Here is a 107800-nt window from a genome sequence, read left to right on the forward strand (position 1 = left end):
AAGAGGGGCCCCCACCCTGTTCCACTCCACAGGCCACCCTGCTGAGACTTCTACCCCTGCTCAGAGCACAGCCCTCCTCTTGCTCCTAGGCTCAGCTTCCCCCAGCCTTTTGTCCAGGGCCACAGGTTGAACCTTCCACTCATCAGGGGTCCCCAACATCAGTCAGTTCTCACCAGCAGCTCTGTTTCAGCTCCCATCCAAAATCAGCTCCCTCTTCCACATCTCCTGAGCAATTCTCAGTAGCCTTCTCCATTGCTTTCCAACTCCCCCTGACCACCAGCACCCTTATCCTACTGAACTCCTCACCCTGCAGCCCAGATGCCCTCTTTTAAGGTCAATTGGAGGGGGCGGGGGGGGGGGGCAGCTGACCAGCCACAGGTGCGCTGGCCTCTTCCCCCTTAAAGGGCCAGTGTCACCCTCTGACATCCCATTTGACAGGTGAGGAACTGAGTCCCAGGGTGGTGGAGTGACTTGGTGTGATGATCTGGGGAATCTGTCTGTACAACTTAAGATATTGTGCAGTTGTCCTTATGAAAACTGATGTAACATAAAATGCCTCTGTGTCTAGATGTATCCACCATTGTTGACAAGCCTGAAAGCATGTTTCTCCCAGACTAGATACAATGGAGAGTAGTTAGATGTAATGACTATACTCTGGCAGGTCAGTAGGTATGCTAAGGATGTTAGCTGGAACTGGGAAAAGCCACTTCCTCCAGCTTCTCTGAAGGGGGGCTAGAATTTGGGGGGGGGGAGTGGAAATTAACAGCAGCAGGACAAAAAAACCAGGTGTTGATGGTGGGACTCTAAACTCAAGGGACTCAGACAGATACAGGAAGCTTTGGGCAGGAGAGAAAGAGATGGAACGTAGGGGTTGGATTTAGCTGTGGAACCAGCCAAGGTCAGAGAAAGCGAGTGGCCCTAAAGGGAGAAAGAGGCTCCCTGGCTCAGAACTCAAGCCATGAGCTGCAACAGAAGGGTCATGGACATCTCAGAGGATGCCAACCTAAAAAATGCTCCAGGGTGGTGAGGAAACTGAAGCAGGTAAATGCCCAGAGGACATAGATCAGTATATTTCTTATCTCCTTAAAGCAAAAGTCGCAGTGTTGTGGAACGCTGTGCGGAGACTATCTGTTAGCCCGTGGACCCGCCTGGAGTGCTGAGGAAGGCTGTGTCTCGGCTATGGGGGGAACTGAGGGTCTGCGCTAGGAACAGGAGCTAGGCAGTTCAACCCAGGAGGAACTCTGCACCCAGGGACCCTGCCTGGACTCTGTTCAGACTCCTCAAAACCCAGTAAGATGGGTGCCCTCAGCAGCCTGGTGAGATGCCAAGAGGGGGCACCTGACTACATGTGTGATAGTTGGCCAGGCTCACACAGGGTGTCTCTTGCAGAGCCAGGAACTGAACACACATCTCTGTCCAGTGTCTTAAGCACAAGGCCATCCTTCCCCACACACCGTTCCAACCTCCCCAAGACACCAGAGCGTCCAGACACTCCTTGCTCTCCAGGGCCACAATAATTTCCTTCAACCTCCCCTTGCACCTGGAGAGCTGAGCTGGTAGCTGGGTTGAGAGAGCTCATGAAGATCCTGACCCACAAGCTGGGTCTGCAGTATGGATGGGAGCAGCACAGATCGGGGAAATGTTTGCATCCTGACATGCAGCTGCTATACCTCCTGCCCACAAGCTGCATGGGTGAGCGTTACATGGAAAGACAGGGGGTGGGCAGGGCAGTGTGGGGAGAGCGAATAGCCATTAACTGCCCTAGGAGTGTATGGCTCCAGTGCTGCTGCTTGGCCCTGATAGAGACACAGCTACTGCGCCAGCCACCCGCTGTTGTGGGCAGAGACAGAGGCGCTGTGTACCTGTGAGCAGAGAGATGCGGGCGGGCGGTGTCAGAACTCTGGCCTGTGCATGCCATGTGGAGTGCCCCATCTCAGCTCCACGCTGCCTGGGGGAGGATGTTGGCCCAAGAGGTTCTGGAGTCTTTCCCCTCACACGGGAGAGGAGGAGGTGATTGGACTGTAATTAGAAAGAGGAGGAATGCCATGGTGGGTTCTGGGGTCTGCAGCTCACGTCCCTTGCACCATGCGCAGTCCCAGGGTGAGGATTCTGCTGTGCCCCAGTGTAGAAACCCACAGCATTTGAGATCAGCTCCCCTGGTTTTTAGGTGAGTGCCTGGCTATGGGAGGGACTAAAAACTTCTCAGGCCTGGACAGAATTTGACTCAGTCTCCAGAAACTGCAGGGTTTGGTGTAACTTTCAGATTCCCTCCCCCTCTGCCCTTGGGCCCAGCCTACTAGGGCAGGTTGTTTTTCTGGTTTGTACCAATCTACTTCCCCTCATAAAGAGATCTACAAGTGTCTGCCACCTCCAGGCCTGTCTAGCTGGAAGTGCTTGCGTACCGAGGACCATGCTCCCCAAAGGAAGGGGTGGTCCATCTCCTCATAGCAAGTATAGCAGGTTTATGCCACTGTCATGCCCCTGCCCTGCCATGGCCATGTATTTGCAAGGGTCCCCCAGGAGGCAAATTCAAGGCCTGAAAAAGGTTCTGGTTTGCCAACATGCAAGGTTAGGGACAAGACCAGACATGACCTTAGTAGCTGAACAACACGGGAGATGCCAGAGCATTGCATCAGGGAGAGAGTTTGTGCTGCAACATGTTGATGTAATTAGTGTGATGCCTGGCTGAAGCTGGGCTGAGGGGCAGCTATCAGGATGCTGCTGCTGTTCAGGGCCTTCTCCTTTGAGAGCAGGTTGGAAGCAGGTTTGCAGGACTTACTTTATAGTAAACGTGTTTCACACCTGTACTAGGACAGGCTAGGAATATTCTTCCCAAGAAAAGCATTCATTTCTCTGAACACAGATGCTGGGAATTTTAATCTGATTTAAATTAATTAGTATTTCCAACCCCCCCAAAGCTAAGCAGCCATCTCTGCCACCTTTCTAGGCTCCTGGACTCCAAAAGGGCTAAAACTCACATTCATGAGCCCACCAACTACAGAGAACCAAAACCGGTGAGCAGATAAACCCTTCAGGCAGGCAGTGTTTCACTGGAAACTGCCAGGCCAGTTTTTGGTTATAAAAGAGAAAACCTTGGGATTTCTGATTCATAAAAAAATAATATCTACAAGTAACCTTAGAGCTGAGAAACTGGACTTTAACACTGCAATAATAATGTGCACTGGGGGTGGGGGTGTGTGCAGGGGAGAGGCAGGCTTGCATCCAAAGCACTTAAAAGTGAGTAAGTATTATCAGCCACAATTTACAGCTAGGGAAACTGAGTCAGATAAATGCCAACATTTTCAAACTTGGCTGCCTCAAATGACCTAAACAAGGAGCTGATTGTCAGCAGTGGTGGGCCTCCATCCCACTGCTGGAACCACTGTGTTTAGGCACCAACAGGTTTCAGTTTCTTGGATATAGTCATGCACTGAGCCAGTGGCAAAGCCAAGCTGAGAACCCAGGGCACCTGACTTCTCACCCCAATACAAGCCGCTGGACCACAGCTGCCCCTGTATCAGAGGGGATCAGCAGTGAGGCAGAGGGATTCCCACCAATGTTTACTTCCCTTGTAGCTTCCCTGTTAAGTACTCCCCCTCCTCCATTCTAACCCAACAGAACTTCTAGTGGTCAGGGATGGCCCCATTTGCAGAGGAACAGGAGCACTAGGCCCTGGCCTGCAGAATCAGACTCAGCACTTTCCATCTTCAGATCTCAGCACAGAGTATAATGCTCGCTGCCCCCATGTCCAGGTACCTGTTTCGGTCTCAGGAGGAACATCCCCATGCACCCCCCTGCCTATGAACCATCACTAGACCCATCTTCTAGCCAGAGGCCGTGTGCATCCACCCGACAGGTACTAGGCCCAGACTAGCGTCCTGACCAGGATGCCACACAGCATCCGGGTGGGTGGCAGAAGTGTCAGTGGAAGGGGGCAGCACTGTCATCCCTCACTGGTGCCACTGCTCAGTGGTGACTGGTGCATGTGGAGAGCCATCCACTTGCCGTACCCAGAAGGCAACGGGTCATGTGCCCATGCATCATCCGCCCAGCTGAGTGCCAGGGATTGGCCATCCTCACAGCAGGGGACTTGCAGTGCCTGGGCCAGCAGCCACACACTCCCCAGGCCCACTGCAGCCCTGCTCCCCCTCTGCTGCAGGGGGCAGCTTCTCCTTGCTGTGCACCCCTGGATGTCAGGAGCCCCCCCAGGCACTCAGGGCAGCTTCGGCTCTCGGCCTGGGGCTGTCCCCGCATGGGGTCACCCGCCCGGCTGGCAACGCAGGGCGTGACAGGGCTAGTTCATGCCCAGGCACCACACAGGCCAGGTTGCTTCAGTCAGAGCATTTTATTTGTATGAAAATATAAAGTGTCTCCCGCATATTAAACTCCAGTGACTCCAGAGCAAGGGCCAGTCAGCCTCTGGCCAAGCAAGCAGTGTGCAGTTCACAGGCCCAGGAGACACCCTTTGGGTTTCTGCTTCACCCCACTGCCTTGTCACCCAAGTGCTGAGCTGTCCTGGCCCGGGCGGGGCTCTGGCAGGGGCTGTACAGGGATATTTACACTGGGGGAGGGGGGGGAAGAGGGCGATCAATGTACAAATAAATAGCTGGGCTCCCCTATGTACAGGCAGATGTGCGCAGAGTCCACTGCTCTACCAGGGCCTCCAGATGCCCGAGTTTGCAGCTTGGGGGTGGGGGGGCGAGGCCTCCCGCAGCCCCCTGGCCGAGCTGGCTGGCCCTGCCCTCTGCCAGGCTGGGCACGAGTCCGTGGGGCTGCTGCAGTCCTGGCAGCTGCTGGGCTCAGCGCTGGTCCTTTGCAGGTGCTCCAGCAGGCAGCTGCCGGAGTCTCTGCCCAGGAGGTGGGACTTTGCCAGCAGGCTGGTGAGGCGGGACAGGCAGGCTCGGTATCCTTCGCGGTAACTCTCGGCTGGGTCTGGAGGAGAGAGACAGCGAGTCAGTGCTCAGCCGCGGAGCCAGGGCTGCCTTGGCAGGGGGGCTTGGCCAGCCAGTGGCAGGGAGAGGTCCGGTCCCAGCGGGTACAAGGGGAGCCTGCCCTGGCACGGAGAGGGGCCCAGGGCTGCAGCGGCAGGTTAATAGAGTCCGATCCTTGGCAAGGGATAAAGAAAGGGGAACTCCGGGGAGCAGGAGGAACACGTGGTCTGGCTGGGGGGGCGTTCCCGGGGAGGGAGGGGATTCCCCAGGCCGAGCGATTTGAGGAGCTGGCCCTGTCCCGCGCTGGGCCCGGCTGCGCGCAGGTGTCTGGGCTGGGAGGAGCCCGCACTCACCTGGGGCGGGAGGGCAGGGGACCGGGATCTCCTTGAGGAACTGCACGGTCATCTCCAGAATATCCGCCTTCTCCAGCTTGGAATAGCGCGAGCTCTGCGGGAGAGCGACAGGTCAGGCGGCGCCCGGCCTGGGGAGCGCAGCGCGCAGCGCCGTGCGGGCCCCGAGAGCGCAGGAGGGAGAGCGCAGGGCGCAGCGCGGTGCCGGCCGCGGGGGGGACGCGGTCAGGGCGCGGTGCCGGCCCTGCGGGGGCGGGTCAGGGCGCAGCGCGGTGCCGGCCCTGGAGGAGGGGGTTAAGGCGCAGTTAGTGCCGGCCGGGGGGGACGCGGTCAGGGCGCAGCGCGGTGCCGGCTGCTGGTACTCACGTCTTTGCCGATGAGCGGCAGGATGAGGGTCTTCAGCTGGTTCAGGCTCTCATTGATGCGGGCTCGTCTGCGCTTCTCCATCAGCGGCTTGAGGGTCTGCGGGCACACAAGGGCACGGGTCAGTTCCGGTGCAGCGGGGGCACAAGGCGGGCGCGCGGGTCAGTCCCAGGGGAGGCGGGGGCTACATGGGGGGTGCGGAGGCCGAGGAATGTGGGGGCGGATCCGAGGGGACCCCAGTGCTAGAGCGCGACCCTCGCTCACCTTCCGCAGCTCAGTGGCCTCCCCGGGTTTCCTGTGCGCCCCCAGCCTGGAGCTGTAGCTCCGCGCCGCCTCGGGCGCTGCGCTGCGTGGGGACATAGGTCCAGGGGCAGGATCGCTGGAGCTCGGTCCGGGCAGAGCTGCTGGAGGCGGAATCGTGCTCCCAGCCTGGGCTGGAGCTTTTTATGGAGCCGCCTCCGCTGGGCCCCGCCTCTCGCCTTTGTTACAGGGCTGGGGAGGGACGCCCGGGGCAGGGCTGGCTCCTGAAGGAGGCCCCGCCAATTAACAGTCGCCCCATCTGCTGTGTCCTGGGCTCAGGTCACTGAGCTCTGGGCACTGGCTGCAGGTTAGCGTGCAGCCCGGCCCATCACCTGCCCGGCTCTGGTCTCTCCGCCTCGCGGGGTGCGAGTGGGTGTGCCAGGGAAACCCAGCAGCCCCACACTGCCCCGAGTCCCAGCACTGCCCCCACTCCCACAGCCAGCACCAGCTTTCCGACGACTCTGCAGCGTGCATTACGCGCCGCCTGGGAAAGCGCTCGGGATTCGTGCCCGGCCCGCCCCCCAGCCCCCCGACGGAGGTGTGCACATAAGTACTTGCAGACACAGGCCGGTGTATTCGGGGGGTCCCTCTCCTGACACGTGCTACGCGCACGGCTCTGTGCAGGCGTCTCCGCAGTTTAGGACGCGGGTGGACCTAGTGCGGGCACAAAGCTCCTTTCGGGGAGCCCCGCTGCCTCCCTCAGCTCAGCCCCGCCGGGGGGAACGCCGGACACGCGGGGGCCCTGGCTGGGGCCGGGCTGCGCGGCATGTGGGACGCTTTGCTGCGCGGGGCGTGTTGTCTCCGCGCCCCGCGGACGGGAGCTGCCCGCGCCGCGCTCCGCGCAGTGACCCGCGGGACCAGCGGCCGCTCCCTGGGCCGCCCCTCGGGGCCGGCGGCGTCTCCCTCGGCTCCCCAGGCGCGGGCGGGACAGGGCGGCACAGAGACGGGTGGTTCGCCCCGGCTCCCCCGGCGCAGCCCCCGGCCGCCGCCCGCCCAAGCTGCTGTCCAGGGTGCTGAGCGCAGGGCCCCGCACTCGCCTCCGGAGGGGGCAGCTTCAGGGGCCGTCTCCAGCCGCCCGGCTGCTGGGGCCGGGTGGTTCCGTCCCTGCCCCCGCTGGGAGCCGCAGGGAGTCAGCCCCGGTCACCCCCTGCCTGGGGAGGGGGGCTCTGACCCGCACCCCGGCACGGGCAGCAGCGGGACCTTGTGCGGCACCGCCGGGGTGTTGGCCTCCCGGGGGTGAGCTCGGCCCAGTGGGGCTGGCGGGGGGGCCGTTCAGCGGCGCTTCAAACCACCACCTGCTGCCCCGCGAGGGGAGGGTCCGGGGAGGGCGCTGAGCGAGGGCCTGTATTGCCAAGGGGGGTGGACAGCTCCCCCAAGGACGGTTTGCGGCTGCAAAGCCCCTTAGTTAACTGCTACCAGTCAGCCGGGAGGGAAACGGGTCCCGCACCTGCAACCATGCAGCCAGGTGCCGGTGTCCCTTCACCCCTTCCTGCCAGGGACTAATCTTTACAGGGGAAACTCCTTGTCTGACAGTCTCTTATGGTACCAAAGTGCATTAACCGTCCTTCTGGGGGAAACGTAGGGGCTCTGAGCCGCTGCTGCGGCTGTTTGGCAGGCCTATCCTCTCTCTTTTAAGGACACAACAAGGCGGCGAGGGAGAAGAGACTCGTGAAGACAGAAAAGGCAGCACCTGTCTTGAGGGCTTTCTTTCCTGAGGCCTAGCTGCTGGAAAATGAGAGACCCAACCCAGCACAAGGGCCTATCGGCCATTGGCAGCTCATTTTAAGGCCAGAAGGGACCATTGTGATCATCTAGTTTGAGCTCCTGTCTAATACAGGCCAGAGACCTGCCCCAAAGAAGCACTGGAGCAGATTTTTCAGAAAGACATCCAACCTTGGTTTAAAACTCGTCAGTGATGGAGAATCCACCAGGACCCTTGGTCAACTGTTCCAGTGATTAATGGCCCTCACTGTACAAAGCCTACGCCTTCTTTCCAGTTCTAGTTCTAGATTTCTAGTCAAAATGTCAAGTGATACCAAGTCAAAGGCCTTACAGAAGTCTAGGTATATTACATCAACACTATTACCTTTGTCGACTAAACTTGTGATCTCGTTTAAAAAAATAAGATATCAAGTTAGTTTAATAACTAACATTTTCCATAAACCCATGTTGATTTGCATTAATTATATTACCCTCCTTTAGTTCATTAGTAATCAAGTCCTGTACCAGCTATGCCATTATTTTGGCTGGGATCATTACCGGGCTGACAGGCCTTTAATTACCCAGGTATACTCTTTTAAAAAATTGGCATTACATTAGTTTTCTTCCAGGCATCTGGAAGTTCCCCAATGCTCTGAGATTAATTGAAAAATCAACATTAATGGTCCAGCGAAGCCCTCAGCCAGGTCTTTTAAAACTCTTGGTTACAAGTTATCTGGGCCTGTTGATTTTTAAATGTCTGCCTTTAGTAGTTTCTGTTTAACATCCTTCAGTGATACTAGTGGAATGGAAAGAGTATTATCATCCCCATATGATGAGACTATATCAGCTGTTTTACCCCAAGTACCAAGCAGAAATATTTATTGAACCTCTCTGGCTTTTCTGCATTATTATTGATAATTCTACCACTTCCATCTAGTAATGGACTGATACCATTCTCAGGATTCCTGGTGTTCCTAATAGATTTTAAAACTTCTTATTGTCCTTCCCTTTGCTGGCCATTGATTTCTCCTTGTGTCCCTTGGCTTCCCTTATTTTCTACATTTCTTTACTTGTGATTTATATTCATTACTATCAACTTCCCCATTTCTTCTATTTGTTAACTATTATTTTTCACAGCAGCGTTGAGCTGTTTAAGGCATTACATTTAGCTTGTCTTTCCATTCACATTATCACACCAGTGTTGCAAAAGGTGGCATTGTCTTTCTTGGCTAAGCCAGACTCTTATGGGACAGGAGACAGACCATGTTAAACGGGAAAGAGCAGCCGTGTGGTAGGGAAGGGGATGGGGCACATCAGAGGGGCTCACATCCAAGTGCTGTTCAGGATTTTGCTCAGTCCAGTGGAAGGGTGATGTCATCTGGTTTCCTCTCTCTGGGCAGGACATCTTTGGGAATTAGGACAGTTAAGTCTCAGTGGGGTGATGGCAGGTCCCAGGGCCAGAGGGCAGCGGTGCCTGGTCCCTGGGCTGGGGGTTCCCGGCCGCTCTCGGCTCCCCAGGCCCGGCAGGGGGTGGGGGGCACAGAGACAGCTGCTTGCCCCCCGGGGGGGAGAGTTTGCCCAGGCTCCCGCGGAGCAGCGTCTCCTGTCAGCACCAGCCCCCGGCCCCGCCGCCGCCCGCCGGGGCTGCTGTCCAGGGTGCTGAGCGCAGGGCCCGGCGTGAGCCTCCGGATGGGGCCGCTTCAGCGACCGTCTCCGGCCGCCCTCGCCGGGTCTCTGCGCCGCAGGATGTGACCCACGGGGGCGGCCGGGAGCCACTCGGGTCTCACGCGGCTGCCGGCGGGACCCCAGGTCCGACCCCGCCGGAGCCCCGCGCCAGGGAAGAAGAGGAGCAGCTTGCGAGGGCCGTGCCCAGACGGGACGGTGCGGGGACAGGTGATTAGAGCTAAGCCCCGGCACCCAGGGGTGCCCCGGCTGGGCCCGGTGCTGGCTGCGAGGCTGAGCGGCGGGGTTCGGACACTAGCCCGGAGCCCTGAGCTCCAGCGTGGTACTTGGGACCCCGGGGCGGCCAGGGCTAGCGAAGGGGAGCGGGGGCAGCGCTAGCTAAGGAGGCATCCAGGGCTAGCTAAGGAGGCATCCAGGGCTAGCTAAGGGGGGGTCAGGGCTAGCGAAGGGGGCATCCAGGGCTAGCTAAGGGGGGGTCAGGGCTAGCGAAGGGGGCATCCAGGGCTAGCTAAGGGGGCATCCAGCCCCCCAACAACCTCTGGGCTGGTGCGGCCGGCAGATTTGCTCCTGGGGCTGGGGCTGCCCGTCCGCGGCGGCGGAGGGGAGCCAGGGCCGAGAAGTCACCTCACCGCGCTCCGGCCTGGCCCGGGGAGGGCGAAAGGATCCGCGGGCGAGCGAGGTTATTCCCCGGGCGGCGCCAAGCTGCCAGAGCCTCCTGCGGCCGGGGGCAGCGCGGGCGCGTTGGATCGCGGCAAGGTCAGGCCCAAGGGGCGCTGTGGGCCTGCGGCCGGGGGGGACACAGGTCCCGGGGTCACTGGAGTTAATGCCCCGGCCCCGTGCTCGGAAGGGGCTCTTGGGAATGGAGGCGAGGGTAGGAAACACGCCGCCATCTGCCCGAGGCAGCGGGGGGGCCCGGGACAATAGCGCCGCGCCCAGACGCTTCCCCGAGCAACTGACAAAAAAGCTACAACTCCTGGGGGGGGGGCCGGGGGGGGCCTCCAGTGCAACAGCAGGGGGCTGCCTGGGGCTGCTGAGAGCCTGGGCCAGTCGCTCCGACCCATGCAGCGCAGTGGGCTGTAAACCCCATTGCTGGGGGAGGGGGTTGCGAAGCCCACCCCCGCTGGGGGCTCTGCATGTGGCAGGAGGGAAGGAGCGCAGTGGGGCTCTCCCCCAGCAGACACTCCCGCAGTTGGGGGCGGTAGTGGGCACCCAGTGCCGCCGCCTTTCCTCTCCAGCGGAGGGGGCCTTGAGGCTGCCTCGGGGGGCGATGGGCGCTCCGTGGGGCTGCCGGCCCCTGTCTAGGAAGAAGGCAGGGGGTGCCTGGGGAGGGAGGGGCGGGGACTGCCCCGGTGTGCCCAGGGCCGCGGCTTGCTTGTTCCGGCCCTGGACCCAGTGGGGGTTGGGCGGGATGCAAGCGCGGGCGGCTGCCTGGGGGACTCGTTTTTCCTCGGGCTCTCCTGAATTGTTTGTGCCTCAGAAGCAACCCCGAAGAGCTGCCCAGGACCGGCTGGCCGCGCTCCCAGCTCGGTGCAGCGCCGAGCACTCCAGGCAGGGCAGGGGCAGTCAGAGGCTGCTGAGCTGTAAAGAGCCACCAGCGGGGGCTGCTGGGGAGCCGCTTCCGTCCGTGGTTCGCGGCTCGCCGAGCCTGTGCAAAGCCAGAAGCTCCTCCCTGGGTTTCTTTCCTTTCGCTCCTCAGCCCTTGCAGCCAAGCCCCGGCCGTGACAGAGCCGTGGGCTGGAAGAGAGACGGGGCTGAAATCCGCGCTCAGCCCTTCTCCGCAAAGCCAAACGCCTCGAGCGCCCCGGGGGCCGCGATCAGCTTCACCCCCGTGTCCTTGGAATCGGTCCCAGGGCGACCCCCGCCCCAGACAGCCGCCGGAGCAGCCACAGGAGGGGGGGCACGTGCCAGTGGGGGCCCGTCTGCTGCCCTAACTGCCGCGAGACAGACAGACAGACAGACAGGCCGCGATCGCCTCCCCACGCTGCCGGACAATGGGGGGCGGGGGGAGGATCTGACAGAGAATCAGCCCCGCGGGGCAAGGCTTGCTGGGGTGGGATCCAGGCCGGGACAACGCTGGCTACCAGGGGTACCTAGATAGATAGATAGATAGATAGATAGATAGATAGATAGATAGGAGCAGAATCTATCCATCCCCATACCCCCCACTCCCCCATCTAGCTGTCTGTCCATCCTCCCACTATCTATCTGTCTGTCTATCTATCTATCTGGATTAAGTATAAAGCCCATTACTTCCCACACATCTCTCCTAAGCGGGCCTGGGAAAGGCCGGGGGAGGAACCCAGGGCTGGAGAGGGCCTGCTGCCAGTGCCCCATTTGAACCGGCCCTGGAGAGTTACCAGGGCGGCAGGGCAGGGCTTGGCAGCTGGGATTGCTGAGCTGAAGCCCCAGTTCTGGCCCTGACTTTCTCTGTGGCCTCTCCATCCCTGGAGTGGAGATAGTGCTTCTCTCTGCCGAGGAATGTGTACCCTGTTCCTCCCTGTTGTAGAGAGAGATTTCTGCAAACCTACCCCAGGGACATCTGGCAATATCTGTAATGCCAAGTAAGGTCCACCTACTGTAAGTGCGAGGTCCTATGCTAATGCTGACGTATTCTATGTATTTCCAAGGGTCCCCTCCCTGGCAGTTTGGACAGACGTTGGCTCGGTACCTGGCATTAGGGTGACCAGATGTCCCGATTTTATAGGGACAGTCCCGATATTTGGGGCTTTGTCTTATGTAGGCACCCACCCCCTGTCCCGAATTTTCACACTTGCTGTCTGGTCACCGTACCTGGCATGTCCCAGCACGGTAGAGTTCTCCACTCTTTTCTCTTCTGTGGCTTTTTATCAGAGTGGTCAGACCCTCCCCGGAGCCAGGAGACTCTGCCCATCCCTTAGGCCGGTTCTGCTGTTGGATGCAGAGAAATGTCAATCCAGTGAGAAAAGGGAAGACATAAAGAATAAAATGACACAATCCTTCCTACACCTTTGTAGTTAAACTGTCTGGTGTTGGGCTTGCTGAGATATTTTCCACTCATCTTATCCTGAACAACCCTGTCCAGTTCTGGGAGAACACTTCATCCAGTTCTCTGGCATCCAACAGCTCAACTCTGGGCTCCTCACTGCGGTTTCCTCACTGGCATACAATCAAACTCCACTTGAGTTGTTCAGGCTGAAGCGTAGGGGCTGGGTATAGGGTATGCCACACATCCAGCGTACATACGTTTATCTTTACACTTGCATTTGATACTTGAAGGGTTCATGTTTAGTCCATCCACCTGGAAACAGTCAGGGCACACCCTGACCGTTGTGTAGGAGCAACACATTGCTCCATCCAAGGACGAGGACCAGATATGAACCCTGGGAAGTTAATTAAAGGACAGTAATCGTGGGAAGCTTCCTTGGCCTGGCCTCAAGGCCTGAGAATTAGGATTGTAGTAGATAGAGGCTGGAAAATAAGAATATTAATCAAAGTCATGTATTCCTTTGTTGTGTCTTTTTGCGGTGGAAGTAGGTAATGCGCAGGGGGGAGAAATATAATAAAAGGGAAGGTGGAAAGCTGACAGGCGGCAGCCCTTTTCAGCTAACCAGCTTGCTTGCTTGGATAAACCTGTGTTCTGTCTCATCATTGAACCGCCACAGATACTATTGGTTAACACATCGTAACACATCTTTGGAGGGCCAAAGATTACTTTACCAAATACAATGCTGCAGCCGGGCTTGTCCGCTAGTGTGTGGGTGGAGGGGGAGCACATGTCTGGCCCCTGCAATCTCCACTTCCACTGGCAAGCGTGTGCCTTAGAGCCCCACCCGGTGATTTACACCTTGCCCTAAAGAAGAGAATTCATTCCTGGAAGCTGACTGTGCAGCAATAGTCAGAAAACCAAGTGACACCAATAGAAATCCGTGACATTGTCCAATGTGCTGCCCTATACTGTGCGTAGGAAAATAATCTCATTAACACCCTTCTGTGACCTGGCGCTGGGCAGTTCACACTGGGTGTGTTTATGCCTGAGGTTTACTCCGTTGCTTTTGCCTCTGTATAGATTTCAAGAGATTTTTATTGCATGTTTGGAGGAAAGGGCCTTGCCACCACGAGAATGACACTCACGACACTCAGTATCAGAGCTTGAGAGGCTGCGGATTTACAAAGAAAGGTCAGTGATGCTTGTGGATGGAGAAAATGGAGCTTTGATTTCTACCAGACAGATTTATACAGTGGTCACCAGGTTTAGCACAGAGATGGGCAGCCAGAAGGAAAAGCCCTGAGCACTTGTCACATCCCCTGGCACCCTGGGACACCCTCACTTCTCCTCTGTGGCCTGGGGCTTGGGGGGGTTGTTCTGAGTTTTCAGTGGTTTAGTGGCTAGCACCATCTTGTGGTGGAAGCGTTTAATGGCTACATCTGGGATTCACCATGATGGGATTCAGGGGACTGTTCTGAGCTGCCGTATCATAGACGTGGTTCTGAGCAGACCATGTAAGTGCTGCTGGCCTAGCAGGGAGTGTGGTCAAATACGTCCCTCTAAAACATACAAGCAAAGGTTTTTTAGAGACATGATGGAGGCAAGACCCAGGGGCCTCAGCATGGGAAAAGCCTCCTTTTCCCCATCCCCAGCTGGAAAGGGCAGGCCAGCTCAGCAATGAAAGGGTCCAATTCTGAGGTTTAGAAGGAAACCGAGTGACGCAATAATGATAATCTGTCTGGAGATTTAATGTCAGGGGCTCCTGGAGCGAGATTTAACCAGCGGGGCCCCGCGCTCTGGCCTGCCTCATTTGTTCCACATGACATTTCCGCCGTGCAAGGGGCTGCTCCAGAGTTAGCTCCTCTGCAGCTCTCCACTGCCTCAGAGCTGGTTTGTGCTTGCGAGGAGAACATCCTGCTCCTGAGCGAATGACAAAAGGATCTCCAAGGCCAGCTCAGAACTGAGAGATGCCCAGCAAAGGCCTGCAGGCTTCTCTGGAGGGACTCAGAGGTCACACCTAGCCGCTGGGCTCTGCTGTCTGCAAAGCCAAGCCAGGTGCTGCCAGGCCGGGGCAGGATCAGAATCACCTTCACCAGCTCCACAGCCAGGCCTCCGCAGCTCTGCCGCCCTCTCTCATATCCCATGGGCGGTGCCGTGACCATCTTCTCCATCCTTTGTGGGGCCTTTGCCGTGGCCAGCACCATCACCTCGCTCTGCACAGACTGTTGGCAGGTAATATGCACTTTGGTGTCCTTTCTGTCCCACCTGGTAAGGTAAATGCCACTGGGCTATGGAGACCTCCATGCTGAGGCAGGCTCCTGGGCTGGTGAGTGCACTCACACGGGGCAATGCAGCATCCCTCAGCAAACTCTCCTAGCTGCCCTGGGTCGTCATGCCTAGGAAATCCCCAGAGCAGCATGAAACCCCCCAGCGTCTGCTCTGACAAACATACCCCATACATCAAAGAGGAGCTGTAAATTCTAGTCTAGCCAGGTTCTTATGCAGGGCCCATCACCGTGGTATCTGAGCACTTCCCTCGCTCTCCTGAAGAATGGGGCTTGTCAGGATCTACGCAGACTCTGGTTTGGTGTAATTAGCCGGCGCGCTCCAGACAGCACATTCCAAGCAGAACTAGGGTGGTGAAGTGGAGCGATGAGGCTTCGCTGCCCTGGAGTCGCTCCAGCCCGGGTTATTGAACGAGCACTGCACACTGGGTACTGAGCTCTGCGGAAAATCTGGCCCCAGCTGGTGGTGCTGAGCCTCGAACTCTGGGCCCCACGGGAGCACATTATAATGACCAGTCAAATGCTGCTACTGACCAGAGCTGAAGAATGTTGTTGGCAAACAGGGCCTGGTGCTTTCCAGAGAGCGTGGCATCTACCGCCCATACAGGTGCTAGAGCAGGCCCTGGGGGAGGCCAGGGTCTGAGGATGGTAGAGGAGAGAGTTAGAATAAAAGCAGGGTGTCTTGTATAACGTGACGGGATAGTCAAGGGGATGGGGGGAAATGGGATAACACTTTCTTTCTCTCTCCTGGTGAGAGGAAACCCTGATGTTAAACCAGGCACCAGGCGGCTGTACTGTACGGCAGGATACGAAGCCCCATGACTTGCACCTTCTCCCCTCTCAGATTAACAGCAAAGGCTCAGTTGTTCTGAGCACCCGGTGTCGTGGCCTCTGGAGAGAATGTGTCTGGGACAAGTTTGTGAAGATCTGGACCTGTGATGTTTTCAACTCCTACCTGAATCCACATCCAGGTAACAAAGAGCGAGGCCCTGAGGCTGATGTATCAGAACACAGCAAATGGTATTTGAAAGGGCGCTCAGCCCCCCTGCCCGAGGAGGATTTAGACCACTCGCTAACTACCGGGGCAGGCTGAGCCCTTCCTGTGGGACAGATTATCTCACACCCACTACTGCGTGGTTCTGGCACCTTGCTCTGAGCACCTGGCACTGTTGGAGCCCAGATATTTTGCTAGAGCGGCCTTGGGGCTGACCCACCCGCTGTTCTTGTGTTCCTACCAATAGCACCTACCCTCTGCGCTTTGGGGATGACTTTCAGTCAGATCAGAGTGCTGCAGGAGATGAAGTTCTACAAATAAAACTTCATTCTAGAGTCAGGGAAACTCCGTGCAAAATGGGGCTTTCCAGAGTCTCTTGACATGGGGCCCTTCCCTTCAGCCAGCCCACTGTCCCACTCCAGAAAGCTCCTGGTCATTTTCCTTTGGAGGGCCACGTTCTTCCCCGGGACACAGGGCTGGGGAGAGAGGCAGGAGGGCGCAGCACCCAGCTGACTGTTCCGAGCAGGCGAATCCCCCTTCCTAGGGCTAGGTGGCACTGCGAGATAGAAGCTAAGCACTGAACGAGGAGGGGAGGGAGCATACTCGAGAATGACTGGACTTCGCATGCAGAAGGCGGGAAGCAGAAGGCCGCGGCTGAGGCTGCCAGCCTAGCAGGGTCTTTTTAATGGCTCATGGTTACACCTGAGCAGCTGGTGCAAGCAGATGCGCGCTGGCAGCTCCCAATGGCTCCAGCTGGAGGCGCGTCCGTGCGCAGGCGGAGTGAGGCCTTGACTACTGCTCTGTGTTCCTGGCTCATCTGTACCGCGCCAAACGCCCTTGGTAACACGTGTTAAAGCCTGCCAGCTGCACAAGTCCTTGCTTCCTGTTTAAATCCTTCAGCCCTACAGCCCACACACTGTCTGTCCCCAGCTCTACAGCTCATCCGAAAAATTCACAATGTTGGCACCCCCCTCCCCCCCGCTGAAACAACGTCCAGGAAATTGCCACTGATTTTTCCCATTTTTTGAATGTTTCATTCAGTCCATCAGTCACCACTGATCTGCAAAGGGGTCAGACTGGTGGCCAGCACCGTAGCCCGTTACCACCCCCTGCACCGTCCATCCTCTGCTGGTACAGCCCTACATCCAGGACCGCACCCACTAGCCCCCCGTCTCTGGGCACGTTCTCTAGCCCTCTCCTGCTCATGGTTTGTTTGCTTCTTTTTATAAGCTGCAATCATCCTCACACGGACGCTGCTGATCACTTCCAGCATTGCTAGTGCTGGGGCATTCCTCTGCCTGCTCTTGGGATCTCAATATTTCAGCTGCTGTCAGGGACCTCTGGCTAAACAACACTGTCTCCGCCTGGCTGCCGGACTCTTCTTCCTCGTAGGTAGGTTCTCCCCCGAACTCTAAAATAAGAGCTGTTAAAACAAATGAACTCCCTCTAGGAGATGCAAAAAGAAAAGGAGGACTTGTGGCACCTTAGAGACTAACCAATTTATTTGAGCATAAGCTTTCGTGAGCTACAGCATCCGATGAAGTGAGCTGTAGCTCATGAAAGCTTATCCTCAAATAAATTGGTTAGTCTCTAAGGTGCCACAAGTGCTCCTTTTCTTTTTGCGAATACAGACTAACACGGCTGTTACTCTGAAACCTCTAGGAGATGCCATCCCAAGTTGTGAAGCTGGCTGGGAGCCTGAAAGGGCGTGCGAGGTCAGTCAGCTAGGGAAGACCACACACACTTGAAAACGCCCTCACACGGGTGCATGTGTGCCCATGAACCTGGCCATGTGGCCATTAGGGACGGTCAGGAAATAATTTGGTTTTTTCCCCCATGAAAAAATTCAATTTTTGTCAAAAGTTTTCTATGGAAAATGTTAATGTAAAAAACAAAAACTTTCCCTTTTCAGTTTCCACAAACAAAACAAATAAAAATTTTAAAATCAAAATCAAACTATTTGAAAATGGTGTGTATGGATAGCTGTAGGGGTACCTGTAGGGGTATCTGTTTAGGGATAGCTGTAGGGGATAGCTGTAGGGGTAGCTGTAGGGATACCTGTAGGGGTATCTGTGTACGGATAGCTGTAGGGGTAGCTGTGTAGGGATAGCTGCGTAGAGGTATGTGATGGGATAGCTGTAGGGATATGTGTAGGGGGTAGCTGTAGGGATAGCTGTAGGGATAGCTGTGTAGGGCTCAGACACCAGGCTCTTATTAAACAGACTAAGCCCGGGATGACTCCAGCCCCATCACACAGCAGGATGGAAGATTATAGGGCCCTCCGCCGAGATGCAGGGCTCTTCCCCAAAGAGGATGGCTCTAGACTGTTCTCAGTGGTAGCAGATGACAGGACAAGGAGTAATGGTCTCAAGTTGCAGTGGGGGAGGTTTAGGTTGGATATTAGGAAAAACGTTTTCACTAGGAGGGTGGTGAAACACTGGAATGCGTTACCTAGGGAGGTGGTGGAATCTCCTTCCTTAGAAGTTTTTAAGGTCAGGCTTGACAAAGCCCTGGCTGGGATGATTTAATTGGGGATCGGTCCTGCTTTGAGCAGGGGGTTGGACTAGATGACCTCCTGAGGTTCCTTCCAACCCTGATATTCTGTGATTCTATGATTCCCCTGACTTAGCCTGGCAGCTGGACCAGGTGTGCCCCATTAGCGCCAACCCTGGGCGTAAGAAGGTTTGAGCCTCTCTCTCTCTCTGTGGCAGAGGGAACCAGGGTCAGGAACAGGGGGGTCCTGCAGGGACCAGCCACGCTTGGGAGCAAGAGCGGACTGGACATTTATGTTTGCTGTTATGAAAGTTGAGTTATAAAGAAACCCCAGGCAGCGTGTGTGTGTGTGTTCAGGGGGAAGTTGTGCCGTGCGATGCATGTCCTTGTGTGCGTGCGTGTGTGTGTGTGTAGGGGGAAACTGTGCAGTGTGTGTCTGTGGGTGTGCACACAGGGGTGTGTGTAACCATGTTAGGAGCAGAGTGGGATGCCACTTGCTTACAAACATCATAAGAAAAAGCTGGAACTCCCCACACACATTTCTAAATGATCATTTACGACAAGATCTGAGGGTAGCTGGGGAGTGTCTCTTCTTTTCACCCTCTGCCCTTTCGAAATCTCCCCAGGGGCCCAGCACACAGCAGGACCTACCCAAACTCACATGCCAGCAGACAGGAGGTTTTGCTCTCTGGGGTCTACCCCAAGCCTGGGGGAGTCACAGAGTTCTCTGCTTTGTTTCAGGCATTTCAACCTCTGTTGGGGTCGTAAGATACTGCGTGTATGTCTACTCCCTGCACCAGTACGAGGTACTGTCACCAGCAGCTACTGTTCGTTATTTACTGAGCCCCTCCATGGTCACCTGGCACTTTACATATACGTAAGAGACACAGCCCCTGCCCCAGGGAGCTTACAATTGAGTTCGGAACCAGACAAGGCAGTTCAGACACAGGATCTGAGGGGACACAATGAGCTGGAGTTGCCATAGGAATAATGGTGTATTGGTCACTTTTGAAAGGCTTCACGTAACGCTCGTCCACCCATCGCTTTGATGAATGAGCTGGTTTTTGACTAACAGCTGTTTTGGTTTGGTGCTGTCAGCGAGAGATCTGTCTGGAAGGCTCCTACAGATCCCGTTCGGGTCCCATCCTAATCTGAACAGAGGGCAGACAGAGAAGCGTTACTGACCCCACTCTTTGGGAGAGGCCCAAGGGATCCAGGATCACTCTATGTAACACAGGGCAAGCACCAGGCAATGCCTTTCTATTTCCTTTGGGCCACACCACGCTCTCTTTATGCACCTGCACCCTTAGCCAGCTAACTAGGGCTGTGAGAGTGTAACCGGGTGCAGAATTTGGCCCTCCGTGAGTTCATCAAATTCAGCCAGTTGAATGAATGAGGAGCCTCACAAATATCATGTATGACAACAAAACACCACGCTGGGGAAATGCTCCCTCAGCAAATCTGACCCACCTCAGGACCTGGGCTTTCTACCCTTGCAGACACTTCTCCTGTGGTAGCTTTAACAATAGATGTCATTCGCCACTTTTATGCTGGAGCCAGTGGAGTGACCCCAGGGTGACCATGACACATTTTCTACTGCTCACACTCAGTTGTCTTGGCATTTTGCTTTTGTTTTACAGGTGTCTCTAAAAATCCCAGGGTTCCCAAGCTTTGAATACGGCTACTCCCTGTGGATGGCTGTGGGGGGCAGCCTAGGGGCTATTGTTGCAGCTGGTGTATCCTGCTATGAAGTCCTGTTTACAAAGGATCCCAGGGCAAATGCAGTGAAGGAAGTAGCTGAGAGTGGGTGCACTGCTGGCTTGGACATTGTGCGTACGTATGTGTGAGCGGGAAGAGATTTCCTGAGCCTGAGGACATCAGGCTCGGAGGACGCTGAAAGTCACAGATTGGTGATGTTTGACACAGCTCTGTGCTTGGAAAGGCTGGGAGACCTGCTTTGTGAGCGTTTCTCAGATACTGTTTCCCATGGATTAGGCTAAAGTAAGGGATACATTTGACATGTTTCCCTGCTAGATTTCGTTGGTATCTAAGGTCAGGTGGAACAGGCCGTGCAACTTATCCCCCAGCTCTCCTGGCCTATGCTATTCGCATATCGCTTTGGCCAGCTTTGCATGCGTTAAATAAGACGTCAAACTAAAGTTTGAGTCCAGGCAGGTAAAAACAACGTGCTGCTAATTCAGTGCTCTGGGCTGTCATATGGGCCGAGAGAGACAATGTGACGTGAACACTTTGTCCGTAGTGCCCAATATGTCATCACATTCCCTTTGGTTTAGCCTTTGAACACTCCATTTTCTGCCCTGCTTTTGGAAGTTTTCCCCTCCTTGGCACTGATGAGGCCTCAGCTGGAGTCCTGTGTGCAGTTCTGGGCAGCGCACTTAAAGCAAGATGTGGGCAAACTGGAGCGAGTACCCTGCAGAACCACGAAGTGCAAAGTGTAGAAAACCTGACCCACGAGAAAAGGGTCAAAAAACTGGGCACAGTTAATCTTGAGAAAGGACCTGAGGGGGACTTCCCTGGCGCTACCGCCGACCCACTGTGGGACAACTGGGCCGCGGTGCCCCCACCCTTCCCTGAGGCCCCCACCACCTTCTCCACTCCACCCCCGGCGCCCGAAGGTCTCGGCTGTTCGCTGTGTCCCTCCTCCTCGAGATGGGGGAGTGAGGAGTGACGCGGAGAGCCAGCAGCTAGTGGACAGACGAGGCTCAGCCAGACTCTGGTGGCCGGGGGGGTGGGGAGGTTAGGGTCTAACTCTCAGGATAGTGACGCTCAGGAACAGGCGTCCAAGGGAGGTTGTGGAATCCCCGTCATGGAGGTTTTTAAGACCAGGCTGGACAAACCCCTGTCAGGGGTGGTCTGGGTTTCCTCAGTCCTGCTGCAGTGCAGGGGGCTGGACTTGATGACCTCTCGAGTTTCCTTCCTGCCCCACATCCCTATGATACACTTCATGGAGCCACACTGCTGTCTGGGGGTGGAGCCTGAGACGATTGAGGGCCACAGGGTGCTTGACCTTGTTTAAAGGAAGCCTGATGCAAAGGGTGGCTGTTGGTCCTGGGTAGCGCGGGGAGCACTTTCATGTGGGGACATAATGTGTCATATAAATGGTGACACTGGCAGACCAGGTGCCAGCTCATGCCAAGGCCCCCATGCCTCCAGGGAGCCCTGGCTTCTAAATAGCCGGAGCCAGTCTGGCTCACCTGGGTGTTCGTATTGTTAATAGAGGTATTAGCATGATAAGAATGTGTTTCGACTTTATTGAATGCTTGCGAGTTGCTGCCTGCGTTCATCTCACGTACGACAGCTGTATCCAATACTGTACGGTAATATTCGAGCTGCTGTACTGAGAAAATCTACGTAAGTCACCGGACAGGAGAGAGACATTAACTAGTGTGACGTGCTAATCTGCAACAAACAGTGCTACATCCCTGCCCCGTGGGAAAGGCCCCTGGACTCCGGGTGGACGGTTTGGGAGGATAAAGAGGATAAAAGATATTTGCCTTCCCCCACCATGAAGATCAGTCATGCAAGTGGATTTCTTCTGTCAGCTGATCTTGCAGCTCAGAGCACAAGGGAGGAGGGAGATAGAAACCCCTAACAAGAAGGAACTGTGTCTCTATGTGGCTTGGACTCTGGGGGACGAGGTCTCTAGGCATAGGCAAGAGATCCCCAGCTGCTCAGCCTGGGTTAGCCCTAAAAGTCATATAAAGCTTGCTGATTAGAGAAGTCACTATTATTATTTTTTAATTAAGATTGTAACTCGTTTGTGTGCGTGCCTTTACCTGCACTAACCTTGTCAAATAACTCTCTTTTCCTTTTCCTACTTAATAAATCTTTAGATAGTTTATTATAGTACTGGCTATAAGCATCGTCTCTGGTGGGGTAAATGACTGATCCTTTGGGACTGGGAATAACCTGAATATTGCTGTGATCCTTGGTGTAAGGGACCATCTCTCACAAAGGCAAGCTCACTTTGGTTGTTAGACAGACCGGAGTATCCATGGGGACTGCCTGTGACTACCTGATCAGACTGTTAAAGTGCCTGAGGAATTCACAGTAGATCATTACTTGGTGAAATCTAAGTACACAACTCACATCCATTTTGGGCTTCCGAACAGTCTGCCCTGACATGGGACTTGCTCTTGAGTCCCTGTGGGCAGAGTGACATGAACAAACTAGGGAGAGATCCACTGGCCAGCAGACCAAACTTCTCTTGTGTAGCAAAGAGTCTTGTGTAATTACGCACGTGATCGGGTTTTATCAAACCCCAAACAGCTGCCCAGTTTGGCCGTATCTCCTTCGCAAGCAGGGTTCTGGTCACATTAGTGTTAGAGGAAGGCGCTCCTGCAATCACACGCAAACTAGAATAGGCCACGTGCTCCTCTGGGTGTGCAGTGTCCAGCACATGGGGGCCCTGATCCTGAGTGAGGCCTCTGGATGTTGCCGTAACATAAATAATCACCATTATAATTACCACTAGTATCCACGTGTCTTTATCCTGTTATAAAAGCTCTACGTTTGAGACAGGGAACATGAACAACACTCTGGGGGCAGCAGCCACCAGATGGCACCTGTACAAACAGCCTTCATCTCAGTGTGGCAGCAGTGCACAGTCTTGGATAAAAGGTTGTGTTGTTGTGAGTTTTGTGATGTGATTTTCTGGGGGGAGCTGTGGCAAACAGCAAAAGAGTTTGCTCTCTGCTTTAATCGCTCTAGCCAGAGCAAATTCTTGGGGCAGAGTTGTTTCCTGGGAACCAGGCATTGGTGTTGGGCTGAGGTTCCTGGCGGGGGGCAGAGGGGGGTTGTCTGGTGCCGTTTGTGACTCGCTCTGTTCTAGGACTGTTGTATCTAGACTACACCAAGAAAAGACCCCGACTCCCCATCACTGATTCCTCTTCCAATGGGACACCCCTCTGCAAGGCCCTGACATCTGTAACCCACAACACCGTGTGACTTCAGGGACCAGTCACATGCCACCAACAGGGTACAGCTGAAGGGCTGGGGGGTTATAGGCAGGAATCTACTTGGGCCACTTGCAGAGACCAGGGAGGGTCAGTAAGCAGGGAAAGGGCCACAGAACCACTGGCTACGTGATCCCCCCGCTCTAACTGGGGTAGGGCCAGCGCTGGCTCCAGCCAACAGCCATGCAGGACATGGACTCCCCTGCCAGAGGCACAGAGCTACCCGCCTGTGGGCCCTTCCCCACGCCCTGGGCCCTGCTAGTCACTGGGGCATTTCTCCTCCCCTCAGCTCCTGCCAGCCTGGAGTGCAGGGACTCTAGCCAGGTCCCCCGGCAGCCGGGAGCTAGACAGTTTAACCCCTTCCTGGCCCTGGGAATTAGCAGTGGGGTGTCAGCAGGAGGAGCTGGGCGGGAAGCGCAGGGGAGGGGAAGATCACAGCGGCCCCTGCGATTCCCCAGACAGACACTGAGAAGGAGGAGCCGTCCTGGGGGTGGGATCGCTGCGAGCTCCTGCCGCCGCCTGGCTGCTGTTCCCCGGAGGCAGGGAGGGCTGCGGAGCCGGAGGGGAGCGGGGCAGCTGGAGTCTGACCGGGGGGACGGGAAGTGCCAAGACCAGGGGCCATGCTGCGCTGTGCGACTCGGAGTTCCCGGGAGCCCCAGCCAGCCTGACAGCCGGAGCGGGAGACCCCGCAAGGCGCAGGTCCCCGGGCAGGAGACACCCCGGGCAGCTCCTCGGGGCGCAGCGCAGGAGGGGTCCGGGGGCGCACGGGGCAGGAGGGGTCCCGGGGCAGGAGAGATCCCGGGGGGCGCAGCGCAGGAGGGGTCCGGGGGCGCACGGGGCAGGAGAGGTCCCGGGGCAGGAGAGATCCCGGGGGGCGCAGCGCAGGAGAGGTCCCGGGGGGCACGGGGCACAGATCTCGCAGTGCCCGGCCGGCAGCTCCTTCCCGGGGCTTGCTGGCAGCGGCCACCTCCCGGGAGCTAAGCGCACCCCAGCGGCTCGGCGCTCCGGGCAGCCCTATGGCGCCCCCGGGCTGGTGAGGGGCCCGCGGCTCCGGCTCCCCCGGCCGAGGACATGGCCCTGGAGCGGGCTCTGGTCGCCGCCCGCCAGGGCGACGTGGACACCCTGAAGTCTCTGCAGGCGCAGCGGCTGCTGCAGCCGGAGCTCCGGGACCCGCTGGGCGCCTCGCCCGCCCACCACGCCGCCCGGGCCGGCAAGCTGAAGTGCCTGCGCTACCTGGTGGAGGAGGCGGCGCTGCGGGGCAACGGCCGGGCCCGCAACGGGGCCACCCCGGGCCACGACGCGGCGGCCACCGGCAGCCTGGCCTGTCTCCAGTGGCTGCTGACCCAGGGAGGCTGCTGCGTTCAGGTGGGCACCGCGCGCGGCTTCCCCCCCCCCCCCGGGGCCCAGCCCCACCCCTGCCTCCAGGGCTCCTGGGGCTGCCTGCTGTGGGTGCCCGGGTGTGCCTGGGTGCTGGGGCCTCTCGCCTGGCAGGGCCGGGACCAGCCCCCCCTGCCCTGGGATGGGGCCATGCTGTGCCCTCTAGCTGAGGACGTGCCGGGCAAGCAGCGCTCCAGTGCTGGGCAGTGCCCCTCTAGGCGGGCAGCCGCACTGGGTACAGGGCACTGTCGGGGCTGGGCAATAGCCTGGCGCTCCTGGCCGCACCAGGGAGCTCTCGGGTGGCCGCAGGCAAGGAGAATGTAACCAAGGCTGGATTAAGGGGAGCGGGCGCTCTCCTGCCCTGAGCTTCCGCAGCAGCATGGCAGGCAGGGTGGAGACTGGCCCAGCTGGGGCGGGGGGTGTCTGGACACGGGATTGTTCACCTGTCTTTGGGGAATGGCGTCGCCTGTGTCAGAGAAGCTGGTTTCCACAAAAGCAAGAGGCCTCTGGCAGGATGGTCCCATGCTGGCCTCCCCCCGCATCAAGTAGCTGTTTCCCCGGGGCCTGCTGTTGTGTCTGCCTCGCTGGAACACAGTTAGCTCCCTTGTGCGGGGCCTTGCCTGGAAGCTGACAGCGCTCCACGGGTAGGAGAGCAGTGGGCTGAGTTTGGGGCCAGGGCCTCCCACACACAGTCACTTCCCCTCTCCAGGCCTCCACTTCCTTCCCCCTGCCTCCCAGGGTGTCAGGGAGCTGCTGCAAAGGTGCCGTGTACACTAGGAGAGGCCCTGGACTTGGATGGTGGCTGGAAGCCCTGCTAGACTCTGCCAGGCTGTGCCATGTCTCCAGTCCCACGCATTGCTAAGGTGGGAGGATGGTCCTGCTCCTCAGGCCCCACACGGTGCCCTTCGCTTTGGTGCTGGATTCCAGCCCAGACCTAGACAGAAGGATGGACAATGTCTGGGTGACACCTCATCATCATTGGTATTTCTCAAGGCCCTGGCCCCAGGCAGAGACAGCAGGGCAGGCCGGGCCCAGGAGCTTGCACTCGGACTAGCCACGGCAGCTAAAGGGTGGAGGGGAAGGAGGAGCACAGAGCGGGAAGGGAGCTGGTGCTGAGAGCCCCGCAGTCCCACAGTGTCCCACAGCCTTATCTTCCTCGCCTGCCTGCTGCCTTCCAAGCAGGAGTCCTGGTGCTCACTGGTGGTGCAGCCTGCCCTGTGGGCCCACTGGCTGGTCCTACCAACCAGACGTGACATTTACCAAGCACTGTTCATCATCTCCACAGCGCTTTACAAACAGTCACTCCTCACTCGCCACAAAAACCCTCCCCTCATGAATGCAGCAAATTTCACCTCTCTCTTGTCTTGTCTGTGCGTTGTCCAGGAACAGATTGTGAGAGTTGCTGATTTATCTGTTTGCTGAAATTATCAAATTTCTTCAGCCACTAACTCGTGGGCTGCAGGTCCCTGAGAACGTGATATTAACGACTCACAATGGCAAATATGGGTGAAATCCTGCCTCTGCTGGACTCACTAGGACTTAGCCATTGGCTTCACTAGGTCAATAGGGTCAGGGTTTCACCCGCAGTTTGCAAAGTGCACGTGGCTATGGAGCTCATGTCACTAACCGACCGCGTCAATTCCAAACTGTAATCTTCACCATTCACATCGTGTGGGTTAATTCCTTAAAACAGAACAGAACTAATGCCACTGGCCCGCCAGCATGGTGCAAGCTGTGAACTGCCCATTTTACAATCCACGACACAGCCTGAAACGAGCTGCCTTCAGGGCATCAAGGGTTGATGCTAAGCAGCCATTTTCGGTGGCCAGTTGTGCTAAGAAAAGTCAGGGCCTCATATGTTCACAAGAATCGAGCAGGGTCAGGCTGACAGGTGCTTTGCAGCATGGACACATCCACGGGGTCAATTTCCCTCTCTGCTTAGGTCTGGGAAGCTGCTGCAGATGTGTCAGCTCCGCTTTGCCAGAGCCGAGGAGGAAGGGCTGTGCCTTGCTCCACAGCGGGAGCCAGTGCCATAGTCACGATTGGAGCTCACCAGTCTCTGACTCCCAGGCCTGTGCTCGCTGTGCTGAACTGTGAGCACAGGACTTTTATTGATCGCAGGATGGGACCAAGCTCTGTTGTGATCAGCAGTCCCGCCCGGAGCCACCCACGCTTGGAGCCGGTTAACCTGCACTGCCACTTTCAGGGCACTTCCCATAGTGCAGGTGTGTCAGGAGAACCTGAGCCTTTGTGCCTGTGTGAGGAGAGGGGACAGATGATCAGTGTCGTGCCTGGGCCACACCCCATTGGAAACCCTTTTAAAATGCAGTGGGGAGGAGTTACCCATCAGACCTTCGAGAGGGGGTGTCCCAGGGCTTGCAGCTTGGGCGCTTTGGAAGCCAGACCCATAGAGGGTTGGTTTCTGCCGTGCAGCCATGATATTCAGAGCCAGCTTGGAACTTTCCCTGTGTCCCAGGCTGTGTGGATCAGATGCATCGCGGGGGCAGTCAGCCTGGACTGGGCCCCGGACACGGTGGGGCCTGGCTGGGCCAAGGGATAATGGGTTCTGCCAGCTGGTTAACAGTTGCCTCTGGGCTAAGGAGGCGGGCAGGGGCGGCGGAGGGGGTGGGGGTGGGCGGGGGTGGCAGAGTGGGTGCATCAGCAAGAGAGACAAGGACAGGATGGGTGGCCCAGTGGGTGAGGCAGTGGATGTCACGGGCTGGAGGTGGGTGAGGGACTAGCTAGCACAGCCAGCTAAAACACTCGTTGGAAATTGGTGGCATGGGTTGAAGTGGGGCCTAGGTCCCACTCAGGTGACTTTGGTCCCAAGCTGGTCTCCGGCAGGGACGTGTCCACCACAGACGCAGTCTGCCAGACTAGGCCGTTTCTACTCCGGAGAGGCCCCGGGCTGTGATAGCAGGGAGCTGCAAGAGAGAATGTGAGTGTGGAGTTACATTCTCCTGCACTGTGTGGAGAAGATCACTCAGGACTGGATCCAGCAGGACTTGCCCTGCCCACTCCTCCCCTCCAAACGTACACGATGCGTTACAAGTCCTGCCATCTCCAATAGCCAGTCTGCTGGAGCATCGCAGACACTGTCTCCTCCGGTGCCCGGTGCCCCATTCAGAGGCACCAGGCACCTCATCGAAATTGCACAACACTTGAAATTCCCTGCAGTCTAATGACCTTCAGAAACCTCGCCCTAGACCCAGAGGTGATCAGGAGGAATGTACTCGGCAATTCAGTAGCACAGGGGCTGAATCTAGTATTTACGCAGCTCGTATTGTATTTACATACAGTGGCTCTTGCATATGAATGTTATTGACTTCAGCAGGTGTTTACTGGAGTCCAGACCGCAGGGTTTGGCCCTAGTATATGCAAGGATAAAACCAAATAAAGTTACTATTTCCTCTAGGAGTTCAGTATCCCCAGAGCATCCGGTGTGTGATTGCTGGGGCTGGGTTACTCAGCTTAAGCTCTGTTTGTTACTGTTCTTGTCAGTCAGGCAGTCAAAGTTCAGTGATCAGATTAAAAGCTGGCCACAAGGCTGGACCCAGTATTTCTCTGTGGCCCAGAAATTGCTGAACCCACTGAAACTAACGACAAGCACCCCAGGTTCCTTCTGCACGGCATGGCACGGTTTTGGAGGCAGGCAGGCTGAAATGTAAATGGTTCATGCCTTTGGGTAGCACGCTGCATTCTGTCTGAGTGGTTCTTTCACATCAGGATGCAATCAGTGCAGACACTTGAGGGATAAGCTGCTTGCATGATGTGGGTTGAGAGGTGAAAACATGTGATGTTCCTGTGATTTAAAAAGCCATCTGAGGAGGGGGGGAGAGATGATCGAGCTGGAAGGACAGGCTCAGCACAATTAGGAGCCATCTTGGACGAATTCCACTTGCTGTTCTACATTGTCATGAGCGCTGGTGACCGCAGTGGGGCTGTGCCGTAACCAAGGGACTGCATGCCAAAGCAGCCAACGCAGCATTACTCTCCTGCTGTGGCCATGCAGTACCATGCCAGCTTTCCCTGGGGCAGGACCAATGGAGTGGTGGAATGCTGTTCCCATTAACAGGCAGGTCAGTGCCCAGGAAGAACAATCAGCAAATTATCCATTCACGGGCAGAAGTATCAGTTAAGGGGATGGCTGAACATACACTCCCAAATGTGCTCTCAGTTTAAATGTAACAAATTACTGGGTAGTGGGTCTTGAGTGTCAGTGGGTTGCACATACATTCCCGTGTAACTCAGAGGTGCTGTCATCTCCAAAGATCTATATGTTGCTATTTTTAAATAGCCCCTTCATTTTCACGTGGAGGTACTACAGTACATGGAAACCGACCCAGCTCATGTCTCAGCATGAATGGCTAAGTGCAGTTTTGCCAGCTCCCTACATTCAAGAATCATGAGTCAGGCCCCAAAGCTCATGAGGCCAGCTTTAAAATCATGAGATATTAAAAGAATAATATATGTTGGATTATTGTTCTTTGTCTTCTTGAACATGGGGCCTGTGTGTACCATAAAGGCCAGAAACCACTCATGCATAGTGACTTACCCACAACTGAGGCATTGAAGAAGCTTTTTCATATTCACATGCTCAGATTGCCTGGCCACGTGGGCTGGAAACGGCCTTTTTGTTAATGAAAGCTCAGATCCTCGTATAATCACCTGACTCCAGGAGCTGGGTCTTTAAGTCAAACACCCAATATCATGAGTCTTGCAATAAAATCACTTGAGTTGGCAACACTGCAAGAGATGTGATTAAACACAGCAGAGAGAACTTGTTTAATCCTTCCTGCTCTGGGATTTTGATGAGAGTCAGTTTCCTGAGATCAATACATGAGGGCTGAGGAAAGGGCAGGGGCTGTGGTAACTTGTGCAGGGCAGAGCTGTAGGGCCAGGGCCAGGCAATCTGAGCATGTGAATATGAAAAAGGTTCTTTATTGCCTAAGTTGTGGGTAAGTCACTATGCACGTCTTACAGCAGCAACATCTCTCCTCTTGAGTAGATTAGTCCCATTCCTCACCTTCTTCCGACTTTGGGGTTCTAGATGCCCCAACAGCATTTCTTGTAAGGTCCTAGCTTGTTGTCGGAGTTTTGTAAGTCTCCCCAAAAGCCCTTGGGTTATTGCACTATGTGAAAAGTCACCAGATGAGAAGCTGGAAGAATTAACAGGCTCAGATGCTGGGGCAAAGCCAGTGTAATTGGGCTCAGCAATGTTAGTAGTCATGGAACTTTCAACGCTGACTTTGTCCAACCAAGGCCTTGTTCGCAGAAGTGCACCTCCTTCGCGACCGAGCAGGCCTAGCGTTTGGCACAGGTTCAAGGCTCCCCACCTGTTTGGCTCATTTCTTTTTTGAAGTTTCCCAGGAGATGGCTAAGGTCCCAGACCTAGTGCTGTACTGTGCTCTGATGCCCTGATTCCAGTTCTAATTCACTATGAGTAGCTCTGACGCATGCAGATAGACCCAGTGGGCCGAATATTCCGGCCTGGTGAAGCTGGGAAGGGAGAGCGAAGGTCTCGTATCCTCAGGCCCTTCAGAAGCTGCTTTGTGGTTTGTCCCTGCATGGCTTAGAGCAGCCCATGGTGATGCTCTGGTGCTGGGCTCACTGGACCACAGCCCTCGCACCCAGCCCTGTATGCTGGTGGCTAAGGGCACTGCGCCAGCTCTGTGGGGTTCCTCTGGGTCGGGGAATGTCAGGAGTGCAGTCACAAGGCGTTCTGTCTGGAGCAGCACAAAGGGATGAGAGGTGGGAGTTCAGAGGGTCTCACAATATCCAGTGTTTGCTTCTAGCCTGCACGTTGTATCTCTGTGCCCCCAAGACTGGCACAGTGGCAACCACGTTCCTTTGGATACTGGCTGCTTTGGTTTGTGTTACTTTAATAGCTTTGTGCTGCTCCCTCTCCCCACGCCCATCGGTTCCCATTTCACAGGTGGGGTCTCTCCTGCAGCTGTTCTTGCCTTCTGCATCTGTGAGCCTGGTGCTCCTGAAGGCCTCTCTTTGTCCCCAGAACTGGTGCAGCCTTCCCCACCCCACCCTGCCGTTGTGCCTGCCCTCTGGCCTGGAGCGGCTGTCACACTCCATGCCTCCTCTAGCCCTTGGCCTCTCAGCTGAGTCTCCCAAGAAGGATGCTATTTATTTATTTAATACCAGGTGTGTGTGTGTGTGCGGGGGGGGTAATGTGGACACCAGGAACCCTGCTCACCCCCTGAACGCGTCTCACAGAGGCCACTGACCATTCGTGCGAGACGCTCAGTGCAGGATGGCGCTGCAGTTTCCCACATTTGCAGGCATTGATAAAGCACTGCTGCTAACCAGGGTCGGAGGATCTGCCACGGTTGTGTGCATCTGAGTGGGCAGTCCAGAAAACCTCGCCGCCTACTCATTGAAGCATCGCGAGGAGCGGATCGTAATAGGAACTGTCTTGTTTCGTTTCTGCAGGACGCAGACAATTCCGGTGCCACCATCCTGCATCTCGCAGCCCGCTTTGGTCACCACGAAGTAATAGACTGGCTCCTGCGATTTGGAGGCAGTGACCCGATGATAGCCACGGACACAGGAGCGTTACCTGTTCACTATGCTGCAGCCAAAGGAGATTTCCCTTCATTGCGACTTCTCTTAGGGCACTGTCCAAAGTAAGAGAGAATTTTATTTGTAGGGGATGGATTTGCAGGGAGTTCAGGTGGTTGGTTTTGCATGTGCGTTGGCCTTGTCAGAGTATCTAGAGCAATTATAGCGTTTAGTTGTTCTTCAGCTTGTGCACAATAGAGGTAACCCAAGTCTTGGGTTTATGGAGTCCACTCTACAACCTATCCTGAAGGATGACCCAACACTCTCACAAATCTTGGGAGACAGGCCAGTCCTTGCCTACAGACAGCCCCCCAACCTGAAGCAAATACTCACCAGCAACCACACACCACACAACAGAACCACTAACCCAAGAACCTATCCTTGCAACAAAGCCCGTTGCCAACTGTGCCCACATATCTAATCAGGGGACACCATCACAGGGCCTAATAACATCAGCCACACTATCAGAGGCTCGTTCACTTGCACATCCACCAATGTGATCTATGCCATCATGTGCCAGCAATGCCCCTCTGCCATGTACATTGGTCAAACTGGACAGTCTCTACGTAAAAGAGTAAATGGACACAAATCAGATGTCAAGAATTATAACATTCATAAACCAGTCGGAGAACACTTCAATCTCTCTGGTCACGCGATTACAGACATGAAAGTCGCTATTTTACAATAAAAAAACTTCAAATCCAGACTCCAGCGAGAAACTGCTGAACTGGAATTCATTTGCAAATTGGATACAATTAACTTAGGCTTGAATAGAGACTGGGAGTGGCTTAGTCATTATGCAAGGTAGCCTATTTCCCCTTGTTTTTTCCTATCCCCCCCCCCCCCGCCCCCGACGTTCTTGTTAAACCCTGGATTTGTGCTGGAAATGGCCCACCTTGATTATCATACACAATGTAAGGAGAGTGGTCACTTTGGATAAGCTATTACCAGCAGGAGAGTGAGTTTGTGTGTGTGGGGGGGGGGTGAGAAAACCTGGATTTGTGTTGGAAATGGCCCACCTTGATTATCATACACATTGTAAGGAGAGTGGTCACTTTGGATAAGCTATTACCAGCAGGAGAGTGGGGTGGGAGGAGGTATTTTTTCATGCTTTATGTGTATATAATAAGATCTTCTACACTTTCCACAGTATGCATCCGATGAAGTGAGCTGTAGCTCACGAAAGCTTATGCTCAAATAAATTGGTTAGTCTCTAAGGTGCCACAAGTACTCCTTTTCTTACTGCTAAAGCTGTAATTACAGCACTGCTAACATTTCTGTAACTTTGCCCTCCCATCCTGTAGTGAAAATTAATGTGCCTGATCTTATGGCAAATTTGCACGTTCATATTAAGATTCCCCTTTTTATACATTCGTACAATTTTCATCTGATGCATGGTTACAGCTAGTTTTATTTTTGTAAACCAAACAAAGGGCTTTCTTACCCAAGGAAAGATTCCTTAGGATCTAATTCTCGAATCAAATCTAATTTTCCTTAGATTGTGAATTCCTCGGTGCCAAGACTGTTTGAAAACATGGTGTGCATTGCTGAGAATAAATACTAACAAGAACATAGTAGCAAATTTCAACGTTAACTTCAGATTCCAAGTCGTATGAGTTTTTCGAGTGTAGTGTGAGTAATGAGAACCCTGCAATGCCTGGATTGCTAAATCCATACGTGCGGATTCTCCACCCCGTGGGACCTGGCTGTAGCCACTTACACCGGTGCAAACGGTGTGTAAAACACCACCAGGGAAGAATCCTTCCTACAGGTGCTGGAGAATCTGGCCCATGGTGTGTCGTGCACTGGTCAATTACATTACAATCCTTTTGAGTCTCTTTAGTCCTTTCTTCCACAAGTGGCAGGATACTGTGTAAAGTGCTTGCTGAACTGTATGTGCCCTGTGTCTTCTGCCCTAGGGCCCCATCCTGCCAACACTGGTGCAGGTGAGCGACTCTATTCACAGGACTTGAGAGCTCTCAGCTGAATAAAGTTACTCACCTGCCTAAGCCTTTGCAGCATCTGGCCCTAGTGAGGCTCATCTGGCTTGGACACAAGGCCATTCAACAAACAGTCGGCACAGAGCCTGCTTTGGCTGCTAAAAGAATTGTTCTCATTTGTAAAACCTGGGCTTGCTAACAACATGACAGCTTTATCACAGTGGGAAGTCAAACGTCCGTTCTTTATTATCCCAGCAACAAAGGGCAAGAGGCTGGATTTTCACTTTTGATGGAAATATTGCTCCCTGTTGCAGGTGGGGCTGAGGAGGATTTGTTCCCTGCGCTTTTGGAACTGGGCGATAACACAGTCGCCTTTGTCCAGGCTATAGTTATGTAAATGGATTAGGCTGCCCTGCAGGATTAAAAAGGCTGTTCCAATGTGTGGAAAGACAAGCTTCCGCCTTGTTTAAGGAATGTAGGCTTGTGAGAGAGGGCTGCGGACGTCAAGGCCCCTGTGTGTTTTCAGGTGACACATTGTGTGCTTGGTAAAGTCCGGGAGTACTGGGGTACTTTTCATTGGTTATTACAGAGTAACCTCAGAATTCCAGGGTGCTCTGAAAACAAACCCGTTCCTGGGCCAGTGATAGCCAGCGCTGCTGGTTACGGCCTAGCATGGCCCTTCCATTCTAACTCCTGCTTTCTGGTGCTTAGAACTTGCCCAGATCCAGGCTCGCACTCAAACCCCGTGATGTTGTCAGAAATTTGGGACAAGCTCACTGTTGACATGAGTCAGGTTTCAGAGTAACAGCCGTGTTAGTCTGTATTCGCAAAAAGAAAAGGAGGACTTGTGGCACCTTAGAGACTAACCAATTTATTTGAGCATAAGCTTTCATGAGCTACAGCTCACTTCATCGGATGCATCCGATGAAGTGAGCTGTAGCTCACGAAAGCTTATGCTCAAATAAATTGGTTAGTCTCTAAGGTGCCACAAGTCCTCCTTTTCTTTTTGACATGAGTGTGGCTCTGGTGACTTCCAGGGAGCTATGCCCATGTATGCTGTGTGTGTGTGTGTGAAACCCATCCTTATGTAGAGACCTCAGAAAGTGTAGGGAAGCCGTAAATTCCACATAAATCCTATAGTGGTGTCCAGACCTAGGACTGGCCCTCCACAGAGGGGGGAATTTCACCTGTGCTGATAATCTCTGTTCTCTGGCCATGAGCCTCTCTCCGGGTTTAATGCTCCCACCTGGTGATTAAAACACTTAGACATCTGTCCCCAAAATAGCTGCATTCTCTTTGCAGCTGGGAATGGGGGTCCCAGCTCGTGACTGGGACCCTATACAAGTTCTCCCATAGCCTGCTGGATGTGGAGCCCAAATGCTAGAAGGTCAACAAAGAGCAAATATAAAATGATCAGGGGTGAGAAAAGCAGGTCACCCAAACATCATGGATCTGTGCACTGCAGATTACACAACTTCTAATCTTATTTTCCGTGATGGGCTGGAGGACACGGTTATAAATACCCTGCAGCTCTTTGGGGAACGCGCATGGTAATTAACGGTCACTTACTCGGGGACTTTTCCCAGGAAGATTCTTAACAAATGCAAACACACTTCTGACAAAGCGGAACAGAATCAAATTCTCAGTAATGACAACATCCAAAATGCAGCCACCTCTGGGTCTTTAGCGAGTGTCAGTAAACCCCGCCCCCCCCCGAACAGCTCCCACTCATGTAGCAGCAGAATGTGGGAGAACAAAGTAAGTCCCTTCCAGTGTAACTCCTGGCAAAAACACCAATCCCCCCGCCCCGCCCCACCCCACCAAGTGGGCGCAGGGACCATAAGGCAGCAAGCGATGATTCTGGGTCATAAATAAGGCGCCAACAACTCTGATAACCTAGCACCATGATGAAAAGTATTTATATGGTGGGCAGGGCATAAGACGGGCAGAGGAGGACAGCCACATGAGCCAGATGTGCTTTTGTGTGTCCAAGAGCATTGCACAAGTCTGGGGCCTTTCGTCGGCCGGCAATGTGCACTCCAGATCCGTTGGAGAGGGTTGTCAAAGCTGGTTAAATCTACCCAGTTTTCCCACAGCAACATACAAATGCATTCAAGGCCTTGGCCAAAGCCAGTCTGCAAATCTTGGCTCAGGATGGCTTTCAACTGATGCACAATCACTGTCCAAAGAGAAGCGGTGTGTTAACTCATGGGGTTGGCTGGGAACCGTGTGCTGACGACCCTAGCACTGACTGGAGGTCTGAGAGCACCTACGGGACAGGCTTCCTGCAGGAGGTGGGGTAGGCGTGTCAGCTATCGCTAGCTGCATTGATCACGGTGAGGGCCAGGACAGCTGTGTGGCAGGAGCAGGATACCCTGGGATGCCCAGGGACACAAAACCCAACCCTTCCTTAGCGCTGGTAGCAGACAGAACTGTCCATTGCTTGTGCGATGGCTGCAATGGAAATACAGATAGACAGAGACTGTCTCTGTTTATTGATAGGCATTTCTATGGTACTCAGCACCAGCCTTAACTCTGCCCCTGTATCCCCACCCACCTTCCACCCGTGGGTCTCCGTGTGTGTTGGGGAGGGGTCAGGATGACCTTTGTGCCACGCTGGACAGGGGCTGCCACGTTTGTCAGCAGATGTTTCCCAGCTGATGGGCAGTGCAATGCCCAGACAGGGCAGGCAGAGGGGCCCTGGGCTCAGCATCTCTACCCCTTCAGATGACGCCCCATAGCTGATGAAAGCAGTGTGCTGGAAGGCTGCCAAGCAGGACCGACACCCCAGCCCCATCGTCCCTCCCTAACGGACAGGCCGCCAGACGTCTCTCCGGTGTTCCAAAGCCCATGGAACCCAGAACTGCCCTGCGCCTGCATTTCCCTGGGGATGGAGAGAGCTGCTGAAGGGACCAGTGGAGACTGATGGGATGTGAACTCGAGCCAGGAGAGCTGGCCAGGCCTGTGGAGGTGAAAGAACACCCTTCATGGGGCAGGCAGGCAGTTGCCAGCAGAGCAGGAGGAATATGCCTCCTGCAGGAGTGTTTGCAGGGGAAACCCTCCTCCTCTGCTGGTTCATTAAAACCCCTCCCGGGAGAGTTCGAAGTGGGGAATTTTCAGGGGAAGGGGGTTGTGTTGTGAAATATTTTGAAACCTGATGGATTTTGGGTGGGGTTGTGGGCAAAAGGCTCCTGCCCCCAGCCCTCTGCGAGGCCCCAGTCGAATCAGGAGAGTCAGCCCCTCGGGTAGTGGGTGGGAGGTGGAAAGGGTAGGGAGGAGTGAGCCTGCTGGCACTGGGTAGCAGCATTGCCCTCTGTTTGGGGGCTGGCTGTCTCACCTGTTCAGTGCTCCCCCGCCCTAGAGAAATGGGCCTTAGAATAAAAGGCCTCAATGTGGAAAACACAATTCCTGGGGTGGTTGTGTCACTGCGGGCTGGCTGCTTCGGAAGAATGAGGCCTAGGTGTGTGCTGTAGGCTGGATCCCAGATCTGGCCTGGCCTAGCCAGCCCTCTGTTCCTCGCGTGGCTGGCGGAAGGACGGGAGTTTCTGCCACAGGCAGAAGCATGGAAAATAACAAATCCAACCCCCCACATCCAGGATTGTCTGTTCTGGGTCTACCCCAAAAGCAGTGGGGGAGAAGGGGATATTCGTGGGTAGGAGAGAGAAGCATGGCAGGGCTTTGGCTTCTGAGAGCAGAGGTAGGTGTCTGAGGATAGCCCCAGAGTTATCGGTTATTCAGGCTGAATGTGAGAATTGAGGCTAGAAATGCTCCCCATTTCACAGGGAGGAGATGAATCTGAACATCATTTGGGTGTCACTCCAGCTGGCCCTGTGAGAACGGCTGTAAGGGCAGCAGGAAGCCTGGCTTGCTCCACTTTTCCTGCTTTCACAGGAACGGAGGGAATTCTTCAAGTGCTATGTAAGAAATATTTACCACTGGCGGATTTTGCAGCTGCTCTCTCAAAGGGACGTCCTCACTCAGCCTCGCTTGCCTCTGCAGAAGCTTTTGAGAGCTGTGTGTCCACCTCCGTTAGTGCTCAGGCAGGCAGGATCCTTGTGGGTGCAGCAGCTGGCGTGGGGGGGCTCAGAGTGCTTGAAACCTTGGGTCTGGGGGTGTGAGGTGATCACAGCAATAGCTAGGCCAGGAGAGGATTCTGACTGGCTAGGGGGAGTTTAAATAGCCAGGCTCTATGGAAAGCCAAGATAGCAAATGTAAAAGTAGCCCATGCCCTTTAAATGCCAAACCTCCACCCAACAGGGCTTCCTGCAGCCAGGTCTAATCTGTGCCTCCTATCAGCCAAGCCCCAGAGCGCCCCGTCCCACTGCTCCCAGGCTCTGGCCCTCCTGGAAAGCTCCCTGCTGCCCCCGACCCTGCTAGCTAGCAGAATGCACTGGCTTTTGAAGAGATGCTTTAACCCCATCCCTGCCGGAGCCTGGTTGGGTCTCTTCTCCCCAGCAGATTGCTACAGCAAGCCTGACTATAGAAACTTTGCGCAGCCCCGAGCCTGCCTGCCAATGTGACAGGAGCATGCTGGACTCCCTCGGGTTTAGCTGCATGTGACTCATTGGCTACATGCTGCGTACCCCTGCTGCGGAAGAATAAAAATCAAGAGCTCCAGCTCAGAGCCGTGCTAAGGCCCCTCGAGTGTTTCCATTTGGAAGCGCTGGCAGAGCCACATTGCACAAGCCTCACGAGGGGTTTGACAGCATGGGCTCGCTACGGCCGCTTTTTACATACGCAGGCTGGAAGAACCGAGCTCTAGTGAGAGCAAAGCCTTTGCTGGCTTGAAGCTGACCCGTTAGTTGATGACAGATGACTGGTGAGGAGGCTGCTCTAGAACCCCCCTGTGCATTGTCCTCCCGCACGTGGAGTCAGTGTAAAGTCTCGTACACAGTTATGGAGCCAAGCCACTGAGTCACTAAAGTATTCACTGAGGTTGGGAAGTGAACTAGGTGATGGGCCAGAGGACACACCACTCTGGCCCTGGGGACACACCACTTGGTCTTTGCTCTGCCGACGGATGGTGTCTGCAGAATCTCATCTCTGCACTGGGTGTGATTGTTATGGAGCAAAAGGAACACAAAGACACGTCAGAAGGTTGGTTAGACAGTCACCAGCGCACGTTCCTTGACAAGGCAGAGTCGCTGGAGCGTCTGGGGTAGTTTTGCACGTTTTGCTGTCTATTATATACATCATGACTCTGTTTGTACAAACAAAGGAAAGGGTCAAAATATTTTTCTCTTTTAAATGAAAAACAAAATGTGGTTTTAATGTTTCCACCCCACGAATTGGCTATTACAGCTGGAGAGCTTGAAGTTAAGATCAAGAGGGAATTTACCCTGATTGCTTTCCCATAAGCAGCAGCCTTTCCTTTGTGTATATTTTATATCCTTAATTTAAAATCTTAACCAATTATTGTAGTAACCATGGCAATTGCTCTCAGATGCCATCACTGCTTTGGGACCAATGTGTGTTCAGGCAAAAACTTTAACAGGACCCTCTCCTGGTGCAGCCACCGACTGCAAAGTCTTATGCAAAATCTGTGTGCACCTTTCCTTGGCTGCCCTGGACTAGCGGCCTGCGGATCAGGTTCATCCTGCAATCCACTGATCTGAGAGCAGCGCAGCAGCAGCTGCTGCTAATGCGTTGACCTGAATATTCTCCGAATTCCAGCTATAGTCAGCTCCCCTGGGGGCCGGAAATGGGGTCAGCATGCAAACGTATCGAGTGTCCTGACTATGCCCATGCTATTGTGGGAGCATCAGAACAAGCATGACTTGCACAAATGCACCCCGTGCCCTTTACGTTTACATACTGTCTCCAGCACAGGAATCAGACCCTTCCCAGCAGATTAACCCATACAGGTAAATACAAGTAACCTAAGTGGATTACAGCGTCTCAGGCTGGTGGCAGCTCTGGCTGTGGCAGGGCAGAGCTCGTTGTGCAGCTTCTAGGCGAAACGCCTGAGCCCAGACAGACGAGGGCGCAAGCTAGGAGGCTGCACGCGTGGTACCCTAGTTAGGGACGGGGCAAGGCAACGCAGATGAGCTGGAAAGAGTCAGGGGCTCCACGGGGGCAGGGAGGTTGTTCCAGGCCAAACTCACAAACTACAAATGGGAAGCTCGGCAGTGGAATCATTGACTGTCCATGTAGTAAGACTCCCAGCAAAATCCATGCAGGTGATATGGCAAAACCCCAGTTATCAATGGGAAAAGACTTCACAGCCACCCCCCAACTCACTCAACAGAAGAAGGGTCCCGGAGTTTTGCTAAGTAGGCTCTTAATTAAGCATTTCTTGGTCACAGCCCTTTTACATTTAATTTTATGCTTCTCCTGCAGTTACTTTTGCTGTGAGCACCTGCCGCCTTTAGTTAAGAAATCCCATCAATTATTTACTCCTGTGCTCACAGTACTTCCTGCCAACTGCCCGATGGGAGGCTCCATTACAAGCCTTGAAATTCTACCTCTGGGAGCTGCAACACCAGCTAACGGGCAGGATGCAGCGTTACAGTTCAAATGGGGAGGAACGACAGTGTGTTTGTGTCTGTATTGCAGACAAAAGCTGTGCTGAAAGACCAGTAAAGGCTGCAAAGTCAAGCACTCAGAAGCTAGGAAATGCCAGAATTAAGGCTCCTTTTTGCACCTGAGGAAATCAGTAACTGGTAGTAGTAGAAGGTTTTTATCTTCTCTGTGGACCAGTCACGAGAGGGCAATGAGCCGCACCATTTGCCAGGCAACAGGGGAATGTTGGGCCTCAGGAATCCTGGATTCCATTCCATGTTCTGGACAGGAGTGTTCTCTAGTGGCTACAGACCCTTTTGCCCCCTCATTCCCCCCCCACACACACACACACTCAGACACACCCTGCCCCCTCCAGTTTGTTCCTGTTACCCACCACCTGGCTTTACCCCTGCCCCCACCTTCTGCATTCACATCAGATTACTTCCTCCTTCTCCGCCATGCTGCCTGAACTTTTGTGAACTGATTTTCCGAGCTCAGAACCTGGCCAAATTTGGTGGATTTTTACAGGGACAGGAGCCTTCCTGAACACAGAATAATAGCCCATGCTCACCCCCTGCCCTGCTGCTTTTCAAGGGCCTGCTCTGGAAAGTGAAGCTCCTCAACAAAACAGCTGTAAAAAAATTTTTAACCTTGACCAAACAAACCATATTTTTCCTTTATTTCGTTTTTCATAGAAGTGCAGGACTGGCAGGGACCTCGAGAGGTCATCTAGTCCAGTCCCCTGCACTCAAGGCAGAGCATGGACATGGCTGAACTGGTTTTGCTGAAATTTACCCCAAAGAAAGAGCTTGAGGCAGATGCCTGGTCTGGAAAATTTCAGCCCAAATGGTTATAGCGTGACAAAGTCATAAGCAACTGCAAACAGGCACTTGGAAAGTGCTGGGCAACCTAACTACGCTAACAGAACGCTAGGAACCATCAGGAAGAGGGCAGATAAGACGACAGTAAATATCCTAACCCACGGCACGCCCACACCTTGGATACTGCGCCCAGGGCTGGTCACCCCATCTCAGACAAGATATATTAAAATTGGGAAAAGCACAGAGAAGGGCCCACAGATGACTGAGGGTCTGGAACAGCTTCAGCAGGAGGAGAGATTAATAGGACTGGAACTGTTCAGCTTGGAAAAGAGACGACTGGGGGAGGAGATGACAGAGGGCTGTAAAATCACGACTGCTGTGGCGAAAGTGAATGGGGAAGTGTTAGTTACCCCTTCACATAACACAGGGGTCACCCACTGAGATTAATAGGCAGCAGGTTTAAAATAAACATCAGGGAGTGCTCCTTCACAATGCACAGTCAGCCTCTGGCCAGGGAATGTTGTGGAAGTATACACAAAAGTATAACTTGGTTCAAAAATGAGCTAGAGAAGTCCATGGAGGATAGGTCCTCCAATGGCTATTAGCCGAGATGGTCGGGTATGCAACCCCACGTGCTGGGTGCCCCTGAGGCTACCCTACAGCGTATGTCGGCAGAATGTATGTGGCTCAGGGGGGTGAATAAATCACCCCCGAGTGATGTAAGTTACACCGACACAAGTGCTTGTGTGGACAGAGCTTCTCCCACCAACACAGCTACCTCTGCTTGTTGGAGGTGGATTCATTAAGTCGACAGGAGAGCAGCTGATAGTTCAGAGAAGCACCCAGGCTCTGGGACGTTCTTCTGAATGACTCTTTACGGTGTGCCAATTGCTAGCATGAGTGTGTGGGACTCCCCGCCCCTCTGAGTGTCTGTTGCACCAGACAAGCCACAGGACAATAGCTGGTGGTGGTGGGTCTGGCTTTTCAGATCTCATTCGCCCGGGTTGAGTGAGATGCTCGGGGGGATGGGCATGAGCCAGCAGGCTGCTGGGCCAGCCCAGAAATGCTGGTTTCATGCTCTTTGCTCCCAGAAAGCCAGTCCCGTGGGCTTCTACAGACTGAGCTACCAGGAGAGACTCCATTGCTGGGATGCTGGTGCTACCTTTCCCTCTACCTCCTGGCACAAGGGGAAGCATTCCCAACAAGCACTCCCTGGCCCTCCGAGCAACGGCTCGTTTCCAGAATTTGGCATACGTCTGAGCTCAGGTGCCAGAGTTCCTGGGTACAAGGTGGACCTGCTGGCCTCTCTGGCCTCACCTGCTGGCACGGGTGCCAATGAGCGGTCTGCCCCTGGTATTTCTAAGGGATCCTTCACTACGGGCGCCTGCTGCTAAGTACCAATCTGACACATTGAACCCCGAAATGAACTGTAGCTTCCAGCTGCCTCTGCCCCAGACTGTGACGCTCAGAGCAGGACCAGGCCAATCCCGCCCTCTCTGCTGAATTATTTCTGCCCTGGGGAGACTGTATTCTAGGGCTGCTTATTGCAGCAAACAGTGAGACGTAAAGAAACCTAGGTTTGCTTTTGGAGACATTAGCCAGCTCCCGCCCACATGCTGTCCCCAAGCTGGGGCCAGCCTGAAGAATGCATTAAACTTTAACGATTAAATGAATTTAACTAGTATTATTAGCAACAGTAATTTAAGTTATTAATAGGCTGCTGCACTCCGGCCGCTACCAGGTTAGTTCCGTTAAGTCTCAGGACGTTGGATGGAGCACTCTCGGTTCGGGCCTCCTAAGCCTGCCCCTAATCTGCACACTTTAAACCCGCTCCCTGCCACAGGCTCAAGCTGCAGGCTTTGTCCCGTTAATTCTTAATCAGCTTGGCTAGTGGCGATCCCTGGGAACAAGTGGCTGGTTTCCATCCCGCATTGTTTGCTGTGATCACTATGGTAACCAGCAGAGCGAACCTGTAGTAAGCTAACCCAGATGGATGGAGGGCCAGGGCTGGCTCTCCTTCGCCCATGTGCCCCTGTGGTCTGGGAGTGGGCGGGGAAGGGGACACGGCCCACTACCCTGGCAGAGGATAAGCCCTGATTATTTGTAGGAGAATCCGGTGCAATCCTCTGCCCCTCCCCTCCTTTAACTCTGCTCCCTGCCTCTCCTCAGCTGGGATGCTTCCCCTGCCTCCTGGCTATGTAGCACCTCCCTTGGTCTTTGCTCCCCTTTAGGGGCTGCAGACCCCCCTGCTGAGCGGCTCAGATACAGGAGAATCAGGGGAGCAGCCTGAGGCAGGGAGGGATTATCAGCAGCCTGGGTGATGGTAGGACAAGGGTTCGTGGCCTGAGCGAAGGAAGGGAAAGTTCAGGGACAAGCTCTCTGGAGCACAGGAGAGAGGCTGCCCTCTTGTCCTGGGGAGCAGCAGGAATCCAGCCCTTCCAGGCTTCTTGCAGGCCCTGGCCATGAGCCTGGGCCTGTCCGGGGATCGTGGCCTCAGAGGTTGTCTCAGTGCAGGCCGGAGGCGGTGGGGCAGCCCCCGGCGCTGAGCACATGGCACGTCTCAGCCTGCCACGCTGGGTTGGCGGAGGCAGCCTAGCATGAAAACAGGGAGAGAACGATGCCCACTGCATTCCCTTTGCTCCTGGACACGTGCTTCGCCCCTTGTGGGCGGAAAGAGCTGGAGCTGCCCTTACGAGATCCCTACTAGGGTGAAATTCGCGCCCACGCAGAGGGACAGGACAAACTTGCACCACTTCAGACCTGCTCCAGTGGGAGTGGGGTGATGTCTAGGCCTGGGACCACTCCCCGGAGAGCTGCCTCTTTTGGTGACAGGAAACCCCCACTGCGCTGGCAGCTGCTCCCAAGCACTCCCGTTGAGCTGCGGCCAGGGGGGCGGGGGGGCCTCGAACCGCAGGCTGCAGCTACCCAGCTGATAATGACGCTGCCCGTTACTGTGTCTGTTCCGGCTCTGAGGCTGCTGCTTGTCTCTCTGTCGCCTCCTGGAGCTGGTGCAGAGCAAGCTGCGCTCTGCCTGGGGGTTGGGCAACACCTGCCCAGTTTTGCCCCAGTGTTTCTTGCAGCCCATAGCCACTTTAGAGCGACTCTAGCTATCGAACCCCCAGCACAACGGAGCAGGTCCCCTAAACAAGGATTTACAGCAGTCTGTTAGCCTGGCAGCAGGCACAGGGCTGTACCTTGTGCAGCAGGCTCCTTCTGCTCCGGAGGCCGTGGTGCAATGAGGAGATATGGCTTATCTGAATGGCAGCAGGGCCCCTGCTGGGCTGAAAGAACAGGAGCCCCCAGTGGAGCGTGCTCTGAAATGCCCGAGTGTGATCAGCACTCAGCGCTGTTCATTCACCCATGGGGACAGCGAGTTCCAGGCATTCCTGGGCAGCGCCAGCTCCTCGCAGGGTCATTGGCACATTTCATCCCAGACGTAAAGTTGCCACTTGCAGCAAATGCCGTTTCGGGGTTTCAGAAGGACATTTTACCTTGTTCAAAATGGCAACACTTTGCTTCCGGGGCCCTTCAGTTTCCCCAGCAGTCAGTGCAGGGGGCACCTTTCACCCAGGGCCTGGGAAGCGGAAGAAAGGCCCTTCCCCATTTGCCAAAACTTGGGTCATAATCCAGCCCATCCCCCCATGTTTTGCTGGAGTTGTTTTTTAGCCTGGAGTCTGTGAAGTGGAGCGCAGGGTTTGTACTTCAGAAAACGGCTTGACCCCTTCCGCCTCCCGCTGGGCAGCGCCCGCCGCCAGTCGGAACCGAGCAGTCGAGCCATGTGCGCACAGGTCTGTTTCCAAAGCCAGGCTCATGGCCCAGGTTTCTGCACCTGAGCAGTGTTGCACCGTGTGCCCTTTCCCAGGTGCCCTTTGCAGAGGCCGCATTCACCCGAACCCTTCCCAGCATCTCCACTGAACAGAGCTGCCGGTTCGTTCCTCATGCCCTTCTGGCTCTTGCGCCTGGATTGCTCACATTCTGCCCACGGGAAATGGCAAACCTGAGCACGCTCAGAACCAGCCCAGCAAATGTGATATTAGCGCTCCAGGGCCAGATTCTGCTGTCACTGCCACCTGTGTAAATCAGGAGTAACCAGGCTGAAGTCAAAGGAATTGCACCAGAGGAAAACCAGCAGGCGGTCAGAGTCAGGCCCTGTGCAGGTTCACTTAACGCAGTGACCATGACCCACCCATCTCCCCCGAGAGGTGACCACGCCGGGTGCAGCTCTGGATGACGGTGGGCTTAGCACAGACCGTCAGTGCTGCCAGGGTATTAAACAGACCGGGTGTCCCATGGGCAGACCAGACAAAGGTACGAGAGAGCTACAAAACCCAGCAGCTGGTGCGGAGACAATCCGGAGGTCACTGGCATATGGCAAAGCACTTCACTCACACATTCAATTTGCCGATAGGCCCAAATCATAGGCTGCATTAAGCAAAACTGAACCTGCACAGATTAAGCCATTCTAGATTACTTGGGAACTGGCAATTATGGATTTAAAATGTGCCCATTCACACGATTAGCAGCTAATCTGGTCAAGTGCCATTAGCCGTGAGTTAATTAACAGATTTAAAATGTTAAAAAACAGAAGAGCACTTAAGTGCTACCCACATGTGGGCCCTTTGCCTGCACATCCATATGCTGCTCTGGAAGCACTGGCCAGGAAGCCTGCGACAGGCGTGGTGGTGGGCACGGGGTGGCAGGGCTGTGGTACGCATGCAAGGGCGGCGGTGGGCATGGGGCAGTGGGCACGGGGTGGCAGTGTGTGGGGGTGGCAGGAGCTGTTGGCATGCAGGGGCGGCAGTGGGCGTGGGGCGGTGGGCACGGGGTGGCAGTGTGTGGGGGTGGCAGGGCTGTGGTACACATGCAGGGGCGGCGGTGGGCGTGGGGCAGTGGGCACGGGGTGGCAGTGTGTGTGTGTGGGGTGGCAGGGCTGTGGTACCCCTGCAGGGGCGGTGGTGGGCGTGGGGCGGTGGGCATGGGGTGGCAGTGTGTGGGGGGTGGCAGGGCTGTGGTACGCATGCAGGGGCGGCGGTGGGTGTGGGGCAGTGGGCACGGAGTGGCAGTGTGTGGGGGTGGCAGGAGCTGTTGGCATGCAGGGGCGGCGGTGGGCATGGGGCAGTGGGCACGAGGTGGCAGTGTGTGGGGATGGCAGGAGCTTTTGGCATGCAGGGGCGGTGGTGGGCGTGGGGCGGTGGGCACGGGATGGCAGTGTGTGGGGGGTGGCAGGAGCTGTTGGCATGCAGGGGCGGCGGTGGGCGTGGGGCGGTGGGCACGGGGTGGCAGTGTGTGGGGGGTGGCAGGGCTGTGGTACACATGCAGGGGCGGCGGTGGGCGTGGGGCAGTGGGCACGGGGTGGCAGTGTGTGGGGGGTGGCAGGGCTGTGGTACGCATGCAGAGGCGGCGGTGGGTGTGGGGCAGTGGGCACGGGGTGGCAGTGTGTGGGGGTGGCAGGAGCTGTTGGCATGCAGGGGCGGCGGTGGGCGTGGGGCAGTGGGCACGGGGTGGCAGTGTGTGGGGGTGGCAGGAGCTGTTGGCATGCAGAGGTGGGGGTGGGCGTGGGGCAGTGGGCACAGGGTGGCAGTGTGTGCGGGGTGGCAGGGCTGTGGTACGCATGCAGGGGCGGCGGTGGGTGTGGGGCAGTGGGCACGGGGTGGCAGTGTGTGGGGGTGGCAGGAGCTGTTGGCATGCAGGGGCGGGGTGGGCGTGGGGCAGTGGGCACAGGGTGGCAGTGTGTGCGGGTGGCAGGGCTGTGATACGCATGCAGGGGCGGCAGTGGGCGTGGGGCAGTGGGCACTGGGTGGCGTAGCTGTGGGAAGCAGTGCTCAGCTCTCCGCCATGGCAGAGTCTGTCTGCACTGCAGAGCTTGGGGCCCCCGAGCCAAGGACTGCAGCCACCCTATGAAACTGGAGCTGCCGTGTCCACGCGGGCACTGCGCTCGCGCCGGGTGGCACATCCCAGGGCTCTTGGCACTGCCACCAGCTGAGCCCGGCACTGAACTGAGGGAGACGCTGTCTCTCCTTGCTGGACGCACGGAGCCGTGGGCCCCGGAGCACTGGCCGTGCGAGAGGCACCAGCCCGGTGGTGGCCGTGGACGAGCTGGGCCTGTACCCTGACCAGCCCCGTGGCACTCGAGAGAAGGGGTTTGGGTGTGGGCAGGACCCGAGGCAGGGGCGACGCTCACATTGTGACCCAGGTTCACTGTGCAGTGCAGACAAGCCCTGAGGGCGGGGAGCCCCGCTGAGAGCCAGCGGCAGCTCCCCGCAGAGCGTGAGCCCCAGGGCCCCGGAACAAGGTGTGTAGTGGGGGGCTGAGAGACATTGAACCAAACTGTAAACCCTGTATGTGATGGAACCCCTGCCAGCCACCCTTCATGCCCGCACCCCTCAGCTTGGGGGTGTGGGGATGGGGCCCAGAGAAGCATCGAGTTCCTCTGAGCCCCCCTCTTCCCCGCTGTGCTTTGTGTTTGCTGCGGAGAGAGGGGGGCAGTGCTGTCATCCTTCACGTGCTGCCGGGGGCGGGGGAGCAGTGACCCCCGTGGGCCAGGTCCAGCCAGAGCCATGCAGTGACACTAGGCTGGCTGGGCGCAGAGCCTGTCCCAAGAGCTGATCTCACCCCAAACCCCAGGCGAAGCTGCCACGGACACCAGGGGCTGGGAGAGAAGGGAGCAAGCGAGGCAGAGAGGGGACGTGGCTGTGAACCAGTCTCCCAAGGGAGCCATGGGCACACCAGGCTGCGGGGGGACCTGCAAGGTGGGGTGACCTCCCGAGGTGCTTACACTCAGGGTGTGAGAGCCCCAGCCCCAGGGGTGCTGGTATGTTTTGCGCCCAGGGACTGGCCAGGCACCCACTTGGGGCAGCTCCTGCCCGAGGCAGCTTTGACACCCCTCTCTCAGGACACTGCGGGAGAGCCTGGAGGCCTGCACCAGGGTGGGCCCCATTGCGCTGGGGGCTGTGCTGCCATAGACAGCAGGGGTCAGCTCCTGCCTCAGAGCCCTAACCCGACACTGGCTATCCAGTGCCCTGGGCCGGCCTGTTCGCTTCCTGCAGTGGGATAACGGCGGGACAGAAGCCTTGAGACCAACCGAGAGAGAAAGTGCAGAGCCGGCGGGTGGCCAGGGGACCTGGCCAGGCTGCGTGGAGAGCACATGCAGCCTCAGCCCTTCTCAGAGTTACAGGGATCAATTATTAAGGTGCCTGGGATCTTTTGGATAACAGAGCAGAGTATTTATTGCTCTTCCTTCTTAAAATATTCAACAGGTTTTTATTGAGGGCTTAATAACCCAGCTCCCTGTGGCAAGCCCCAGAGCCAGCGTATTCTGGGGGCTCTGTAGAGACACTGGCTCCAAGTGCTGGTTTCTAATTGGCAGCCCCCCAGGTGTGTTCCTAGCGTGCGTGGCACTTGGGCTGGTTGGAGCTAGCACCAGTCGCTGCATGAAATCCAGCACCAGCCGGCTAGGAAATGAGTCTGGGTGGTGGGTGCAGATCCCATTGAGCAGGTCTCCACACCCGCGAAAACACCATCCCTGCTGGGCAGGGGGGCTGCGGTTGGCAGAGTGCCCTGGATACATGCACAAGCAGGAGGCACCCCTGTGCAGGGGCCCTGGCTGATCAGGAGGGCGGCTATGGGTGAAGCTCGTGATGCTGCTGCCCGCTGCCTGCCGCGGGTTTATCCTGAGCAGGCCGTGGTCCTCTCTGGAGCTGCTCTCAGCCTGGCATCCGTCCTGACCTGTTCCCTCACACCCCATGCAGAGCGCATGGCAGTGACCCAGCGACCGGCTGCTTCTCTCTCTTCATCCCCCACTACATTCAGTGCCACCTCCGGGGCCCAGTTCCCTTCCCACCTGCCACGGCCTACAGGAGACCATGCCCCGACATCACATTCTCGTCTCGTCCCTGGTGTAACACCCAAGGCCCTAAAATAGACCCCCACCAACAAGCAGCGGCTCAGTGGTGACAACTAGGGCTGAAGCGGAAATCACCAAATTCCTATTCCCTGGCTCCCCCAAGCCGTCGCCTCCTGCCCCTCCCTTCCCTCCCCCATATATTGGCCAGTTTTTCTCCGCTTTGTGTTGTGTCTCTACCAGCCGCACTGTGGCTTGACAGCCTGCTCAGTAGCAGTGCCAGGCCCCCTCCCTGGCAGGATGGGCTTCGCCTGATCGCTTGTGTGGAGCTTTTACAATCCCAGCAGCCCCCGGGCAGGGGGTGCAGCCACAGCCCATTTGCCCACCCCCCTGTTGAGACAGGGAAGCAGGCTGGAGTTCTCTGTCCTACAGCGACTTGCTCTGAGTTCCCGGACTTGAGACAAGGCCTGGGCAGGGAAGCACCTGGCACCGCGGGCTGAGTCATGCTCGGTGCAACTCCACTGAATCCCAGGGATTTACATCGGCGATAGATTTGGCCCAAAGCTCTTTGCTTCTAATGATTGTGCAGAATAAATGTGCCCTTTTGGGGCCAGTCAGGCTATTTGCAAAGGCCACTTGCCTTGCAGCCATGGCTTGTGGCTGCAGCTGGGCGATGGATTCGCACCGCTCTAGTGCTGTCCTGTGGTGCAGGCTGTGAGCGCGTGAGTCTCTGCAGCCTTGGGGCTGGTAACTGCAACCGTCTGCACTGCAGGGAGGAAGGAAGCCATAGGAGAGCTCTGAAAAGAAATCCTCAGGAGCAATGGGCTGCAGCTGTGAGTTCAGGTGCAGGGGAGCTGCCGACTGTACGCTTAGCGCAGGTCGATGTGGTGCCGGACCTGGGCATGAGCGAGCGGAGAGAGAAAAGGGGCGGGGGACGGAGGGGAGTGGGCGCCTGGCACATGAGGACAGGCTGTAGCCCAGCTGAGTGTAGTTACCGCCTAGATACTGTCCCTAGGATTGTTGGCCACCAGTGGTTAGCAGCAGGCTACTAATAGCAGACCCTTGGTAGCCCACTGGTCTCGATTTATCCTGCCATCACAGGGCTTTCACTGGGGGAATTTCTTCCTGGTAAAGTGCTGAGTGCTGGGCACCCGCCTTCAGCAGAGCGGCATCCCGTGATCCCTGGGACCCAGGCTGGGTCCATGCAGGCCTGGCCTGTCGGCGTTCCCAGCCCCGACGCAGCGGATAGCAAGCGCGGCTTTCTCGGAGTTGGGCACTGCCCTAGGGAGTTTCACTGGCCCTCTGTGAGTGCTGGGGTGGTTTGAACAGGTCCCCGTCGCTTTCAGGCCGCTGAGCCCAGAGACCGCTCCCTGGGAGAACGGTGTTCAGAATAACCTCTGGGTGGAGCGCGTGGGGCTGAGCCGAACACCCGTCCATGTGCAGGTTAACTGCTGAGAGAATTGCTGCAGTGTGTGTCGGGAGGGGTCTCCCCCCATTCCTAGCTCAAGGAGGGCACTGCCGCGTGGCAGCTCTGTTCCCGGGCTGTGCTGCCGGCTCGCCACGTAGCCTCGGCCCAGCCGTCCCCTCTGCGTGCCTGTTGGTCCCGCTCTCAGAGGAGGAGGAGAACTGTTCCCGCCACCCGGCTCCGGGCAGGTGGCGCTGGGGAGACATTCTAGTGCTGGCAGGGAAAAGTGCCAAGGGTGGCACTGCCCTGCGCTGGGCCTGGGGGCCAGGTGTGCTCAGGGCATGGCCTGGGGAGGGGGCTGGAGTGAAGGAATTCTTTGTGCTTCATTGCACCCCACTCCAGCGTTCCTGGTTAGTCCCTGTGTCTGCTGGTGGACTCGGGGGCACCGGGCTGTAGGCGAGGGCCTGACTGGGCAGCACCTCCCACGCCCTGGCATTGCTGTGTCCCCACCTGGCATTAGCCCCCAGCAATAACACGTCATGGGATTGGTCAGCTCAGTGCCAGGCTGAACCCGTGGAGTGTGCTGGGGGATGGGCGAAGCCTGAATTTGGACCCGTTTGGATGAGCCCCCTGAGCTGCAACTGGTGTCCTGCATTCACGGCCGGCTATCCCGAGGGGTGCCAGCCATTGTGTGGTGCAGCTGCTCCTGGATCCCAGCTGAGCTCACGTCTCAAGAGCCCTTGCTGTGGGAGGCTCCCCTCGCTGTGCCAGCTGGCGTAGGGCCTTCCCAGTTGAAGGGGCATTGCTCGCCGCTGCCTAGTGCTCGTGCCCAACGCTGGCATCTCCTTCGCTCCCCTTTCCCAGGGCGAAACTCACAGTTCTAGGCCAGCTGTCAGGGCCTGTCGTACAGCGGGCTGCCCAGCCGTCCGTGGTCTGCGTGATACTGCGCAGTGCAGGGCCCTGCAAAAGCAGCGTGTCCCAAAGTGGAGTCATACTCCATGCAGCCAATTGCTTCCCCTGGGGAGGGAGAATGGAGACCCGCCATCCTCTCAGCCCCTCCCCCCACAGTCCGTACTGCAGGCAGCAGGAGCGGTGCTGGTGGAAGGAGTGTGGGATCTGGCCCTCATGCCCATGGCCACTGCCACGCTGCCGCTTTGCCCCACTGCACGGCAGGGCTGCACGGGGCTTCACTGCGACAGGATGGGGCTGGGGGGATCTGTGGGCTCCGAACACCGCCCGCCCATCGGCACTGTCAGGGCCGGGGCACCAATGAGACTGCGTACGGAGGTGCCAGAAGCCTAAAAAATAGCTTGTGACCATATTAGCACATCCCCGGGGAGCGTGTCTGCGGCAGGCCCTGCGGAGCCCTGCTCCGAGCTGATCAGCCAGGGACAGTGGCAGCCCTCAAACCGGCCCGGTACCGAGCTGTCACGGAGTCCCTGGGCGATGCTCTGGAACTGCTCCCCATGAAGCCAGTCAGGACTCTGGGGCAGTCGCCTTTCCGTGAGCAGCCTGTCTGCAGGACACACAGCTCACACAGCTTCCACCTTCCTGGGTCTGACCTCGGAGCATTCAGCATCCTCTGCCCCTCCGTGTGCTTCCCACAGCGAGTCCGCCCAGGCGGGGCTCCTGGGGAAGCCAGAGGGTCCTGCACCCCAAATTCGCAGACATACGTGACTCTCAGCCAGCCAGTAAAACAGAGGTTTATTAGACGACAGGAACATGGTCTAAAACAGAGCTTGCAGGTGCAGAGAACAAGACCCCTCAGCTGGGTCCATTCTGGGGGGCAGTGAGCCAGACAACCAGGTCTGCCCTTCACTCCATGTCCCAGCCAGCCCCAAACTGAAACTCCCTCCAGCCCCTCCTCCTCTGGGCTTTGTTCCTTTCCCGGGCCAGGAGGTCACCTGATTCCTTTGTTCTCCAACCCTTTAGCTCTCACCTTGCAGGGGGGAAGGGCCCAGGCCATCAGTGGCCAGGAAACAGGGTGTCGGCCATTCTCTGTGTCCAGACTCCTGCACACACATGCCCTCTAGGGCTCTGCAATGATCATACACCCTTATCGCACCACCTAGATACTTAAGAACTGCCTAGGGGAAACTGAGGCACCCCCACACTATTCAGAGGAAACATTAAGAACAGTCCCACTTCGTCACACGAGCCTGGACACTCAGGGCGGGCTGGCGGGCTTTGCCCCCCTCAGCTCACTCTCTGCTGCACTTCTGGGTCCCAGCTGAAAGGGAACCAGAGCTGTGAGCCGAGGGGGAGCCCACGCTGCCATGGGGGCCTCGCCTTGCACCCAGCCGGAGGAATCCCAGAGCTGAGGCGATTCTGCCGGCTCCTCTCGTTGCTAACACTCGGGTTGGGCGTATTGTTCAAGCCACCAGCCCAAGTAATTACTGTCATGGAGTCCCCAGGCGATGCTCTGGAACTGCTCCCTACGAAGCCAGGCAGGACTCTGGGGAAGCCTCCTCTCCGTGAGCAGCCTGTCTTCAGGACACACAGCTCACACAGCTTCCACCTTCCTGGCTCTGACCTCGGAGCATTCAGCCTCCTCTGCCCCTCCGTGCGCTTCCCACAGCGAGTCCGCCCAGGCGGGGTCCTGGGGAAGCCAGAGGGTCCTGCCCCCCAACTCTGCATTCAGACGGGACTCTCCACCAGCCAGTAAAACAGAAGGTTTATTAGACGACAGGAACATGGTCTAAACAGAGCTTGTAGGTGCAGAGAACAGGACCCCTCAGCTGGGTCCATTTTGCGGGGCAGTGAGCCAGACAACCACGTCTGCCCTTCACTCCATGTCCCCAGCCAGCCCCAAACTGAAACTCTCTCCAGCCCCTCATCCTCTGGGCTTTGTCCCTTTCCTGGGCCAGGAGGGCACCTGATTCCTTTGTTCTCCAACCCTTTAGCTCTCACTTTGCAGAGGGGAAGGGTCCAGGCCATCAGTTGCCAGGAAACAGGGTGTCGGCCATTCTCTGTGTCCAGACCCCTGCACACACCTGCCCTCCAGGGCTCTGCAAGGATCATACTCCCTTACCCCACCACCTAGATACTTAAGAACTGCCTAGGGGAAACTGAGGCACCCCCACAATATTCAGAGCAAACATTAAGAACAGTCCCGCTTCGTCACAATTACATTGCTGGGTGGGTTCTTCATCATCCCAATTATTTCATTACAGCTTCTTCCTCTGCTGTGATGGGCAGGGCCGGCCGCAGTGTCTGTGTTTATTGGACACCTAATCTGCTTATTTGAAAATACTGCGAAATTGCAGTGTCCAAAAACAGCCGAAGGAACGAGATTAGCCTAAGCACACTTATTAACGGAATGACCTCCTGTGGCGGCTGCTGCATCTGCACAGGGAACAAGGGAAACGCCGAGCGAGAGCAGAGCAGAGGGGTGTTAGCCTCGGGGGCTAACGCAGGCGTAATGCACCCCCCCATGGTCACACATGGCGCTCCCTTCTGGAGGACGGCTGGGTGGGGGCAGTGCAGGGGAGGCTGCTCCCCCTGCCTGTGGCATGTGCTCTGCTGTCTGCAACAGGGCCCTCTCAGCCTCTCTGTCCTCCTGGCTCCTGCCTGCCCTGAGCATCTCCAGCGAGCTGCTGCATCCTTCCCTGTGCCCGGCCTGTCTGGGCATCACGTCATGCCAGTCCCCACAGGATCCAAGCGCTCAGCCCCTCACTGGGGATTTATCCTTTCCCCTCCCCGATTCGTGTTCCCCGGGCTCTGGGCCTTATCCTGGCCACTTCTCCTGCTGGGGTGCCTGTGTCTCTGTAGGCATCTCCAGCCCACATGCCCTCTCTGCCAGCACGGCCGAGTGGTGTGGGGCGTGTGCATGTCCAGGCAGCCTGGGGCACACGCCTGGGAGGTGTTTGGGAATCCGAAACTGTCTGGGAGGATGTGGCATTATTTAACCGGTGTGGAAGCCCTGCACCAACCCCTTCCCTGGCTTTCCCGGCAGAGCAGCGAGCATCCCAACGAACATGTAACAGCCCCTTCCCTGGGTCAGCAGGGACTGAACCTAGGGCCGGCACCACCAGAAAGCTCAGCTCTCTTCCACCAGAACTACAGGAGTAAGTCTGGTAGCTGCTGCAGGCTTTTATCCTCCATGCAGACCAGCCCCTAGAGAGGGTAATTAAGTGATGTTGTGTGTGACACAAAGCACCCCTATAGTCACACCCTACACACTATTGTAATGATCTTTGTACGGAATATGCTTTGTGAGGTATCATTTGAAAACGAATAACTCTGATCATTAATATTTGTGTGTGAGGTATGTACGTGGTGGGTGTAAGGAGTGGTGGCTATATGCTGGAATTATCACTACAGTGCGTTTAAATCAGGCGTATCAGGAGGAGTTGTCAATAAGGTGCACTAGACAACGGCCTGGTCTACACTACAGAGCTAGGGCGACACAAGGCAGCTTGTTGACCTAACTCTGTAAGTGTCTAGACTAAGATTTCGCTCCCGTCGACGTAACCACCCCTTTACACTGATGGAATAACTCCACCTCCACAAGTGGTCAGAGTCAACGTCATTGTAGTTAGGGGGATGCAGTGTCAGTGCAAACCCTGCCTCGCTTACGTCAACCGTGACTGTCGGTCCAAGCGCTCCGGTGGGGATGCACACTGTCGACGCACGGAGTGTAATGTGGACACTCAAAAGCAATTTCATTACTGCGGTGGCTCCATGCAGATGTACCTTAGGTCGACACAATTTTGTAGTGTAGTTTTACTTTTCCGAAGAACCCATTTCAAAGATTTACTGGTCTATAAAGATGAGGGGGAAGGGGGCTGGAACGCTAGTGATAAGCTATTGAATCAGTGATTGCATCCCATATTACTGTACCACAACAGTGGATAGAGAGAGGTCTTTTCTGAACATTCGTGACACGCTGGTGACCGATATCTTTGGGACTTGTCCATAGTGTTGCTCTATGAGGAAAGAGGGTTACTGAATGATATTATGCTTTAAAGTCTGTGGCCAAACAGGGAGAAAGAGGTTCCCTCCCACAGGAGGGAAAGTCACAGCTCTCTACCTGTCTCCTGTGTAAATTAAGCAGGGTGGAATGAAAACGGTGGAAGCTCCATTGACACAGAAATCATACGGGGACAGGAAGCCCACAGAAAGGGAAGAACAGCATGAGGTCATCCTGCCCCTTGAAACAAGTCCATTGAACTTTGGAAGACATAAGCCAGGAGAGAAGCCACCCTGGCATCCATCACTAGACAGATACCCTTGCAAGCTGAGAAAGATGGGTCCTTGGACCAAGGGGGCTTAAAGTCTCTGGGAACTGAATGAGAAACCTGCTTAGGCAAAGATTGAACCTTGCTGGATGTGCTTTTGTGTCTTTAGAGGAATGAAGGTCCCCTTAGTTTCTCTGATCTGTCCAAGAGAGGGCTGGCCATTGCAAAGCACACGGTTTTGGGAACATTCGGGATGGGGAGTGTGTTGGAGTCACCTTGTTGGTTGCAACCAAGGCTGGAGGGAGCCAGAAGGGGATGGTGGGACTGTAGCCAGGCTGCTGGGGTCAGAGCTGCTGGCCCAGGGCTGTCTGCTACACAGACACTCAGGGCATGGCAGGGCCTTCCCTAGGGGGATGCGGGTCCCAGGACAAATCAGCCCCCACTGGTTTGGGGGCCCCACTCTGCATCGGCATCAGGGCCCCAGGCGTGGGGCAGCAGCAGATCCCCGGGTGTGCGGGGCCGGCAGCCTGGAGCCCGGGGGTGCTGCAGCCACACACCCGCCCCCTGCTCCCCTAGTTCCCACACTTATGTCTTCCAGGACCGACTGCACTGGCCCACGGGGCCCCCAAAGTGCGGGGCCTGGAGCGGTCTCCCTGATTCGCCCTACCCAAGGGACGGGTGTGACTCAGGGTGTGACCTGCACGCTGGTAGGCTGGTTGGGAGTGTCCCAGGCTGGGAGGTACAGCGGCAAAGCATTGTGAGGCACCCAGGGTAACAGGGCAAGTGGTGACACAGCCTCTCGCTGGTCCGGACGGCACCTGGAAACCCGTCACAATGTGTCAGACCCACGGGGCGGCCACCCCGTAGCAGGGCGCAGGGGCAGCTGAGCCGTGTGTTGTACCCGGGGGGGGTCATGCCATAACAGGGCAGGAGGCATCTCCCCATCCCTGCTGACAGCCGCGTGAGACCCAGGAACCCAGAGCAGTGTTTTCCACCGGCTGGGTGACTTCGTTTGGGGCGGGGCAAAGGAGACTTAAAGCAACCAGCTCCCCAGCCTGCCTTGTTCTCATTTGCAGCAGTGTCAGTGCCCAGACCAAGAACGGTGCCACTCCCCTCTACCTGGCCTGCCAGGAAGGCCACCTGGAAATCGTACAGTACTTGGTGAAGGACTGCGGGGCAGAGCCCCACGTGCGCACCAGCGACGGCATGACCCCGCTCCATGCGGCGGCTCAGATGGGCCACAACAGCGTCATCGTCTGGCTGGTGAGTTCTCCCTGTGCCAGGGCCCCTGCGGCCAGTGGCGCGGGGGCGCTGCCCCCTTCATGGCCGTCGGCAGGCGATCGCGCCGAGGGCAGTCTGGGCACGGGGTGGGAGGGCTTTGGGGGCGGGGCTGAGAGCAGGAGCTTTGCCATGGCGACGCCGGTGTAATTGCACATGGTGCTGGGGGGCGCTCGGCCCCGGGCTGGGTCACGGCCCCATTTCCAGGCCCATGGAATTTGCACCCAGTGCCACAGAGCGCGCAGGGAGCTGAGGCTCCGACAGATTAAAGGTCCGTGCCCGCGGCTGTGCGGGAACTCGGAGCCGGGCACCGCCCAGACCCTGTCGAAGGGCTTGTCTGAGCGGCAGGTCGCTCTGGGGTCGCTTGAACTGGCCTGGACTCTGCTAGAGTGCCAGGGTCAGCACAAGAACAGCTGATGGGGGGGCTGGTTACCCCCACTCCGAATCAACTTGCGCTGAGCCCAGGCTGCTGCTCCTGCACCGGGATACCTGCACGCAGCCTCTCGCGCTGGTTAAGTCACCCCTTGACGTTCTGGTGCAGACGGGCCCCAGTCGCCCTGCCAGCGCTCCTCCCTGAGCTGCCGTTGGCCCAGAGACGCCAGGCACTGCTGCCGTCAGAAGGCCATGCTGCTGGGGTCCTGGCTGCTGCAGTGTCACTCCATGGACAGGGCTTGGCCCACGCTGCCTCTCTCCATTCTACAGATGAGCTTCACCAGCATCAGCCTGTCGGAGCAGGATGACGACGGGGCGACGGCCATGCATTTTGCTGCCAGCCGCGGCCACGCCAAAGTGCTGAGCTGGCTGCTTCTGCACGGGGGAGAGATCACCACCGACCAGTGGGGGGGGACGCCACTGCACGACGCAGCTGAGAACGGAGAGCTGGAGGTCAGTGTGGTGCGGGTGGGGCACAGAGCGAAGCTGCTGCAGGCTTTGCCCTGGGGGGGGCTGAGCTGTGGGAGGAAATGGAGCTGCCTCGGGGCGGATCTGATTGTGACCAGAGTTGGTTCTGCACTGGGAAAGCTCCAGTCAGTGAAAATATATCAGAGGGTGAGGGCAGTGATGGCGTCCTGCCACGGCACCTGTCCACACTGAGACAACACCGCCCTGCCACGGCACCGCCCTGCCATGACACCTGTCCACACTGAGACAACACCGCCCTGCCACGGCACCACCCTGCCACGGCACCTGTCCACACTGAGACAACACCGCCCTGCCACGGCACCGCCCTGCCATGACACCTGTCCACACTGAGACAACACCACCCTGCCACGGCACCGTCCTGCCACGGCACCTGTCCACACTGAGACAACACAGCCCTGCCACGGCACCGCCCTGCCATGACACCTGTCCACACTGAGACAACACCGCCCTGCCACGGCACCACCCTGCCACGGCACCTGTCCACACTGAGACAACACCGCCCTGCCACGGCACCGCCCTGCCATGACACCTGTCCACACTGAGACAACACCACCCTGCCACGGCACCGTCCTGCCACGGCACCTGTCCACACTGAGACAACACAGCCCTGCCACGGCACCGTCCTGCCACGGCACCTGTCCAAACTGAGACAACACCGCCCTGCCACGGCACCGTCCTGCCACGGCACCTGTCCACACTGAGACAACACAGCCCTGCCACGGCACCACCCTGCCACGGCACCTGTCCACACTGAGACAACACCGCCCTGCCACGGCACCGCCCTGCCATGACACCTGTCCACACTGAGACAACACCGCCCTGCCACGGCACCGTCCTGCCATGGCACCTGTCCACACTGAGACAACACCGCCCTGCCACGGCACCTGTCCACACTGAGACAACACCGCCCTGCCACGGCACCGCCCTGCCACGGCACCTGTCCACACTGAGACAACACCGCCCTGCCACGGCACTGCCCTGCCATGACACCTGTCCACACTGAGACAACACCGCCCTGCCACGGCACCGCCCTGCCATGACACCTGTCCACACTGAGACAACACCACCCTGCCACGGCACCGTCCTGCCACGGCACCTGTCCACACTGAGACAACACAGCCCTGCCACGGCACCGTCCTGCCACGGCACCTGTCCACACTGAGACAACACTGCCCTGCCACGGCACCGTCCTGCCACGGCACCTGTCCACACTGAGACAACACAGCCCTGCCATGGCACCACCCTGCCACGGCACCTGTCCACACTGAGACAACACCGCCCTGCCACGGCACCATCCTGCCACGACACCTGTCCACACTGAGACAACACCACCCTGCCACGGCACCGTCCTGCCATGGCACCTGTCCACACTGAGACAACACCGCCCTGCCACGGCACCACCCTGCCACGGCACCTGTCCACACTGAGACAACACCGCCCTGCCACGGCACCGTCCTGCCACGGCACCTGTCCACACTGAGACAACACAGCCCTGCCACGGCACCGTCCTGCCACGGCACCAGTCCACACTGAGACAACACCGCCCTGCCACGGCACCACCCTGCCACGGCACCTGTCCACACTGAGACAACACCGCCCTGCCACGGCACCAGTCCACACTGAGACAACACCACCCTGCCACGGCACCGCCCTGCCAGGACACCTGTCCATACTGAGACAACACCGCCCTGCCACGGCACCGTCCTGCCACGGCACCAGTCCACATGGAGACAACACCGCCCTGCCACGGCACCGTCCTGCCATGACACCTGTCCACACTGAGACAACACCGCCCTGCCACGGCACCAGTCCACACTGAGACAACACCGCCCTGCCATGGCACCAGTCCACACTGAGACAACACCGCCCTGCCATGGCACCAGTCCACACTGGCACAACATTGCCCTGCCACAGCACCAATCTGCCATGGTATGACCCTGCCACAGTATCGCCCTTCCACGGTACCACCCAGCTAGCGCAGCCCAACACAGTATCAGCCTGCCATGGCACACCAGCACAATACCACCCTGTGTAAGACCCTGGCATGGCACTGTCCTGACGCACCATACCTAGTGGGGTCTGGCCTCACCCCCTCCCTGCCACCCCAGTCCAAGTGTGGCTCAGGTTCATCTTGGGTCAGGTGTGTAGCAGCCCTTCCTCAGAACTTTCCCCCAGCTGGATCGTGCCTGAGTGGGCTCTGCCCCTGCCAAACCCTCCATCACGCCCTCCTTGTATCTCCTTCCAGTGCTGTCAGATCCTCGTGGTGAATGGTGTCAACTTGGGGCTCCGTGACCAGGATGGCTACACGGCCGCTGACCTCGCTGATTACAACGGGCATAGCCACTGCGCCAAGTACCTCCGCACCGTCGAGAACATGGTGCGGCCCCGCGCACTGCCAGCTCCCACCACACGGCCCCTTTGCTCTGGCTCCCCCGTTCAGAGAGGCGCCCCCCGGGGCGGGCATGAGGAAGAGTGTGGAGCAGAGAGGCAGGAAGAGGCTGGTGTAGGGGCTGGGGCACGCGAGTACCAGGATAGGCATGGCTCTGGTTGCATTTTTATCTCACGTTTGCTAAGTTCAGACACAGGGGAGCGGACTTCAGAAACCGCTCAGGGCTGGACATTCAGTAGCAGCTGGGCCAAGTGCCTTCTCCTAGCACCAATAGGCTCGGCAGCCAGACCTCAATCAGTGTCCCAAACTCACCGTAGAGCCCAGAGCCAGAGAGCGGGGGATGGCCAGAGCCCCCCAGCCAGTGCCAGCCACGGGAAGGGCACTGCCCCTCCCTCCAGAAGCAGGGCCCTTCCCGTGCACAGACACGCCCACTCCCAGGTCCCGGGGCACCCAGCCCACTGGAACCAGGGCCCCTGGCCTCCCTCCTTGCAGAGCCCACTGCCGCGTTGTTCATTGCTGGATTTTCCACCAGCCCATTGTGCTCAGCAGCAGCTGATTTGCTGGTGACTTGCTGGCTGCTGCCGGGCCCCTTTGTTGCAGGTTGTTGCTGCAGGGTGGGAGCACCACACCCAGCTCCCGAGGGACGCTGTGCCCTGCCACGCTGCAGGAGCTGAGCAGTCTTGGTGTGTTTCCCTGCCCCAGCTCAGCTCTGCAGAGACTCCAAGGACGCCACTCCTGGAAACCAGTATTACTTAGGCTTGCTATTTACAAGGGCCAATGAGCGCCTGGCAGCTGGAGGTTACCCTGAGCAGCGGGCATAACGATTGCCCAGGGGCTCCCTGAGGACCTGTGGCACATGTACTGGCCCCGTGGCGGGAGCCAGGCTGCTGCTGGTTATGAGCTTGTGCCCGGCTGCTCCGTGAGCGTGTGCCACAGCGGGTGAGTGGGCCGCCGAGGAGGAGTGTCCCCAAGCCACTGGGCAACCATTAGCCCAGGCAACGTAAGCTGGGTCTCTGGGGTGCTGGGGGGGGCAGGAGGATGGGGGCTCCTTGCTAGCTCTGCCCAGTCAGTGCAAGTGTTTCTGCAGCCGTGCCAGGGTGCCAGGCGCAGCACAGGGTGCCAGGCCGGCCCTCAGGGGACGGGGCTCCTGTGCCCCCTCTCAGGGGATGGAAACTGCACCTTCTGTCAGGGCCTTTTGCAGCGAGACTGAGGAGAAGCTGGGCACCTCTCACCTCCCCGCACGTTAACCCTTTGCTCACCAAAGTCCTGTCCGTTGGCACATCCTCTCAGTGACAAGGCGGAGCTCTCCAGACCCACAGGTGCTGTTTGTTCATAGGGCCAGGACCGTGCTCACTGCCTCCAGCTTCCCAGAGCAGGAAGGGTCTGTGGGTGCGGGGCCCTTGCTGGCAGGGGCAGCTGCCGCATTGCCAGAGCCCTGGCTGGTGCGGGATTCAGGGAGCAGGAGATTCCCCTGAGAGTGTGGTGTCCTCCCACATCACCACGTGGCCTGAGGCGAGGGGCTGGGGTCGTGTGTGGCATCCTGCTGGCTCTCAGCGGGGACTGGAATCTTTGGGGGGAGGGTCTGGCTGATCTGCGAGCTGCACCCCTGAAAAATCCACACCCTGGAGCGACATAGTTAAGCCATCAAGTCCCCGTGCAGACAGCACTAGGGCGACAAGAATTCATCTGTCAGCTGTCTCGTGGAGGTGGATTAGCTGAGCCGATGGGAACCTCTCCTGTGGGTGGAGGTGGGGACCATGCTGGACCCCTACAGTGGCTCAGCTCTGCCTTTCAAGTGTAGACAAGCCCTGAGACGCTCACACCGCTTCTGCTGTGTCACTCCTTCAGCGGGGCAGCGGTTACGGTCTCACGGCGACACGGACACCTCCTGCTGCACCACATGCTGGGCACCTCGCCAGCCCAGTGAAAGGCAGTTGGTATAAAACGTGGGGAGCAAAGCGCCCCCCGGGGGTTTCTCTCCACAGCTCTGGCACTTGTGTCTGACCCGCTCACTGCAGGGAGGCCAAGGAGGAGCTTCCATCCCTGCAAACACTTTGTATGCCCCTTCCCTGTTAGCAAAGAGAGATCCATCCAGTTCTGGTCAGTGAAGGGCCAGGAAGTTCATGCTTTGGGGTCTAGTCAGTCCCTGGGGTGCAGGTCCCAAAGAGGGGGGAGCTGGGCACAGTGCGCAGGTTGCCGGGCTACTCGCTGGAGGAAATTTTTCCTCTGTTTTGGAGAACAGAGGCCCTGGGCCTGTGGATGCTCATGTGCCTCCCCCCGGAGCAGGAGTGAGCAGCACCGGGGGTCTGGGACAGGCAGTTCATTGGATCCCCTCCAGGATGGCACATCACGGGCTCTTGGGGCTTGCCCTGATGGCTCCAGGCAAGTCCCATTTAGGCAGGTCCCCCAGAGTTCGGCAGCTCGGGTTGGTGGCTCTGGGGTTCAGCCCATCTCTAGTTACGAAGTGTGGCTTGGGGCCAGCAGGCAGCAGATTTGCTGTCAGCTAATAAAACTTCTGGGCGTTAAGAAAGCAAGGGCCTTTCCGGGTGCGTCTCTCTGAGTGGCCCCAGGCAGGATTCTGCTGATTCCAACCGGTGCCGCTCAGTTGCCGGTTCTCCCTGGAGCTGGGTGCTGAGGTCCCACCATTGGCACAAAGTGATGCTAGGGAATTCCTGGCCGCAGTGTTTGCCTGTGACTAACCCCTGCGTGTGCTTGGCCTGCAGAGCATGGAGCACAGAGTCCTGTCCCGAGACCCCTCGGCCGAGCTGGAGTTCAAACAGCCCGATTCCGGCATGTCTTCCCCCAACACAACCATGTCTGCGCAGCAGGCTCACTTCGACCTCGGCTCGCCAACCAGCACCCTCTCCAACTACGATTCCTGTAACTCAAGCCAATCCAGCAGTGGGGACAAGAGGAGCAGCCAGCCCGCGGGTGAAGGCTCAAGTAAGTCCGGCCCCGCAACAGGCTCCTTCTGCTCTCGCAAAGCTACTGCTCAGAAGCATCTGGAGCACAGAGTCTGGCTGCAAAGAGAAAGCAGCGGGCAGGGCTGGGGGCCAGAGCTGGGCACTGCAAAGCCCCCCAGGCCCTGCTCACATCCAGGCCTCTGCCTCTTTAACGACAATGGCACAGCCCTCTGGGCGTGGGTCAGAAGAGGTGAGGCTGGATGTCTCAGAGGGTCTGTACTGTCTACGCTGCAGTTAGACACCCACGGCTGGCCCGGGCCAGCGGCAGATGTTAGCTGTAGTGCAGACATCCCCCAAGGGACGGGTAATGTGGGTATTGGTGCTAGCTCTTCCCTCGGGAGCCTGCCCCCGGGTCGACAGGCCCCGAGGCTGAACTGCTTATAGGGCCAGCGATGGTGAATAAGGAACGGCGGGCGTTGCTGTTCTAGAGAAATGTCTAATGCTGCGTGAGACTTGGCTGGCCATGTGGCTGGTGGTTCTGGGCTGTAGCTGATCAGGAGACAAGGATTTGCACAAGGTTTCCAGTAGCTGTAGTGACCTGCCTGGCATCGTCTCTCGTCTGCGATGCCCCAAGAAGTGCGAACGCGCTGGCCCCTCGTTCATGTCACTCTCTCGATAGGGGATGCCACAGGGCAGCCCCGAGCTCCTCAGATACATCACAACAACCAGAGCAGGTGTGGGAGCGCTCGGGCTGAGGCGCACGGCGTGAATGGGCCAAGCTCTCCGGGAGGTGGCAGCGGGGGCCTGTCCGCGCCGATGTGCAGTGCGGGGGAGGAGTTGGCGAGAGCTGGGGCTGGCTGGACGTTGCAGTGCCCCGGCGGTCGGACTCCGATGCTGCCTCCTGCCAGCCGAACCCCCCGCTCATTTTTGCCAAGAAATATGGTGCTGAATCTGAGTCAGTGTAACTCAGATGGCAACTAGAGCTGCTCCTGATACTGGTATGTGGAGAGACAGGGACCTGTCCTGCCGTTCTGAGCAGCTGGAGGCATTTGCCAGAAGGAGGGACGAGGTGTCAGGGGTGGAGGACGCTTGCTATCTCTGCGCCATTGCCAGGGCCGTGTCCGGTTCACTGCCTCTGTGCAGCCAGGTCTGCCGTGCGGGAGCGCTCAGCGTTCTGCTGCGGCTGAAATACTCAGGGTGGGCACTGACTTCTTCACTGCCGTCTGGTGGAATCGCCACGCCTGCATTGTGCCAGGCCCGTCAGCTCCACTCCCCCGGCCCAGGGCCAGGAATGTTAAACCACCTGAACGCAACCAGTGCTGGGGTGTTTCCAGCCACAGACTCCGGGCTCCATAAATGAAGCTGCTCTTGGGCTAAGTTCTGGGGTCAAAAGTCATTTGTGGCCAGCGCTTGGCACGCACGGAGTTTCCCAGTGGAATTTCTGCTGCTGTTATTGATTAATGCTTCAGTGCCCTGGGGGTGATCTGCACTTTGCAGATGTGGTCCCTGCCCGGAGGCGCACACAGTGCGTGGGCCAGGTCCCGCACACGCACTCCCCGCTGCAGTGCTGACTAGGGAGAGTGGCCCCGGAGAAGCACAACACCAAACAATACGGGCAGGATCAGCTCCAGGTCAGATGAGACAGGACATGACAACAGTCAGGGGAGGGGTGGGATCAGCAAGGAGACTTAGGCTTCGCTTCTGCCAAGGGACCCCCAAAAGGACCCCATTAATGAGGGAGCCCGCCGCAGGACCAGGCAGTAGATGGTCACAAGGCCAGGTGCCGCTGAATTCAGTCGAGTACATCGACACGGCCCTGGAAGATATTAGCTCTCTCAGTGGCTTGCCCCACTGATGCTGTTTAAAGTCGCGCTGCTCTTCACTCAGATTGGCCAGGGCAGACAGACCCGCCATTCCCACAGCTGCCCCCCACCAGTCACTCTCTGACAGTCACAGTCCAACCAGTCGTGGGTCTCCGGTGCTAGCCCAGTGGCCCCTGCTGAGGGCCCTTGGCACTGGAGGGGAGCGTTTATTGTATTAAAAACCTGTTTTCAGGGCCTTTATTAAAAGCATCCCCTGGTTCCTATTGCTTGTCAAACCCGGGTTTGAGCCGCATTGTTCGTGTGATGGACAGAGGGTGCCAAGGGCTCTGAGTAGATGAACCATAGCCCCTCCCTGTCTAACAGCCACAGTGGTGGCCTCTCTCTTCTCCCTTTGCAATTTGCAGGCACATCTGCCCTCTGACTTGGGCTGGACTTAGGAAACGCTCCCCAGACGTCTCTGCCTCCGGGGGAGCCACAGGCAGGGCTCAGGCCGTTTCTCCTTTCAAACCTTCCCAAAACGTCTGTCTCCTGCCTGCCCACTGGGTTCTGAGCCCAGAGGTTCTCTGCAGCACAGGGACTCCCCAGCTTGGCTTGAGTAGAGCTTGTTCCCCTGTTGGATTATTGAGACACCCCGCAGTGAGCGTGGGCCTGGGCCCCAGCCCTCTCTGGGTGGCGTTCAGCAGCCTGCCAACAGGGCCAGGGTAGCTGGTTCCGGTGCTGGAAATGGTGCCCAGTGGGCTGGTGTCGGGTGTTAGGAAACAAGACGAACAGGACAGGGCTGGCTCGGGACAGCGCGTACTGGCCGAGGCCGGAAGCTGATCCCCTCTGTGCTGCCCCTCATGCGTGCAACATGACCCAGCAGCATAGGCCAGGCCAGGCCAGGCCGGGGGCAGGCTCAGACCACCTCTTCGCTGTACCGCGCGGTGCTGGGATGGGAGCACAGCTCTCTGCTCGCTGCAGGGACCCGGGATCTTTGCTCACGGGCAGGGAGCCGTTCAGGACACTCTGTGATCCAAGGCCTCAGAGTCCCTGCCTGTGAGCCGGGGGCTGCTGCCCGGAGTGCCGGGGCAGGAGCTGTAGCCATGGCTGCCAGGCAGGAGGAGCGGCTTGCGGGACAGAGCCCCGGTGTCCGGCTGCCGACGCTGACGTGGTTCGTCTCTCCTACAGGGGGACGCGAGACGACAATCACGGACATGCAGACGTACATGGACATGCTCAACCCCGAGATTCGGCCGAGGGATGGCAAAAGGGAGGGCGAGGCGCCCCCGCCACCTCCCCCGAGCTTCCCCCCTCCTCCTCTACCCCCCAACTCCAAGCTTCCACCGCCTCCTCCCGGCTACCCGGCGCCAGAGCCCCCCGAGGCCCAGCACACGGCGGAGATGTACGTGCAAGCGAAAAACAACCTGCGCCACGTGGAGAGCGAGGTGCTGAAAAAAGAGGTAATTCCCGTGATGCTGCAGGGTCCTGAGACACCACTGGGACAGGGAGCCACTTCAAAGGCACCTTTCCCCGCTGGGGGGCCAGACATTTCCCCCCTGCCGCGGGTGCCATGGCCTCCTTGGGGTTGGTGTACAGTAGTGCTGGGTGCGCCCGGGAGGGCGGCGGGGCTCAGCTGTGCGAGTGGTGACGGTCCTAGTTCCACGCCAGGGCTGCGGGCAGAGCTCCAATGCTCAGTGGGCAAGCAAGGCCGCTGTGCGGCCCCCCAGGTCAGTAAGCAGGCCCAGGAAGCGCGCCGTGCTGCGGCGGGAGAAGGGGGTGGTTGATTCAGGTCCTAGGACACGTGGAGAAGATGCCCCTGTCCACTCCCCCCAGAGCCAAGTGTCCATCTGCCATCCCTAGCCCGGCTGCTTGGTCCGTCCCAAGGCTCAGACTCCCGGTGGGAGGCTCCTGGGCAGTCTGCTGGCAGGGGTGGGAAGGATGCTAGCCACCCTCCCACGCAGTGCCTAGTAAAGCCCAGAGGTGTTGACGGCTGTGGCCAGTAGCCCCAAGGAGGGGAGGGGTTGACAGTCTGACCAGGGCTGCTGGTGGTGACAAACGGCTCCCCTGTGCCAGGGCGCCCCAGAGCCGCGATCAATCCGTCGATGGCACGTTCACTGGCTCTGGGGGCTAGAGTCCCAGCCCTGGTGTCCCTGCGTGGGAAATGCCCGCTCAGCATGTGAGCAGCTGTTGCTGTTGCTGGGTGGCACCCAGAGGCCCCAGACAGGAGCGGGGCCCCCTTGTACAGATTCGGAGCAAGAGACAGGGGGCTCCAAAGAGGCTGCAGCCCCCCTGGAGCGTGCCGCACGGAGCAGGCAAGGAGCCGGCGGGACGAGGGGTGAGGCGCAGGAGCTGACTGTGCTCTGCTCGAAGCTCTCGTAACGTGTGCGGATGGGGGGTGGGGGGGCTAGGGTTAGTGCCGCTGTCCCTGCCAAGCCTTTTCTCTAGGCTGGGGCCAGCACAGGGCGGGGCAGCAGGACGCAGGGTGAGGAACTGGGCACCGCAGCAGAGCGAGAGGCCAGCTTCTGCCCCGTGGCTCAGTCCTGGCTGCAGCGTGGCCTGTCTGCTCCGCAGGGCAACTTACAGCTGGTAAAATTCTGCCTCTGATGCTGGAGCCTGGCCCTGGGCATTTGTCTGTTGTCTGCCCTCTGCAGTGCACAGCCGGCGTCGGCCTCAGGGGGCTGCCACACCCTCCGTCAGAGCCCCTGGGAAACAGCCTTCGCCCACAGCCACGGCTTGCCCCCTTCCCGTTCCACGTGCGGGGACGCTCTTCTACCAGAGTCACCTCTGCACGATGGATAAAGGGACGAGCTTCTGTCCCCTGCTGCGGGTGCTCCCAGGCCTTGCTGCTGTCGGGTCTGGGCCCTGGCTGGGGGCGTCCCAGACCCGTACTGCAGTCTGGGGGGTTTCTGCTCCTCAGAAGAATGTTTATTAGCCAGGGATAAAAGTGGCCTCTAAGTCCTGACCCGGTATTCCAGGGAGCAGGATGAGCCCCTCACTTCCCGGGACATGGCTGGCGCTTTCCCAGCCTGCCCTCAGTGCCTGGGTATCGGCAGGGCTCCCAGCTGTGGGCGATTGCAGAGGTGAGCGTGAGGAGTGCCTGTCTGATGGGAGGCCGGGAGCCTGGGAACCACAACAGTAGCTCTTTGTGCAGTTCCTTGGCATCTGCACCTCTCCCACAGGCTGCGTTTGGAAACGTGATGGCCGAGTTTCTAATTTGCTTAATTGCGCAAGGGCTCGTCCAGGCTGGAAGGAGGCGATTACAGCTCAGAAGGCAGCAAAAAGCTTAACCTTGCCCTTTGTCCAGAGCCATGCCCCGGCTGCGCCTGGCCCCCAGGGACAGCACCCCCCTTTGAAGAGTGCCGCACGGCCAGCCCTGGAGGCTGACAACCTCTGCATCCCCACCAAATGGCTCTGGCAGCAGCTGGTCCTGGTCTGTGTCCCTGAGCCTCGGCCCCAAGGACCATTGTCAGGGTGCAGCAAGTGCAGTCTCCCTGCCTCCTGCCCCCATGCTCTTCGCTGGGATGAGGGGCATTACGACCGTTCCCCTGTTGGAGCTGGGCACAGACCACGGCTCACCAGGCTGCACTGACACCATCACTCAGAGGAGAGGGGCCACCAGTCACCACCCCACCCCAGCCGTCTCCACGCACTGCTGCCCCGGGCCATGGCTGTCGGCACAGGCATGAACACAAAGGGTGTGAATGTGGTGCCCTTTGGGACTTCACGGCCATGTGCCTGGTGCTGTCTGCCAGCACAGAACCCGGACGGCAGGGCCTCCCAGTCAGGCCTGCTCCAGGGGCAGCAGGGGCCTCAGCACAGACACCCCTTGACACAGACATCCCTGGGCTCTGGGACCCACCAAGACACATGAGACTGACTGGAATGAAGCTGCCTCTCTGGCCAGGCTGAGAGGGCTCTAGTTCTGGGTGACCAGGGCTGCGGTGGTGCACAGCCCCATGGCATGCACTGGGATGCCGGGCAAGGGCCCATCTGGCGGTGCTCTGGGCATGAGGGAGTAGCTGGCAGCACTGTCTGGTCTCTGACGTGAGTGAGCGTTCGTGCAAGAATCAAGTCCTGAACTAAGGAAAGAATCCTGCTGCAGAGCTGAGAAGCTACAACCAATGCTCAGGGCCTCGCTGGCTGCAATAGCGTAGCACAGATACCGTTGCTAGAAAATAAATACACAGGTGTCCAGTTTCTCTGCAACGCGACCCCCTGGCAGCTTAGTGCAGAAGCGACAGTTCAACGCTCAGAAGGCTCCTGGGCTCCTGAGAGCCAGCAGCAGCTTCCTGTTCCAGTTAGCTCAAGTCCTGGCCCGAGGACAGGTGGGGAGCGTTTCCTCTGGAGAGCCCTGGCAGGAGCAGGCTCTGGGTTGCTGGACATTAGACTGAAAGCCAGCACCTACCAGCCCCAGGAATGGCAGGCGTAATGGCACTCCGACAGCCTCACAGGCTCCTCTTGAGTGTGGGGACTGTGGGGCTGGCAGTGAGAGGCACGCGTTTAAGTGGCAGTGCGTTAGCAGGGGACTTCTGGTGCCTGTTTCTGTTGGCTGGGCCTTGTGGGGTGGATGGGCAGCCTGGGTGGGTGGGAAACACCCCAGAAGGCACAAGGCAAAGCTGGACCACAGTCTGGAAAGCTGTGATCCCCCACCTCCTGGGTGATTGAGGACCCCCCTATCCCTGCTCACCCTCACTGTACGGGGGACACCCTTGTTTCCCGCAGACTCAGTGCTATGGTTTTCCAGTGCCCTAGCACTGAGCAGCAGGTGCTGTGACAGTTCCTAGCCACACCGCCTCCTGGACGTGCCGCTAACCTCAGGCCATCGCGCCTGGGGGCACAGCTGTTTGGAGGCTGCCCAGGGCAGCGGATGTTCCAGCAAGCAGAGCAGAGCTGACATGCCAATGTGTTCTGAAATGAGCCCAATGGCCATGGGCGAGCCCAAGACCCTGCTTCCCTCTGAAACGAACCCCGGACTGGAGCTCCAGCTGCTATCGATGGGTCTTACCCTGATTGCAGACACTGGGCCCAAAGACTCCCTGGTGCTAGCCCCAGTCCTGCAGACTGAGTCAGGGTAGGGCAGAATTTGGACAATTGGCCCTAGATGGGTGTCTGGTGCAAGGGGAGTAGCAAATGGCCAGAAGTGGCCCCCTGCACCACACTGTCCCTTTCACACACACAAATCCCCCCAGAGCCAGACAGCTCCTGTAACAGCTGAGCTGGAGCGCCCCCACTTGAGTCTCTAGCCCTTTACCCAGCTTTCCCATGGACCGGTGCCCCCTGAGGAGAGCCCACCCCAGGCGGATGTGCCACTCCCGGGGGGAACATCCAACCAGGGAAATTGCCCTCCTGCATGGAGTATCAGTTGGTTGGAAATGTATCCCCTCCGAGGAAGCTTTAATGATGCCTCCCCTGCATGCTCCCTCCATGTCCAATGTCTGACTTAACCCAGATAATGATCCCTGCAGCTGGAGGCTCATTAACTATTGAACACACAGCCCAGAGAAAAGAGAGCCCAGCAGCTGAGCCAGCCGGCAGAGAACGAAAAAGCCAATTGACAATGAAATAGACAAATAAGAAGAATAGGGCAAAAATGCCCAGGGCTGTAAGGTGAGACACAAACGCTGCAGAGCAGGAACCGCATGCCACTTCTGGGCAGGGGCACGTCTTCCCAGTGCGGGGAGAGCTGCCCAGGCTGTCTCCCTCCCAGCCGACGCTGCCCTCTCCCCTCTGCCGCACGCCGCCATCTGCAAGACTTAGTGCACACAGTGGCTTGGGCAGTTTTATTTTTTAACCTAGTAAAGAATCACTTTGAGTCCCTGGTGCCACTGGGCCTTATTGTACATTTGCAAGTGCCACGGAGGGCTCGTGTGAGCCGTTATGGATGAGGGAGATTCCGGAGCCACAGCAGTCGGGAGAGGTGCTAACCTCTGTGTGCTTCACCTTCTTCCATTGTTCATTCATGGGGTGCATGGGGGACGGGATCCCTGCCCAGGACATGGCCACTCGCGTCCCGGCCCCGTTACACCGCCTCCTGCAGCAGACGACACGTCTGAAATCCTTGGGGCTAAATGGCTATTGCAGCGTGCACATCAGCCAGCTGGCGCGCCACGGTCTCCGCTATCGGAGCCGGCGTCCGGCATGGCCTGGGGCTGAGAGCCCTTTCTTGCAGGTGCTGGTAGCAGAGGCAGTTCAGCCCTTCCGTTGAGACTCGTGTGATCCACAGCTCCCCGCTCCCAGGGGTGTCCGTGATGGGGACCAGCCTGAGGGGTTCTGCCTTTCCTCGCGCCCCTGCCTGGCAGCTGCGATCAAACAGGATGGGAACCTCGTGCTGCCCCTGCAATGTGCTGCAATCACAGCAGTCTGTCCTGGGCATGCTGGTGTCTTGCACGCTCGATGGGCTGAGGACCGCCGCAGGGCTGGCCCACGCTCCGCGCCGGCTGGCAGAGCAGGCATCGGGGCCAGTGACGGTGCTACGCTCCCTGAGGTGCTGGGCTTGTAAAATGTATCCTGCTGCGGGGCATAAGGGGCAGATCCCTCTGTACTTGGGGGCCGAGGCGGGGGGGTGAAACCCCAGTCAGGGTATAAGGGGCAGAGCTTGGAGGCTGGGGGTGAAGCCGCGCAGGGAGACCCAGCTGCCCACTCCGGGAGAGAGGTGGCATGAGGAGATGGCACTCTCGCCCTCGCCACCTTTCCACTTCCAGGCCCGCTCCAGTAACTGGCCACCCAGGTTACAAGCCACCAGCTCCCCTTCCGGACGGGAGACCAGGTCTGATGTAGCTGAATGCCCCTGCCGCTCCCAGCACCCAGAGAGTGCACGTTCTGGCCCGACTCCCACGCTGGTCCAGGGCCTTTCTCCTCTAGCACCAGCTCCAGTCTGGCCCCATGAGCCCGATGCCCATGTGCATTCCCCTATGGCAGTCACGGGGGCATGTCTGGGCAGGGAGGCATGTCCTGGTTACAGCTCCCATGCTCAGAATTTCCTTTATGGTGATGGACTTCTTGCTGGGTTTGCTCTTTGCCGTGGGGCTGGGGTGGGGACAACGTGCTAGCAGGATACTGGTGTGTTGGGGGGGCAGACGTACACCCAAGTGCAGTTTGCCTCTGTTGCTCTGAGCCACGTTACGCTGTGATCAACACCAGCTTTTGTCATTTGTTAAGCCTTGTGGTGCCGCAGATACTCCTCTGGGAACCCCAGCTGTATCCTTCTAGGCTGCATCTGGCTTATCTCCTGCCACAGGGGACAGTGACCCCAGCCCAGCAGCCAGAGTTCACAAACACCCAGTGGCTCCCATTGTTCTTGGTGGGAGAGGGGTTCTCCTTTGTTCTGAATGGGAAAGGGGTTCTCTCAATGGGAGAGGGGTTCTCCATTGTTCTCCACTGGATGCTCACCATTTTGGAAAGTGAGGTCATTGATTGATAGATTCTTAGATTCCAAGGCCAGGAGGGGCCATTGTGATCCTCTAGTTTACTCCCATGCATACACTCCTGCCCCCAGACACCAGATCCTTTGCCCTAGCCCACCTGTGTACCAGCACCCTCCTTCCATCACCATCAACTACTGGACCCACAATAACCTGTAAAGCTATATTTAAATAGATGTTTTGTGGCCAACTGAAGCTAGTTAAAGTGGGTGATTACAAAGTGGCAGAGTCTGCAGGGACTAGCGTGCAGGGTGCAGGATATTTTTCTCCACTTCCCATGCTGTGTTACTGTCAGCTCCCCAGAGCTGTTCTCATTGTGACTCTTGGGCAGCACAACCATAAGAGGCGGGTGTTAGTCTAGCTCCTCTGAGATTAGCAAAGTCAATACTCAGCTCGCCTGTGCACGGCGAATGCCTGTACTGCTGCCCAGTGGCTTAGCACCATTGTATTTCCTAGCGCACCCTCCGTTCATGGGGTCACAAGGGCTCCCAGAGAAGCAAGGGTCGGAGGGGAGCCTCACACAGCGGAAGTGTCTGGCTCAGTGGGCGAGGGAGTCCCCGCTGCTTGCCTAGCAGCGTGGAGAGCAGCAGCTAGGGTGCGTCAGGGCGGCTACGCCAAGCGAGGTTTGACGGGCATGGAGCGGGTGGAGAGTAGTGTCATGCAGGCCTGTTTGCTGCCTTGGGGGAACAGACTGGGCTTCTTGAAGGATTCTGAGTTATTGGTATTACCGTAGTGTGTCAGAGTCCCAGCCACGGGCCATTGCCCAGGCACTGAACAGAAAGCTGGGCCCTGCCCCTGCCCCAGAGAGCTGACAGCTGGCTAGAGCGGAGAGCCAGCATTCCCTACCCGGCCTGCCCCCTGCTCCCAGCCGCCCAACGGGACCCGGGCCTTTAGCACGCAGACCGCAGGGGCTGCTCCACTAGGTCGTTCGCAGACTCTTTTGGGCAGGGCCTGTTTTTTCTGTGTGCGCGTGTTAGCACCCGACAGTGCAGGGCCCCGATTCCCAGTCCAGGCCGCAGGCACTGCCGCAGTGCAGATGATAAATACTACATTGGAGCCAGGGCCTGTTCTGTGTGAGTAACCCGCGAGCCCCGCCAGTGTGGCGCCCCACACATGCTCCCGGGGGCTGGGCCAAGCGCCCAGTGCGGAGAGGGGAGCGTGGCAGGCAGGGGCTGGGCCCAATGTAATGCTAGCCATGCCTGTCACAGTCCTGCTGAGAGATGCCTGCCAGAGATGTGTCTGCACTTCGGGCCAGTGGGAGGGTGTCAGGGTAATGCGAGCTGGGTAGCGAGACTGTCAAACTGGAAAGAGCAGCATGGGGAGCCGGCAATTACCCACCCTGCAGAACGGGGGTTCAGAGCTGCAGGGAAACAGGGTGCTGGCCCCCTCTGGAATAACAGAGCCCGGGGGCATCTCCCGCAAGGAGCACCAAGGTGCAGACATAACGGACAGACCCTGCCCATGCTGGGACCAGCAGGAATGTGGGCAGGGCCTGCCCTTACCCAGGGGGCTGAGTGGGCGAGGGGGGAGCAGCTGGCAGAGTCCGAGCCAGGGTCTCTGGTGCTGATGGGCAGAGACAACAGGTGAGCAGCCCCCCCACCCCCCAATTCCTCCTGCCTCTGCAGTCAGTGGGAACCCAGCTCTGGCATCGCCAGGGCTGCAGGAGCCGTCCTGCAACGGGCCAGCAAAAGCCCCTGCAGCGTTAGCCAAAGGGGGCCAAGTGCCCTGCAAAGCCATAGGGCTCAGCCACCTGGCGTGGGGACCATCACGCTGCACTTAGCGAGGGACACAGGCCTGGGCGGGATCTCCCGGGTGACAGAGTCCAGCCCCTGTTGTCACAGGCAGCCCCGTCATCTAACCCCCTTCACAAACATGGCCAGCTCATTAGGGCCCCCGCTCCTGCCATTGGGAGGCTGATCCCACCCCTCACCCCTCTGATGGTTACAAACATTCTCATTTCCAGCTACATTTATTCCTGGCCCGTTCAGTCCCTTTGTCAAACCCCTCCGAAAGCAGAAGCCTCCTTAAGCCCCCCACCCTGCCCATAGCGAACATCTCTTCAACAAAGCCCCCACAGACAGGAGGGGCTTGACCAAACCGTGCACCGCTTCAGAGCTGGCCACGTTCACGCCAGCTGGCCTGTGCTGGGGGCTCTGTGTGCCTGGAGGAAATTCACTAACAGTGATGCAGCCATGCCGTGCCACGCCAGCCCCCATCGGCACATTGATTTAGTTGGGGATTGGTCCTGCTTTGAGCTGGGGTTGGACTAGATGACCTCCTGAGGTCCCTCCCAACCCTGATATTCTGTGAAAGCAGGGCAGACATGGCACAGCTGAGGTTGGCGTTTGACCCACACAACGCCTGCACTCATGTCATGATCCCAGTGCCCCTTTCCAGGATGCGGACTGGGCCTGCCTTAGGTTGGGATGTCCTCAGGTCCGGGGCCGCCCCTTGCATGTGTGCGGAGGGCACAGAGATTGTGGGTGTTTCACAGACAAGCCCAGTGGCATCTCCTGGGGCTCGGGGCGCGCATTGACCACCCCAATGGTCCCGGGGGGCAAGCCTGGGGTGGGCCAGAACCACATTAAGGATTCAGAGGGCAGGGATGCTGTGTGCAGAGCAGGGTTTTCGAGATGCCCATTTTAAGGTTAATCTTTAGTTAAAGTTTTGTGAAGAGAAATGGGAGCTGCTGCCCCATGATTGGCTAGTGACTCTCAAGTGATGTCACTGCCAGGTGAGCCGATAGGTGTGGGCAATTCATTCGAGAGCTGCTGTAACCGGAGAGGCTGGCTCAGGTATCAGCAGGTGTGCTGAGGCCAGGTATCGGGTGGCACTTTTGTTTCAGGCTGGCAGGTTCAGTGGGTCTTAGCCTCACTAGGCGCAGGTAAGAAGGGCTTTTACTTTACCCTACAGACATTGCCTGGGGGTGGAGGGTCTTTGCTGGGCTCTTTCCCTTTGCTTTGCACTCCCACGGACGCCCTGGTCCTTCACCCTGCAGCGCTGGGTCAGGGAGCGTTTGGTGCCCTGCTACAGACTGGGGCTGGGCTCTGCAGGATGGGCCCTGACCACAGCCAGGGCACTTCTGCAGGCGGTGGGTTGCATGGGACAGTGCTGGAGTGTGCTTATGTTGTTGCAATGACAGTGGCTAGTTGTGGAGGGAGCAGAGTGGGACTGGAGGAGGAGGACTTGGGGGGGGGTCTCCCGTTAGCACCACAACCGTGTTGCTCATGAGGGGGGATGCCGGTGTCTCAGTAAGGGGCTCCTGGAACACTTTCCCCCCTTGTCTGTCACCCACCCCCTATGTCCCTGAGGAGGCAGGACTGAGGAGCCATCCCAGTCATCCCTGCAGGTGTGGGGCTGATCCTACGGGGCTATCGACAATGACATGAATTCATGCCTGGCTGGCCTCTGTGTGCAGTGCCCAGCGAGACGGGAGGTAGGAGCCTCAGGAGCAAAGGGCTGTCCAGTGATGCAGCTGGCCCCTGTCTGTCTGTCTGTCCTCGTGGCCCCTTTCCTCTGGGGAGGACACGTGGGCTTTGTGGCTGGCACCAGAGTGTTTAGCATGTTTGATTCTCTCCTTCCGTTTCCATCACCTGCACTGTTGAGCCGATGCGTCCTCCATGGTTTTCTCCATGCCTCCCTGATATCGGTGTGCAGAGTAACACGGGGGCATCTGTCAGGGAGGAAAGGAGCACCGAGCTCACCTGCTGTCCGGCCAGCTGGGCCCTGGTCCCCCACACATCTCTTATCTCTTTGGGAAGCAAAGCTCTGTGCGGCTCGCATGAGGGTCGGTAGGGCTGCAGCAAGGGCCTTGGCTAGCAAGGCTCCTGCAGCACATCCAGTGCTTGGGCAATCAGATCTCTGCTCATTTCTGAGCACTCTAGCTCACCAATGCCCAGCCGGGCCATGGTACTGGAACATGCTGCCGCCCCGTTAGCATTTCTTTACTCGTGGTTTGCATCCTCCCCGGTCATTTATATTTTGGGAACAAAAAGCGAGAGATCTCCTCAGTGCAGCCACCAGCCTGCTTGTTTGCAACACCCAGAGCGCAGGAGGCTGGCAAGAGTTGCCATCTTTAGCAGTTGCCCTCTTCGCTTTGCATCAGCTGCTGGCCAGAGCTGAGGCCTGCAGCAGCAGTGGATAGCGAGGCAGTCAAGGAAGCGTCTTTTCTTCACTCACAGAGCAGGACTTCAGAGCCAGTTGCACCACTAGCCACCAAAATCTCTGGGTCCGTTTGGAGAACATAGCCCCTTGGCATTTGAGTGTCCACGCTGTGCATTCGCCAAGGTGTCATTGGAACTGTATTTCCTTGCTAAGGGCCACATTCTGACCTCAAAAAGAACAGGAGGACTTGTGGCACCTTAGAGACTAACCAATTTATTTGAGCATAAGCTTTCGTGGGCTACAGCTCACTTCGTGCTCAAATAAATTGGTTAGTCTCTAAGGTGCCATAAGTCCTCCTCTTCTTTTTGCGGATACAGACTAACACGGCTGCTACTCTGAACCCTGTCATTCTGACCTCAGTTGCATTATTCTGGATTGTGATTGGTTTAACTGAGAGCAGAATTTGGCTTTGAATCCAAAGGAGACTGCGTGAGCAGCACGTAGGCAATTACCAATGCAGATTGGTCTGTTTAACGTTCCAGACATACAAATCATGGCCATGCAAATTCGTATGCAAGGGGGAAAGAGAGATGAATGCAAATAGCCTGGCCTCTGGAACAAAAAAGCTTGTGAGCTGGAGTCAGGGACTCTGAGATTCTGTAGCGAAGATGCAACCAGCAGTTCTCAGCTGTGCTGTGTGTGCGAGCCCCATTCCCAAGAGCCATGCTCCCAAGGCAGCAGTCTCTTCGGGCTGCCCCTGTCTGGTTGCTAGAAGGCTCACACTTGGGCAAGGGGAGACTCTTCGTGCCCCAGTGGTTTAGCACAAGGCCCCTACTGTGTTCCCGGCTCACTGGCTCCACAAGGGCAGAGATCTAGGTCTGGTATGTATCTGTCCCCCTTCTGAGTGCCTCGTCATCACTAATGTATTTACCCCACCACATCGGTGTGCAGCAGGGCAGGGCTAGCGAGCCCATTCCACAGAGGGGGAACAAGACACAGCCAGACTCACCCATGGAGTCTATGGCAGAGTGGTAACTTGAACCCTTGTCTCCTGAGTCCCAGCCTGGTGCCCTAACCATTGGGAAGTTCTTCCCAAGAGCCCATCAAACCCGGCCTGGGGCAGCTCTCTTGTAGCAATGCAGGCCAGCTCCCCAGGGGCTCAAGGCCAGCCTCCAATTGCAGGTGTTTACAGCATCGTCCTGTGTCCCCGCAGCGTGATCACGGCATGCTCCCTACCCCGGCTTGAGGCTGTCCCGCAGAGAGCTGTCCCCGGCTCAGCACTCTGCCCCCTCGCCCAGCGGAACTGCCTGATCACTGTCCCCTGTAGCCATGCGCGTGAGGAAGCACGCTCTGGAGAGTAGTGAACCCTGGCTCAGAGGCTCCAAGAGCCTCTGGAAAACAGCTAGTGCCGTTTCCAAGGATCTTTGTGCTATTACCTGCCTCATAAAAAAAATCCAGGCCACTCAGCTGTTCTGCGCACAAAGCCCTTGAGATCTGCACCAAGGCGATTTAAAGCTGCTGCTCCCAGCCCCGTTATGTAAGAACATGGCCACTGAAAGCAAAGTTTGGGGCTGTGGGAAGCGCCCGGCTCCGCTGGTTTTGCAAAGGGATAAGCTGCCCCAGCTAATCCGCAGGGGCTGGGATTGAGTGCTGTGGCTCCTAAACTCTCCTCAAAAGGGGTTACGCAAACAAAGATTCAACCAGGTTCTTAGTGCTGCATGCAGGGCAGGTCTCAGGGCCCTCCGTGGCTTTATGGAATTGCATTCCCCTGCTCTCACCTCAGCAGCTAGATGCTAGAGAGATGAGCACACCAGGAAAACCTAAAACAGTCAATGAGATTTTTCAGTTCACTAGAAAATTACCCATGATGTCTCCTGCTCTGGGACCTAAACCTGCCACCGTCACAGAACGGATGGGGTATCTAATGCGGATAAATGTGGCATTTGGCTCAGCGTTCTGAATCCCAGCTCCACACATGGAGTATCGGCCGGGCAGCTTTCAGCTACTTTGTTATTTATCACACGTGAAGCACAGAGGAGCTCTGGGAGATATTAATGCAAATCACATTGCTGGCTGTGTGCTGGAAATGGAAATGATTAAACAACTGAAGAGCAGCTCAGAACCGGGTTATTTCTCCAAGTGTTCGTCTCCCAGTGAGTGGCACTGGAGTGGTCAATGGACAATGGCCAGAATGCCTTTTTGTTCGGTGTCTGTAAAGCGCCCAGCACATTGGGTCCAGAGCAATCACTGGGGCTCCTAGACCCTCCAATGATCCAAAGAAATAGAATAGCCCTGGTGGCATTCACCAGCACGCGGGGTGCAGTGCTACAAGGTGTGCCATGGAGCAAATGATGCCTCTGTGGAGGAGGGTCTGGCCTCAGTTTCCCTGCATGACCCGGGGCAAGTCATGTTGTGTCTCTGGACCCCAGTTCCCACCCGTGCCGGGTGAGGCTGCTCCTTCCTCCCCACCCTTGTCTATTTCAAGGCAGGGACAGTCTCCCACTCCATGTATTAACAGCACCCAGCAAATGGGGCCCTGCTCTCATCAGGGGCCGCCCCATCCCTCCCGTGCAAACGCTGCTACCCCTTGTTGCTTGCAGTTATCGACACACGACAGCAGCCTGGAAGGCCTCCGGCGGGTCGACTCCAGCAGGAAATCTCGCAACTTCAGCAAGCAGCCCAGCACTGGGGATTACTACAAACACCTCGACAACAGTGTGGGGGAGCAGCCTGGCAGCTGGAAGATGGCGCACAGCGAGGAGGTGAGCCGCTAGGGCCGTTGCTCCCACCATCCGCCCTTCAGCTGCTTTTCTCTGGGGCCCCCAACCCTCAGGGCATCGAGCCTGAACTCCTGAGCGAGCTCCCGGCGTCTGAGCGGGTCTGACTGGGCAGGGCAGGCTGCAGGGTAGATCCTGTTTGTACAGACATGGACCTGCCTGGCTCAGGGGCTGGGAAGCACAGACTCCCCCTCTTGGGGACCCGTCCAAACCCCAGGTGACTCTCCAGGGCTTGTATGAAATTAATTGGGGGGGGGGCTCAGCCCAGTTCCCACTGCACAGATAACCGCATCGCAAAGCCAACCACCGCAGCTGGCATGAACTGGCCATCTCGCCAGCAGCCTCAGCCGGGGCCCAGAGCTGCCTGGGGCCCAGCCCCTGCTGCGTTGCCCCAGAGCAGCGTGTGGGGAAGCTGCCTGCTGGCCCCGCTCTGGGGGGTGGGCTTTGGCCTCCATTGCCAGCTCTCCCCAGCAAGGGGACTCATCACAGCCCCAGCTGGGAGGCCCTCAGGCCCTGCCAGAGGCAGCAGCTGGCAGGGTGACAGCGGGAGGGAGTGTTTAGCATCGCCTGACAGTCGCACTTGCTGGACCTTTCTTGGCTGTTTTCAATGGATTTATTTGTTGGTTTGTTTAAGGCGTCTCTTCTTTCCAACGACGACAACGTGCACAATGGGAGTGCAGCTGAGAACAAGCCCTCTGGGGAGATGACGCCCCCGCCCCCTCCTCCTCCTCCTCCTCCTCCTCTTCCTGAGAACATCTGTCCTCCACCCCCGCCCCCTCCACTGCCAACGGAGACTCAGGTGCCCTCTTTCAGCCAGCGCCGCTCGTCTTCTTCCACTGGAAGTAAGTTGCAGAGCTCTCTGCCACACATTCGGGGCCTCCTCTGGTTGGTTTGACACCCTGGGCTCTGATCTGTGGGCTGGTAATGCAGCTTCCTGCCAAACGAGGGAGGAACCCAGGGTTGTCAAATAAAATTGCTGGTTTGTTTTCAGAATTCCCCCCGCCCCAAGGGCTTCAAGACAGATGTAAAATGAGTGGGAACAGGTAAGCTCATCAGAGCACACCCTGCAAAAGGCTTTAGCTCTGGCAGTCTGGATGCGGCGCCGTATGTGGGCTGTTCTTTCTGACACACGCGAGTCCCTGTCTCTAGGAGCTGTCCCTCCATGTGCAGAGATAACACACTGAGCGAGGGGGGAGGCAAAGGCGAACATACATAAGATTATGCAGGTGCTCTGCTGTACGTGGTCCCTGCTATTTCTCTGCGGGGCACATGGGGACACCTGGCCAGCTTGCAGCCTCGTCCAAGCAGGTTTATGATTGTGACACAAGGATGTTTGGGATTTTTCGTGCATGGAGGGGGACAGGTGGGAGCTGGGATCAGTAAAGAGAGAGACACCGAGTCAGCTGACATACCTCCCAACCAGCCTTACTGTAGCTTCCATTTACCCTCAGGGCTTGAGACTAGCAACAAGCCATGCTTAGCTCTGTCGCATACAGACAGGGGAGGAGGTGAGTCCCTGCTGCCAGGAGCTTCCATTCTAAGTAGGCACAGGACACGCAGCTTGGCTGTTGCAGTTCAAGTCCTGGTTCCTTTGCCACTGTGAATTGGTGCCTAACCTTTGTCACCCGAACTAGCCGGAGGGAGAGCGGAGGGTACCGCTGCAAAGTGTCGGAGAAAAAGGGACGTGTCATTAGCACTCAGGATGTTACACTTTGATCTTTCTAAGTGGTTTGTCTGAGTGACGCCAATTTCAGGCAAACCCAGCCCTGCAGCCCCCTTGGAGCTGGGCCCCATGGCAGCCAAGTAGGAGCTTCCTCTGTGCAACACACCTCATAAACTGTCTCCAGTTATTTGTTCCTGACCCTGCTTCCCTCCTGGAGCAGCTGCCAGGGTTTGGGTTTTCTCTCGGCACTGGGGGCCCTGCTGGGGAGCTCTCCCTGTGCCCCGAGGCTGGCACGGCTGGAGATGGGGCTGGCACATGCATACCGCAGCAGGGAGCCAGAGGCAGTGGGGTGTTCAGACTGAGCAGGCGGTATTGCTGACCTACTCTGCCAGGCCAGTTGGCTCCTGTCCCCACTGGGCACTGTAGCTCTGGCTGCCACAACCAGCACTGCAGGTGATGCGGGGTCTGTGTCCGAGTGGCCCGCGGGGGGTTGGGATGTGGGAGCTCTTGGTAAAGACAGCACTGACCCCTGGGGAGCGACACTCTCAGATCCTCACATGCCTCAGCGGATCGCCGGCAGCCAGTGACCGGAGAGCCATTAGGTCTGTCCGCCCAGCCCATGGCGGTGGGTCCCCAGCCCAGCTCCCAGAGTGGGGCTCACGCTGGCCCGCTGACAATAGCGGTGTAGACAGCGCTTTGAAGGTGCAGCTCAGACCCCAAAGCCTAGCGAGGGGGATGGGCATCCGAGCCCAAGCTACAGTCCAAACCGCATCTCGAAGCGAGCACTAGCCGGAGCCCAGACCGGCCTGATGAGGAGCTGCCGTGGCTGCCGGGCAGGGCAGAGCGGCACCCTGTAGCCCAAGGCTTTATTCTGCAGCTGTCACTGGAGAAGCTGCACTTGGATCCTTCCCTTTGTACCCTCCTCTGGGAGCCTGGCTGCGTCTGGAATGGGACCGCGCTCCTGCCGCAGGGAGCCCTCGGGGACTGTTCCCAGAGCCCGGCGGAGCGAGCAGAGGGGCCCTGGGAAGCCGCTCTGCTGGGGGTCCCCAAACTCAGCTAGGGTTAGAAGAGGCAGCCTGGGGCTGCCTGCTCCCTAGCAGGGGATGCACCCGCCAGCCTAGAGGAGAGCAGGCCCCCAGAGAAAAAGGCAAGTAGCAGGTCCCTAGGCCCTGAATTACACGGCCCAGCTGGCAAAGCCTGCAGCCCAAACCCACCATGAGCCCCTGTGCCTGGCAGTGGCAAGGCTGTTTGCGGGCAGGCCCTGTCACCAGCATGAGGGGCTGTGGGGCCAGCCCCTTCTGCAGGGTGCGTTAGCATGGAACAGTCAAACAGCTTGCCCCTCTGAGGGCCCCCCCACTCCACTGCATAGCATAGCATCCCCCTCCCTTTCCTGCCTATATCAATCGATCCAGCCTTCCTCCCTCCCTTTTACTATCAAGCTTCCCAGCCTAGACCTCCTCCTTTTATAGAGCTGGGGAGGTGGCCCTAAGGGCCCACAGCTGGCCCAGCCCTGTGCCCAATATCCCGGCACTCAGAGGCAGCAGCTGGGCTCCTTCCTCCAGGCGGGGGCGGGGCGGGTTAACCCTTCCCTAGCCAGCCACCAATCAAAGCCCAGGGTAGCCGAACAGACAAGCCAGGCTATTCAAGAGCCCCAGGAGTGGCTCAGCCGTGCTGCTGTAAAGCACCAGACCCAAGGCCCCCTCCTTGTCTTCGCTCGCAAACAGTGTGTTTGCATACGGTGAACGTCCTCATGTAGACAAGAGGAGGTGTCCTTTAAATCTGTGTGAGCTGGTCGCAGTGACCCCCCGGATCCTGCCGCATCCCCCGTCCAGCTGCCCCAGGGCAGGCAAGGCCCCCTTGGGGCAGCTGCTGTTCTCTGCAAGGCTCCCCTGACCCCCCACCCCCTGCCCGGCCCCTGCATTGTCCCTGTGCCCAGCACTCATGCTGCTCTTCTCAGAGGGCAGGGCTGGGCTCGCCAGCATTGGTGGGGGTTGGGCTTGGTGCCCACAAATGGGGGGGAGCTTTAGGCACAGACAGGACACAGGGGCCTGCACCCTCTGCATTCGGGGCCTGCCTGCTGGGCAGTGGGGCCTGCAAGAGTTTTGCTTTGTGCCATCGGGTCACAGAGCTGGGGGGCAGCTAGGTCACAGCCAGGGTGGGGAAGGAGACGCTACCAGGGCCTGCTGGTGTCAGGTGTACAGTGAACATTATTGATCGTGTGAGTGACTGTGGAGGGGGCAGGCAGAGGGGGGCCCCTACAGGCCAGGCAGAGGGGGCTCCATACAGGCCAGGCAGAGAGGGGCCCCCAGAGGGGCAGGCAGAGGAGGCTCCCCTTGAGGGCTGGCAGAAGGGGGCCCCGAGGGTGTCAGAGTGAGGCCCCTCCAGAGGGGCAGGAAGAGGGGGGCCCACCAGAGGGGCAGGTTCTTTCAGAGGGAACCCCAGAGGGGCAGGCAGTCCCTGCCCCAAAGAGCCACCAGACGCAATAGACCAGACAGACACAGGGTGGAACACACCAGCAGGGACCTACATGATGGCAGCAAACGGCACGTCAGTGTCAGGATTTATTGGTTTGTTTCTTTTGGGGAGGTGGGGGGGTTACGTAGGAGGGGATCAGCTACATGGAAAGAACAGGGAAGGGAGGGGCAGGGTTGAGGGGGACGGGGTAGGGGAGGGGAGAGTAAGGGTGCAGGTGTGGAGTGATGCTGAGGTGAAGAGACCAGGGGGAGCGGGCTTGGAGCAAACGGCCAATCAGCACAGAGCAGAGAAAGTCCAGTCAAACTGTAGGAAGGTCTCGGAATACCCAGTGGACCCTGCTCTGGCTGGTTCTGGTCCTACCCGCTGGGGCTCTGGCTGGCAGCTCGCTACAGTTCTCCCCCAGGGCTACATGGTGGGGAGAAGGGCGGCAGCTCCTAGGTGCTAGTCCCCCCAGAGTGGGGTGGGGTGGTGGGAAAATCTCCCTTGCACAGTTCTGGGTCATACAGAGTCCTGGGAGGAGGTGCGCCCCCCAATATAGTTAGCCTGTGGAACTCACTGCCACAAGATATCATGGAGACCTACCACGGGCAGGACTAGCCAGGAGCTAGCCAGAGCCATGATAACGAGACCACCCAGACCCACAACAGGCAGATTAACAAAGTCCCATGATAGGAAGAAACACCCCCCATGGCAGGTTATCCAAGCGTTGTCCGTTAGGGGGTTTCTTGCCCCATCCTCTGGCAGCTGGTGCCGGCCCCTGGGGGAGACAGGAGACTGGGGCCTGTGGGCTCCTGGTCTGATCTTACATGGCAGGTCCCTTGTTACTCAGATCCGGCGGCCTGCAGACCCACTGGGCGCACCCTGCCACCATCCATCACCCTACAATCCCCACCCCCTTGGCACTGCTGCTGCAGAGCAGAGTGCCCTGGGGGTGCTGTCTGGTGACCCCATGTGGCACTTTGCTGCCTTGGGGGCTCATGTGCTCGTCCAGTGGGCTGCAGAAGTTGAGTGTCACCCACCCCAAGGGGGATTAGCTTAGCACTGCTCCTTGGCACCTGCTTGCTGGCCTCGGGAGAGCTTTGCCTAGTGACCGTCTCTGGCATGAGAGCGGGTGGAGGAGCGTTAATTGCAATGCTCCTGTAGGGCATTAGGGATGTTTTTCCCTCTGCTCGCTCGCTGGCCTCAAGGTCAGACCCACAGAGCCTGTCCCACGTCCGTCACATGATGAAGCTCAGCCCGTCTGGCTGTGTCTTTAAGAGGCAGTGACCAATTGGAGCTGGCAGCCCAAGAGCAGCAAGCCACTGGTGTCCCAGATACCTGAGACTGCAGCTGTCCAGATTGTCTTAAGCCAGTTACTCTGGAGGTGTGACATGCACGGTGCTATATAACCCCGCCGCAGAGCTGCTGCACTTCCAACAGCCTGGGGATTTCTGCTGCCCGCCACCCTAGTGACGGGACAGAGTCATGACTGTCACATGGGCGACACTTACGGAGATCTCCTCGTCCTCGAAAAGGCTGGCTCCCCTCACGCCTCTCCTGAAGAAACTGCTCAGGATTAATGGTAACTTTTGGCAGACCCTGCACCACACCCAGGAAACAGTAGCTAAAATAACAGCATGTGCAGGCGATTGCCTGTAACATTGAATCTCCTCCAGCAATAACGGCACGTTATTAAACCAAACAGAGCTTTAAAGAAAGGTATCCTTACAGGTCAGATATGCTTTGATTGAACAGTACAGAAGAATAAAGGGGACTTCTAAGAATAGAGACACACATGCAAAATCCAGCCAGAGACAACTGACAATGGCAGAGCAAACTGCCACTTAACTTAAACCTCCGAAATGCGTCTGCTCGCCAGTACCCCCCACCTGTGCTCCGGTGCGGTGAGCCCTGTCAGCAAGGACTCTGAATTGCGCTTTCCTCTCGAACCCACTCTGCAGATTTCCAGGCTCTCTTCCATTCGTGGGAACCTGCTATGACTGGCTCAGACCCCCAGGCTGGCAGACAGGGGAAATATTTCTTAACTTTTATTTTAAAATAACTTGAAAACGTTAGCGTAAGCGTCAGCTTATGAATTTACGAGCCTTGCGTTGGTTCGCTGTGGCAGCTAGCAATGTTCCCCCTTGGCCTCACTCTCACTTGTGTTTCTAGTTTCCTTTTTTAACCTTAACTCCATGGGCTTGTCTGTCCTCTTCACTGGGGTCTGCGTGGTATCGCTCCTTTCTGCTCGTACCCACTTATTCTCCCTGCTGGCTGCTTTTCTTCTCTGTCTTGTGGGAGCCAAATGCCTCCTCTTCTAACTGCAATTCTCTGCTTTTCTCTCTGCCTCCTAGAAGGAAAAGCTTTGGGGCACAGGAAGAGACCGAGTAAGTCCTGCAGCTGTTTTACCATCCCTGTGGGAAGTCAGCAGAGTGCCCAGTGCATGGGGGGGGACGAGGGAAGGGAAGTGCCCTGGCTCCTTTCTATTAGTCCCTTAATGGTCAGTGTCCAGTTTATTCTCCCCTCCTCCACAGGGAAGGCTGATGCTATTTGCATTAGGATGGTGGCTATTTAATGACTTGAGACCCATTGGTGATTGCTGGGGCACACACAAATCTGATCAGCTGGGTGGGGCACGAATGGCGCTGCAGAGCCCTGCTGGTGTCCTCGGTGCAAGGAGATGCTGTGTGCTGCACCCCAGTGTCAGCATGGCCCAGGGCACCTGTCCGCTTGATCTGCTCTTGGCAACAAACAGCTGCTCCTCTGAGACCCTCAGGCACCCGTCCCACTGCCAGAAAGGACCGGGATTTAGGCACTCGGATTCTGAATGCCTCCCATTACTTCTGTAAGGCCAAGGACACATTCCAGCTTCCCTCTCGAGCTGCCCAGCCAGGACCCAGCAGGGAATATCTCTTCTCCCCACTTTCCTGGGTTACTGTACCAGCATACAGGAGAGGGGAACATGCACAGAGGATCCAAACTGCAATCCCCACTCCCCCTTTAAGCAGCCACTTTGCTGTAGCCCCAAGGTTTCCAGTACAATTCAGTGCATCAGCACCCCCAGTGAGGGCTGACCCTGAAGACAGGTCTCAGGGAACGTGTGGGGCACCCCTGCAAACTACATGTGGCTGTCAGGGGAATCGTTGTTTTAGTAAATTGGTTACTGTGTTTTAGCCACTTAAATACTGATAGGAAAGTAACACACCGGCCCTGTGCTAGGTACCTCTTCAAGCTGCCCTGTCGGGAGTCGTTTCCGCCCATGCATTGTTAGTGCAGTTGGAGGGCTTGTTCATGTGGGAAAGCTGCTGCTTGCTGCCTTGTCGCCCTGTCTGGATGGCTAGCTGGTGGTTATTGTTGCTGGGGGGTAACTCTCCCTGTCTGGACGTGGACTAGCCAGGCCAGCGATGCAGCCGTTTGCTCTCGGCAGCTGCTGCTTGGGGACTTGGGTGCAGTTTTTACTTTCCAGGTGGAGGGCACAGGAGCTGGAACGAAGCTCGTGGCAGTTACTCGCTGTTGCTACCATGAGAAACTGCCCCCTCCTGTTGGGTTAGAACAGCTGTCTGTCAGCAGCTCACGCCTCTGAGCTTTGCCCCCTGTCACTGGGCTCAGTCTCTGAGCCTTTGGAGTCCTTGTGTTTAACTATTAACAAATAGCCTTGTCTCGACAAAGGGCAGCGACGTAGCAATCTCCACTATAAGTGCTTCATTTTCTGGCGCAACCAGCTATTCAGCATCAGCCCGCTGTCATTTCCACGGCCCACTCACTGCACTTAGAGGGTGGTAAATCCATTTGCCTCGGCGTCGCGCTTGGCCTAGTGCTCCCTGCTAGAACACGCAGTGCTCTGTTGCCCTGGGCTCCCTAGTGCAGGGACTTCCTGCCCACCTGGTCCAGCTGCCTCTGCACGAGCTTTAGGACTCCAAGGGGCTCTTTGGCTCCCTGTTCCATGGAGTGGTGAGACTCCACGGGGGAGCAGGGGCTGTGGCTACAGGGGGTTATCGTGCCTCTGCAGGTCCATGCTAGTACTTGCAGACAGACCCCGTCAAGAGAAAGGCCATAGGGTTTAATAGGTCTGCTGGCAGCCAGATTCTATAGAAAGTGACTAGGTTTCTCTTGAAATTGCTCTGAAACCCCATAGCATTTAATAAGGCATGAGATCATTTCTCCAGGCTTGTTTTTAGCCACCCTATAGAATTCCATAGCAGAGTCTATGTAATAATAATGGGGGATTAGAAACCCTGTGGAACAGTGACCACTTTTGGTGCCATTCTAGAGGCTTTTCCTGTAACAGACGGGTAGTTGTACCTAACTGGTGACCCAGCCCTTCCCTCTAACTCTGCACGTGCAATTCTCTCCCAACTCTACTGCCCGACAAATATCAGCCACGCTTCAAGCCCCTGTGTGTAAAGCGAGGCTCCCACATTCAGAGGGAGGCATCAAGTTTGGCCACCAATGATGCATTGGTTTGAGAAGGACCATTATGTGGGACTTGATCCTCCTCCCAGTATCGTGAAAGCTCCCAGAGGCTTCAGTGGAGCAGGATTGGGCACATACCCAGCCCCATGTGCACCGTGCATGTTAGCAGATCCGGTCCCAGTGCCGAGGAGCTTACAGGCCGGATGGAGGGGAGCTCTGATGAGATGCACTGAGCTGATACCTCCAGATTAATCTGCTCTTTAAAAGGAAAATGCTGGAGCCAATTTTCCAGGCTCTGTCTCATGAACAACTGTCACGGAGTCCCCGGGCAATGCTCTGGAACTGCTCCCTACGAAGCCAATCAGGACTCTGGGGAAGTCTCCTCTCCATGAGCAGCCTGTCTGCAGGACACACAGCTCACACAGCTTCCACCTTCCTGGGTCTGACCTCAGAGCATTCAGCATCCTCTGCCCCTCCGTGCGCTTCCCACAGCGAGTCCGCCCAGGTGGGGTCCTGGGGAAGCCAGAGGGTCCTGCCCCCAAACTCCGCAGTCAGACGTGACTCTCAGCCAGCCAGTAAAACAGAAGGTTTATTAGACGACAGGAACATGGTCTAACACAGAGCTTGTAGGTGCAGAGAACAGGAACCCTCAGCTGGGTCCATTTTGGGGGGCAGTGAGCCAGACAACCACGTCTGCCCTTCACTCCATGTCCCCAGCCAGCCCCAAACTGAAACCCCCTCCAGCCCCTCCTCCTCTGGGCTTTGTCCCTTTCCTGGGCCAGGATGTCACCTGATTCCTTTGTTCTCCAACCCTTTAGCTCTCACCTTGCAGGGAGGAAGGGCCCAGGCCATCAGTTGCCAGGAAACAGGGTGTCGGCCATTCTCTGTGTCCAGACCCCTGCATACACCTGCCCTCTAGGGCTCTGCAATTATCATACACCCTTATCCCACCACCTAGATACTTAAGAACTGCCTAGGGGAAACTGAGGCACCCCCACAATATTCAGAGGAAACATTAAGAACAGTCCCGCTTCGTCACAACAACTACAAGCTGGGTCCAACTGAGGACCTGCTTACTGACCTGTGGGGTAGTTGTCACATGCCTGCTTCTCCCACGTTGCTGCAGGGGCCTTGGTTTGTGCCCAAAGAGCCAGCAAAGTGGGTGCAGAACAATGAGTAGCATCCTCTCTGCTGTGAAACTGGCCCTTCCAGTGCTGCTGACAGGAGCCACAGCTAGATCGGGGTGGGGATTCACCTCAGAGGCCAAAGGACAGAGTGTTTCTCATTCTGGCCGTGAATGTCTTCCCCAGCCCCTTTGGATACAGCCCCACTCCAGGAACCAGGGTGGGCCGTGGCCCTGGCTGGGCGCTACACTTCATGGGCCATTGAGGACAGTGTCCATTTTACTGTTAGCATGCCAGGTACCTGCTGCCAGGGAAAGGGCCCCCGGGGCAGCTCCTCTGCCAGGGTAACTGGCACTGCACCACAAACCCATGCTGGCATGAGGAGCTGGCTGCCGCACCTTGGGAAACAGACTGCGCCTACCTGAGGCTGTTAGTCCCACAAGCCCCCTGGTACCACCATGTTCTCTGTGCTGGGGGACCAGGTGACTAACCCCCTGCCATGCAGCAGGAGACAGGCAGAGTCAGGGGCCCTAGCACCGCACTACAGAGACACACGCTCATGCCATGTTAGGCTTGATTGGCACTGGGAGCTGGCGTTAAAGTGGCCAGCCTTGCTACTATGAGCAGCTGTGCAGTGTGCGAGAGAAGGCCCTGTGCCTGGCACCGGCCTTTCCACTCCCACCTCAGCCCCCTCCAGCTCCCCTGGTGTGGCAGGTTCCCTCAAGGAGCCTTAGCAGGCGGGGCACAGGAGTCCAGATGAAAATAATTGTGTTTAATCACCAGCCGGGGGCTGGTCTCCCTCTTCCGTATTGGAGCTGTTTATTTCCTAGCCCACACCTTCACCCTGGGCTCGGCGGTGCAAGGCGTGTGTTAGGAGCCTTGCCCCGTTCACATCACTGGGAGTGGGCTCACACACACACTGAGCAGCTTGGCTCTGGGAGTTTAGTTGGCCCAGGAAAGGCGGGGACCCCAAAAAGCTGGAGCAGCAGCAAGCAGGAAATATCTGCCTAGTGCCAGAGGCTGCTCTGTTGTGACAGCAGCCTGGAGCTCCAGGGCACCACATGGAGAGGGGCAGTCCTCGCTGTCCTCCGGGCGAGGAAGCGGCTGGCCTGGAGGGAAGAGCCCTCGCTTGGCTCCTACAAACCCAAAGCAGCTCCCAGGGGCAGGCCTACAGTTGCTAGGAGAGCTCGTGTGCATGTTTATTGGCCGTGGGTGACCGGGCGCTGGCTGGTTAATCTGTCCTGCTTTGCGGTGGGGGGGGTTGATGGCTGCGTCCCAGGAGCTGCCGTCTGATCCCTTCGGGAGGGTGTAGCCCTAGCTGGCCGAGGTGGGCACTGCTGGCTCTAACTCTGCGCTGACTGAAGTGCTGTGCTGCCAGGCTGAGCAAGGTTAGGGTGCTGACACATCCAGGGAAAGCAAACAACACGTTGAAAGCAGCTGGACATTCGTCAGGCAGGAGCCGGCTGGTGCAGCAGTGCTCTGGGGCAGGAGGGTTTCTGGGCTCTCCGATGCCTGGGGGCTGTGGGGTCAGCAAGACCCTGGTTTATTAAACTCCCTTTGACTGGCTAACAAGCTCTGTGTGTGCTGCGCAGAGACCGGCTCATTGCCGCCTGTGTGGGATCTGGGGTTCGGACGCTGGCGGGAGCTGGTCCCTCCCCAGGTGACGCAGGGGTGTGGTGGGGTCGGCTGACCTAAACTCCATTCTCCGCCATTAACCCGGGGCTGCACTGCCACACTCCCTTTCCAAAGTAACAGTCAGCAGTGCGGGAAACTCGGCGGTTGGCAGCACTGGCTAGGGCAGCAGTACCTGGCCCCCCCAACCCAGCACCCACCCCAGCAAGTGGCAAGGAGGAGGCCGCAGGGCCCATTCTGTGTGCACCCCAGCAGGGGCCCCAGTTGTGCTAATTGACTCGGCCTGGTTGTGTGGGTCTCCCCACCACACCCCACAGTTTAACACTCCTCTAGGGCCACACAGCTTGGGGGCGCCCCAGGGCAGAGCAGACCTGCCAGGGGTGTTTCCAGTGGGCCAGCAGGACCCCTTTGTAATCTGTCTGCACATCCCAGCTCTGGGGAAACGGAGCCGAGCTCTGACCTGGGCACTCGCTGTCCCATGTCCAGCCTGAATGGGCCAGGCAGGCACCTTGGCCCCTCACTGAGAGTTTGTACGAGTCTCCTTCCCCTGAGCTAGCCAGGCCCAGAAGTGGGAGGGGAGTAAATGGCAGGGAACATAGTTTGTTTTAAACAAACACAAGTATTTGCATCATTGAAACACATCAAAGGTCCACTTCCACTGCCCGGGCTGAGAGAAAGCAGGACGGCAACACACACAGGTAGGGTCGGGTTTTCCAAAGTACTCGGCTTTAGTCCAACTCTGCTCCCCTTGAAATCAGTGGTAAAACTGCCACTGGCGGCCAGGGAAAACCCCTCTCTGAATGCGCCATCAGCCTCAGTAATTTGGATGCTGGTAGCAGCATGGGGCCACGATCCAGGTCGCGTTGCAGTCCAGGCGCTCTGCCAGGGCCTTTGACGGCAGCAGGGTCAGACTGGCGGGTGAGGAAATCAGCGTGACCGTCCCTTTTACTGAAATTGCGAAGTAACGACTGGCCCCAGGGCTGGGCGCTCAGTGTAGCCAGTGCTGTCGGTACATGAATGGGACTGCGGTGCCTGGTGCAGCTCTCATGGCCCACATGCTGAGCTGCATCGGGAAGAGCAGCAGCAACTGGGCTGGTTCGGGCCCTGGCTCCTTAGGAAACCCCTGAAAGCTCTAAGATGAATCCCCTGCAGACTGCACAGTGGGGCCTTTGTGCGTGTTCATACGGCCAGCATTAGCTGGACACGTGAATACCACCATGTCTTTTGCCATCAACAGCTTATTACTGTTTACAGTTTGGCAGCCGTTCAGTGCTTGGTCTTATTACCACTGAATCCAGGAGGATTTGGGGGGCGCAGCAGACGCTTAACGACGTTTCATTTTCCCAAGTGGGCCATTAAAGCCAAACAGCCTTTTGTCCACTTGTGCAGCCTCAGCCAAGAAGGAAACGCGCTTCAGCCCATTCATTCGCTCCGGCAGGAGGACAGCTGGGAAAGCACTCTGCCTCCTTGCCACATACCGGATCATTAGGAGACTCCACTCACGTGGCACAGGACCTATGGTGGGTAAAAGGGCTGGCGAGTTTTGTCGACTGGAGCATTGGGGCTGCATAATACGCACGGCCGTAGACAAAGCAAAACAGGGCAAGTCTTTGCAAAGAGCAGCAAGAATTCTTAGCTCGCACAGAATATTAGTGTTTCCAACTGCTGTAGAGCTGTTAGCTAATTAAGCTGTATCTAATGGTTTGCCTGCAAGAGCAGTGGGACCAGGTACTGCTGATAGGTTAGATGATCAGAACGTCCTATAGAAAAGGGCTACTTGGCTGCAGGGCAAACTCATCTCCCGTGTATGCTGAAGGTTTGCTTTGTGGGGGCTGAATGCACCCAGCAAGGGGAGAATAGTTCTGTAGATACCGCCAGCAACCAACCGGACAGGCATCTTCAGGCACCAGGTGGCCCTGCTCTCCTCTGGGCTAGCCTGGCCCTGGCAGGGCTGCGCTCAGACTGGATTTCACTGTTCAGTGAAGCTCAAGAGCACTAGAAAGTTGGGCTTACCTGGCTGACCTTGTTCTGACCCCGCAGCTGCCGGCTTTATCCCTTCTTAACCTTACCTGACTGTTGCTTCACACATGGAAGGCAAGTATGGGGTTGGTAGCGAGGGATTGGGCGCGGGGCACGGGCTCAGTGGCACGGCAGTGCTGCTGGCAAAAGAGAAGCCCGTCGCTGAGCCAGCCTGCCAGCAGAGCTCAGTGCTCGTGGGGCCATTAGGAACCGGGCTGCCCCTGGCTGCCAGGCTGGGTCCATTTCCTGACTTCCCGTGTGAGTGTGCTCGGTTTTATTCTTAGCCAGTACGTCTTTAACTTTGGCTGCAGAGTTACTGCTGAGGCTTCATTTCAGAAGTGACCAGTCAAGACAGGGAAATCCTGCTGCCGCAAAGGCAACAGGGCTGTCGAACGATTTCCAGGGTGTGCAGCTCTCTGGCGAAGCCCTGCTTCGCGGGCTGGAGGGAGGGGGCTGCACGGTGGAGATGCTGGTGTTTCCCCGGGCTCTGTAGGATCAGCTCGTGAGGCACAGAAAGAGCTCTGGGTCCTAAGGGCAGCACACAGCCAGCTCCTTCCTTTGATTTCCTCGTTCTCCACTCAGCCCATTGGCGACTCGGTGGAGTTTGCACTCTGGAGGAGGTGGTGCCGTCTGGTTTCCTGTTTTGTGTTTTCTGGTATCTGAAAGGCTTGTAGACTTCCCAGTGCTGAGTCCAAGTACTGCCCCACAGCAGAGACGGCTCCCTGTGGCTCCGAAACAACCCCGAGCAGTGAGGGCCCTTCCCTCCCAGTAATTGTCTGGGGCCACACTTGTTCTGGATCTAGGAAGCCAGGATTTCGCTAGGGCAAGAGGAGATTTCTCCCCTGTGGATATTCCTCTGCGGGAGGGGGGAATGCTCCGGGAGCCCCGAGAGCTGCATGATTTGTCTTGTTGTGGTGTTTGGGGGCCCAGTCATGAACCCGGACCCCACTGTGCTGCGCTTTAACTACATGTGAGCATCTTTTTAAACTTCATTTTCCTTGTCTGCTGAGTAATTAGGATGTAGCACTTGGTGTAGAATCAGCTGCATTTCCGAGGGGCAGCGCGTTGGCAATAGGGGCAGCCAAGGAAAGGAATTCAGGAGAGAGCCCCCGTTCCGGCCTGGGGAGAGGGGAGGACACCCCAACCTTAGCGAGTGGCCGGCCACCCCAAAGGGAGGTGTTTGGAGGTCATGCCTGGGCGCTGGCCCCGCTGGGGCTCGGGGTCGTTTCAGAGCGACAGGGAGCCATCTCCGTTGTGGGGCAGTAACATTGTGAGGAGGTAGTTGGGGGAACCATCCCCGCACTTGGCCAGAAGAGCCCTAGGCCCCAGAGCAGGATGATGCTGGGGCAGCAGGGCACTGCCTGGCTTCACCATGCCCACACCCCATTGCAAGTAAAACCCCTTCCCGAGGACCCAGCAGGGGTGCGATTCCTGAGCCCTCTGCCCCGCACAGCCCACTTGAGCTGAGGGTGAGCTGGCCCAAAGCACCCGAGGCGCTAGGCTTAGCCAGAGGCAGGTGTAGGGGAAGCAGCTGCAGGAGATGGCTGAGATTAGACTGTGATTCATCCCCAGGTTCAGAGTCCAGGGTGGGCAGGTTCCCCAGGTGATTTCAGATGGCTCAGAGGGTGTCTTCCCTCCCATCTGACTGTGGCTGGGGGCTGTACCCGGACTCAGCTGTTGCAAGGCTGGGCCCTGCCGTCCATCAGCAGGCAGAATGCAGCAGCTCTGGGACCTGTGCCAGCTGCCTCGCACTTTCAGGGTTGGTTTTGACCTCTAATGCCCCAGGTGCTTGGGAGCTGCTTGCGTGGGCAATGCCTCTTCCCCGTCCCGCTGCAGGGGAGCTCAGCCGCAGCAGCGGGCCTGGAGCAAAGCTGCCCACAGGGCCCCTGACTCTGCGATTACTCTCCCCCTGTTCAAAGTGGCCCGAAGCTGCTGAGCTCCAAGGTGCAGTTTGGGGCCACATCCGCTGGCTCGGGGCTCTGGGGGGCCAGGCCTAGCAAAGCCCTGGCGTGAGTTTCCTGTGAGTCTCCTCACCACATCCCCTCTTCCTCCTGCCAGGTTCCAAGTCGTTCAATATGATGTCCCCAACCGGTGACAACTCCGAGCTGCTGGCAGAGATCAAGGCTGGGAAGAGCCTCAAGCCGACTCCGCAGAGCAAAGGCCTCACCACTGTCTTCTCAGGCAGCGGCCAGGCAGGGGCCAATGTAGGTGACTGACTGGCTGGCCCCGCTCCCCTCGGGTCCCGCTCAGCTCCATGCGGGGGGGGGAGCTGGGTTAGGAACTGGATTAACTTTTTAATTAAGGGCGGAAAATTTGATTGGCTGCAATTGTCACAACCAGCTGGAATCCTCAGCAAAATTTAGCATGAGCCGCTTTGTGCTGTAAGCAGGGAGCCGCTGGGGAGGGGGGGCTGGGGGCCGGGGGCCCAGGAGGGAGGGCACTTTCCACAGGAGACAGCCGCTGCTCCCAGCCCTGGGGAGTCATGGGCAGAGATCGGCCCTGAATGGGCTGGGTACTCCAGCGCTAAAACCCAGGCAATGGCAGGCCTTCCTCCCGCAGTCCCTGAGCCCCCTCCCCACAGAGCGCCCTGGCCAGGAGTCAATGTAACCTTCCCCCGGGGAGCCGAGCACCCAGCAAAGAAGGCGGGCTCACCCCAGCCAAGAGCAGCTGTTCAAACGGGGACACCAGCCCTCCTAGGGAGTGCTGGGGTGGGGAGTCCCCAGAGCATCCCCGGAGCTGGCTTGGCCCCCAGATGCAGGGCTGCCTGAGGCCGGGGGCCGCTGTGAGGCTTCCGCGTGGACGGGTTCAACAGGTCTGACAGGAAAGAGGCTCCTGTCCCTGGGCTGTTTGAGCCCTCCTGTAGAATTCAGTTCTGTGTCTCACGCTGCACCCCAAGGCCCCAGGATCTGCTGTGCCAGGCGCTGTACAAGCACCGAGTGAGAGGCAGGTGCTGCCCCATACAACAGATGCTGGGCGAGGGGAGGAGAATGGCAAAGCTCAGCCCCTCTCCGGAATGGCTCAGACACCTGGAGGAAGGGGCTTGGTCCCCACGGCTCCCCAGCACAGAATGTCCCTGTCACGGAGTCCCCGGGCGATGCTCTGGAGCTGCTCCCTACGAAGCCAGGCAGGACTCTGGGGAAGTTTCCTCTCTGGGAGCAGCCTGTCTACAGGACACACAGCTCACCCGGCTTCCACCTTCCTGGGTCTGACCTCAGAGCATTCAGCATCCTCTGCCCCTCCGGGCACTTCCCACAGCCAGTCCGCTCAGGCGGGGTCCTGGGGAAGCCAGAGGGTCCTGCCCCCCAACTCCGCAGTCAGACGTGACTCTCGGCCAGCCAGTAAAACAGAAGGTTTATTAGACGACAGGAACATGGTCTAACACAGAGCTTGTAGGTGCAGAGAACAGGAACCCTCAGCTGGGTCCATTTTGGGGGGCAGTGAGCCAGACAACCACGTCTGCCCTTCACTCCATGTCCCAGCCAGCCCCAAACTGAAACTCCCTCCAGCCCCTCCTCCTCTGGGCTTTGTCCCTTTCCTGGGCCAGGAGGTCACCTGATCTCTTTGTCTCCAACCCTTTAGCTCTCACCTTGCAGGGGGGAAGGGCCCAGGCCATCAGTTGCCAGGAAACAGGGTGTCGGCCATTCTCTGTGTCCAGACCCCTGCACACACCTGCCCTCTAGGGCTCTGCAATGATCATACACCCTTACCCCACCACCTAGATACTCAAGAACTGCCTAGGGGAAACTGAGGCACCCCCACACTATTCAGAGGAAACATTAAGAACAGTCCCACTTCATCACAGTCCCACACACAGGACTTACTTTGTAATGACAGAGGGGACGGGACTCAAGCAATTTTTTAACTTTCATAACTGACGCAGCAAATCTAGAGGTGCTGGGGCTCTGAAGTGCCGGGCCCAGAGGTGCCGGGGCTCAGCCCCAGCAAGCCCTAGCACAAATTAAGCACTGCCAGCATGGGGCAGAGGGAGTCCACAGATGACCAGGGTCTTGGGCTCCCTCCCGCGGGGAGGGGGGTAGCTTTTCTCGGAGCGAGCGCCTTCTCACGTAGCATCTCCCTTGTGTCACACCACTCCCTGAACTAAAGCCCTCTCCTCTTTCTGCCATCCAGCTAGAGACTGCAGCTTCCTCCCTGTCCCCCGCAAGGACACTCACCCCACCGACCACACCCGACACAGCCTCCGTCCCCTGGGCCACCAGCTCCCCTGAGCCGGTCATCAACGGCAACTCGCCGCTCATGGCCTCGGGGCAGCCCAGCCAGCTGGACATCGAGGCCCTGATCCCCACCCACGACGAGCAGGGGCGGCCCATCCCTGAGTGGAAGAGGCAGGTGATGGTGCGGAAGCTGCAGATGAAGATTCAGGAAGAGGAGGAGCAAAAGCGCAAGGTAGGAGGGAGGGGGGCCCTCCAAGTGCTGGAGTGCAGTGTGCTGTGACCATCCCCTGCCGTGTGCTGTGACGGGGCCGAGGCTGCGAGAGGGGCCTGAGGCAGCCGTTCTAACCGCCCTTGGGTTGGATCTGGCAGCTCAGGGTGACTCAGAAAGCGGGATGGGGAACACAGGAACCAGCGAGCGTTGGCCTGCTGGGCTGCACAGGGCAGGATTTGGGCCTCTGGGACAGGTAGAGGAAAAACCCCTCATCCCTTCCAGCCGGCAAAGTGCATTATGGGAGAGGCAATCATCAAGGCTTGGTGCCGGCTAGCAGCCCTGGTGCAGGTTAGGCTGGTTCCAGGCAGCAGCTCCTGGTGTTGATAAAGCTAAACAAGCAGGAGTCATTACATGTGAACCAGCTAGTAGAGAAGGGCATCCAACAGCGCCTGCGACTTTATCTCAATGGCTACAGGAAAAGCAGACAGCCCAGCGTCTAACCCATAAACCACCTGTTAACCCCCAGTTTCCCTTGGGCCTATAGGCTGGAGTTCAGGGTTTTTCCCTTGCAGAAACACATCTTGCATTCTACTCAGCATTGCCCAGACAGAAGCTGCAGGCTGGCATGCCAGCACATCCACTCACTTAGGGCGTTCATCAGAGAGTGCTGGGGTCAGGGAAGTGTGTCTGACTCGACAGCCTGGCTCCCCCACACCTAGGCCCAGAGGAGCCACCCCCAGAAATGAGTGGAGAGGCTCCCACCTGCTCTGGCTCAGGTGCCAACGAAGGGATGGGTCGTGCCATCCTTGCTCACACCGGGGGGAACCGCTCAGTGAGTACATCCGTGAGGCTCAGTACGACAGCGGGAGGCCAAGGTGCACTTGTGCAGCACGGTCTGTCTGTACCTATGCACACCCTGCTGCGCTAGGGCCCAAGCAGCCACACTAGATGTGCACTCACTACGGACACACCCAGACAGGCTTCGATCCTTCCAGGCAGCCACGGTAGCCCTACAGCGGGAAGAAAGCTTTGTGAGGTAAAACCTCCCCAGAGGCAAGCCGAAGCCACAAGCCATCCCAGAGCTCAGTCTTTGCTAAGCTGCTTCTTGACTGCGGTTCCCCAAGGGCTGCAGAGACAGGATCCATGGAAGGCAAGGCTGGCTGGCATGTCCTGGAGAACCAGAGCAGGGCCACGTAGGAGCCACCCGCAGTTCAAGGCATGTTAGCATGAGAGACAGCCCCAAGCGGAAGGAACATGCAGTCTGGCTGACACCTTTGTCCAAGAGCAGAGGCAAGCGAGCGGCTGCTTTCAGCCCTGCAGAGACGCTCGCTCTCACGTCAGCCTGGGCTCGTTGTAGAAACCAAATGCGGAGCAAAGTGGGTAAACAGACTGGGCAGGGAGGCCAGGGGAAGTATCAAGGTCAACCCGTATTTAAGACCTTTGCAGATGTGGTGGGTGTTCCACAGCATCGACTCGGGATTTTCTCGTTAGCATGGGAGGCGCAATAGCTCAGGTACAATGGTGATGCGATGGGGACAGCGCCAGACCCTAAGAGACCTGGCCACAGCGCGGGTCCCTCTGGAGGAGTCCAACTAGTAGCATGAGCAGCAGCAATCTGGCTCCTGGCGAGAGGAAAGAACCCTTCCCCCAACTGCATGAACATCCGCCTTCGCTGGACAGAGCCCTGGGGGGCTGGGCCCCTCCCTGCCCTGCAGCGACATTCCCACCGGAGTGTGGTGAGGGTTTGCACCCCACAGCATCTGTATCGACTCCCACCACGGGGCTCCCCCCACCCTGGCACAGCGTGCGTTGCCTTGCTCCGTCTGGATTCTCTGAAGAGGGAGGCTGGGCGGAGATTTCTGAAGCCGACCAGACAATTGATCAGTGTCCCACGCACAGCCCCCATCCAGGTTAATGGGGGTTAGTGCAGCTAGTGGGCTTTGAAAAATCTCAGCCCTGACTGATGCAGCAGGAAGCTTTTTATTAATGGAACGGGCTCCGGGATAGATAACCGGGACCACAGCTCAGCCCCCGCACTGCTGTAGGAGCTGCCAGAGCATGCTGGGTAAGGGACTAGTGACCTGGCAACAGCCATGCCAGCTGGACTCGGGAATAGAGGGAGCTCACAGCCGGGGCAGTAGCCAGAACAGTCTGCTAGCCTTTCCTGGCAGGACTCGGCCTGGTTGTGCCCGTGGTCCTAATGGGGAGCCATCCTTCCTCAGATTCCTGCTCAAATGGATCTCAGCAGTTCTGATGTCAGCTCCATTTGGCTGGAGCCACCTACCCCTGGCAGGGCTCTTACAGCTGTGTAAATGGTCAGTTGTGAAGGATTCATTCTAAAGAAATCCGTAAGCCCCCATTAATACCTACCATAAAACCCTGCCACTGCGCAATCCCTCCAGCCAGGCCATCTCAGCGCTGTTAGAAAGTGACCCTAAGAGTCAGCGATTTGGGGGTGCAAGGCATTATTGGAGCTCTCAGCTTGAAAAGTCTCTTTTTCTCCAGTTGGTTTCTGGGCTTGGATTTTCGTTTAGACACAGTTTGTTAAGGCCGAAGCCCAGTCCCCAGTGTTTTCCTTCTGGACGTGCAATACGTGCCTTGTTCACACGGAGGACTTGGCTTCCCTTCAGAAACGTTTGACCCGTTAAGATTTGTGTGTGTGCTGTGGAGAGTTCTGCGTGAATTGAAGCATTCTGCATGAGGCTGAGCTCTTTGCAGTGCTCTGGTCAACTCTGAGATGCATTTAAACTGCAGTATTTAGCACATGCGGGGCTATCGAATATGAGCTACGCCTGTCACCGGAGCTGAAAGCTGATCGCATATCAGCCATTAACAGCTGGTAGAGGGTACCCACTCCATCCAAACCAACGATCGCCCAAGCTGGGCAGCGGGACAGAGCTGCCATTTTCTACTTTAAAATGAGGACCAAGGGGAGGTTTATGAACAAAGCCAAACCCCTCAACTCTCCCATTTCATATGGAGAAGATACTGCAGGTTTAAATGTCTTACATGGTCATTCAGTGGTGTAATGAGTGAGCGGTTCCTGGAAGCATCTGCTGCTGTATTCTTTGATCAGGGACTAGCAACAACATATTCTTAGCAAAGTTCTCTCTCCAGCAGAGCGTGCGCGATGCAAACAGTAAGGCTCTCTCCTCCAGCCTCATTGCCTCACTCCATTTGCTTTGTATCGTCTGCCTTTGTCTACGCTCCCCTGCCCTCTCCTTGCGCTCAGTATTTCCAGCCTGCCCATTGCCATTACACCACTAAGGACATGTAAAGTCTAGAGCATGTGCAGAGAAAGGACAATGTGGAGCTCTGTCCTGAGGGAGATGTTTTTTCCCCCCCTGCCTTAGCTTGGGACCGGGAGTTACTACAATCACGAAGGCTGGAGGTATTCCCATGCACACAATGGCATTCTGGGACCCTTCGGGCAGCTGATGACAGAGGAGGACATAATCCACATTGAGAAGCAAATCGAGAGCCTCCAAGTGATGCACAAAGTTCAGAAGGTGGAGATGGAGCTGGGACAGCTGGAGCACGAAATGCAGCAGCTCCTACCGCTCTCTGCTGCTTTGGCAAAGGAGCATTTCACGGCAAACCCCAAGCGCATGCAAGGCCGAGCCGATGACCTCCCGGCCTGGTGCAGCAAGATCTCCACTCTCCTAAAGAGCATGGCCATTCTCCTGGCTATGCTTGGGGGCAAGGCAGTCAACCTGGCAGACATGGTGAGCCCCGACACATCCGAGCACACGAGACAGGCCGCGAGCACCTCGCCCGAGGCAGCACCACTAAAAGAGGGCTCTGCTAACATCGGGAGATCGCAGTCCTTCAGCTGCACTCGGGAGGAGGTGGAGAAGGAGATCATGCAATATGGTGTGTCGGTGAAGAACCTGAAGGCCAACTATGAGTTGCACACGCAGTGCCAGCTGCTGGAGGCTGTGTCCAGCAGGGTGTACAAGCGGAAGAGGTCCCTGCCTGTGGGAACCATGCCATACAGCTACGGCCGAGAGCCCATCCTGGAGGAGGATTATATAACGAGCAGCGATCTGTTCAGTGCACGAAGCGAAGATGCTGCAGCGGATGGCATAGAGCCACCCAGTACGCTAGAGCAGGCTCCCTTGCCCTACTGCGACGCTGGGCCCCGGCCCTCCAGAGACACAGAGACACAGAGTGCAGCCACGGAGCCTTTCGGGGAGGCCCTGTTTAGCGCCGACCACCTGACCAGAAGCCTCCCCGTGCAGACGGAGCTGAGCTGCGTGCAGGATTATATCGACATGCGGAAGGAGCGGATCGTCTACCTCTTCCTGGAGCACTGGAAGAAGTGGACGTTCACCGAGTCGGTTAGCCACGCTCACCCCAAGAGGAAAACGGGGCTCGCCGAAACGCTCGACTCAGAGGTCAGCGCCCCGCTCCCCATGGCGACCGGGAAGAAACCCAGCGAGGATGACCGGCTCTTGTACTTCATGAAGCAAAGGCAGGTGGTGGGGAAGCTGATCGCCCACTGGAGAAGCATCATCAGCCAGGTCCCGACGCGGCAGCTCCGCCGCCTGAGCCGTGCTAGCATGCTGTACTGGCCCGAGCACTTCCTGCCGCGCGTCTGTGGCTCCCCAGCGGCATACGGCAGCCTGACGCTGGACCTCTTCATGCTGGGCTACTTCCAGCTCCTGGAGATGAGCATGAGCCGCGAGGAGAGGAAGTTCCGGCACCTTCTGTGCTACGAGATGTTTGACCGGCTGGGCAGCCACAGCTGGGAGCTCATCCGCCAGTTCCACAAGGTGGTGATGGAGGAGATCGAGGCTGGGAAGCGGGACTGGCTGGATGGCTTCGAAGATCTCAAACAGGAGTTCTTTGGGGACAGCCTGGAGCCGGAGCCAGCGGCCGCAGCGGAACCAGAGCTCCCAGCAGGAACCCAGCCTCCACTGCTGCTCCATCAGGAATCCTCCCAGAGCTTAGTCAGTGATGCCCCACAGCCCGCTCCAGCGCCCGATGAACTGGGCCTTGCCCCTGCCCCTCAGAGCAGGGAGAGCTCCATCCAGCTAGTCTCCGAGCTAGGGGAGTTCAGCAACGAGGACATTTGTCGCTACATAGACCGTAGCTTCTCCTTCTGGAAAGAGAAGGAGGCGGAGATGTTTGATATCTGAGCGCCCCCCAAGCAGTGCCCAGCGCACACTGTCTCAGAAGCAGGCAGGGGCCTCCGTGCCCTTGCCCCACACGGCTCACAAGTCGCAGGTAAAGGCGATCGCATCCTCTTTGAGGTGGGATGTTGGTCCATCTCATAGAGGGAATTGCTGGCTGAGAAGCAGCTCCAGTGACAGCAGGGGACAATCAAACGTGCGCCGGCCCCAGAGAACTTGACAAGGGCTGTTTGGCTCAGTTAATTAGTTGAGGGACCCATTGTATTTCCAAGATGAACTGAGCCCAAGCTGTCTGAGCCCAAGACAAACTCTGGGGAGAGGCCTGTAATCATTTTATGTGATGCCTAGCTGAAGAGCTATAAAACAGAACAAAGAAAGACATATTCCCCAGCTGAACCCAGTACAGGATTCTACTGGGCAGACTAGGGACTCTGAATAGAAACAATTTAGTATTCATGTAAGTAGCGTCAGAGGGGCCCCAGTCCTGCAGTTGTTACTCAGGCAGAACTCCCATGGGCTTCAGCAACTTGTGACCTCAATGGCAGTTTGGTTTGCATAAGAACTGCAGGATTAGTCCCAGAGTCTGCGTTGTTTTGTTGAATCCTGAATTCCCTACATGGACCGTCTCAGAGTCCTTCTTTCTCAAGAAAAGCTTCTTGCGTAGCCAGTGCTCCCTGCTGGCTGAACTGACCAGGGTGCGGCTGTAACCATGTGTCACGTGACGTTGTGGCTGTTTGCCGTTTTCCGTAGGAGGTGGTCCATGGATTTTCCTCTTGAGCAGCGTGTACATTTGCTGTAGTTCTGAATTAGCTGGAGGAAGAGCTAATCCCTGACAAATGTACTATGACATGAGCTGTCTCCAGTTTTCTGCGTTTTACAGACACTTCTTTAGCTAATGTTTCCTGTAGCTGGGAAGCGAGTGATTTGGAAGTCGGAGCTGGTATGAGCATCCCCATCCTTCCTCTGGCGAGGCGGAGGACCGCACCAGAGTTGCCCTGGGTCCATACTGAGCACAGGCTGAGTGCTGTACTAATTGGTCTCACAGTGCATGGTTCTGCAACCAGATTAGCAATTCCGTATCATGTTAAAGCCGTGTGGAGAATTCCCTTTGATGCTGTGTGCTTTCAAACTAAAGACCACTTGGACCACGTTGTTCTTTGAAGATTCCCAAGAGTCCCAAGCTTGCCCTAGTGGAATGTGCATGGCTTGGAATGGAAATAGGACCAGAGTGTTTATTGTATAGACATTTGGAAATGAGGTTTGCTTTAAATGGGGGGAGGGTGTGTCTGTGCGCGCTTTGCATTTTCCCTGACACTGCTTGTGACAATGAAGGAATAAAGCTCTCTGCTCTCGGAAGGGAGTGTCGAGGCTGTTTCAGTGGGATTTGGGACCCTCGACACCTTGCTCTGGAGCATTGGCTGTTCTAAGCCAAGTGTCCTGCAAACACCCAAGGAATAGGGCCAGATGTATATTTGTCCTGGTGAATGTGGCCTGAAGCCCAGTGCCCAGCGACTAGCCTGGTTCCTGCAGCATCAAAACAGCCAACTTTAAAGAAAGGAAAAGATGGGGGGTGCGGGGGAGGGTGGCATATAAAAATCCTTCACTGTAGCTGTGCCAGCAGCAGGAAAGCCCTGAAGGACGGCGCTCTCGCACTGTCGAGCAGCAGATTGGCTTGGCGCCGAGAGCATGGCTTGGTCCTGCTAATGGGAGATTGTGCGGGCAGCCCCGTGTCTGACAAGCCTCACTTCTGCTAACACTGGGCTGTTGGAGCCCCCGGCCCAGGGAGTAGCCCTGAGGGTTCAAGCTTCCATGGGCCAGTAATCAGGCTAGACAGCAGGGATGAGTGATCCAAGCATGGTGTGTGGGGAAACTTCCATCTGGCATGGCCCTGTGGGCCCGATCCTGCTGCCAGTGGTTTCAGTGGTGGCAGGGTTGGGCCCTGCCTCATGGAGACACATGGATGAAATCAGGACCAGCCGGAATGCTGCCCCAGCTCTGAGCACGTAGGGCAGGATGTAGTTGACTAACTCCATCCCAGTCACATTTCAGGGCCTGGTCTGTTGCCAAGCCTGGTTCCAAAACCCGCTGGGACACGAGAGGGGCTGTTCTCCCAGCATCCCCAGCACAAGCCAGGAATTATCCAAGAGCTCGCTCCCGTGGGACGCACCAGCCAAGAGAGGCTGGCAGACTCTCCGGGGCTGCGAGCGTCGCTCTTCGCAACCAAAGCAGGAGTTAGACGGCAGCAGAGCCATGCCACGGAGCGTCCCGCCAGGTCACGCCCCCAGCGCTGCCGGGGAGGCTGGGGGCTGGTGCAGGCGAGAGCTCGCTGACTCTTCTCCCGCTGATGCACCTAAAAGCGGAGGCAGGCGGTGGTGAGAACCGGCTCCTCGGAAACCATCAGGCGACCTGGGAAAGGGGGAGTTAGGGGAAGGGTTGCTCGCTCCACAGGTGCTGCCTCTGCTGCGTGGCACTGTTGATTAGTCAGGACACGTGCCGAACCCTGGACTTCCCGCGGGGCTTTAGTCCTGCCCAGCCCTTCGATGCCAAGAGCTCGGCTGTTGCCTGCGTTGCGGTCAGAGTGCCCCAGAGAAGAAGCCGTCTGTCTGTAGCCAAAGGCGCCCGGTCCCACACCAGGCCGGGTTCGTTCTTTCATTCTGAGGGGAGTGGTTGGGTTGGGGGAGCAGCGATCAGCTGTAGGGACATGGGGCTGAGCCCCGAGAGCCGTGTCTGACAGCAGCCAGCGCCACGTGCCCCAGGGGAAGGCATAAGAGGCCTGCAGCAGTAGATCTGGGGGAATCTGCGCCCCCACACTGGGTCCCATCTTGGTCGCCCATCGTTAGGGCTCGGCTGAAGACTGAGGCGTGAGGGCCAGGATCCCATCCTGTGGAGTTACTCTGCGATCACACTGCTGGGACGGAGAGCAGGCCTGGCCCTGCCCGTTCAAATCTATCTCTGGAAGTAAAGGCTGAGAGATGGTTCTGTTGGCTAACTCTTTGGTGGCCCAGGGGAGGCTGGTGCTTTTAGTCCCATTCCCTCATCAAACACTAAAATAACATCCCCTGGGCTAGCACTAACGGGCAAAGCCACCAACTGCCCAGAGGGAGGATGCTGAACTAACCTCTCCCATCCCAAAGGGGCTCTCCAAGGCAGGGTGAGGCAGAGTGCTGGGGACAGCATGGGAACCTTGCACTGGCTACTGCCTAGGCTGGACCAGTTTGGTCCTGGCTGCGTGTGAGCTCCCCTGCCAAGCAGTGTTGAGATCAGCCATCAGCCGGCTTGCAGCAAGCCTCCACCACTCTTCCTCTGGCTCGAGTTCACTGAGTCACACAACCCATCCCCTGCCGTGGTCCCGAGAGATGTCCCCAGCTGTGCCTGAGAACTGTCCTAGCAAGCTGGACGGAGGGGCTGCAGACACACCCACCCACGCACACACAGCTCGTGCAGCAATGGACAGCGCACTGGGAACGCTGGAGAGATTATTTGCAAAAAGGCCCATGTGGCGTTCCCAGCCAGCAGAGGAGCCCGGTGTGTAGCCAGCCAGAAGCAGGGCATGCGTCTGCCCCTCCATGCGGTGCCATTTCTACTTTGCTCTTAGGCAGGCCCTAGGCAGGATGGTACCCGTACAAACAACCCTCCAGCTCCTTCGAGGCAGCAACCTCTGCTGGCCGCAGATCCCATGTCCCGCTCAGCACGATGTCTCCTGGGAATTTCAGCCCTTCAGCACAAGTGGAGCATTGAGCTCCTGGCCCCTTGCCTAACCGCTCTGCTAAGCTCTGGCCGGCCCTGGGTACCAGGAGCTATCCAAGTGTCCCTCCTCTCCAGGCCAAGCCGCTCAGCTGAGGAGATTTCTGCTGACTTTTGGCCAGGTGGGGGTGCGTGTGTTAGTGGGGCCTGGCCCTCCCAGAGCTGTCTGATTCTAGCCACAGCTATTTCCTTGGCACCTCTGCCTTTGCCCACAGCCACTTGGGTCAAAACTCCTCCAGACGCTTCATCGCCACCTGAGAGCCGTGGAATTCCCTCTCCCGCTTTGGCAGCCCTGCCCAATTGACCTGCCATCTCCCCTCGTCGCAGCTTGGGCTGGTCCAGCTCCATAGGGCCAGCCTAGGCGAGACGTGTCCTCCAGCCTAGTCCAACCGGTCAGCTCTCCTGTCCCTTCTGCCCTCTCTCCAGCTCTACAGGTGCTCACTGGCCTCCTTAATGCCTTTTACTGTCTTACAGGAGAAGGAAGAAGAAGCTCGCTTGGCCACCATGCCAGCCTGGAGGCGAGAGATCCTGCGGAAGAAGATGGAAGAGGAAAGGTGAGCTGTCCCTGGGCTGGGGCATGACAGTGGTTGCCCAATAGCTGTACCGCTGGGAGCTAATTGTATTTTCTTTCTCCTTGTTTTCACAGAGAGCAAAAACGGTGAGTCCTGCTTCTCCATTTACTTCTCAAGTAGCCTAAGAACCCAGTACGTTCACCCCTGGCCAGGCCTTTGTACCCTGGCAGGGCCAGACTAAGCAGGCTTGTGTGCTTTGCTTTACTTATACCCTCGCTCCACACCGACCAGTTCAGCCTCAGGCGGCTCTTTGCAACCAACGCCCCCATGTTTGTTTTGTTTCTAAACAGAAAAGAGCAAGAAAAATTGAAGCGAGAAGCGGCGGAGAAGGAGAAAGAGCAGTCAGAAAAGCTCAGGACTCTTGGGTACGATGAAACAAAACTAGCCCCCTGGCAAAGGCAAATCATCCTCAAGAAAGGGGATATAGCAAAGCATTAGGCGCTCAATATTCCACTGCTCCTCTTGTGAAGTTAAGAACTTTCTTCCTTAACGTGAGCTGTTCAGTAGGCCGAGGAGGGGCCAGCTGCTCTGCCCCGCTGCCGACACTACCAGCTGAAAAGTCATTTCCTACCTAATGGCCTAGTGTCCATCCCTCTAATGAAATAAATGCAATAAGTGTAACCACTAACATATCGCAGAGAACTCTGTCCCTGTCTAGCAATGCCCTGGTGTTCCACGTCCATAAACAACTTAGCTTGAAAGAGTTTTAGGGCATGGGAAAGGTTTTCAAAAGTGGAACTCACAAGTGAAATGAAGTCAGTAAGTAGCTGTGTATGGGATCAAAAGAAACGCCTCATGACTGTAAATATGGTCGACTCTGTAGACTGTTCTGTTCCACATAAAACCTTCCCTCCACCTTAATACTAAACAGCATTCCTTTAAGTGTCCCCTTGCACAGGCTTTCCACTCCCTGTCAGTCATTTGTTTACCATAAAATATACTTTTACCAGGAACAGTGGAGATCCTACAAGGCTATGCAGACAGGCTGAACGTTGTGTGTACATAGAGTCAGTTGCTACTAATATGTGTTCTGTTGGTGCCCTGTAGATGCTGGCGTATAGACCATGCTTGGGTGTCATTTTCATTTTGCAAAATGGACATTTTAAAAGAAAATTTATAGTTAAAAACAGTCCTGTGCCCCTGTCAGGCTGATGCGAGCCGTTTCTTCAGCTGCCATATTACGTCTAGCCCCTGCTCCTGCATTGAGCAGGGGGGGGGTTCGGTCTGTTTTCTGTACGTTTTTGTCTGGTGTTTCCTGGAGCTTCTAGAGGGAGATTTTCAGCTTGTTTCTGACCTAGAACTTCTACATCTTCACCAATAAAACACTAACCACCTCCCGGCATTTCCTGTTCCCTTCTGTGGTCCCCTCTCGCCCCCCACACAATGAGCTCTATCCACGCAGCCCAGGGCCCTGCTCTCCGAGCGCCTGCCGGGTGTGCACTGGGGCATGAGGCCAACAGGCCGCGGAGTGCCCTGTGCGCTTAACACCAGCCCCCAGCCGGCTGGGCCTCGTGGCTTTCCCCCAACAGCCCCTCTTCCTCGGTCCCAGTGCCAGAGCGCCAGCCTGCGGGAGGAGGGGCAGTGCTGGCTGCGTGCCCTCCCCACCGCCCTGGCCCTGCGCCTGGGGCAGCCTCTCCCCCCGCAGGGAAGCGGGGAGGCCTGTTGTGAATCCCTGGGGGCTCCCCTGCATCCATGCTGGGCCTGACTGGGTGCTGCCCAATGCAGTCTCAGAGCATGGCCAGGTGTCACGGAGTGTGGGGGAGTCCAGGCCCTGCACCCCTCTTCCTGGGATTCACTGAGACTCTCAGCCAGCCAGTAAAACAGAAGGTTTATTGGACAACAGGAACACAGTCCAAAACAGAGCTTGTGGGTACACCCAGGACCCCTCAGTGAAGTCCTTCTGGGGGAGCAGGGAGCTTAGACCCCAGCCCTGGGGTTCCCTGTGTTCCTCCACCCAGCCCCAAACTGAAACTAAACCCACCGAGCAGGTTCCCTGCTGCAGCCTCCATCCACATTCCTGGGCAGAGGTGTCACCTCCCCCTCCCCCTCCTGGCTCAGGTGACAGGCTCTCAGGTCTCCCGTCCCCAGGGCACATTCCCAGGTCAACACTCCCCCCTCCCTGCTGCGTCACATCGTCACATCTCTCCCCCCTTCGAGACTGAACTGAGCGGGGTCACTGTGACCAGTGACCTGGGGAAGTTCGGGGCCCCCTCTCCGGGACAGCGCATCCGCTATCAGGTTGGCACTTCCCTTCACGTGGACCACGTCCATGTCGTAATCCTGCAGGAGCAGGCTCCACCTCAGGAGCTTGGCGTTGGCTCCTTTCATCTGGTGCAGCCAGGTCAGGGGAGAGTGGTCGGTGTACACGGTGAAGTGTCGCCCGAAGAG

At 57.4% G+C, this 107800-nt stretch overlaps 2 protein-coding genes and 1 long non-coding RNA gene across 4 annotated transcripts; 2 read left to right on the forward strand and 1 right to left on the reverse strand.

Annotated features, from left to right (window-relative positions):
• Positions 1-4651: 4651 nt before the first annotated feature.
• HES2 (hes family bHLH transcription factor 2) lies at positions 4652-6004 on the reverse strand. Its single transcript, XM_074933908.1, has 4 exons — positions 5909-6004; positions 5648-5743; positions 5285-5378; positions 4652-4932 (listed from the first exon to the last, which is right to left on the reverse strand). Exons 1-4 carry the CDS (start codon positions 6002-6004, stop codon positions 4652-4654), a joined length of 567 nt encoding a protein of 188 aa, XP_074790009.1.
• Positions 6005-16825: 10821 nt separating this feature from the next.
• Positions 16826-20235, forward strand: LOC141974307 (uncharacterized). Its single transcript, XR_012635724.1, has 3 exons — positions 16826-16964; positions 18807-18871; positions 19706-20235. It is a non-coding gene; the product is annotated as an uncharacterized LOC141974307 (long non-coding RNA).
• A 3862-nt stretch (positions 20236-24097) lies between these two features.
• ESPN (espin) lies at positions 24098-106748 on the forward strand. Of its 2 annotated transcripts, XM_074975308.1 has the most exons (14): positions 24098-24406; positions 30863-31056; positions 55755-55941; positions 56659-56841; positions 59123-59254; positions 61990-62209; positions 65160-65431; positions 78097-78258; positions 78908-79115; positions 93637-93782; positions 95707-95982; positions 105315-105394; positions 105487-105498; positions 105703-106748. In XM_074975308.1, exons 1-14 carry the CDS (start codon positions 24113-24115, stop codon positions 105848-105850), a joined length of 2514 nt encoding a protein of 837 aa, XP_074831409.1. In that variant the 5' UTR covers positions 24098-24112; the 3' UTR covers positions 105851-106748. The 2 variants fall into 2 exon arrangements, with proteins under 2 accessions (XP_074831409.1, XP_074831408.1); XM_074975307.1 differs by lacking the exons at positions 105487-105498; positions 105703-106748 and having other exon boundaries at positions 105315-105419.
• Positions 106749-107800: the final 1052 nt, after the last annotated feature.

Source organism: Natator depressus, chromosome 18, assembly GCF_965152275.1.
Source record: "Natator depressus isolate rNatDep1 chromosome 18, rNatDep2.hap1, whole genome shotgun sequence".
NCBI lineage: Eukaryota > Metazoa > Chordata > Testudines > Cheloniidae > Natator > Natator depressus.

What these genes read in the sequence shown, in the direction of transcription:
- HES2 (XM_074933908.1), bottom strand. Translation starts at nt 6,004, where the DNA reads ATGTCCCCACGCAGCGCAGCGCCCGAGGCGGCGCGGAGCTACAGCTCC. An exon ending in AGGCCACTGAGCTGCGGAAG is followed by an intron (nt 5,744 to 5,908) that starts GTGAGCGAGGGT and finishes GTGTGCCCGCAG; the next exon opens with ACCCTCAAGCCGCTGATGGA. An exon ending in TGCCGCTCATCGGCAAAGAC is followed by an intron (nt 5,379 to 5,647) that starts GTGAGTACCAGC and finishes GCTCTCCCGCAG; the next exon opens with AGCTCGCGCTATTCCAAGCT.
- ESPN (XM_074975308.1), top strand. Translation starts at nt 24,113, where the DNA reads ATGGCCCTGGAGCGGGCTCTGGTCGCCGCCCGCCAGGGCGACGTGGAC. An exon ending in AGGGAGGCTGCTGCGTTCAG is followed by an intron (nt 24,407 to 30,862) that starts GTGGGCACCGCG and finishes TCGTTTCTGCAG; the next exon opens with GACGCAGACAATTCCGGTGC. An exon ending in CTCTTAGGGCACTGTCCAAA is followed by an intron (nt 31,057 to 55,754) that starts GTAAGAGAGAAT and finishes TCTCATTTGCAG; the next exon opens with CAGTGTCAGTGCCCAGACCA.